At 38.3% G+C, this 144,179-nt stretch overlaps 2 protein-coding genes across 3 annotated transcripts; both read right to left on the reverse strand.

The window, feature by feature from the left end:
* Positions 1–6,831: 6,831 nt before the first annotated feature.
* Positions 6,832–102,767, reverse strand: LOC150078932 (BAR/IMD domain-containing adapter protein 2-like). Of its 2 annotated transcripts, none has more exons than XM_090383763.1 (15): positions 102,695–102,767; positions 52,204–52,279; positions 28,103–28,195; positions 27,071–27,132; positions 26,236–26,307; positions 25,586–25,714; positions 24,212–24,277; positions 22,145–22,231; positions 17,991–18,101; positions 17,666–17,894; positions 16,009–16,195; positions 15,373–15,444; positions 9,595–9,802; positions 8,346–8,635; positions 6,832–6,918 (listed from the first exon to the last, which is right to left on the reverse strand). In XM_090383763.1, exons 4-15 carry the CDS (start codon positions 27,119–27,121, stop codon positions 6,846–6,848), a joined length of 1,575 nt encoding a protein of 524 aa, XP_090239889.1. In that variant the 5' UTR covers positions 27,122–27,132; positions 28,103–28,195; positions 52,204–52,279; positions 102,695–102,767; the 3' UTR covers positions 6,832–6,845. The 2 variants fall into 2 exon arrangements, with proteins under 2 accessions (XP_090239889.1, XP_090239887.1); XM_090383761.1 differs by lacking the exon at positions 102,695–102,767 and adding an exon at positions 80,002–80,140.
* On the reverse strand, positions 81,381–86,393 carry LOC150078933 (cyclin-dependent kinase 1-like). Its single transcript, XM_090382891.1, has 3 exons — positions 85,506–86,393; positions 82,292–82,412; positions 81,381–81,523 (listed from the first exon to the last, which is right to left on the reverse strand). The coding sequence occupies exons 1-3, from the start codon at positions 86,391–86,393 to the stop codon at positions 81,381–81,383; spliced, it is 1,152 nt and encodes a 383-aa protein (XP_090239017.1).
* Positions 102,768–144,179: the final 41,412 nt, after the last annotated feature.

Raw genomic sequence — 144,179 nt, forward strand, 5'->3', positions numbered from 1 at the left:
ACGAATGAACAATCCGATACAAGTAAACATAACCAACTTTTAAGTTGTTAAAATTAATAAATATTGAATATAACGTAAATCCAAAATGGCTGTCAGTAGTGCTTTTGATTAATGTTTATCGTTAACAATATTGTCGCGTGTACCTGTTCGAAATTCAGATTTAACTTTCTCTTTCAATGAACAGCAGTAATTTTCATATAAAAGTGTTGTCATTTTTTTACATACCACACGTATTACCAAATTACTTCCAGCAATTTCAGCTGATCGTAAACTCGGTTCCATAATTCAACTATGTAAATGTACAGACCAAAATCCCCCCAAATGCTTAGCTGTTGATGATTTTAGATATACATTGAGGTGATCAATAAAGCAAAGATTAGGAATTTATTCTCCGCGTACTTATTAAATCGTTATTTATTTACCACAATCAGTTTTCTTATCTATATGTTAATTATGAGAGCGTGGAATCGCCAAACTCGTGGCCATTTTTCATCATTTTCGATTTTCTGTGCAAGCGGGAACTCTAACAAAAAGGCTTCTTTGCCAATCTGATAATAATAATTCTTATACAAATTTTCGGTTTAATTATATGCTGAAATTGTACATAATTAAGGGAAAAAAGGCTTAGCCGCCAAACCTTAAAAATTAGAGAAAAGAATGTTCAACTGCAGAATTATTATCACTACGAATTATTGACACCGCGGATTAATATTAAGTCTGATAATTCAAGAGTAGCGTTTTTGCACTCGTTCTTTTTCTAAGTAAATAGTTATGAAGACTGCGCACATTCTCAGCATTTATTTAATTCCGATATTCAGACTTCGGAGATCCTGACTCTGCTCCTTTACTCCCTAAGGATAATTCTTAATTGTACTGAGACTTCATTAACCGCGTGCTTCGTCTCTCGAAGAAAAGAATGAGAGTGAATAGAAACATAGAACGAGAAAACCAGATTGAAAAAAAAAGACGGAATTTAGAAGATAAAACAATGCGCGAAGGAATTTTAAAACCGTTGATGGAATTAGATGGTCAAGAGAAATAAAAAAGAATGAAAAAAAAAAAAAAATGGCTGAGAGATAGAGAGAGAAGTATTCAAATTTCAAGATTTCATTGGGAGAGATTTTCTTTCCTCCGGTGAATGCAGATCAGGTACTCTTGGTCTCCTTATCATCATTCATTTTCACTACAGAACTATGATAATTCCGTGGTTTTACTCCCCTAGAAATACCGGTTTTTTATCCAACAAATTACGGAACCGAGAATGCATATCGTTTTTGTAGTTAATATATTGACGCCTCAAAGATTTCGCTGCTCTGTGCTGATCTTGCTATGAGTTGCTGGCGCTTTGCTATAAAAAATAATGAGTATTTCCTTTCCAAGAAATATTTCAGAGTCCGTAAACATCGCAAGAGCAGCATTCTGTGAATTGGCACATCATGGAAAAATTGCAAGGGTGGTAGTGTTGCTGCCTCTTTCTTCTACAAGCTGGGTCCATTTACCCTTGTTAAATACTGTTCCAGTGACGCAAACATTGTCATTAGTTTCTTGAAATTTAGAAAACAGTTGCTTGATGTAATCGTAATTTACAGCCCTCCCCCAGCATTAGATGTTTCCTTACAAAATAGAGAGCAATCATAATTTACAATCCCAAGCTTTAGACGTTGGTCTGTTGTAAGGTTTTAAGCCCATCAGCAACTTAGGCTATTTTGCGCCGTATATAACATGTCTGTAAACCGTGTGTGTTCTGTGGTCGGTTTGCTGTATTTTTTTTTCTTCCAGCTGTTTGATGGAAGATAAAAACCATGATACCCTCGCCTAAGACCGACTAATTCAGCCACGTTGTGAAAATGGCCCATAAAAATTCCTATTTTCATTGATGAGATTCAAACTAAAGTACTTTCCACCCGGTGTAAGGAGGACAGCGATTAAACCAACTGTGTTGTCCACGAGGGCCTGGCATTAGATACAATAATAAAAATGAAGCCACTGACCAAATGCATCTGGATACAACCCGGATTATCTCTGGTCAGTTTTGATCTTTCACCACATATGTACCATCTTGAAACCTTGTTCATGAGATCATTTAACAGTTGGCCTCAAAGTTTCCCTCAAGGGATTGAACCGTCCTGATTACATCTATACCAACTACCATACTTACACCAAAGAAGACGTTCCTTCCCATCGCTCTGAGAAACTTAAGCCAAATCTAAAGTGAGCATTAGCTCAATGCATTCAAACATTCAAAAGCGGTTTTCGTTTCCTAGATAATCCACACCTTGATGGGGAGACAAAAACCCTCAGACACAAATATAAAATCACGGGGAGTAACAGGAGATTCGATCTCATGGAATGTACCTTCGGACAACATGCTTTATATTGCTAGAATAATTTGTCTTGCTCATGTAGCCGATACAAAGAGTATAGGAAAGGTCAAAGAGGAATTCTACAGCCGTGTTTGGTGAAAGGAAAAGTACAAGTGACTGAGATTTATAACCATAATTTGAACTTTCCGTTGAGCTACTAAGTCGAATAGAGTTAGCAGTACAATTCCCATAAAATAAATAAAGTATATTTTCTGATCATGACCTCATGATCAGAGTTCATAAGATAGAGAGAATACAAGAAATATCACTGTCTTTAAATATCTCAATATCCATACCTGAAGAGAAAAATTTGACTTACATCAGCTCTCTACCATGGCATTAAATACCACAACACCAATGACAGCGGTTTCTAGTGATGATAACGTTCCATCATTTCTTCTAAAGTGTCCGAATATTTTTATCAGAAATATCGTCTAATATCTAAAGTATAATGTACTCTATAGTAAAGCTTCTTCCGCGCCCAATGGAGTATTAACTGTGTCACACCAATTACAAATGTCCGTACATCAAGCGCCATAAACCACTTAAACAAAATGAATGAGCCTCGGCACTAAACAGTCCACCATAAAAAAAAAATCTTCCATTCTTAATCAACTCAATCCTATTTACTCTCTAAAAAAATGTTGAGCTCAGCTCACAATCATCAATCTGGGTATACAACCACCTTTCGACATGGCCTATAACGTCAACTTGTTTCAATACTTTGAAGAATATCCAAAAGAAAGGTTTCCATTTCTTAAAATCACTTCTAACAAAATCTCCCACATTCAACTTTGTAAATCCTTATTCACTCGTGTGACCACAACACTCCTACACTGTGGCGCACTTTCTGGTTCGCTGTTAAAAATCGTCCACGTTCTGCTATGAAGACGAGCAGACAATTTTAACAATTTCATTCAATAAATGACAAGCAACAAACCAGGGAAGAAATTGGCTTAAAACTTCATCCCATTGCTCATCATCTATTAAAATTTGATATAAAAATCAGTTATATAATCAATTCAATTCATCGCACATAGATCTAAGAGTTATATTCAACCAGAAACTGCATTTTCAGAGATATCCTAAAGTCCCTTTATGTAAGCACGTAATGTAAAATGAAAAGCAAAACAGGATATACTTCACATTCGAGACCTTCAAACATCCCCAAAATATTTAAATATGTCTATATCATAATTCATCGTGCAATCCTATATTCTTCAGGGATTAATACTTCAGTAAGCCAGTGAACACTTTACAAACTTCAATCAGATGAATATGGATATGGCTTGCATGCAAACATGGCCACAAATAACGTACCAACCCACAATTAGAACAGCCTATGAAAACAGAGACCGAAAAAATAAAACGAATTATAGCCCACATGAGCTTTGCTAGTTTCTGGAATATACCTTGAATCTTCACCCACTCCTCGGCAATTGTAATAGGCTCCAACGAATTAACCGTTTCATCAGCACAAATGCGCTTCAGAAGGTTCAGAAGCTTTGTGCACGTTGCCATCGATTTGTAGTGACAAAAGCTATAGAAACCAAATTTCACAAGAACGCATCCATTGCAGAACAGATGAAGATTCCTTTTACAATGGATGCGTGTTTGCTTTAGTGATGGAGATGATTAAAGACTCGTTTGCCGTTTTTGTTATACGTAACTACAAGATAAAGAAAGTTCCTGAGGTTTGAGGGACATTCTACACTAGAGAGTTTAACGCTCTGGTGAAGCTGATATTTAGGTCCCACTGAAGTTGAATTTTGAACAGTCTCATCAATACACAGCCGGTGGTAGAACTGTTAGTAATCCTCGGTATATCCGCATATACAAGGTTTAAAATTACTATAAAGGCGTAGTATGGTGGAAGTAACTACGGGAACAGAGTTCGGAGTATGATTCAGAGGAAAAGTTCAACCTCTGTAACGAAACCTAACACCAAGGCAGAAGTCTCATTACTGGTGCTACACTACCGTTTATTTAATAGACGAAATGCGAAACCCATATTTAGTCTTCAGGTAAAAGCTCCAGAATTTCCCCATTTCTGCATTTGCAATATGAGTTGTCTTTTGATATGACAGGCATCATGACAAATATCCAGTATTCTTTCATTTCGAGGACAACTGTAAAACAGTGTTTGCAAGCTTTAGTTAGTCCTCCTAACAGAACCTATTGGTAATGCTTTAGGAGGGATCTGGATCAGATAGTGGTTACACTTTCTGCATCTGCTCTGTCAGTTGTGACTGGAGGAAATCCGAGGAGTTGGGCTTCTGAGGTCTTGCAATGTTAAGTAACGGGATCAGTTTTGTTGCATATGTCTTCTATTTAAATTTCATCAGTTCATTCATATTACCACCAAAAATTTTCCTATTCTTGTAATTCTAAAAGATATTAGACTGAGGTGGTTTTAGAGAGGAGTGACGGTGATAAAATCCCATTGGGGAAAACCCATCATCAAGTAACACTAACTGCGTTTATAGGGCGGTAAAGAAAAGATCAATGATGTTTTGTGTGTACGTGTGCTTACAATTTTTTGGTGTCCTGATTAACAAACAAGTTCTATGAGGTGATTAAAATGGAGCCCTCGTGGGTAGCACACTTGGTAGGATCGCTGTCCTCCCCACATCGAGTGAAAAAGACCCATAAAAATTCCTCCGGTCATCGACGGGATTCAAACTCTGATCTTGTCCACTCGGTGTGGAGAGGCCAGCGATCCTACCAAGTGTGCTACCCAAGAGGGCTCCATTTTAATCACCTCATAGAACTTGTTCATTAATCAAGATACCAAAACATTGTAAGCACACGTACACACAAAACATCCTTGATCTTTTTCTTACAGCCCTATAAACGCAGTTAGTGTTACTTGATGATGGGTTTTCCCCAATGGGATTTTATCACTGTCCCTCCCTTCTAAAACCGCCTCGGCTTAGTATCTTTTGGAATTCAAGAACTGGAAACGGAATGTATTTCATGATTTCTATTCCTTAAATATTAGTTCAATCAAAAGAATGAACTACTATTTAATTTTGAACTACACGTTTGCAGTTATTTAAGCTGAAAAAGTGTAGTTAAGGCAGTCCATAATAAAAATGAAATATATCACAGCTGGCTTTAATCTAAGTGTGCAGCTTCGTTTTCTGTCCATATTAACAGTTCTAAACAAGTTATTAATAAATCCAAACTATTTTGAAAAGTCTGAGCATGGAACTTAGTTTTTTGTAAAAATGGAGGGTGAGCCCTCTGACCTTTTCTAAATATTTCAGATTCCAAGGAGATCGTGGATCCTGATACATCCAGGATCTGGACCAGTATGGCATTAAGGACAAATTGCTACAATGGATAAAAGGATGGTTGAGTGGGAGAAGACAGAGTGGTGGTCAATGGGTACTGCTCTACGTGGACTAATGTTATTAGTGGTGTTCCTCAGGGTTCGGTGTTGGGCCAGGATCTATCAGGATTCACGACCTAAAAAGAGAATTTAAATTAACTAATAATTCCTCCCTTAAAAACTCACTCCGCAACTTTTAACAACCAGGTTCCGCTGCGTGCTCCAGTTCCTTTTCTACAGATACTTCCATGGGCACTATTCTGAATCAGATTTTGTAGTGCCACCTTTTTCAATCTCTTCCAGCGACAAGTATCTTTTCTTTTGTCATCTAAAACACTTCGATCCACACATGATACTCCCTTTCTTGTTTGGAGTTACCATAAAAAAGGACCTCCCTGTATAATCTTTCTCTGGTATGTGGCGATATTATTTTATCTTTACTTTTGTCAGTTAACCTGTCTAACTAAATTTGGAAATATATTACTCAACGTTTTCTTAACATACTCTTTCCGAAGATGAAATAATTGATGCTCTAGGCCTGTCAGTAAGTTTACAATACACCTATTATACAATTTTCGTCCATTCTTTGTAAAACAGGCAAGGAAAAAAAAATAAACTCTAAAGAAAATGCCCTTATTCTCAAATTCCGAGGTTATCACCATTCATTTCCATACAGCGCACCACTAATAAATAATACCCCTCAAAAATAGAAGTATAACTGTATCATTAAGCCTCCTGTCCTTTTCTTGCCTGTTCTACAAAAAATTCTATGACAGCACGAGAGCTTCACACTACATCATGTACACAAAGTTCGGTATCCGATTCCAGGTTGAACTGTTTTACCAGTTCTTCGAGTGCTGGGTGAAAGGTCATTACCATGTAACTATTCCTAATCTTCCGCGTTATTCCTCTGATGACGTATTAAATATTATTTAACTCGAGCATTTTATGTTGAAAATTAAAAATTCCCACTTTCAAAACTCTCGAAGGAGCTCACATAATTTACGAAATTTTCGCAATTTATTCTGAAAGACTTACAAATGGGATTTCGGATCACCGACATCTAAACATATACACAAAATACATAGCAAATCTTATACATTTGTACAAATAAGATTTCTGTTTTTCTTTTGGACATATTTGGACTGCTATGAAATCATTGGAGCAGAACGGTCGTTTGTCACTACCTTTTTCAGTTTCACGCTGGCAAAGATATTCTCTCTGAAAAATAAATAAATAAAAACAAACAATCACAAACATTGCATGTACACAGCAATTAGACAAAAATTAATTTCTACAAAACATATTTTTCTATTGGTTTTGCATGAAAATTGTGTTTTATTTTTGTCCAAATAAAATGGTCTAATTGAAAGATTTAACAAATCGTCATTATTCGAGAACAATGAAAAAATTACAGATACTATTTATAAAATTAATTAAATTCATTAAGTCATGATTAAATGAATTTCATATTATGAGCTAAATTTTAACAACAATACGACTTATTAACAATTCTAATCTTGGACTGGAATAGCTTCTTTTCCATCTGATATCACTGCATTTTGTTATCTCAGCCATGATGAAATTAGACTTACCAAAATTCGTATTTAGAGTAAAGTCTGGATATTTGGATCAAGTTGATTCAAACGATGGTTTAACTCAACTAAAGTTATGACAGAAACAGGCCGCATCGATGAAAATATCTTTCTTTTATGGTTAAAGCATTTCTCCAAACACAAATCAGTAGGAAAAAACCCTACTGATTACGGATGGATATCTTCCAGCTATAGAATATGGCAAAGAAACTCAAACTGTATTTCTTAACTTGCTACTACATTCAACCTTCATTCTCCAATCCCTTGACTATTCTGTGTTTAAATCATTGAAAACATTTTTCATTAGGAAGCTTCTACAAGAATACACAACAGTCCTTTCTCCATTTTCTAATTCAATTTTCAGTAGTGTTTGTTACCGTTTGGTATAAAACTGCAACAGTAGGCATTTCTATATCATTCCTGCTGAAATGCTTGTTCCATTTTAAGCACTGAACCGTAAGATTAAGTCTAACCGATGGATGTGGAGCTTATAACCAATTGCAATGAATGTATGTTCAGCTAAAGAACCTACGATATACTAAAATGCAGCCAAGAGTAGATAAAATCCTGAACTAGTATTACTCCTAAATAGATCAGATTAAATGCCTGAAAGAAAAATGATTTTCCAAGGTAGGTTCATAATAGAACAGATGAAAGGTAATCTGGTCACTTGACATCTCCTGAGAATATAAATTTGATTAAGAAAAGAGAACAGAAAGCGAAAACAAAACAATAAAAGAGCTTTACATCAAGCCACTTCATCTGTTAGTTCCTCTACTTCGTGTAGATTATTTTTTTTTTCTTATAACAATTCAAAGCTAATTTTTACTGTTTCAAATAATGAAAATTCTGGAGTAAACGAAATTAGGTTTAATTGCTTATAATTGATTCAAAATATACAGCCCTCACCTTCCTTCTCTTCGTTAACAAAATTAGGCTACTCTTATCAACGTAAATTACTCCTTTATTTTACAGTTTCATTAGGATTACTAAACAAAAACGTGCTGATTTCCTCTGTACCACCCCACTGTATAAAAAAGGGCAATCACCTACCTAACTTCATCTCCATCATCACCCGCAGCGGGGTTGGCATGATGCATGCTGTCATTACAGAAACCGCTATCATTGCTACTGTGCAGGCTTGTGGAAGTTGGCAAATTGGGCGGAGGCACAGAGATCGGGAAAGGGGCTGTAAGCGATCTCCTGGGGGACCGAAATATGTGAGGCGTGTCCTGCATCTCTTTCAACTGGCAGTGAACCTTGGATGACGGAACACAAGTATGAGACGGAGTGTCAAAAGGCTTTTGACAGCCTCCCCTGCTTGACGGAGAACTTTGACGAATCTAAGAGGATGAAGAAAACATAAAGGCAAAACACGAATTAGTGTATTTATCCCTCTGAAAAATACCTTAACATATAATCACAATGCTTAAAAAACCCTTGCCTGCAGATTATATTCTATTACATCCCTAAATGTTCTTACAGAAAGGAGTTTATCTACTGGCCACCAACCAATTTTCTACTAATATAACTGCTGCATTAAACGTTCAAATCTTCCACTTCTCATACCATGCATATTGAATACAGTATGGCAGACTATCGGAGTTTTATACTTTCCATAATTTTCGACTTTCAAATCAGAATATTTTTTTTAACTGTTATTCCAATGCAGAGTAGAAATACTGAGTTCCGGCGGTATGCTATTTATTTATTTATTTCTCTCTTTACGTTTTTGATATTTAAAATGTTCTCATGGAACAACAAATCTCATGTATAATGTAGCATATGATAATGTAGCCTTTACCGAACGATACCCTTTTAGATGGAGAATCCACTATCATAAATACGTAAAAGGGATTGGGCCACACTACTATTTAATAGATGGGTAGCCATTTAAAATCCGAACCTCTGGCAGAAACATTTTTGTAAAGATTTTGGAGCAGAAGTTATTTCAGTGCCCTACAAAGAGCTTTAAAGTACAGCAGTTTTCAAAATAAATGAACAAAGTATGATTTGATAATTTTGAAACCCATTAAACAGGGTTTCTCAACCACTATTCAAATGAACCTAAAAGAATTACTTCAGTAGCTCAATTAAATTTATCGATTAATCCCACGGATAGAATTAAACTGACTCAAACAAATAATTGTAATCCTGGTGCTATGAATTCAGCCACTATTGCATCAAATTAACTCAACACGTCACTGATCTATAAATTTCATTAATGTCGATTTAATTCCATTGGTAAAATAACATTAATCCAGACGATTCGAATAAAACGTTCTTCAAAAAAACGCCTTACCTTAAAACCTTCCTTAGCGGCCATAATCGGACTATCGAAAAAGGTTGACCAGGGTCTCTGGACGGGTAATTCTATACAATCATCGTCCTCAGCAATGCTATATTTGTGACCATAAACTTGACGTCGGTGTATCCTTGGGGCTGGAGACTCGGTAAAGGAAGCTACTGTACTTAGGTCGGAACTATCACACCACTTTTGTAAGCTGGGGCTGAAAAGAAATACCTCATTTAATATGAAAAGGACTTCTGTCTTGGATAACTTATGTTCCAAGAATGCAATGGTTTTCCCACAGAATAAAATTTATACCAATAAGTGATATTAAGCACTCATAAGCCATTTACTATTTATTATTATTTCTCCCTGATGGAGAGTTTCCACTACGTGAAGAGTATTGACTATCCTACAGGCGTTCAGGATTGCGACTTTCTGGAGTTCCTTGTATTATTATTATTGTCAGTTTATCAATCACAAGAAACCGTAGGTCATCCTGGGATGGCAATGTGCTAGGAGGGTGTGAAATTTACAGAGTGAAGTGCTAAGAAGCACATTATAGTGTATAACAGTACATACGTGCTCGACCTGTGATATTTACAGAGTCCAACTTAGAGAAGCTTGAAATAAAATACAAAGTTTGTAATAATAAACAGCAAGCAAAAGCAGAAGAAACATAAAAGCAGCAGGCAGAAAAGTCTAGGTGCAGGTGATCCTCACAGATTCAATAACTAGTAACAATTCTTAAGGTGTTCTTAGCACCTTAACAGTTCTTAATGTTTGTAGGTGTTCTCTGGGAGACCTATTGCTGTTAGGCTGTTATATAGGGTCTTTGGCGCCATACAGGTGGTTGACTTGATGACCGGAATGGTCTTAACTTGTTGTATATGCCATACATCTCTTTGATCTCCAGTCTTAGGACCGTGTATTTTCTGGAGTTTGCTATTGTTGGGCACCCCTATGTCAATCAGGTAGGTAGCCTTTTCCTTATTGTCGACAATGGTTATATCCAGTCTGTTGTGCAGGGTTGTCTTATCCGTTATTATGACGCAGTCATAGTACAACTTCTGGGATTGGGTCTTCAGTACGGCCTTCTTTGCCCATTGTTCTAGTTTCGTTTTTTCTGTCTGGGCGGAAAGGAACTCTTCGCTTACGTTTAGTGGGGTATGCTGCTTGTCTATCTTCCTTATGGCCTGCTAGAGTGCTGCTGTGTTTTCTAAAAGTAAATCCTTCAGGCTAGCTATCGCTGTCTTCTGTTGCTCGATGGGGTCTGTCAGATCCCTTCCTCCTTCTTTCTGAGCTTTTGTCAGTCTCTCAACGGCTGACTTTGGGTGGTGTTAGTGGCTCTTGGTCATCATTTTCCTTCTCTTTCTCGTGATATCCTCCAGATCGGTGTTGATCCAATTTATGATCCTGTAGGAGTATATTAGTACTGGGACTGCATAGGTGTTTGTGGGTTTAACTGTGTTCCCTCCGTTCAGCTTTGTTTTCAGCAGGCTTCGGAGTCTCTAATAATATTTTTTTGGTCAGGCAGACCTTTATCTCCCTGTACTCTAACTGCTGAGCCTGCATCATCTCCAGGTATTTGTAGGTCTCTCACCCTATCATGGCTTCAATCTATTTGCCAGTCTGTAGCTGGTAGTTTCAGCATAATAAATTTCCCTGATGCAATCCGTGGGTCTTGCATTTCTCTAGGACAAATTCCATCCTCATATTACTGCCGAATTCTCGGTGATCCGGAGTGGTTGCTGGAGTTGTTTCTCGGTTGCCGCATAGAGCCTGATACCATTCGTGTACATCAGGCGGGAGAGAGAGTATACAGGTTTTTTTTTCCCTTCATCTCTTGAGGTTATATCCATACTTACTGTTGAGTGAATAGCGCGTTCAGTGCAAGACAGAACCACAATGGGCTCAGGACAACTCCCTGAAAGATTCCTCTCCTGATGGGGTCAATCCGGTTGTAATATTCTACCTTGATGATGGTACTCCATTTCACGACGTTTGCTTTAAGAAGTTTGTCACTGTCGAATTGACTTTGTAGATCTTCAGCGTGTCAATTAGCCACCTATGGGGCACGGAGTAGAAGGCCTTTCGCGGTAATCGATGTAGGCCGCGTACAGGTTGCGGTGCTTGCTCTATAACTGTAGGATCAAATGTTAATTGCTACTTGCATCCTTTGCTCATCAGCTTGCATCCTTTCTGCTATTCGGCCATGACGGTCTGGCTTTCCAAGTGGGCTGATATCTTACTGGTTATGCATCTGGTCAGGATCTCGTACATCATTGGGAGACATGTGATCGGCCTGTATTTTGCCGGGTTTCTTGATCTTTAGTCTTCAGATATGCGATTCCATGAGTAAGTAACTCCGGGATTGTCTTTGGGTGACTTGCTCTGCTAGGTGTTTGTGGAAGGAAGCGAGCTTCTTAACCAGTAGTTGTGGACGTTATCTTTTCCTGAGGTTCTCCAGTTGTAAGAATTCCTGATCGAATGTTGTACTTATTCCTCCAAAATCTCCCATTCTCTCATATCTTGTACGTCCCTGGTTCTTTTCCGTTCTAGTTTTATCCAGGAGGATCGGCTGTTATGACTTACTTCACAGCTCCATATATTGCCCCAGAACTGCTCGATCGTCTTCTGCTCGGTGGTTCGTTTCCGGCTTTCCCGTCTTGTCCGATACTCCTGTAGAGGAGGGAAGGCTCTTTAGTATTCATCGAAGATTCAGTTGTTTATTTTCCTCTGAGAGCTCTCTATGCATCGTCTTAGTCTCTTGCTAAGTGGGAGGAGGTTCTGCTTGAGTGTGTCCAAATATTCTCCTGTTCCCTGATTTTTGGTTTCGTGTTTGCTGTGGACGTTATCTCTCTTGAGGACGCTCTTCACTTTTCTAATCAATTCCTTACTCCTATTGCCTCATTGGTATTGGATCAACTTGCCTATCTTGACTCTTATTTCTTCTGCTGAAGTCTTCTTTTCTAAACTGGCGATTTCGTGTTATTTCGGTTCTTCTGCTGCTGGTCTCTCGTTTCTGTTCCTATCATTGGCTGCTATGGCAGCACAATATACAGCTGTTGTCGAGGTAACGTGATATAATTAGCCGATTTAATTAGTCTAACTCTTCACAGGATTGTATTGAATCTCTGCTTCAGTATTATGTGGATCTTTGCGGGGTCCATTTCCTCGAATTCTGTTAGGGCCTTCTTCCTCTCGGGTCTATTCTGGATATCATGACCTCGTCTCTTTCCAGTTCAGCTGCTCTGGGCTGTATTTTTCCTTGCTCTTGTGGTCGGTCGTTTATTTTTATTTATAAAAATAAAAGGGCGAATAAAAAAAATATTATTATTATTGTAATAGACCTTCAATAAATTTTGTACCTATACAGAAAAAGATTAAGAGAAAAAAAATACATTGTTTATCCCTAGTCCATATTTAAGTACAAAAAAAAAATACTGTAGAAAACTTAGAAGACAACAATAAACAGATTAAATTCACCTATTCGTGGGTAGTAAATGGATTACCATTGCACAAAATGGAAGGAACTGGAAAGTTGAAGAGGCCTTCGTCCTGCAGTGGATCGAAAATGGCTGATGATGATGATGAAATGTAGAACCAAATACCTGTCATTTAAGAAAAACAATACAATTTGTGTAGCCACAGTACAGAGGCAATTAGTCTGGGCTTTCTTTTAATGACTATTTTTGGCCGATTATTAACTGATTTGGGATCGAAATTTATCACGTCTTTGTGCATTATTAGACACATGAACACGCATGGCTCACTAAGGTTTTCTATAATCTAATAAAACGTTTGATTTATTTAGGTTTATGTGTTTATTCTTTAGTTTTTGAACACAAGTGTAAATTAATCAAAAATTAATGTCAATTTAATAAAATAATGATGGAATTATATTTCTTTCTGTATTTTATATAACATTACATATTATTATTATTATCCATTTTAGTTCCTTATTGGTTTACCCCTTGAGCAGCCTGCAGGCCAGAGGGGTGTCCACTATCAACAGATCAAATAACAATAGTCACACATTACAAAAAATGTGCACAAACACAATTTTTAAAATTACAAACGGATCAAATTACAAAAATATATATAGAACATCAATAATGCAATAATATATAACCAATTAGCATATGAATAGTGCCATGAGCAAAGCTGATACCATTACACAGTGTAGTTTATAATAAAGTAATCTATATATAATTTTTCAACTTCATGGAGGAGAGTCTCAATTTGAACTGTGGGAGCAGCGGACGGTGCTCATCAGGCCTTATAGGCCTGATGGTAGGTTTCTTCAACCATCTGGCGTCTGTAAGACTCATCATTGACAAAGCTATCGGAGCATTTTAAGGCTATAAAGAACTGTAGGGCATTGCCTGGCAATGCATTCTTTAGACATGAAAGGTTTGCGAGTATCATTCTGAGAGGAAGAAGCCATTTTGATTGCTCAGCCTTTTTGGTTCGTCCTCCCAAAATAATCTCGTCAACAGGGGGAAATCAATTAGTCCAGGCAGCAGTTTCGCTGGGCGGACATATTCTTGGTAAGAACAATATACCTCCAGGACGTCATAATTCAGTTTGTTGGTAAGATGGATCCAGAAATGGTGAATGGATTTCCCACTCCTCTGCTGTTCATCCATCGTAGCATGCAGTATTCCATGGCTAGGAATTTGTTCTGGTAGTAAATCGGTGCTGCGGACCAAATCTCGGAAGCATACAGTGGTATGGATGTGAGCCATCTCACCATATGCTGCTGGCTTATCAAGGTCCGGTTCTGGCAGCCAGTTAGTTCGTGGCTGATAGCCCACAAGGCGCGTAAGTTTTATTTTTAGTGTGATGAAGTGATCCTGGAAGGTGAAATTTTCACATCAGTTAAGACCCAGATCAGAGTGGTACGAGTCCCTTTGTACGTTTCCCATTCAAGATTACTTAGATATCATTCCTCGTTCGCTGCTTTGACTGACATGTGGGCGGATTTGGAGTGATTAAGTTCTAATCTGTTGATCGTGTACACCCCTGTAGCCTGGATGTTGTTTGGGGGTTGAGCCAATAAGGTAATAAAACAGATTTTAATAATAATATGTAATGTTGCATAAAATTAAAAAAATAAAAATATAATTTCATGATTATGTTATTAAATTATTACATTAACATATTAAAACTTGTACATATCATGATTAAAGATTTCATAGCATCAAACATAAAAGTAACAGTTTTGATTTCAGATCCTCTCAGTGCCAGTTTCGGATTTCAAGTACCCTTTCAGACTATATGGTTCGACATCAAAATCACCCAGTTCTTATGCTTAGAATTATTATTATTTCTGTATTTATTTATCGTGTGTGTTTTTTATGTTTCAGTTTTAATAGCCTGATGAAGATTAGAAATACCTCCGAAACGTAGTGGAAATAACTATTTTTCTTCGTCGCTGTGTACAAACTTTTCAGTCAAGAGAAAGTGACGCGTCGATGTCACAAGAAAGATATTTTGCTATGACACTTTCGAATTCTCAAAGTTCATTCCTAGAAGTTAACCACCACCTAATTGCAACCCATAACTAAAATATTAGAAATATTTATTATCGGGAAACCTTAGTTCAAAATTGCCTTCATAAATAATAATATTATTTATGATGATTAATAATAATAGATTCTAAAGTCTTTAATGTTTAATTTTCGTTCAATAAGTAAAACATTGAAAATAATTACATTAATCCTAACAAATGATAAATCTTTTTTTTTTAATGAGAGCTGAAAATAAACTGAAAATGGTACTTGCCTCATTGGCTCCTCTTTATCACTTTTCTCGTCTAACATGGGTTCGGTATAAGCAATAGGGAACCATCCTACTCTAGAAAGAGAGGGGGAAGAAAGAGAAATTCTGCTTATTGACTGATCTACATTTAAATTTGAACACGTTAGTTAAGGCAGAAATATATTTCAGGCGCATTAGCAAATAATAACAATTCATGATTGATAAAAATAAAACGAACCGAGAACATTTCGTATCTGCGCATCCACTATATTGCCAATTCATTCCTCCAATCAGCGCACAGCAACAAATAATATTGGTGCTTCAGCATGTACATTATATTGGCAGTGAAATTAAATAATAATTGTCGTAATTATATCGTTCCGATTTTAATTATATGTGATTACTCAACAAATCTTTCTGATAAAAGCCAAATATAAATATTTTATAAAAATCTATCCATTAGAAGTTGAATTATTACATGCGGACTTACGGGCAGACATTAGGCCCTTTACGCATAAATGATAAAGCACCTAAAAAAAATATGCGAAGAGATCTCAATATCAATCACCAATTGGTTATATTTTTAATTCGATTATCAATTATTTGAGAGAATAATTGATTTCGATTGTTCTCTCAATTATTACGAATAACTGGGATCACCTGTGATTCCTTAAGTTTTCTCCATAATGCCATCCTTTATTTCTTTCTCCAATTAGTCCTATGATGTCACCCTCGTGAAAACTAAGCTGATGTTCCCCACTGGACAGATAGGAGTACAGCGCCCTCACATGGTAACTATCGGACTTATCTCCAGAAATGGCCATGCTCTTCGGTCTCAAAGATATGGCTGCAAAACATTAATAATATGTAGTTTAACAGATGAATATAAAATGACAAAAAATTAATATTTCAAAAAAGATAAGCATGCAGGTTTTTGCTAATGGTATGTTATGGCACCAACGGAACCACACCCCTTCTTGAGCAGAGCGGTAATTTTAATAGAAATTACCGGAAGTCTGAAAACGACAAGTAATTCCAGCAAATTCGTGGATCAGGGATGCATGTATTCACAAAACCACGAAATCATCACACACCACTACCACAATTGTCACCAGGAGTTAACAGTTCTGCTTGTAGATGCTACTTCCTTATTAAAGAGGTCAGACCGCCTCCTTCTTAGACAAAATTATTTTTTTCCAAAGAGGTAACATCCACATTTGGGAAACATGATTGAAACATTTTGTCTCTTAACAAAATGTTTGAATCCAGCGCTCTTTGTTCGTTGACGATGCCATCGGATCTTTTTTCCACTGTAGGACACAATCACTGCGAACGAGTAACTTAAATTACGCAGCGCCACAAATTTCCCCTGGTTATTTATTCAACAACACAGAGGCTCCATTCACTTCAGTAAGGAAATTCGGGACTTCCTCGATGCTGCTTTCTCCGAGAGAGATCAAGAAATGAAGGTGTCCATTGTATGCTCCTCAATCACCAGCCTAACCTCATTAAACTTTTTGTAGGATGACATCACCAAGTTGATGGGGGATTTCGATCTTTATGAGTCTGAAATGTCACACAACTACCAAAAATAATATCGTTTAAGATTGTGCTCAAAGCTTGGATAGAAATGGTGTACAATCTTAACCTCTGCCTTGCTAGGAACTGCATGCACATAATGAGTACTGAAGACTTTCCACAGCAAGCGAAATATGCTATATTACCGAGTCACTGGACACCTTTGGGCATTTTAAAAGTGGTCTTTTATTTACAATCTTAGTAATGCGTGGTTTTAAAAGTAAAAGTAAAAGGCTGCAGAAATATTGCGCCACTTCTCTTGAAAAGCCAACACCATCTACGTGGTGGGAATGCACAGAATTCGTCTTACTATTATCCAACTTTCCCCTCAAAGATGTTCGATAATATTAAGGATTAGTAGTATGGAAACAACATCACAGAAACCTCAAGAAACATTTTCGTAATATTGTTGGCAGTGCATTCTCCAGAACGTCCAAATAGATAGTACTATTGACATTGCACAACCAAAGAGCTGAGTCCAAACCATGAAAGTAACCCCAGACCATAACCACCTCCATAATTCGTTAATAATAAAATTTTAACAGCTTTATAACGTTCTTGAAAAACAGTGGACAAACGCCATAACACATCTGTTCAATAGTGAACTGTGAAACTCCTACGATTCGGGATTGCTTGCAGTTAGAATTTTTTTTTTTTTTTAGTTTATTAAGATTAGAGTTGAGCAATTTGAGTATATTCAAGAGATGATGCGAATCTGTATTCAATCGTGCATACATACCATATTCACTAGACACCGAACTAGCGCTTGAAGAGGTCAAATTAAAGTCCGATTTCGCACGAGAGAGTGGCCTAGGATAAGGTGCATCCTGGTAGTCCCTTAAATCCAGGTAGCTGGCATCAATACTCTGCGTTTTCCTCATCCCTATCGTCGGAGATGTGTTGCAACTTGATCCTTCACCGGGATTCAGGCACACGAGGATATTAGAGCTGGCATATTCGTTGGCGACCTGCATAAACACAGCGCAGTCAATAAAATAATAAATTCTAAAAACAAACAAACCACCATTTCAAAAATTATAAAACCGGCTGGAAACTGAACTCACTTTGACGTCACCGTTTGAATCGAAGATCTTTTCAATGGACCCTGGTAGGAACTCTCTGGTCTTCACCACCTCCCTCCACTGCTCCAGGTTGTGTTGGAGCACGGCCTGACCCTACAGGAATGAAATAGACAAGGCCGAGGTCACTAGACGAATGCCATATAGCGTTGTATACAAGTATGTCAAAGTGTTTTATTAGTACGAGGAAGTTCGCGTGATTCTCCATCACTCCTAGTTAGCAACCGAGAGCTGTTAATTAAGTTTACGATGTTATCTGCTTTACGGTAATGAAGCCGGCATAAAATGAAGACAGCTCATGCATGCACGCAGTGAGTGCGTTCCAGAACATTATGCCATTCATAACCAAGTGATGGAGTCATACATCAAGTCCGTGCATGGACCGTCGTGTCAAGTAAGGAGATACAGTGTTTATTAATCCCAACAAGGTCTCCGTTCGTAGTCACGTGATTGCTGAGTCGGTAACTTTCGCCGACTGATGCAAATGGCTCCTTAGGGGAAACATGGAGACTCATCGCTTTACCACAACCATATTTTCTGTTTTCTTTATAGTTTAAACGGGGCAGCTGTTTTCTTTTTTTCCGGAAATCAATCATTATTCCTTTCTATTTTATAACAGATCCCTTGACTGGAACGTTTACTACTCTTCTCCGATGCAATTCTTATTTCTAGATCTCTAATGCATTCTCGCGCATACACACTCGCCTTCAACTTAACTGTCTTTTGTCATCATCAGTCTGCACTGCCAATGAAACGCGAACAGCGCAGACATTACGTAAGAACAAACAAGCTCAGAATACACAAGGTGATTCTTCAAAGTTGCATCCCAAAATAATGTCCTAAGCAACTACGATACTCACTGCGGCTGTATTAAAGATCACAGAAATATGATTGAAGAGCCTCGAAAATGAAATGTCTGGCTGCACCAACAAAAAACTTATATTGTTTATCTCTATAAATTGTTTTAGATTTGAAGATATAAACATCGGTCGTATCCAATTCATTAGGTCTGTCCGTATTGTGTCCATTTCTTTTTTTAGGGTGGCTAATCTTCCTGTTTAGAATCGTGATCTCGATGTGGGTATAGCTAGGGTCTTTGACCCCTGCTGTCAGCCACTTAGCTGATTTCTATCCATGATGGTATTGAAATACAAAGTTTCGACGATGGATTCATTAGATGGAGCATGGCCTGAGATATACAGATCCCAAATTTTTCGGATTTCTTAAATTAAAATATTTAATTTAATATATTTTAATTTCCATGAAAAAATGCAGACATATCTGCAAGTATCCGGGATGATTTGATTTTTTGTTGTTTTTTATTCTCCAGTATCACGTTTAACGTGTATTCGGAGTTTTGATTTGTAAGATGTCAGTCTTACAAATATAAAGATTTAGAGGTTATGGGAAAATTTGTAATTTGGGAATAATTTAATCTTTGATATGGAGAGGAATTTTCGCAAATGGGAAAAGACGAAAATGGCTATCCTGTGAGACGATGGACGGCAGACATGAAAGGATTGTGCTACCCTGAAAACTAGACGAGAAAATTACGGAACAACGCTTGGTTTCCACACTGGGAAAAATAGTTATGGTACGTTTTTTAACTAAAAAAAAGTCAGACGATTAGGTGAATTCCTGGGATCGGTAGGGAGAATGGGGAAGAAGGTTGAAACGGTGGAGAAAAAGTTGGGGTCGTCAGGGTGAAGAGAGAGACAGTGTGAAAAAAGAGAGAAGTGGCAAGTGTAAGAGGGAGTGTGGCTAAAGGGGTGATGGCAGAGACAGAGTGAGAAAATTAAAATAGTTAAGAGTAGAAAAGTAACGGGAAGGCTAAGGATGATAAGCAAAGGGTTATGAAAGACGGTTAAGTGAACCAGGAAAGATAACGACCTCTTGGAGAAAGATACATCATAATGATCCGTAGTAAAGGAGGAGTTGTGTATTCAAGGCAGGAGAAAGTACGACAGACCCATGCAGCCAAGAGTTCCGGAAAATTATCTGAAGCAGATTCAAGAGAAAGCAGATGAAGGAAAGCTTTAGAAGATAGCCTGGAGAGCCTAAGATGGAAGCCTGAAACCTCCCTGAAAAAGAAAAGAAAGAGATAGAAGTAGGTGAGAAATATATGTTAAAAAGTATGTTAAAAGGGGTTAGTATATAATGAAGGGGAAACGAAGGAATAAGTAAGAGTTGAAATTGATATAAATAGATATGTGTTAGAATTGTAGTAAAGCTTATAAAGAGGGATTCTTAATGTTTTAATGATAGATAATCGAGTTATATGAGCAACTCTGAATATAGTGTTTTAACAGATGAAGATTTGTTGGTTTATCTGAATGACTAAGAACAAGTAGGGACTTTAGGATACTGAAGATTGGTTAACAAGTATATTGTAACAGTGTGGTGAGAACACAGAGCTGAATGATAAATGTAGCATATTTGAATCGTTAATATATGAAACATAATTGTATCCAGGAGTAAATGAAATAAGTATAGTGAATGTACAAGTGTTAGGAGTTAGTTAGGGCAAGATGAATGAATCGGGTGTTTTCATATAATGGTCAACTCAGATTAACTAGTAAATAGAAACTGTAATTTGAATAATATGTGCAAGGTATCTCTGAGCCGACTTTGTATATTAGGACTGTATGATTTTTAATTCAATTGTATATTGTGTTGTATATGTGTCTGTAATAAATTTCACGTTTTGTTTTCACTTTGAGTCCTGTTATTCTAAGTACCACACGCCCTGCTTGCCTAGTTAAGAGTTTGCTCTCACACAATTTAACGAGAGAATCCTGGAAACTGATCAAGGGGAAACAACAGGAATTACCCCTCAAGATCTTGAGAATCTTCTGTGATATATACAGAGTATAGCAATCAGGTGGCAAAAGGTGGGGCCTTGTAGGTGTGAGGGCACCTAAGAAAAATCTAAATAAATATAAATAAGGGTAGAAATCTGTGTGAGATAAATAATAATAAGATAAAGTAAAATAATCCCCCCCAGACAGATTCATCTGTATTTCCAACGCAGTGGTGCGTTGAAATATGTGCAGAACCCTAGAGCGCACATACTGAGGCTGTTCAGATATCCTTCTGTATACTTCAATAAGCAGGAGTCTTCAAAAAAGAAATCCGTTTTAGTTTCTTGTACTTTGCGAAGTTCTTTAACGAAGTAAGTTGATTATGCACGTCATCCATCATATATAAGGGTTAGCAGAAGCAGTCGTAGAAGTTCATCTTGTAGGCATTCATGAGCCACAACATTATTTCAACTATATGCATCTATAATCAGTGCGTCTTCATTCTTTAATCACTGGGATGCTGCATGCTTAATTCGGAGCTCTTCTGCATACAGGTGAATATAATAAGAGCAGCTGTTGGGGCCCATGTAAAAACTAAAAATGTTCTTCTGAAGATGATAGCTTTTGTGGGAGGAAAAATAAACCATCTCTGATTGATTCTGCATGCAAATCTTGGATCTCATTCCGAGTGGTCTAGTTCAGACAGACAAGAAAGAGCAAGAAAAATTTCTATGCAATTCAAATTAAAACCCACTGATTCTTCAGTTCGCCGAATGTTAGATCGAACCACGTTGTCGAGAAACCCAAAAGAAAAATTGTCATATAAGGTATGCATAATTAAAATTATAAAAATTACAATAACCGAATTAATTGTTTGTTTTAAAATGGACTTTCTTTGACTATCTTTATTTATAATACGCGCTTAAATTTATAGTTTGGTTTTTTAAATGATGAAATGTTAAATGTATTAAGAATCGATGCTTTCATAAAATAATATTCTTACGAAACGTATTTTGATATTAAAATTATATATTTATTATCAAAATAGAAATACTAAAATATCATATAAAATCCAAATCGTTATTTATTAATAATTAATAAACAATTACATATGAAATTAAAATAAGATTAAAATTATATTTAATATCAATATATTATTAATAAATTGACTGGATTTAACTTAATTCGATCATTCTGCTAATATTATAAACATACAAACAAATAAAATGAAGAGTTAAATTCGAATTTATTCACTTCAGGTGGAAAATAAATATTTCTACAGAAAACCGCGTGCCATTTTTAATGAATCACCTGATTACCATTCTTTTAGTGTCTCACCTTGGTATGATAGACAAAGTAATGTTTGGCTAAGGAACACTGACGCTCTAAAACAAATCCAAATCTCCTTCGTTCTTGAGTTATGGCCTGAAAATAAAATAACTAACTCATTCGGGGATAGTGGCTGCTCATACTAATCGAAAATAAATGCAATTTTCTATTTTCTTGTTGTATTGGCATTAGAATAGTATGTAAAACATTTAATATATGAAGGAAAGTCGGATTTCATTTTTGATATTAAAAATTATTGAATTATTTTAATTATTTTCTGATTAATCCTTCTAATAGGACTTAATTCGAAGAGTTTGAGGTGAATCGCGGATGGTGGTGGCCTACAAGGGCCGCCACCATCCACGATTCACCTCAAACAACTAAATCTTCTATAACGAAATTAAAAATCTTACTTGTCAGACTACAGAGGAGATCATTCATGAAATAGTTATGTCAAGAAAAGTTAGAGGCTAAATTTATCCCAAATATAGAAATATCTTCTCTAGATATTCAGTTATTACTGAAGGCGAGAAAAATTGCAGAAGTTTCCTTTTTTGGCTACAAGGATATAAAAATTCCTCCCGTCCACAGGGAACCCGAACCTCAGTCTTTTCCATATTTAATATTTGGATCGAAGGGCAGTGAGCACAGTCACTGCGCTAGCCCTGAAAGCACAAGAAACAGAAGTGCAACATATCATCATCGACTTACCTGGAAGACAATTTCTATTTTTCCATCATCAAATCTGTGGATGGAATTTTTATTTAACAGAAACTTCGTCGAGAAATCTGAAGATAATCATGTGATGAACTATATTTCTCGAAATCAGTTTTAAATTCTTGTTTCCTTATCGTTTAAAATAAAGCAATTTGGACTGAATACTGCTTCGCAGAGTTTCTCATTATTTCAAGATCAAATGTGACAACAAACTCTTTAGTTACTGGTAACCTGTGAGAATATCTACCTGCCACTTATACTTTCAACTTATTTTTATTCGGAAAATGCATGTACAAACAGTTGCTCATTCTATCTATGGAGAGAAAACTAAAACTACTGCTCTTATACACATTAGACCTCACATACCATAAGAATTGAACTTAATTGGAGAGCCATACTTCAGTGACACCGTTCACAAGTCTCTGAAATCGAGATGCTTCTTATATTAAAACGCCTTTTGTGAATAAAACGCGAAAATTAAAGTTGTAAACGATCCAATATGTATGGTTCTTTCAACACCAATTACAAATATGACAAACCGCTGATTGAAGCAGCCACCACCACGCTCGAGAAAGTAATTACAACCCCCCACCCAGAAAAAAAAAACATTCCCTCCATTTTTAACAATATTTCAAAGCATTCATGCATGCTCTGAGTTTTCTTACGAGGCGATGCGTTTTCAAACATCACGTTAAGTTGATTCGGCCCTGGGAACAATAAACAGGCGTCCTGATGTACATACAAATCGGATGCTCTTAAACAACCTATGTATCACAGACGACAGTGCGTATTTATAGAGATAAAAATTTCTTCTTCCCGGCTCTACACAATCTCCATCCCTCCCAAGCGAACGTATTCTAAACGATAGTCGTCGTGGGATTATAAATGAGCTGAAATGGAGGGCTAAACCCAATCCCCAAATGGCAATCGAACAAATAGCGGCTTTTCAGAAAAATGTGTTTCCTGTCGAGATGAGAGATGTCAGAGTTGGAGGGGGGATGAATCTGCATGGCACGGCGTCGCTGTAATCAGAAATACGTTATATAACGACCCTTTCAGAATAAACAATAATGGTCCTTATTATAATTAAAGACCCGCTCAAATGGGTAGTAATTTTCATATAAATAGAATCTTTCTATAAAAGCCCTTACAAATTTTAAATAACTCAGGCCAATCTTTAATTTAAAAAAAAGCTATTTTCTTTATTAAAGCTTTTAGCAATCGACTGAAAATTTAATGCAGCTCATTTACATTCAAAATATCCCTTTTCGGTAATATTTATAAAAGTAGAATTATACTCAGTTAAGGAAGAATACATTATTAACAAAGTACTTAATTTTCGTGCATGAAAATACCTACCTGTTTCAAGCTCTGCTCACAGAAAGCATCTAGCTTTTGCTTCTCTTCCTCAAGAATCTGTAATTGCTAAAAAGATCCTGTTAGTGAATCATCAATTGCGCTTTATTATACAAAGTGGACTATAAGTAATTAAACGCTTAAAGTAGTAATTCCTTAAATTAGTGTAACAGTAGCGTGCCACGAGCATCCTAAAGGGGGTATCACAAAACTACGAAAAACTATTTAAATTAATTGAAATTATCTCAGATCGTCACAAACAGAAGATATTGAAGAACTTTCGATGTATAATATTAAGCGGTTTAATACTTAAAAAAAAAAAAATTATCTATTATAAAAGATAAATGAAAAAAGCAATAGCCGCTGCAATGCTGGAGGATCGATTGATGGCCAGCAGACTACTGGCGTGTTGAAAAAGTAGGGAAATAGCCCACGAGATGAACAGATGCTTCAAGGCAATACTCCAAAGGGCTTTTCTCAGTTTCTGACTTAACACAATCACGCGAGTTCCATATCCGCGATGCAACCCTGACTTTGCCACATACAACTTCCTGTTTCCAACAATAAAGAGAAAGAATCGCGGGCATCGCTTCGAAACCAAAGTCGCTCTGGAATTTTAAAGGAAATGTCCAAGAATTACTTTCAACGTGGCATGAACGGCCATTGGAATATGAGCTTGTAAGTGCACTGACTTCAGAAAAGTAAGTTACTTTTACCAAAAATATTCTTAGTCTTTTCTGAACAGCCGCTGGTTTACAGATACGATTATTGATGTTAAATTCGTTTGCTTTTGGACTACCCTCAGCTTTTAATAGATTAAACTGGCATTAAAGTTATCCTCGTTAAGACGAATATAATTAAATCTATTATATACTACGCCCTAGCATTTTATTAGGTATCATAGTTGCTTATTTTATTTTCCAGGACTTAAATAAAATATACATAATAATAAAATGTTAAAAATCTTATTTAATATTACGTTGAGATCACCTTAGGACCAGCTGTTTTCTTTTTATCAAAAGAAAAAAGTATTTTAGTTGGAAGCATTCTATCATAGACACGATCGGCTCATCTACGACTACACCTGGATCCTTATAGTGGGAGGATGGCTCGTTGAACAAGCCGATAAAAAGAACTTCTTAAATCTATTCTTCAAGTGTCTCGGAAATATGTTTACAGGTTTCTTTATATCGATTTCACCTCATAAAACACCTTCAAATCACGAGCCTTGTAAGGTGATCTATACGTTCTCTATCTAGAATGGGGGAATGTAAGTACAGGCTGACGAACAACAACACATTGGTTGGGGTCTTGTGCTGAACGTGCAACATACTATTAATGCTAAAGGCAATCATTTATAAATATATCATCATTTACCTTAATGTCTTTGTCGATATTACAGCTGCTATTCCGGTTCCTCTTCTTTTGTTTCTTAAATGCTGCCAGGGCTTTCTGATACGCATCGTGGTGGCTTTTGTGTTGCTGTAGGAACTTTTTCTGCTCGCTCTGCATGACAAAAATAGCAAACGACACCATTATTCTTTTGGCGGGAAAAACGACACGCGCGCCTCCTCTTAACGACTGGATTGTCTGAAGCTTTGTCAGCATCGCGTGCTGAATTCAGTAAATGAATTGTTAAGTAAATCGAATTATATAATCGCGAAACTGGAAAAGAGCCAGTCACAAATTTCAGACGCCGTTTAAGAATTGACAATGGAAAAATATCCGAAAGAAAAGAAAACAAAAAGGTTCCCTGACAAGCTCTCACCTTGAGAATAATTTAATTGGCAAATGTTCATTCATTCTGGAGACACGTGACCTGGTTACATAATCTGAAGCGAAAATATAACAAAAACTACAACTACCAGTTTTAGCGATTAAGAGCGTGCGCACGAGTGTCTTTATCTACAAACAATGGGTTACCATACCATCTCCAGATGGCATGGTTATTATTAAAAATGGTGCAATCTCTGGAGATTGTACCATCTTTAATGATATTGAAATCATTAGTAGAATGGTATACTCACCGCCACGACTTTGGTATCTTTTTCAAGATTGGACTCAAGCGGCAACAGAAGGTCCACGTAGAAGGCCTTTAGCTAGAAAATAAAACAGCTATAAATGCCACCCGAATTATAATTACAGATATAACTACACATGCAAGCGTCAACAAATTTCAATATTAAAAACACAAATGTTCTAGAAGAACGGCTACTTCTACTTTTATGTCAGCAAATGCTCCTGCGTGAATATCTATCCTCCAATAATTTCTGTGTCCGGTCGATTCCCCAGTTACAGTTCGTTACATTCAAGAAATGCCCACTGCCTTCAGTTCACTCCCAACGTCCATTTTAAATGCATTGAATCTGGGCACTGCATACAAAGTTATTATCGTAAACTTGTTTCTCCTACCAAGAACTTTAATGAAACTAAGCCACAGTGTAGCGTTCGGTTCACTACATCTGCCTCTTGGGCGGCACGATGTCTATACGTAAAGGCGTTCTAAATCTCCCCTCCTAGTCGCTTCCATACTTGATCTTATAGCACTCGTTGAAAATAATGGTGCCCCCAAGAAGGCAGGCCCTATAACAAAGGAAGTATAGCTGTTTACTTACGTTCTATATCATAAATCATGGTAGATATATTCTCTCATAAAATGTGTAACATTTCCGGAATGGTTGCCCATGGCAACGTACATTCGGTCAGAAATGTGCAGAATTTAAAATGGCCGAGAACACATTCCGAAAGATTTTTAACACAGGAATGGCAGAATAAAAGGTACAAATCGACTTATCTTAGTAAAATATGATTATACTAATACAATTAATATTTAAGTGACGCCATGTTTATATGGGTACTCACGATATTCGCTTGTTGTGCCTGGATTTCTTTATGCACCTCTACTAACTGCATTAGGGCTGTACCTGATAAAAAAAAAAGAAAGTATTTTTCAAAAAAACTAATTTTTTTGTTTATGTTTTCTAAACATTCAATAAACAAAATCAAAGAATGTGCTACATTAATGTAAAAATGACGTAATAAACCATACGATACCAATATAATGTGTAACAATATAAACAAAAACAACAATATAAAAATACACGTGCACAATAATATAATCTGCACATTATATTATTGTGCACGTGTGACATTGAAATATCTTACAATAACAATGGACATGGAAATTCGATTTTAAAATCGTCTATCTTATAATTCATAATAATCGCAGTATCTTGAATGGTCTTTCTAAATAAATCCTTAAATGCAAATACAGCTTTCATTTTTATTTCAAACCAAAATAAAACAGCAAAAAAAAAAAAAAAAAGAAAAAAAAAAGTGGATTAGCATTCCACGGTGATTTACAAGGGCGGGCAAATTAAGGCTGAGAAAAGCGTGCAGTGGCTTACATCGGGCTTTATAATTAATCCCAACCTGACATCATAGGCGAAAGCATGAAGCTCGACCGGTACTTAATGTGCAAATATATCTTCGGGGAGGCTCTTCATGCACGTGATGACTCAGCTTGTTTGCGCCAGCCTCTGGATGCGACATTCCAGCACAGCCAGAAATGCAGGTTTTCTCGGTGGGGTGAAAAAGCTGCAAGGCGCATCGTCCACTTTTGATTATGGCTCAAAGATCAAGGAGTTGCACCATTTTTAACTTCTTACGGAATACAAAACTTACCACCAATTAAAATATTACACATTTGGAATAAGAAATAATAAAAATTGTAATTCAAATAGCGAAGATTCGAATGATTTCATTATTTTAATTTATGGATACTCCCAGAAATGTCTGGACATTACAAGAATACGAAATGTTCAGAACCATCGTTAGGTCGAGCTATATATATATATGACTAAAAAGAATTTAACAAAAATTGAGTTACATTACCAATATCTGTTGATCCTCCCCATGTACCCTGATGAGCATGCCTGGCTAATTTTGTTATGGCCTCTAAATATGATTTTGAGGCAGCCACAGCACCTAGAAACAAGACATTGAAAACGCATTAAAGAGTACCTCCATGGTTCACATTTACGTGTAATAAAAAACAACATAAAATTAACTATCATACTAGCAGTGACAGCTGAATTATGGGCTGTAATTAAAACTGTATCATTTCACAAGTTTCTCACTGGATGAAAGAATACAACTTTATTAATGTACTGAATTAATAATGGCCATAATCTGCTCTTCAAACAAGGCTCAACCTTGAGTAGTCACCTCATAACGTACTTTCTGGTTGTAAGTGCAGACCGCTTATTTATGGCGTACGATTTGCTCAAACTTGCGATATATAGAGTTCTGTACCAGCACGTTACCATTATAGTAAAAACAACCATTAAATTTATGAATTTTATCGCCAGATAACCATAATAATGGGAGAAAAAAATGCAGGAATTCGCGCAACATCAGCGCTTAAGCCTACTTTAAAGTCAGAAGCATCTCAATCTTCATCCATATTAAGAATTTATTAACGGCGTGTTCTTATAAATTTTAAGATCAGCGTTTTTCTACTGCCTTCTCCGGATTATCTTTCTCAGCAATCTCTCCTCCGTCGAAAATAAGTGCTCCTAATCTGCACTTTAATCTGGAATTCTGAGCATATTTCGAAATCTTGTCATACTAATATTTATCAACATCGTTCCTTGCCGCACCATCTGCTACCAACTATCGCCAGGAGAACACAAAACTTTGGAGCAAAATATATTTTACGTTTTTCTTTTTCTTCGAAGCTACCAAGAGATTGTCCCGATAGCAGCGCCCAATGTCTGGGATATGTACAACCCTTTATACTTTGTAATAACAGTAGCACGAAGTTCGATGTGCAGCCAATGTAGGAGAACGAACATCAAGAACCACCTGCAGATAAAAGTTACTGCAGCGCTGGTAGTAAAACCTGCGCTCTCTATTGATAGCTAAAAGTTATTTCTTTAAGAATAAGAAAGTGGAGCTCCCATGAGGATCATTAAGGCTAACAAGAAGAACTTTGTGTCAGGATAAGAATAATAAGTTACTAAATATTGCTTTCTGTCCCCTGTTTTCTTAAAGACAGAAGAGATGAGACCAAAAACCAAAATTATAACGAGGTCAGCTTCAAATTTAGCTGGCTCTTGTTTATAGCTTGGTTAGTTGGTTGCTTTAGATTTTAAGCATAATTGCGAATATGAAAGGTCAGTGTACCGTGTCTGTAAACTGAGTGCATTCTATGGTCGGTTTTTCATCCCGTTTGTTTATTGGGATGAAAAACCTGAATTTCTGAGAGGTGACAGGAATACCTCTCAGTCATTTCTGAGAGATACCACAGTGTGAGAAATATAAAAGTTCCTCCCGTTTATACGGGACTCGAATCCAAACCGTTTCCCCACGGTGTTTGAGAGCAGTAATCATAATAGAACAGCTTTCTGCTGATAGCGAACATTGTTACTGCGTGAAGCTTCTTTTCTCGTTAATTCGAATCTTTACTCGAAACCTCGTTAACTCGAATCCTCCTAACGAATCCCGAATTTCTTTTCCAGTTCAAATTATTCGTTCCAGCTCGCCAATTAAGTTCAAACGCTTTAAGTCCAGTTAATGCAAACTTTCTTATTTCAAACTGAATAATTTTATTCTTTCTCAGGTTTGGAGAAACTAACCTGTCGTGTAACTGAAAACACTCTTACACTTTGTCAAAACCGGGATGATCTTCAAGAAGTTCAAGTCTATCTAAATCCTGTATATTGCCATCGATCCAATATTTTCAGTTACTCCGAAAGGGATTTCTTACCGATTCTGGCACGTTATGAAATATTCAACAGTCAACTGCTATCCAACAGCATTCATAATTTTAAACGGTGAACACAGACACGTCTGTGATATTTTTTTCCTTCTTTATTTTTCAAAAGAGAAGGAATGTGACTCACTGTTCGCAATAATGACGATCCTTAGCTGGCTTGTTTCTGTTGGCGTCTAGAGAAAGTTCAACTACACCATGATATGATTGATGAGGGGAGGGGGTCGCTATCACACTAGCAAGATTTCGCGTTCACGATTATCTCTCTCTCTCTCTCTCTCTCTCTCTCTCTCTCTCTCTCTCTCTCTCTCTCTCTGCAACCACTCTAGTATTCCGTACTGCGTTCATCTATCAGTATTTCGATCGTATCAATGTTGGTTTCATAATGGAATCGACCTTCCAGACAAGAAAGAGGAACACACTAATGTTTTTCCAGGACTAGGAGAAGGAAATTAAATAATTAAAGCAGGAAATTAATTATACAACACCTGACTAATATTAACAATCGGAAGGAAAAACAGGTCTCTGAGAATATCATGTTTGAAGTGAAATCCATTTATTGTTCGCTATTATTATATAGGCTATCTTTCGTATATCTTCTTATTCATCAGAAGGATGTTTATTGAAATAAATAGTTTTAAGCTGGTGGTTGTGGTAATAAGAAGAACTGCGTGTCAGGATCAAAATAATAAGTTACTAAATTCGCGTATTACTCTTAAATAAAGTAATACCAGTTATCAAATAAAAGATTTAATCAAAGATTGAATTAAATTATAATTAAAGTTATCTTAAAATACGAAATTAAATTAAAAATAATAAATTACATAAAACAATAAATATCTCGTGTATTGTTCTTCCTCGTGTGAAATCCAAGAATCCCTTGCTATGAGCATCGATAGTAAGGCCCTGTTCCTAACCACATCTGCATGTGCGACCAGAGGACTGAAATCGATAAGCATGTAATCGTCTACCTTGAGAACCTTTTATTACCCAGATCGCCAGCTCTGCTGTGTGCGTGAGAAATTGTCGACAAAAAAAGGGGAGCGAAGTAACCAGGAGTGTTGTGGCGTTCGTTGTCAGACAGCTCACCGAGTAGTTGGGTTAGCAGAGACTAGAACACGCTGTTATTCGATTTGATAAAACACATCATGACCAATAAATAAAGAAGCTCTGAGGGCATTTATTTCTCTATTTGATCAGCAGTAATGGAATTAGACTGCGCAGAAGGCGTGCAAGAACTTGAAAAAACTGATTGATAACGAATTCCATACGCAGAAAAACAATTTGAGAGAAGAAGTGCTCCTGTATCTTACCTTAAAAATATCAAGTTAATTCTGAAAATAAAAACTCGAAATTCACTCGTTCGAAGCAATAAAATATAGATTTCCTAATATTTTAACAGGCAGTGTACATATAACAATTACTTTGCCTACAGTTCTAATTCCTATCATGATAATATTAGTCATCGTTTTATTGATAACTAAAAAGTTCCATCAGATGGAGCTGGCGCTCTAGTTAACTGAAAATGTTAAATCATTTATTAATAATTTATTAATAGACACCCAAACATGGACTATAAAGCAAAAGCTGACATCTCGTTAAAACTTAGCAAGGAAAAATTAATGAACCTGTTGTTTTTGTTAGCTTCGCCATCAGTTACTGTGCACCCAAAGCGTATTGGCAATGAGTGGCCAAATAATGAGCGAGACCAACGCCCTTTAGCAGTTCCATTAGTTCCTACAACTGTAGAGCCACACCCATTCTATATAAGCGCATAATAGAAACTAATGTTTCATTAGGGGATAGAATAATCCGTAATGCCTCTAAATTCTAGTGTGTTCCTACTTAATATGTTCTTTGGAACATCGCCCCGGACTTCGCTTGTCATCCTACAAAATTTACGGGCTTTCTGACGTCCATTTGTTTATTTTATTACTTCTAATGATTTGTTTTACTTTCATGAAGTACTTTGACAATTTATAACCATGAGAGCACTGGAGACTTTTTTCTAGGAGGAGAATACTAATATTTCGGTAGCTCAAGATCAAAATATTAGTATTGTTAGGAATTATTCAAGGAACTTTGAATAATTCATAAATTATGTTGTAGTAAAAATTCTTAGTACAATATTTTTATTGTTTAGAAGCATATTATTCATGAAAGCAAACTAGATCGCTGCTAATTGTAGTTATTAGAAATTCTTTGATAAAGTTTTCATTGAAGTCCGTCTCAGGAGATGAATCTGTGCATATAAACACAACCCTTGACGTTTCCAAATGATATAGGTGGCCATGGTAAGTTTGTTTTCAATGATTCCTTTGAGATCCGAGCAGATAAAGAATAACCACTTACAGTGTCTTCTTTACAAATCTGATTTATGTTGTTATTTTTGCTGCATTTTTATATATAACTCCCTGAACACAAAAGGTATTAGAACCTATAGTATTTAGTACCATTTGGCTGATATTAGACTTGAATTCCTGCAGCGTTAAATTTTTGCGAAATACATGTGAAGTATGGTTGTTCCAGAAAGCAGAAATTGAAGGGATAAATGAAGACAAAAAGTTGGTTCTGTGAGGCTGGGTGGATAGTAAATGGATGCAGACTGTGAATTATTGGGATTTGTAGGAAGAGTGGGGGGAAAGAACTTCAAGCTTCCAGAGTCCACGTTTTCAATGAAATCTAGAAGCTTGAGAGAGGATTTAGGAGCGCCACTCTAGATGTGGAAACAATATTCCATGGTGGATCGAATTTGAGATTTATATAGAGTTATATTTGTGCTTATGACACAAGGAATTAGAAGTCGGGGTAGTCCTTTATGTACTTCATTCGCAGTAGTGAAGTTTAACAGTAGTATTAGTGGCATCGATTTAATTGTATCCCATATTGTGACTACCTTCACAACGAGGTACCACGATAATGCACTACCTCGAATCCATCCTTTTTCTAGAAGTCCTTTTTCTGAGTATCATCAAGGATAAGCATTAGACTTTTTTTTGCGAGAATAAAAAAGGCAAAACTGGGTTTTAGTAAATATCGAATTAAGTTTTCTTCTCACCACTGGAAAATTACCTGGACATCAGCATTCCAGGAATTTGTAACCAGTATTCGATAATTTGAGGCTGTTTATGCAAGGAAATGTTTCTCAAACCGAAATGTAGAATGTAAGGTGCTATCATTAGCAAAATTATGGATAGGATTTCTGTTTAGTGAAAGAAGGTCATTAATATACAAGAGGAAAAGAGTGGGAGAAAACTGAAAACACCAGTATTAGTGAAGAAGTTAAGATAGGGCTCTTTGCAATTGCCAATAATGAGCGGTTAGAGAACTAGACATCATCATCAGCAATTTCCAATCCACTGCAGGATGAACGCCTCTCCAGCAAATTTCCAGTTCCTTCTGTTTTGTGAAATGGCCGTCCATTTACTACCCACGAACTCTTGAATTTCATCTGTCATTCTCCGTTTTTGTCTTCCAGGTGTTTTCTTTTAGCTCCTTTTGGGTACCATTCTGTTATTTTCTTAGTCCATCTGTCATCCTGTCCTCGAGCAGCTATGTGCCTGCCCAAGTCCACTTCAGTTCTTCAATTTTGATAAGAATGTCCTTTACCTGTGTTTGCTGTCTAATCCATTTGTTTTCCTTCTTATCCAACAGCGTGATTCATAATATAATTGAGTTCCATTCTTCGCTGTGTAGTTTTCAACTCTCTTTTGGTGAGTGCCCAAGTTTCACTTCCATAAGTCATGGTGGGGAGTATATATTGGTTCATTATTGTACATTTCAGACAAATTGGGATATTGTTCCTCAGTACGTGACTATATTTCCTGAATGCTATCCATCCAAAATTTATTCTTCTCTTGACTTCCAGCCATTTATCATTATTACAGTTGCTGACTTGTCCCAGATAAGCATACAACTCCACCTTTTCAATTACCGCTCATACACAGTAATTAAAAAAGGGATATCATTATATCCCTTTCTGTGGCATACGTGTTCATCATTACTTTTGTTTTAGCCATATTCATCTCCAGTCCGAAATCTTTACTAACTCTGCATAATTAAGGTTTTCCTCTAATTCTTGGGGATCGTGGCTTATGACCACAATGTCATCTGCAAATTTTAAATGGTTCAGGTACTTTCTATTCACATTGACTCCTTTCTGAGGCCAGTCCAATCTTCTAAAAGCTTCCTCAAAGGTAGCAGTAAACAACTTCGGAGATACAGTGCCGCCTTGTCGAACTCTTTTATTAATTTTAAATTTGCCTCTGTCTTTGTTTAGTCTAATAAAGGAGGTAGTGTTCACATATATTTTCTTCAAAATCATAATGCATGGTGTGTTATGCCTTGTCTTTCCAATGCTCGAAACATTACCTTATGCTTTATAGAGTCAAATGTTTTTCATAATCCACAAGTGCCAGGCATAAGACTTATTGGACGATTGTTTTCTGCAACAGCATGTTCGAGAGGCAACCAGAGAGAGTAATACTCTTGATCTGGTTATCAACAGTGATCATTCGTGTATTAAGAATTTGCAGATAAGGGAACCACTAAGTGGCAGTAATCACAGTGTACTGATGTGGGATTTACTTAAAGATATAATTACCATCAGGGGTAAACGAAAGGGATTTTGCTTCCGTAAAGGTGAGTACAGTGGTCTCAGAAAGGTTTTAAATTCTGTACAGTGGGATCAACTGACCATGTTACCAACAGTAAATTCTCAGTGAGAAGCATTCAAGGAATTAATCGTGGATGCTACTATAAGTTTCATACCTATTAAGAAATATTGTTCAAGGTTTAGGCCTAAATTATCAAGCGACGCAGAAGCCTATGGCAGATATAAGCTAGTCTGTAATCAAGTCACAAAGGAGGTTAGGCAGGGGAAGGCAGATTACGAGAAATCCTTGGCAAAAGATGCTAAGAAAAACAGCAAGGATTTCTTTACTTATATAAACTCTAAAAGGAAGGGGATGAATCCGATTGGTCCACTTGATATCGATGGTTCGACTGTTGATGATCCTGCTCAGATAGCAAACAAATTGAATGCGTATTTTGCATCTACATTCACACGTGAGGAATTATTAAGGTTTGAAAATGCCACAAGATTATCAAATTGTAGCAGGGTGCTTAATGATTCTGTAATAACTGAGAGAAAAGTGGAGGAGAAATTGTTGAAGTTAAACATAAGAAAGGCACCTGGAGTGGATGGGATCTATCCAGTTATATTAAAGGAGGCAGCAAAGCAACTAAGCGAACCCTTAGCCATAATTATGAGAGCATCCTTGGACTCAGGGGAGGTCCCCACGGACTGGAGATGTGCAAATGTATCCCCAATTCACAAAGGGGGATCGAAGGGTGACACGAGTAATTACAGACCAGTTAGTTTAACTTCTGTTCCGGGTAAAATAATAGAGTCGCTGGTTAAAGTTGCATTGCAGGATCATCTAGACAAGACTGCAGCAATAATTCAGACACAGCATGGGTTTGTTAAGGAAAAGTCTTGTCTGGCAAATTTGATAGGATATTATGATGTGGTTACAAAGGAACTGGATGCAAAAAATAATTTTGATATCATATATTTGGATTTCAGGAAAGCTTTTGACACTGTTGCGCATGGAAGACTATTGTACAAATTGGAGCAGAATGGTATTAAGGGTAAGTTGCTACAATGGATAAAAGGATGGTGAGTGGGAGAAGACAGAGGGTGGTAATCAATGGGTGCTGCTCTTCGTGGACTAATGTTATTAGTGGAGTCCCACAGGGTTCGGTGTTGGGTCTTCTGTTGTTTTGTATATTTATCAATGATATTGATGAAGGTATATCAGGCTTAGTGTAGTAGTTTGCAGATGATACAAAGGTTGGCAGGGTTGTTAATGACAGTAACGGCAGTGCGCTACTGCAACAGGGTCTAGAAAATTTGGGCAGATGGGCTAAGAAGTGGCAATAAAGTTTAATCTTGACAAATGCAAAGTACTGCATATGGGTAGAAGTAACCCCACAGAAACGTACCAACTGTGTGGTACTACACTTAAGGTGGTAGAAAATGAAAAAGACCTGGGAGTAATTGTGCAGTCAGATATGAAGTTTTCTGAGCAATGCAGACAGGCTGCCAGGGCAGGTCATGGGGTTTTGTCAATGATATATAGGACTTTTGCTGGCAGGGAAAAGGAGGCGATTGTCCCTCTGTATAAGGCCACCCCTTGAATACTGCGTACAGGTCTGGAGGCCTCATTTTAGGAAGGATGTTGATTTGCTTGAGCGTGTACAGAGAAGGGTAACAAGATTGGTGAGGGGAATGAAGGGATCCTCTTACCAAGAGAGGCTTAAGTTCTGCAAATTGCAGTGGCTGGAGACTAAGCACCTGCGCGGTGATCTGATTGAGGTGTATAAGGCCTTGAATGGGTTGAGCACGCTGAATTCTGATGGGATCCTTCCACTTGTTCAGATTTCGAACCTAAGGGGGCATAAATTCAAATTAAAAAAAGACAGATGTAGAATAGATGTGCGGAAATTTGCCTTTAGCCAGCGGGTGGTTAATTGCTGGAACAAACTTCCATCTGTCGTTGTGGAAGTTGATAGGTTGAATAAATTTAAGGAGGAACTGGACAGGCATTTGGAGGGAATGGTGTGATTTTTTTTTTTTTTTTTTTTTGCTGATGCTGCATAAGCTCATACACTTGCTTTCTTGCATCACATGCCACTACTACTACTATTTTAGTTTCATTTGCTTTCTCCATTAGCTGTGATATACGTGAAGGTGATCCACAGTTGAGAATCCTATCCTAAAATCAGCTTGCTCTTTCGGTTGATTCTCATCAAGTATTGTTTCTAATCCGTTAGTGATTAACTTTGTGGACCACTTGTAGATGTGAGATAACGAGCTAATTAGTCTATAATTTCTGATTTGTTTCCTTTCTTATGCAGCAAAATTATGATTGCATAAATATTCCACTCCTTAGGGAAAAAAAATTTGGAAGTCCATAAGATGTGTGCTTATTTAGAAGACTTATGTTAAATACGTTCTTGGGCTTTTGATCGGTTTATGTTTGGCATGTGAGGTCAAGAGCTGCTGATTGAGTTTTACCAAATTAGTCTATCGAATTTGTCCAGATTTGAATAACATTAGCCAATATGTATTATTAGTGATCGATCAGACGGCAGATTTCGAGTTCATGTAAAAGTTTGTTAGTTACTTTGGAATGGGTAGAGGTAAATGTAATGGGACAATAACTGTAAGGGAGTGATTTGTCACCCTTTTTAAGAACCGCTGGATGGGAGCAAATTCGAAGTAGATGGAAAAAACACCAGTGGAATAAGAAAGTGTAAAAAGGCGACACAAAATAGGAGTAAGCTCAGGAGAAGAGGTTTTTAGAACAAGTGGAAAAATGCTGTCAGGACCTGGAGGCTTCTTAACATCAAGAGTGTTAAGTATTCTAACATTCTTCTGTCGAAAGACTACGGGAGACATTGAATGCAGAGTATTGAGTATGGTTCAAGTTGGCTTACCAAAGATCACCGACAAGAGTTAGAACAAAAGTAGATGTTTCTAGTAAGTCGACTTTATCTTTAACTGTGGCTGCAAGAGAACCATCAGGTTGTGATGGTTCTCTTGAACCATCTGGCGTCTAGAATGATCGACTACCATTTTGATAAAATGACTACGTTTATCCTGTTCAAATCGAGTTTGCATTAGTTAATAACTGTAGTACAATTGTTCAGGTCTTTAGTGTAGCCAGAAAATCAAACTGGGGACAAGGCAGTAAAAAACTTTTTTTTTCTTTGCAAAAGTAAGGTTTAGGTAAAGAACGAGGTTTTAAGGTGTAATGCGGAATAAAGGTTTTCATTCCTTTAAAAATTAATTTCGTTAACACAATATGGGCAAACAATAGGATGGGTAAACTAAAAACACTAATCCAGCCAAACAAGATAATTATAGAAATCGCGCAGATCATTCCATTTTGCATTCTTGTAAAGTAAACAACACGAGGCTGATAATGGCAGTGAAAAAGAGACAGAAGCCCCGTTAGAGAAGAGACCATCACCAAATTGTGATCTGAGGTGCATAGTGGAATGCTAACTTTAACTGTGGATTTTCAAGGGTTGCCAGTGAGAATAATCAAGAATGTTGGTTGTGTGGATCGAATTTCCACACAACCAACACTAATTCTTCTTGTATTCTTGTATGTAAATAAAAACAAGATGTGCGAGTTCATCAGAAAAATGTCACCAGCTGGAGTTGTAAACATTACAGTCACTAAGGAAAATTACCTCTGTTAGGAAAGTTACACTGGAAAAGTATTTAAAAAAAAAAGGAAGTCAAAGGGTTTCGAGTGATTCCTGAAGAACAACAGAGGCACGAGATGGATTGCACAGAAAGGAGACCAAGAGGCTTTTAAGCTAGAGGACATCAAAAAGAGGAGATTCCATATCAGAAGTCTCCGGTAGGGAATATTGGAGCGGACATATCCCACCTTTGAAGTAAATGGAGCCATAGAGCGAATAATTGGTAACCGATAATTGAGACTGTTAGAATAAGTGGCACTTGGCCGATTGTAGGTGGAAATGGTTTAAACCCCTGGCTTGTAGCCATGAAGGGAATTATATACAGCAATGTGCCTTCTGAATATAATAGAGTTCATGGACATCACTGAGAATGATTTTTTTTTATTATTCTTTTGGCCTTTTTGAATTTTAATGAGAAAAACTGGAGTCGCACTATTAGTTCAACTGTTTGTGTTGTTTCCACCTCTATGTGATTGGTTATACCTTTCATGAAGAGATGATCGCTGAAGATACCAGCCGTATAAAGTAATAAGGAATTATGGACTGTTTGTAATTATGTTTGGTGCTAATCGTTGGCATCACTGATCACTGCCATCGGCAGAATTTTTGGGGAAATATGGTGGTCGATACACAATATCCATTTGCTTTACAACTTTGCTTTATTAGCTTCTAAAACCACATTTTGCCATCCATATCTATAAATGTAATACCATAGTTGAAAATGGCGGTCAATTACGGGCCACCTTCCTGGCTAATTTTTGACAATCCCATTACCGATATTGTTGGTTGAACACCATTGTTTGTTATGGAGAATTCTGAACGAATTCCCCATACCCAGATAAGCTTTGATCGCTACTGTCCAGGCATTATCTTCGAGGTGATGATCTGGGATATAGCCGCAGTTACTATGGTTTAGGAAATCGATTCGTCAAGCTGCCAAACCACCAACTGTTAACCCTCGCTAGAACTCGCTTATACACATAGTTTGTCTATTTTGAGGATGAAAAGCCAAAGTCGATGAAAAGATGAAGATGAGCTAAACTCATTTTCCTGCCTGTTTCGATAGGGCAGCACACAGCCCTAAGGGTTTTTTATTATAATTATAAAATTTATATAAATATTATTAATTCTGTGTATTCAGCTGGATTTATCTGTGGTTTTATTGGTAAAATAATCGATTTAATTCCAAACTCAACCAATTACTGATAAATAATCAAGGGTGGAGATTTATGATCAAAAGTAACACTTGGTAGTTTCTATGACAACAGTTGAATCGCTAGAAATAAATTGATATGGTCTAAATTACTGATATAAATATCGATAACTCTAAACACACGCTCAGCAACCAACTTAGTGGGATGACGGGTGAAGCCTTCTTTAAGAAAACCGCGCCACCCTCGCAAAGAGATTAAAACTATTCCAAGTTCACAAGACACGTTCCCGACCAAGTAACGAGCATTAGATTGACTACGTGACTAAATAAATGGAACGGCGCAGAACTTTGCTCTTTTGTAGTACGAGAAAACTTTGTGGCCAATTTTCACCACCAAGTACCGCTGACAGCAGCTAACTCCAGTGAACTTTGTCAGCCCCCTCCCGACCACGAATTAGACGGAGCAATGTAATTAAAGAGTAGACAGGTTGGTAATTGCAGTCACGCCAATCTCTAGTACATTTAATTCCAATACCCGACATCCCAATCAGTGATAACTTCGTTTTCGATCCTCAAGCAAATGTACGGGCTAGAAATTAAGTGATTAGTTTGTCTGTCATGGCAGCGGACACAGGCGTTAGTTACAAGTCTTAAAACTTCTTTACGATGCGAAAGTTATCACACCTCCATTTAGTTAGCCGGATTAAAGTCCCAGAGAAATCACGCTAATGAAAATGCAATTTATTTTAAAAGCACACGTTTCCCATTGCTATTGATGGTAAAAATAAGGCTCACCGAAGTTTATTAAATTGTATAGAAGTTTATCTAAGATTTCATGTCATATTTCATTTAAAAAAAAAAAAAAGAAAACTTCTGGTCCGTCTCATTTTTAAAAACAAAGTTGGAAATAGCTTAGCTTGGAAACATTCTTTCGTCCTCGGTGGTTTTATTTAAAAAAAAAGTTTATTCTTTAAGTTAATTGTAAAAGATGAAATTGAAGTTTGCTTTGTTAATTGTCACTGGACACCTGCATATCCGCAAATAACCTTCATTTACGGATAACGTGTGCAAACCGTTAGCTTTCTAACAGCTTGCAGTCTTCGTTAAACACATTCCACCAGTCTTTTGTCCTCTGTAAGTGTCTTCGGATATTTCCCGTCATTCGTCCTTTAAAACAGCGACCAGTTCAACTCTGATTTTTAGGCGGTCTCTTCTGACACGCACCCAACGATCCACAAGATTCTCTCTATGGAATTGAGGTCAGGGATCTGGGCTGGCCAGTCCAAATCTTCGGTACTCATGCCTCAAACTAGTCTTTCGCTAGGCGATTAGTATGATATGGAGCAGTGCCCTCCTCATACAGGTATAGGACTTTCCCAAAGTGCTACCACAACGTAGGTAGCGCATTATTGTCCAGAACCTATAGATAGACCTCAGCATTCATGGTTTTGTACAAAACAACCAAAAGTCCCAGACCATAATGCTGCCCCCGCCAAACTTCGCTGTCGGGATAACACAGCCCAACAGATAGCTTTCTCTGGACATTCGCCACATAGGCACGACCATCAGACTGGTGGACCATGTACCGTAACTAGTCACTCTAAAGCATAGCTTTCCATTGATCTACGATCGAAGAACACAGACCTTACACCAAGCTAGATGGCGTCTGGAATTACTCGGGATGATTGTCTTGAAGATGGTTGCACAGCTAACCCATATCAAGCTGTGTCCTGAGCCCTGTACTGGTGCTGACGTTGTCCCAATCGTCTCCTGATATCCTCTGTGTGCTCCGATAACGTTGACTTGCATTCCAAGAGGACGATTCTCTACAGAACTCTCCTGTCACGTTGCAGCACCTTAGGAGATTTTGGGGTTGTTTCGTAACGGTTTCAGCAACAGTCCGCTTCCATTTTTAGGTTACATCACCAAACATCCTCCCACGGATCTTCTGTTCCGTTGATATATAATGTACAGACCAATTTTTATGTGGCACTCCTATTATTGTAAGCAGTTATCAACAGAAAAGTGTCGATACTGGTGGTAACGCAGTGTAGTTTAATTATTTTTAACTACCATATTTTTCAACTGTTTTTAATTATTAGTTTTTCTGTTATGAAGATATTTTGGTGTGCAAAAGACCAGTTTATTTCGTATTTAGTTTCCATAAAAAGAAAAAAAACCACTTCTGAATTTACTGAGTCTCAAAGATAAACTGTTCTGATACTATCGTTTAAAATAAATCGAGAGTATAAAGAAACAGATATTTCTACAGAAATTATCTTGAAAATAGTTACAAATGCATTCAAAGGCACTTCTTCAACTTTTGTAACACTTTTCAAACTATTAATTCAACGTCTACTCTCAATCACTTTAATTTATATCCTTTTCTAGACAGCCTTTTCGCTCCGATACCCAGATGGTGGAGTGTAATATAACAGAGGTCACGCACAATATTAAGGCGGCAAGTATTTCCAGAAACGATTCGCAAATATTTGCACTTCCGTATTGGCAAGACGTAGGCTTCCGGTATCCAACCTGCTTGACTTGTTACACGCATCTTCGCCATCTAATCCAATAGAAGGAAAATATTAAATTCTCTGCCATTGCTATTCCCACGAAGTTTGAAAACCATTAAGCACTAAACCTCTTGAAAACTTAAACATATCAAAGCGTTTGCTAAATACACAGCCAAAGTTCTTTCTGGATGAAAATCTTTCTGTAGAATGATTTTGTTTCTAAGTATGAAGCATCAGAAGAAAGGATAACTTTAAAAAAAATAATTTCATCCCATAATTCCAGATATTGTTTTACCCCTTGAAAAGTTTATTATGCAATTCTTTTTCTTGCGATTTAGCTATTAATCTGACATCAGAGCCGTGTTTCCACTAAAAGTCAACTTTTCAAGTGTCATTCTCTAATAATGGAGATGTGAATTATGATACATGTTCGAGTCGCCGGGACATTTGATTAGTTGCTGAACTCTGACTTGTCATCTATCATCTTCATCAGTAAGTCTGATAAACCTCATCAGGCATTTAGTAGCTGCAAGAATAAGAAAGCAGTGATGTCTTTGACAGCTGCGAGACATCTTTTATGCGGTAGAATGAGTTTCGTATGTTATGCTCTTTATCAGACATTACTTGTTAATCGGATGCAGGAAAAGGTCGATGAGCCAAGTATCATCTCTCTCTCTCTCTCTCTCTCATGCTAAGCGTAAAAGCAAACAGCAGCTTAAATGGATTAAGGGACAAGTTAGTGAGTGCATTAACTTTTACACCCAACAAGATGTGTATGTGAATTAAAGATAACACAGGGGAGAGTCGGGGAATGTGGAAAAGGGAGAGACAGCAAGAGATATGAGAAAAACTTCAAGTTCTTTTAATGCATGCAGCAATCCCGAAGTGATGAGACGTCGGATGAATTAGCAAAGTGAACTGGTAGATTTGTCAAAATCGTTTACTTTTCTCAGTTAAGGTTTGTTTGGTTTAAGGGAAAAGTTACGTTTTATTCTTCAAAGCACTCTGCAGAGAAAGACAGCGGGCATTATGTTTTTTGGCTAGAGGCCAAAACACGAAATGTTGAAGGTCGTGGGCCACATGGGTTCTCGCGAGCAGTGGGTCAAGGGCCTCAGAAATTATTCAGTAATCGAGCATTTTTCAGAAATGCGCAATAGGCATTTTGTTCATTTGCATAAATTCCCTATTGTGTCCACAATGTCAGTATGAAACAGCTACTGTAGAGGAGCAATATGGGGAAGATGCGCAGGAAAGGAAACTCAGTTTATGGGCTGGGTATATTAAAGCAGTTGATTCTTGAAGAACTTTTTCTTTTTATCAATTTCCTCAACGTATAAATGATAAATTATTACTCTTTGCTTATTATATTAATCGCACGTGTGTAATAAAATGTATTTCTACTTTTATTATAATTCGTAAGGAAATTCAAGTACCTTACAAAAGAAAACTTTAAATGAATTTTAATCTATACGTGCAGTGAAGTGAAAAGAATTACTTCTATATATTATTACTTAAATAATAAATAGAAAAGGTATTATTGCTTTTCCCTTCGATTAATCACAGAAAATGTAAATTTTCAATTAATTTATATTATAAATATGGCTGGAATGCATTTTAAATTACTCATCGTTCTCATTGTTTGCTACAGCTATAAAAGAGTTAATGTACTGTGTCTTTGACTTGCGTCAAGTGTATCTCTGAGGTGATAAACTGGACGCAAGTCGGTGTATAACGATTCCAACTCAATACAGCTCCTGGAAGCATTCTTGTTCATAGTTAATCTTGTTCATGGACTTCTTTTGAGACGTTTACTAGTTTCGGTCGCGTTCTAAATAATTTCTTCAGTCGTTAAAAACCTGTGACATTTAAACCGAGCTAAATCTGGTGAAGATGGTTCTGTCGCAATGCCATGTAAGTCAAAAATACGATAAGCATGATGTTCATGTTTCATCGAGATAATCTTGCTTTTTTGGGTCTTGAAAAGATGGAGTCTTCAATTGAAAACATTGAACCTTTGTGTCATAACTATGCACCCACCGTTCACCACCAGTAATAAGAAACAACGTGTGGATCAGCAACAGCCATTTGACGAAGATCCTGGCATGCAAGAAATCACCGCTCTTTGAAATTATCAAGGAAGATGCGAGACACAAATCTGGCTGAAACGTCTCGCATTTTCAAGTTTTGTGTCTTCTCTGAAATATGGTTTTAATATTTAACGAATTTCTGTTGCACTTTACCCTAATTTCGAATAAAATTGATGAGAATTCGCTGCTGAGTGAAATTGCTCATTTTAAAATGAGATTAAACATATAAAACACCTGCTAATTCAAGTCTAGATGAGACACTGGACATGTTGCAACCAGTCGCAACTCACTACATCGCTGCAATTTCAAGACAAAATGAGTTCAGAATTTTTCGATCACACCTCGTGTTGTATGTCCTATTTTTTTTTTATTATTATTATTTTACTGGAAGAAAATCCAGAATTCAACTCTTGTGCAACTCTTTGTCCAACTCTCGACCAAGACCAATTAGGTAGAGCAATGACATCCAAATAGCCAATCTTCTCCCAAAAGTGATTCCTATCATAGCGAATATGTGTTTAGAACGACTCGTTATGCTGATTACACCTCCAGAATTCATCTGATATTCTCCATGCAGATGAGTGCGATTCTACCACACCAGTAAAATCGCACGTGGATTACAAATAAAGCTGATACTGTCGGCGGTTCAAACCTAGTGGTCACAGATGGCTTTATCGAAAGTGAAATGAAGCGCGAATACTGTTCTCACATGCCCGCCTCGAACTCCCCCCCCCTAAAAAAAACGAGTTTCCTCCTAATAGATTTCCAAATGCTGCAGCCCATATTATACAAGACGATTAGCACTGATGTATGGTTTTGGTTTGCAGGTCGTTCCGAATTTTGTGGTTAAACGAGAATACATCATGATCATTAACCCTTAAAGGTTTGTGGTAATAGCGATTGGATAAACTCGGAGGGATGCTAACTTGCCACTGTCCATTAATTATTTCCGTTAATAACTACGATGGAGATAACACGATGAATATGCTAATCAAGCCTTTGTTCAAAACGGTGAGGTTGTTGGACACCGGAAAACAGAGGCAAATTAAACCATCTATTATTAACCCCTGTGTGGCTGTATTGTAGTCCTACTTAATAGGACCATATTTCACTGCAGCAGAGCACAGCGCGAGTAATTAAAATGCAATTAATTTCAAGAGAAAAGGACAAAACACGTCCGAGTTTCAGCTGAGTATGTGGAGCGAAATGACATAAACAGTTAGATGAAAGTCTCCTCCCTCTCAACGATTTAGAAGTCCCGTTTGTTAGCGGCGGTACTTCATAAAGGAGGGTCTCAAAGTGCACCGTTCGTTCCTATTAAGAAATTTTTAAAGTATTCCCCATTATTTTGGCGAGTTAGTATATGTGGAGTCATTAACATATTCTTCAGAGCGTGTAAAGTTCGGTGGGGTAATACACGAGTTAACTTTTTAAGAAGAAAAAGAAGTCCAGTAATGCAGTAAAATCGTTTGCGATTGAAAGTCACGAGGGTGAAGTAGGCGAGCAATTGCATTACTGGTTGCCACTCTTTGCACAGACATGAACTGCTTGTCAAAGTGTTTCGATCGCTGTAGAAAATAAAAGCGTAGCGCAATTGAAAATCGCGTGAAAAATTCGGCTTCCGTGAGTTCCTCTCTGATGGAGGTAGGAATGAAATCTGCGGTTACTTTTGCCTCCTTTTATTTCAGGATTTTTTCAGTGGAAATTGAATCCGGGTTGGAATTATTCATTGCACAGTACCGCATCCTCGGAATTTGTGGTTTGATATCACAGTTTATCGCTGAATTTCTAGATACAAACAGTTGGGAAAAGTTGAAGACATTTTTGTCAATAAATATTATAAAATAGGTTTATTTACAAACATCTTAATTTCGAGTTTCCTTGCTGATAGTTTCCGTTCAATTGAATTATTTTAAATCCCATATGCAGTTTAAAATCTGACACGGATATTTCTAACAATATTAACCAGAAACTTTGACAGGTGTTGCCCTCAAAGTAACATAATCACGAGACAAAAAGAAATATGCTACGTGTAATAATGGTTTAGTTAAAAATTCTCATTAAGCCGCAGACATCTAATTCGTTTTCAATTAACCGTGGATAAGGAAAGTTAGATGAGTATTAACTATCTAAAATCACCTAGCAACCGTCTCACGCTCACTCTCGTAATCCTTTTAAACAAACCCTTTCCTCAGAAGTATTTCAGGGGCTTCCACTGCAGCTCTAGCTAAAGGCATAAACAACTCCCAAGCATAGAAAAGCAGCCTTTTCTCCTACCATCGGAATTTGAAAATACCAAAAGCGCACTTCCGGAGTAAGTTGAATGTTGAATGCGAATTACAATCCATCGCTACGTGGTTGTCAAGAAACATGCTGATATTTTATTCCGTTCTCCGAGAGGGGGGAAGAGAAAGTGCATGTAGCGTTTCCTGACGGGCAGGATACGATGAACATTCCGTACTTGAAATGGCCCTAACATCAGAGGCCAATCAATGAACGCCCACAAATCTACGGGGAGGTCTTCACTAGTGCCAACATGGTGAACTCCTCAGAGGTTTGCCATGAAATATTGAGTCGAAAAGACGACTGAAGAAGAAGGGTGGGGAAAAAACATTGCTTATCACAGAAAACACGCTCTCTAAAGACGTCCATCTGTTTCGAAGAGGCGGGAATGTGTGCACGCGCGAACCCGAGCTTGCGGGGGGGAGGGGGTGAAGAGCGCGAGAAGAGAGAGACGATGAGCGAGGCTAGAAAGTTGCAGTTCGATAAGGATAAAGAATTATATTTTTAAAATGATTGCCCTTTTTTGAGTCTATGTACTTCGTCGAAATATTCAGCCTAAAAAACTGTTAACCAATTTTATCACTTCGTACTAAAAATAAGAAACCAACCAAAGTTATCGAGTTCCCAATAAATGAAGCTCTAGAGTTTATTTTAGAAGTTTAATTTTCGAATTACTAATACGTTGTTTTATTTTCTTAATTCCAGCAGCTGTTCTACCCAAGCATTTATTCAGACACCTTTTAAAAACAAAACGTAGAGCATGATTAATGCAAGCTGTGAATTACTTGAAAGGCTTGTTTAACTTATTTTTCTGTGCGAGGAGCTGTTAACAACCCTCTATGGTCTGATGATTAGATCCTGCAAGGACCCTGCAATGTCACTTTTGTAATAACTTCAGGAATTAAGTCAAAATAACTTAATTAATAAACTAATTTTATTATCTAAGTGGTAAAAGAGCGTTTTATTTCAGAATTAATCTATAATATGATAACCGATTCCTTCTCCGATGAATTCGCATTTTGTATACAGATAATTTAACTTCATTATTATTGGCTGAAATGGCATGACTATGAAATCATTTCCTCAATTTGTTCGAAACTATTTTTAGAACAAAATGTTATCGGCAATATGTCATCGAGAGTTGTATTTTTAGTGGGAGTTTTGTAATAAGTTTTTTCTCCTAAAAGTTTCTTTATATTTACCTGTCTATTCCTGCACAGACTATTTGTAATAAATTGTTTTCGAATGTGACTGTTTGCACGAGATAAAGATTTATTTGCTCATTTCCTTACCCTTACCGATTGCAGAACCTTAATCAGATGCTGTATTAACATTTTCCCTTTTCCCAAAATCAGATCGATGTTATTTATTCACAATGAACTCGGATAACGACAAGAGTACAACCATTACAGTTAGATGGCTTCAGAGTCCAAGGTATTAACCACATGCTGATGACATGAGATATATCAAACCCAGGAATCAAAGTCATTTCTTTTGTATTACATTCAGTGGAAGAATGAAGAAATGTAACGGATATCAATTCGGAAAGTCAACGCCGAATGAGTTTAAGGGCTTTAGAAAGACGCACGAGACGATGTTTTTGCTTGTTTGTCTCATTTGAACGAACCAACTCATAAATTTTAAAACCTCTCTGAATTTAGTTGAAATAATCAGTTTTCCTCAACCATAAATTTTGCTTTAAAATTATGTATGAACAACGTATTAAGGTTTCGAACATGTACAGAGAATTAACTATTAATAAGAGAATGAAACTATTTTCAGCCATTCTATAAACACTTCTGATATTCCACTCATCTGAGAGTTACCATCACCAAATACTTTGTAAATATTACTTTAATTTCTATGTATAAATATAGTGCAAATGCATCAGGAATACATAGCTATATCTGAATAAATCAGATTATTAATAAAACGGCATCGTTTTAAGTTATATCTCATATTGTGAATACCTTCACAACGAGTTGCCATGATATTGCACTACTTCGAATAAGTAACGCTTCACCTAAGGAGAAGACTAATGTTACTTATTCTCAGATGGATACCACCACCCAGACGGCACCGTTTCAGGGCTATTTGGCCCTTCTTCGGTGGGTGGGTAGGTACCCGAGTGATGCAATGATGGCAAAACAGTTATGAAGTATAACTCCACAATATGAGAGATGCCTGATGGTGTATCATGTATTTAGACTCAAGCGTTTAGGGCATAAGCCTCAAGCTATGAAGGAGTCTAGACTATGTATAAATATAGTGCAAATGCATCAGGAATACATAGCTATATCTGAATAAATCAGATTATTAATAAAACGGCGTCGTTTTAAGTTATATCTCATATTGTGAATACCTTCACAACGAGTTGCCATGATATTGCACTACTTCGAATAAGTAACGCTTCACCTAAGGAGAAGACTAATGTTACTTATTCTCAGATGGATACCACCACCCAGACGGCACCGTTTCAGGGCTATTTGATGTATGTATGTGAATATCTACTCGAATATCCACTTGTCCCTATTAGACTTAGAAAAGCAAAAAAGGTAGAGGGAAAGTTATAGTAGGAGTGGAAGAGGAAAAGAAACAGTGTAGAAGAATGAAAGGGACAGTAACTCCTTCAACTCACACCACTCAAAAACTCATAAACTCCTCGAATAGGCAACGCTTCCCCAGTGGAGAAGGCTGTTGTTACCTATTCTCGGAAACTCCGGACATCATCAAGCTCCCCCTAGCAGCACTGTTTCAGGGCTATTTGATGTATGTATGTGAATATCTACTCGAATATCCACTTGTCCCTATTAGACTTAGAAAAGCAAAAAAGGTAGAGGGAAAGTTATAGTAGGAGTGGAAGAGGAAAAGAAACAGTGTAGAAGAATGAAAGGGACAGTAACTCCTTCAACTCACACCACTCAAAAACTCATAAACTCCTCGAATAGGCAACGCTTCCCCAGTGGAGAAGGCTGTTGTTACCTATTCTCGGAAACTCCGGACATCATCGAGCTCCCCCTAGCAGCACTGTTTCAGGGCTATTTGGCCCTTCTTCGGTGGGTGGGTAGGTACCCGAGTGATGCAATGATGGCAAAACAGTTATGAAGTATAACTCCACAATATGAGAGATGCCTGATGGTGTATCATGTATTTAGACTCAAGCGTTTAGGGCATAAGCCTCAAGCTATGAAGGAGTCTAGACTATGTATAAATATAGTGCAAATGCATCAGGAATACATAGCTATATCTGAATAAATCAGATTATTAATAAAACGGCATCGTTTTAAGTTATATCTCATATTGTGAATACCTTCACAACGAGTTGCCATGATATTGCACTACTTCGAATAAGTAACGCTTCACCTAAGGAGAAGACTAATGTTACTAATGTTAAATAGCCCTGAAACGGTGCCGTCTGGGTGGTGGTATCCATCTGAGAATAAGTAACATTAGTCTTCTCCTTAGGTGAAGCGTTACTTATTCGAAGTAGTGCAATATCATGGCAACTCGTTGTGAAGGTATTCACAATATGAGATATAACTTAAAACGATGCCGTTTTATTAATAATCTGATTTATTCAGATATAGCTATGTATTCCTGATGCATTTGCACTATATTTATACATAGTCTAGACTCCTTCATAGCTTGAGGCTTATGCCCTAAACGCTTGAGTCTAAATACATGATACACCATCAGGCATCTCTCATATTGTGGAGTTATACTTCATAACTGTTTTGCCATCATTGCATCACTCGGGTACCTACCCACCCACCGAAGAAGGGCCAAATAGCCCTGAAACGGTGCCGTCTGGGTGGTGGTATCCATCTGAGAATAAGTAACATTAGTCTTCTCCTTAGGTGAAGCGTTACTTATTCGAAGTAGTGCAATATCATGGCAACTCGTTGTGAAGGTATTCACAATATGAGATATAACTTAAAACGACGCCGTTTTATTAATAATCTGATTTATTCAGATATAGCTATGTATTCCTGATGCATTTGCACTATATTTATACATAGTCTAGACTCCTTCATAGCTTGAGGCTTATGCCCTAAACGCTTGAGTACTTTAATTTCTTTAGTATTATTCAGGATTAACAGAGAGAAGCTACCAAACGTCTTATATTAATCGTCCCTATTTTCCACCTGATAATGGAATTCAACAGAGAATTCTGGAACGTAAAAATTTGTAACCCGATTCGTGGTGTGTTATAATGAATTAAAATTTCATATTTTACGCGGACTCTTTGCGTCTTTTATTATAATATTCGTTAATAAAAAATCACTTAAGTGAAAAAAGGACTGATTTTTATTAAAATGTGAGATTTTATACCCTCAAACTTTGTATACACTTGAACGTAATACAAACAAAAAATAAAAGACACTGCAAGAATGTCAAAATACTCTTAAAATCAATTTATAGTATCCAATCATATTTAAGAAATATAGTGAAGGACATAATTATATTCTAAACAAATTCTTAATCAATCGTTATATAAAACTTAAGGTGAACAAACACTGCACCTGTTGATAGGTGGAGAAAACTTTGAAAGATAATAATAATTATTATTATATATTATTGTTAGTCTAGTTTCAGCAGGGAACTGATTTAAACAACCATAAATGTATGGTTGTGTAGCAAATAACAGCTGTAGAACAAGCTCGAAAAGTAAAAGCTATACCTTGCCTTCTCACTTATAGTTTTATGGCTGCTACTGCAAACAAGTCACTAGTGAGATGGTAGCTTAAACAGATTTTACCGTCTCCTCTCTGACCATGGTACAATGATATTTAAATCCGCTATTAGTATTCTGCGGAGCTGATCTTAAAAGTTTGAGCAGCTTTTGCGTAGATCTCGTTCATGTCTGGCGTTTGTAAATTCTCTTCGCATCACACCGGACTCTGAAATGTTTATGCAATCTATCAATAGAATTTTTCTTTTGGCTGTGGAGTCTCTAGCTGTGTTCGGAACTATCGATCGTAATTGAACGAGGATTTACAAACAGCCCAGAACAGGAAAGAAAAACTTCATTCTAAGTCTGCAGACTCAAGGATATTATTAAAATCAAGAAGCGTTCTGGCTTTCTGGCGTGTAATCCTTCACATTATAGCCCAAACCCCTCAAAAGGAAACGAGGGATGCAAATTTGTGCGTGCTACCCACAAATGCTAATAATATGCAGCTTAACTTCAATCAGTAAGTAACCCACATTAGATTAAAAATCTGGTTTTTACTTTATTTATTATTCGATATCTTCAAGCTATTCAGGAAGTGTACTCTTATTCGCACAATAAACACGTAGTAGGGAACGAAAATTCATAAGAGTAACAAAACTCAATATTTTTAAGACAGAGTACAAAAAGTTTGAATTTGGGAATGAGGGAAACCACAATGTATTTTATTTCCAAATTTCGTGAATAATTAGGGGAATAAAGGTATAAAAATATTTCTTTAGAATTTTGACGATTGGTGGATTTATCTCCAATGATCCCTCTACGTACGTCCCCCACTATGATAACTGAAGTTGTACTGACGCACTGGAAAGCAAATCCACAATGCCAGAGAGATCAAATCCGCGATGAGCATTTGGTCTTTTGCACCAATCACCAACTGCGTTCGATTAAATTGAGATCAGCAACACAAGAGCTATGGTAGTTAAAATTCAGTCTGTTTGAGAAAATCATATGGTCCCTTAGATTTCCAGGACTTACTTTTGGCACAATTCAACTGAACTAGAAGCGGGTTCTTTATAAAAAATCAGAATATTTAGAATCTTTAAAACTAGATAGAAAATTATTAATATAAATATTTAAATTCCTTTCAATTATTAAGATATTATTCTTCCAGAGTCCAAAGTACAAAACAAGGGAATTCATAAGATGATCATGAAGTTCCACTTACCATGTAATGATTTGAGGTATGTTTTCCCTGCCGATATTAGTTGCCGAGCACACGGATTGAATTTTTCTAATATATTCTGAAAGCAATAAAAGAATACAGGTGAAAAGCATGATAGGAAAAAGCATTTTTCCTATAACGGAAGAAATCCATTATAAATTCTTTTATTTAGTTTCGCTAATATCCGATTTAATGTTATTGTGGTATCCCATAATAATTTTCAAGGCTCAAGTAGTTAAGGGAACCCATATACAGTATAAACAGACTGTGCAAAAACTATACATACTTCGTTATTATTATTTTTAAGTTCGCTTTTATGTAGAAATACAAATATGAATTAACATGAATGTACAATAATCAATAATGCGCAACTATATAGAGCTTTGAACATATAATGACACGAATAATTAAGAACTGAGAGGCTAAATACCCTTGCTTAGCCTTATCTGACCTATCGTGTTCAGGTTCCAGCAGGAATTTTTTGGAAATAAAAATATTAATCCTCCGAAGCTTAATTTGCTTCACACCACGAAATACAGGACTCGTAGATGAATGGTTCGTTCTAAGAAGAGGCAAGCAGAATGCGTATTGCAGATGGGAATTTGCTCGAGGAACGTGCCAAGGAATGACAGTTAGAAGAGCAGGAGAATCAATAAAATTGTGAACTAAATTATAAATGAAACAGGAAGACCGATCGTATAACTGAAATAAGTACTATGACTCCTTCCTGGAATGGCATAAAGAAGTGTGGATTCCTTATATTTGGGGGGAACCTGTGAATTCCTACAGAAATTTCACAAAAATATATTTTATAGTGCGCCAAATCATTTTTATGGTGATCCTAAAGCACAAAAGCATTTTAACCTATAGAAGTTTATCAATGTGTATATAATATTGAAGGTTGTGAAGCCAAATGATACTTTCTGATCGAATTGGAATTCGTATAGACTGTAATTTTCAGGAAATATATTAGAAGGAAGTTGCTCGATGTTGACTAGTTGAGGCACGTGTTCGGACTTCTTTAGAAGAGAGAGAGGTAAAATTATAAATTCAGAAGAACAGAGCGCATGGAAATATCTGTAGAAAAGGCATGCATCACATAAGTGACGGGTAATTAATTAACCCAGCTGCCTTCTTTCGGATAGAGCTGTTGTAGTAGTTTTTAGGAGCATCAGCGACTAAGGCCATATATTTCGTGTAAACTGTCTGTAAATTGCGTGTGTTCTGTGGTCGATTTTCTGTTTTCTGGACGATAAACCAGAGTTTCCGAGAGAAAAAACCATGTTATCTTCACCTGAGACGGATTAACTCAGCCGCGTTGTGAAAATGCCCATAAATATTCCTCACATCTTCGACGGGACTCGAACTGGGGTCTTTTCCACCAGGTGTGGGGAGGACGTCGATTCTACTAAATGTGCTACCCCACGAGGGCTTCGAATAGAGTCTAAGATCTTGAAAGAATATGAGGCACCATGACAGATGTGGGAACAATATTCAACGCTAGAGAGAGTTCGAGATCAGTACAGACACCATAACCATTTAAATAAAGTAATGCTGAGAGCCAAAAAAATAAAACTACTTCTTGGATGCGGATGAAGCAATATTCATATTCTTATGCTAAAGATAGGGTATTCCATCCAGTCTTATTTATTTATCAGTTTAGTACAGAATTTTCACCCCAAGGACAGAAATTTTGCTAGAAGGGTGTTCATTCTCTAACAATTTTTCAGTTGAGCAATATATCATTTACACAGCAACAAAAATGTCCAAAATAACATATTATCAATACAGGTTGCTAGACAAATGTCTCTTCAAATAGTGACAGTTCAGTATTTAGATAATCTCGTAGCACTGAGAAAAAAAGTTATAATGGTAGTCAGTGGAAATTATCAAATATCACTTCAGAAGTTCCACATGGTGTTGTCCTTTCTGGCCTCCTATTAGCAACCACTCATCCATGTTATGTATTCCCACGAGGATGCTTTTATATATGCCGATGATATTAAGTTGCTTACCTTAATCCCATCTTAAGCAAATCCAACTGCAATAGCTTCTTCAATAACTGAGAGCTTGATCACTCTTATGTGCAGATTTTTGGGTTAAACCTTAAAGCTTCTAAATCTGCAATAATGATTTCTTCACTCAAACAGCGACCAACAGTAATTTTACCATCAGTTTATGGCACTCTCAATCCCAATGGTTACCAGTCAAAAGGACCTAGCCGTCTATTTTGATCAGAAGCTGAAATTTGATGCTCACAAAGAAAACCTATGTACGAGATTGATCACCTTACGCTGGAAGACGAATTACGCTGGATTCACTCCATAAGAACGATGCTGCAACCACTACCTAGATATATGCAAACCACAGTTTATCTGGTTTTTTTATATACTGCTGAAATTTGGGCATCTGCTTCGCCCTCACTACACAAAAACGCTGTTCGCATATGAATACTGGATCCTGAAATGTGCCACTAATAAACCTCTCCAACCTCCTTGATTGAGAACCACTGACATGGTTGAACAGCTAAATGTACCGAGGCTCCCAAAGTTAACTGATATCGTTTAATGACTACTGTAAAAGTGTTCACAAGAGTGATAAATGCCCCGAACATCTAGAATTTCGGTTAGTGGCACAACCATCCGCCCTCCTTGAGGTCTAACCCCATACTAATTCTGAAATACAATCGTCTGAAACTATCTTCCTAGGCACTTTGAAAAATAAAGGCACTCCTGCGTCTTGGAATTAACCTAATGGCTATCGATTACACATACCATCGCATTCTCCTAGAGTGGATCGCTTCTGTTCAACTGGAATAACTCCTTCCTAATCTTGCGATTAAACTGCGCCATATTCCTAAATCATGAAATCAGCCACCCACATCGCCAATTCATGAAGCGCTGTGTTTTTGAGCTTAAACAACAATTGTTTCTCATGTTTTGCTTGTTATGATCAAAATCCGTGGTTTGATTTTGATTCACAAATTAGAAGAAAACATTATAATATTAATACGTTTGCGATTTTAACAAATGTGCCAGGCTTGATGAAAGAGACCGGAAAATATATAGTCAGTTTAATATTTATTTATTTATTACTGAAGGAAATGGAACAAAAGATTAGCAGGTAGATAATGAGTAGAAAAGTCGGGCAGGAAGAAATAATTTCGATGTCAAACTCACCAAGGGCGAAGCATACTAAAACGTATTTGTTCTAGACATGGATAACCAAGAGTTCATGATATTGTAAACGAAAAAAAAAGAATCCATGGAGCTGTATACAGACGTGAGGCCCTTGTATAGTACCCATCACATTCGATTCTCCAACATTTCGCTGTAATAACAGCACGTAATCTTTCTCTACAAGAATGTTCTTTGGAAAAGGACAAAAATACTATGCAATAATCCTATATTCCATGAGGTTGTAGAACGCAAAGTGACTGACTGCGTTAAATGTATGTCCAGTGGTCCAAGAATCCCCAGCGATCTCCAGTAGAGGCTGCGTCGACAAAATTAAAATTTCTGAGAATTTAGCCTTTCCTCGAAGTCCCGTATAGAACACAGTAATGTTGCCCATGCGAAATGAACGCCATCGCTTTGCCCTCAGCAAAGCGATATAAATGACAGTGTTCTGAATAAAGCAAACCATTAATGACTATTAGCAACACTCAGACGACTGACCGGAAACTAACTCCCTTTTGTGGGAGCAAGGAACATCGGACTCAGTGACAATCGTGAAATAGGTTTAAATATTCTTCGTTGCTAATGCCGGAACATGAAGCTATTAAAGAACCCATGAGAAATCAGCTTAAAGCAAGGCGAACTTCGCATTTTGACTGGGAGTAGTTATCCACTGCTTCGGTAGAGATGAAACTAATTAAAATTTAATGATTATTTATATGTGACTGATGTGACCATTTTAAGGCTATCCTTCGTCGTACAGTTCAAGGAATTTGGACTTTTTTCGAGCACCCCTCTTATACAAAACAAGCCTGATGGAAATTAGAAACGAGGCTGAACCTTGGCAGCAATTATTTCAATCAGATGAATGGCAATTTCAATTATTTCCCTCGTGTTCTCATTTTAATTACAGTTCTTTACTTTCGATTACTATTTTTAATGATTCTCTTCTCAAACGAGTAATTTCATTTTATAAGATTGAGCCTTGGAATCTCGTAAAATGGAACTCTGAAAGAGTATTGAAAAGTTAGTTTTTGGTTTGTTTTTTTTTTTAAATAAAAGGTGTAAATCACAATGCTTCTTTCATTTTTTTTTAGAACTTAAAGCTAAACACAACATTAATTGCAATTCAAGATGAGATATTGGCATCGTTGAAGCAGATGTCAGAATAAAAAGTTTTTAAAAAATTAAAAAGAAAATGGGCAACGTATATTGCCCATTTTCTTTTTAAAATGTCCAAAAGTTCAATATACGATTCTGCACCTTGAAAGTTATGGTATAAATGCTCATATGCCCCTCTGAGAACACAGCTATAATCTGAAATTTTTAAACTTTAATTGATGCGAATGTCAAAAAGGTATTTTTTACATGTACAGATTTATTCTTAAATTTCACAAACTTTTGATAGAGGGATCAGAAGCGTGTCTAAAATTATTTAACTATATAATTATTTATCAGAAGGATGTCTAAAATTATTTAACATCTAAGCTGTCAAACCTTAAAATAAAATAACGGGATGTGTAGGTTAGACTCCATTTCTTCACAGGCCCAGATAAATTTCTCAATTACGCTATTAAAGCAGCGAGATTTATTATAATAAATATTCTATTAAACTGCTGAAATCTTATATTACTGAAGGTTGGCTACCAAATATTGGAAATCTTACTGCATTATAAAAAAAGTGAAATCGCCCAACCTCATTTTGGAGTTAGACCCATTTTTATCTGTTCCTCCCTTTTGGACATCTTGGAAAGAGTCCTTTTAAGTGAGTCATCACTGCAAATTTTAGTGTACAAACCGGTCTGGACATACTTTGCAACGAAGGGAAGATCGATTAGAATATGCCACGTGTGTCTACCATCGCTGATTTTCGAGGGACGGAGTGAAAAATTATCTTCCATCTGTGCTTTTTCCATCGACCTGCCCCCTGCGTACTAACTGCTTTATTTTTATTAGAGCTACTTTATAATTTCTGGTCAAGTAATGAAAATTCTCAAGTTACCGCTTTCAGAACATTTATTGCATTCGCTCTTTCGGATTATCATATTACAGAATTACTTCTCCAGGCATACCGAAACGAGGATCCCCCTATATGCGCTTTTATTTTTTACCACATTCATTCTATTCTTTAATCAGCATGATTCATTTCTTGATATTCTGTACTAAGTCGCAGTAGAATAGGCCTTGTCTTTACCAGCTTAACCTCCTTTTGGCCCACCACGAAGTACAGAATTTTATTGAATACGTAGCAAATTTTGGCTTGAATGTAACTGAAATAAAAGCAAGTATATTTATGTTTCTTTAGCCAATATTCCTGCCTTGTTCCATCTGTGCATTAATAACGTCCAGTTAACAACTGTCTCCAGTATAAAATTTCTTGGTACAATATTGGATGTCAAATTTTCCTTTATTGAACACTCTAAATATATATTAAGAAGAAATCTTATCTAGCATTCCTCGATATGAAATTAGACTTTATATATTAAAGTTAATCTTACAATAACGAAATGTACTAACACGATTGTGATCTCCAATCTTACTTACATCCCTTTCATATGGGCTCATCATCATCAGCCATTTTCAATCCACTGCAGGATGAAGGCCTCTCCAGCAACTTTCCAGTTCCTTCTGTTTTGAGCACTGGTCATCCATTTACTACTCAAAAACTCATGAATTTCATCTATCCATCTCCGCCTTTGTCTTCCAGGTTTTCTTCTAGCTCCTCTTGGGTACCATTCTGTTATTTTCTTTGTCCATCTGTCATCATGTCTTCGAGCTATGTGTCCTGCCCAAGACCATTTTAGTTCTTTAGTTTTGATAAGAATGTCCTTTACTTGAGTTTGCTGCCTAATCCATGTGTTTCTCTTCTTATCTAACAGTCTGATTCCCAATATAATTCGTTCCATTCTTCGCTGTGTAGTTCTTAGCTTCTCTTCCATTCTTTTGGTGAGTGCCCAAGTTTCACTTCCATAAGTCATGGTGGGTAGTATACATTAATTCATTATTTTACGTTTCAGACAAACTGGGATATTGCTCTTCAGTATGTGACTATATTTCCTGAATGCTATCCATCCAAAATTTATTCTTCTCTTGACTTCCAGCCATTTATCATTATTACAGCTAATAACTTGTCCCAGATAAGTATATGACTCCACCTTTTCAATTACTGCTCCTTCAATCATTATTTCCCTTTCCGTGGCATACGTGTTCATCATTACTTTTGTTTTAGCCATATTCATCTTTAGTCCAAAATCCTTACTAACTGTGCATAACTGATTAAGATTTTCCTCTAATTCTTTGGGATCATGGCTTATGACCACAATGTCATCTGCAAATCGTAAATGGTTTAGGTACTCTCCGTTCACATTGACTCCTTTCTGCGACCAGTCTAATCTTCTGAAAGCTTCCTCAAGGGCAGCAGTAAACAGCTTCGGAGATATTGTGTCTCCTTGTCGAACTCCTTTCTCGATTTTAAATTTGCTACTGTCTTTGTCTAGTCTAATAAAGGATGTAGCACTCTCATATATTTTCTTCAAAATCATAATATATGGAGTATCTATGCCTTGTCTTTCCAGTGCCCGAAACATTGCCTTATGCTGTATGGAGTCAAATGCCTTTTCATAATCCACAAATTCCAGGCATAATGGTGTTTTATATTCATTTGCTTTCTCCATTAGCTGTGATATTACGTGAAGGTGATCCATAGTTGAGAATCCTGTCCTAAAGCCAGCTTGCTCTTTCGGTTGATTCTCATCAAGTATTCTTTCTAATCTGTTAGTAATGACCCTTGTGAACAACTTGTAGATATGGGATAACAAGCTAATTGGTCTATAATTTCCAATTTCTGATTTATCTCCTTTCTTATGCAGCAAAACTATGATTGCATTATTCCACTGCTTAGGCATCGCACCTTTTCTAATGCACTTTGTGAAGAGCCTTGCCAGTATTTGTGTTATGTCTCTTCCTCCCAATTTTAACAACTCTACAGTAACTTCATCTTCCCCCGGGGCTTTCTGATTCTTCATTTTCTTCAATGCATGTTCTACCTCATCAGGAAGAATATCGGGTATGTCGTATGTGTTGCTACTTTGCAATCCATCTTCCCCACTGCTGGTATCATTCCCTCGCTCCTTGTATAATTCTCTATAGTAGTCTTCTGCTATTTGAATTATGCCTTCTCTGCTGTTTATAAGTACACCATCGCTATTCTTCAGTTTCAGTATCATTTGTCTTTCTGTATTACTGCTCATGGCTGCTGATTTAAATCCTTTGTTTTCCCTTAATGCTTGTTCTACTTTTCTTGTGTTAAATCTTCTTATGTCCTCTCTGAGTCTCTTTCTAATTGCTTTGCATAACTCAGTATACTCAATTTTCTCCCTGTCAGTGTTTTTCTTGCTCTTCATTTGTCGTCTTTGGTTCATCATGTAAACTGTTTCTTAACTAATTTTTTATTCTTTGGATTTCTGTTTCCCTATAGGTTTCTTGGGCTTTATCACTTTCAAAAAGTTGTAATATTCCTCGTCGATATCTTGGTCCTCAGCAGTCTGCAGAAGCTCATACTTGTTCTTAAGTTCCAGTACATACTGCTTTTTCTCCTCTTCTGTTATCTCAAAGACCTTTGTATTATTTACTCGAGTCAGTTTTTTCCTTTCCTTTCCTACATCTATATCAAGTGTACATCTTACCATTCTGTGATCACTTCCAACATTTACCTTATTCAGGACGGTAACATCAGTCACAATATATCTTCTGTTAGTGAGGATGAAGTCGATTTCATTAGTTGTTAATCCATTTGGACTCTTCCATGTCCACTTTCTGTTCACCCTTTTCTTGAAAAAAAGTGTTCATTACTGACATTCCTTGAGATTCTGCAAATTCCACAAGTCTTTCACCTCTTTTATTTCTTTCACCAATTCCAAAATTTCCTGTAGTTCCTCTTTCTGCGCTGTTTTGCCTTTTTCCAACCTTAGCATTGAAGTCCCCCATAATAATAGTGCAGTGGGTTTTCTGCTCATCTAGAAGACTCTCAATTTCAGTGTACATTTCTTCAACCTCTTCATCATCATGGCTCGATGTTGGTGCATAAATCATTATAATCTTTAGCTTGTACCTCTTAGAAATCTTGAGTATTAGTCTTGACACCCTTGGTGATGTACTTTTGAATTCCAAAATGTTGTTTTTAAAATCTTTATGGACCAGAAACCCAACTCCACCTTCACTCCTTTCACCGTTTCCATTGGTGTACAGCAGATTTCCACTTGATAAACTTATAAGTGATTCATTTCTTCTTCTTGTTTCAGCCAAACCGATGATATTCCAATTCACATTTTCTAATTCCTTTTCCAGCTCTAATATCCTGTCTTCATATGGGCTACCGTGGGTAAATGGCCACTTCACGTATAAGTTCAATCCATCTCAACCAAGAGTTTCGTCTTAATATTTGCAATAACTACATTAAGAATAAACTCCAAATTTATTCTTCTGTTCTCCGAACTTTTCCTGTTTTGCCATCTTATTTAAATCTCTGCTTGCATTCTATATTTTTAATGTTTTACCAAATGAAGCCATATTCTGTGTTAGATTGCTATTGATTTATATTCGGGAAATATACCACTCCCTCTTTATTATTAGGTCAACTGATTCGTTACCTACAATACCTGAGAGATTTCTGTTGGGGCTGTCTTTTCTCTGAATAGACCTTTCTTTCCAACACGCCGTTCTTCGTCCTGTGATGACTAAGAAAGACATCTCATCAACCAAAACAACGCACAAATACTGAATTTTATTAGAATTAGGAATTGGTACACCATTACTCCGAACCGTTGGCTGCCTAGTGCCATTCAACCTGCCCTTTAATATCATTAATTCTACTTTAATAGAAGATGTGGTCAATTTGTTAACTCAGACTGGCTATCAGTTATATTCGTTATCGCTTGTATTTTCCAAGCATTTCCTTACGTCAATCTCATACAGGAATCAATGGACTGGACTGTCAGCATCACCATAGTTTTTGGAAATCGTATATTTATTCCCATAAACTCCAACACACTATTCCAAGCAAAGAGATGCAGGACACCACTGTAAATCCCTTTGTAAACTTTCTTAGTTATCTTATCATTGTTTGTAATCACAGCAACAGATCCTGAAAAATAATTCATACCGAAGTTATGGATTTATGTGGAACATTTTGCTATTCTTTCTCTTCTGATGGCACTAGACCACTAGAGGTTATCCAAATCTCCAGAGAAATCTGCAGACTCCGAAAACATATTTTTCATCTGCTGAATCAATACACTTCATCATAGACAGCGAAACATCTTCAGCATCCATCGTGAAGCTGAACTGTTCACTGATTGTAATCCTTGTATAGAATAATAATAAAATACCTTGAGAAAATCGACTTCTAGATATTTCCTGACGACAATGTTTGTTTCCATACTCTGGTAAACGTACCTTCATATAAACATCTATTATACCTATATATCATGAATCAGATTTTAACCTATAAAACGTTTTAATAAACAAACTTACGCAAGATCCGTACTGGACCATTTTCCACTCTTAGTATTAAACTTAAGTCCAGTTCAGTTAAACCATTATTTCTGAAACAAAAATATGATTTGATGCACCGACCAAAAAATTTGGTCGGTGCATCAAAAGCTTCCGGTTCCATTGCACTATGTGGCTAATACTAAGTAAGGTTTTGTATTTACCATCTGAAAGGTAAAAAAATAAATTATGTTAGCGGCTACGAAACCTATATCAGTTTAGGTGTTTCATGCTTGGCGAAGTGCGAGTTCACCAGCCGATTCTATGTTATATTGGGCTGAAAAATCCCGACTAACCCATGGGGAAAAAACCCTAACGGCTAACTTACAGCATCGATTGAAAGGGACTTCAGAAATTCCTGAAGTCGTCGACTGGGATGGAACGCAGACCTCTCCAAACAAAAGACAAGTATCGAAACCACTATACTGTTATGGAAAACCCAGCCAAAATGTAAATGGAGATGCTCCTATTTTCTGTTAGTCTATTAGCCGCCCTCGTGGGAGGAACCAGTTGTATAATCATCGTCCTCCCCACACCGGGTGCAAAAGATCAAAGTTCCAATCCCGTCAGTGACGTGAGAATTTTTGTGGGTCCTTCTCACAACGTAGCGTAATTAGCTCATCTCGAGCGAGGACAGCATATTTTTTGAAACTCGGGTTTTTCGTCCAGCAAGTTGTTGATGTGCTTAAAACCCTATGACAACCAACCATTAGTCTTTTCCAATAAACAAGTTACGCAGACTGGTTTATAAGGGGACGTATGAGACACGCGAATCTCATGGCACATACAGTCTATTTGACTGATTTCACGAGCGGTATTATTGTCGGATGTCACACTTGTCTATTTGTGCAATTGCTGACAGCCTACCCCATCCAAAGTCGACTGTCTGTAATGTTATCATAAAATTGGAGCGTGAGGGTACCACCGCCTGGATTAAGACGTATTGGGTTTTTTTTTGTTAGAAAATAGAAAGAAAAACAACGAAACAAAAAGATTCACTCATACCAAGAATAAAGAGAATAAGTCGCAAAACTAGTTTCAGACCCCACAAGAAATAATCAGGAAGAATTATCTCAGGATCTTCGCAATGATTAGATTGTTCATTATTACTTTAAGGCTATTTTTGAATGATTCCACATTGGGTACCTCGATTCGCAGCGTGCTACGAGCACCAAATTCAAATATTTTTCTTCTTGCTTAATTTATTTTGTCCCTGCAGTTCGAAACAGCTTTTTTTTTATAAGTAGTAAGGCAAACAAGTGGGGGAAAAGATTACGAGGATTTTCCCTTCCCTTTTGACAAAAAAGGGCCCTAGATACCCACCTGCCATAACTTTAGTTTACTTTAGAAATTCACTTCACTTCTTGGCATTTCAGATTATTTCTCGGAAGATACACAACAGCGAAGACCATAAAAATCAATGTACTGTTAGCTCAATCAAAATTCCAAAGTCACACTTCAAACAACTTCTTAAAAGAAAGCGTACCATCTCGTAAAGAGAATTACCGCTTTGTTTAGAATGGAAATAAACTTTGTTTTCCGAAGTATATATTCACTAATAAAAATGTGAATGCAAGTTCCAACTCCTGATATGTGGAATTTTAAACACCTGCACCACTAACGTTTATTCCTGGCGTGTGGTCTTCGTTCAATAACGATGGTAAGAATGGCTTTTATAATCGTATATGATTATAGCCAAGAGAACGTGTTGAGGAATACAGGGATTTGGGCATGATGTAATACAGCAATTATTAAACTGTGGGTAGTAGCGACTTCTTTCGAAATATGATCATTAAAATATTAATTACACGCAATGGCAGTTGCTCACCTAAGTAATGGATCTCGAAGACTGAAATGGAATTAAAAACCAGTGCTTTTGCATTGCGAGGTCCATTAATTATTTGGAAGCCTGGTACTACAAATTTGTAACATCCACTGACCAATTTTCAATGTCCTGTTGACGCATAATCAATCGAAATTTGAAATAGTTAATCTATATGTTGAATAGCATTGACGAATTTCAAAATTTCAGTCTCTTTGGAAAAAATTACGGAAAACAAACATTTATGATGCATTAAAAATTTAAGGTAAAATTTAATGTCTATTGAAATCAATTATTTTAATTTTTTATAAAATTATTTTTTAAAGTTTAAATTTCAAAGTTTTTAAAGAATAAAAAATGAATGAAAAAAATTTAAAAACAAATCGTTTAAAATTATAAAATTTCGATTAAATAAAATTTTAAAAACTATTTTAAATAAAATGAAATAATTTCGATAAAATAAAATTATTTTAAACTATTTTTTATAAAAATTTAATAAACTATTTTAAATAAAATTATTTCTAAATTATAAAATTGATATTTAAAATAAATTTTAGGTATTAAATACCAGAAGAAAAAAAACTTATGCATAAATACTGAATTTATAACAAGAATTCGGTCTTCCATTTTATAGTTTACCCTTAAGCTCAAGTTTTTATAACTTTTGTTTCGAAAAACTAAACCTAAAATTCAATATTCATTTCCAACTCTAGATATACCACTTCTGCTGTTTCTTTTGCGTCTATTTTAAAGAAGCCAACCTTCTGTTGTTCCCTCGCAATATTTCAATATGTTCTGGTAAATATTATGCACTGTTTCGCTTTCAACACGTAAAACATGCGGATGTAACATTAATATGAAAACATCTTGCTGCGAGGTTGCAGAGAAAGGAAGTTCAGAAACTTGTGGACTTCCTAAATATTTAAATTGGCAGAGAAAGGGCGTGACAAATGGGCACTTCTTTCTCTGGCAGCTACCTGCTCGAAGGTAATAAGATAAATATGTATCAACCCATACGTTACAATTTGCATTGAACACAGAGAGTGCCACGCACAATTTGTAACGAACGCTAATGGTTAGCTTCGGCTGTGATTACTGAATTTTGGAGGCCATTCATATTCATCAGTGATATAGAAGGACAAGCAAGATTTTATAAGCAGCGTCCACTTTAATGTCAGTTTAGATTAAAGCATCCATGAGTTACATTTTGATTACAGACCTGCGTGGTCCATTATCATGTACTACACGATTCTGTAATCAAACTACACGAGTAAACTTAGAGCAATAGTATGATTTACGTGTGATATGCAACGTACATTAAAATACAATACTTCTAACATCAAATTTGGACAATGTCATTTCCGATAATGCAGTTTTCCATAAATTGAATATAGCCATCTAAAAAGAAGCTGCGTACGTACATTCAAATCAAGTTGGTTACAGCCCCATGAGCTTTTCGACCATTGGAACTCGTCGGAAAAAACGCTAGTTAAAACCAATGAATGGATGGGGACGGTGGATTCTTTTTTAGCGCTACTTATTGCAATTAAAAGGTCTCATCTACTCACTTAGAGAGAGACCTTGTTCACTAATGCAAAGGAGTGTTTTAAATGGAATGAGAGACATTTTGTGTTCACTTAAACCGGAGAGGAATTTAGCTTAAGTTCCACGAATCAATTTCATTTTAATGATAAGATATTAATTAAAACAGCCATTGTGGTTGTATTGTATTAACACCTCTTTAAGCAGGGATTCTCAAAATACAAGAGAAGGCACCGGTCTTCTCATACGAATCCAACTTCGTACATATATCGCATATACAGGGTGTCTCAAAAATATTGGTACAAACGTTTAGGGGAGGTAGGTAACATCTAAAGGAATGTGAATCGCATAGGAACCCATAACCGGAAACGTCACGGGAAAGTAGTAGAAGTGGCACAAGAAGTATCCTGCTACAATTACTATCTTGTGTAATTGTAGATAGTAATTGTAGCAGAATACTTAATGATTTTGTAATAACTGAGAGCAAAGTGGAGGAGAAATTGTTGAAGTTAAACATAAGAAAAGCACCTGGGGTGGATGGGATCTATCCAGTTATATTAAAGGAGGCGGCAAAGCAACTAAGAAAACCCTTAGCCATAATTATGACAGCATACTTGGCCTCAGGGGAGGTCCCCACGGACTGGAGATGTGCAAATGTATCCCCAATTCACAAAGGGGGATCGAAGGGTGACACGAGTAATTACAGACCTGTTAGTTTAACTTCTGTTCCGGGTAAAATAATGGAGTCACTGGTTAAAGATGCATTGCAGGATCATCTAGACAAGACTGACTGCAGCAATAATTCAGACGCATCATGGGTTTCTTAAGGGAAAGTCTTGTCTGACAAATTTGATAGAATATTATATATAAATAAATAAATATTCATTTATTGAAAATACAGTAAGCCCATCACAGCACCTGGCTAGGGACAGGTAAACATACAAAGGGAATGACATAAAATAATCGAGTATATGTACATAGCAGATTTTATATAGATATTAAAAATGCCTAGGAATTTTAGTTATGAATTTAAAAATTGCAGAACAGTTGTGAATTTAAAAAAAATTGCAGAACAGGACATTTGGCTTTCAGTTGCAATTACTGGGTTGGAATATTTTTTTTTATTTTATCGGAGACCTGACTACTGTAGGCTTCAGAGTTGATTAACCTGTTGCACAATGTTGTGATGATTGAGATGAAGGGATGCATTAGGGAACATTCTGTCCATTTGTTTGAGCCTGGAGAGGTTGGATTTGAATCGCTGGTTTCTTGAATTTTCCCTGTTGGGGGCAGCTATTATATTGGCTAAGTTTGGTGAATCGCATGCAGAGGTGATTATCTTTGCAAGCAGCATGACTCCAGACTCGTTGATCATCTGTTGCAGAGACTTTGTTTTTAGGTTTTTATAAAGCTGTTGCCTTGATATTGTATGGGGAAAACGAAGCTTACTATTGAGCCATCTAAGAATCCAATATTCTAAGGCAAGGAATTTCTTGAGGAGCACCAGACCAGATTTCGGAAGCATAGGACAGAATGGAAAAGATGCATCTTTGAACATGCTTAATGACTGTTTTTCTGTCTTGAATCGCTGCTGTTTCGTGTTTGATTAACCATTTTGCTTTTTGAATTTTTTTTGAGCAACATATAAATAGTGGGCATTATGATGTGGTTACAAAGGAACTGGATGCAAAAAATAATTTTGATATCATATATTTGGATTTCAGGAAAGCTTTTGACACTGTTGCGCATGGAAGCCTATTGTACAAATTGGAGCAGAATGGTATTAAGAGTAAGTTGCTACAATGGATAAAAGGATGGTTGAGTGGGAGAAGACACATGGTGGTAATCAATGGGTGCTGCTCTTCGTGGACTAATGTTATTAGTGGAGTCCCACAGGGTTCGGTGTTGGGTCTTCTGTTGTTTTGTATATTTATCAATGATATTGATGAAGGTATATCAGGCTTAGTGTAGAAGTTTGCAGATGATACAAAGGTTGGCAGGGTTGTTAATGACAGTAATGGCAGTGTACTACTGCAACAGGATCTAGATCATTTGGGCAGATGGGCTAAGAAGTGGTAACTGAAGTTTAACCTTGACAAATGCAAAGTACTGCATATGGGTAGAAGTAACCTCAGAGAAATGTACCAACTGTGTGGTACCACACTTAAGGTGGTAGAAAATGAAAAAGACCTGGGAGTAATGGTGCAGTCAGATATGAAGTTTTCTGAGCAATGCAGACATGCTGCCAGGGCAGGTCATGGGGTTTTGTCAATGATATATAGGAATGTTGCTAGCAGGGAAAAGGAGGTGATTGTCCCACTGTATAAGGAAATGGTCAGGCCACGCCTTGAGTACTGCGTACAGGTCTGGAGGCCTCATTTTAGGAAGGATGTAGATTTACTTGAGCGTGTACAGAGAAGGGCAACAAGTTTGGTCAGGGTAATGAAGGGATCCTCTTACCAAGAGAGGCTTAAGTTCTGCAAATTTCAGTGGCTGGAGACTAGACACCTGCGCGGTGATCTGATTGAGGTGTATAAGGCCTTGAATGGGTTGAGCATGCTGAATTCTGGTGGGATCCTTCCACTTGTTCAGATTACGAACCTAAGGGGGCATAAATTCAAATTAAGAAAAGACAGATGTAGATTAGATGTGCGGAAATTTGCCTTTAGCCAGCGGGTGGTTAATTGCTGGAACAAACTTCCATCTATCGTTGTGGAAGTTGATAGGTTGAATAAATTTAAGGGGAACTGGACAGGCATTGGAGGGAAAGGTGTGATTTTTTTTTTTTTTTTTTTTTTGGCTGATGCTGCATAAGCTCATACAGTTGCTTTCTTGCATCACATGCCACTACTACTACAACTAGTGACAAACATTTATTTGATATAATATTAACAATGGAGTACGAGATGGATGCATTTCATGATGTTACAACAAATTCTCGAAGGTTCCACCATGAGATGCCATGCGTGCATGACACCAACGCAGCATGGATTGGCGGACACGGTCGAACACACCAGAGTTTCTTTGACAGCAGCAGCAGCGCAGACGAGTCTCGCCACGAGATCCATTTCCGACTCCACAGGCGATTCATACACAATAGATTTGAGGGGCCCCACAGAAAGAAATCAAGGCTCGATAAATCAGGTGAGCGTGGGGGACAGGCAACGGGTCCAACACGGCCAATCCATCGACGCCCAAAAAGCCTGTTCAAATGGTCACGAACACACCTTCCATAATGGGCAGGCGCCCCGTCATGTTGAAACCAAATGTTTTGTCTCACATTTGCTGGAACATCGTCAAATAACCCTGGTAGAACTTGTTCAAGAAAGATCCGATATTTAGCGGAGTTCATGCGGGATGGTAACAGGTATGGGCCGACTAAGCAGTCACCGACCATTCCAGATGCTGTGCCCCCATGTGGCACAGCATCTAGAAGCCATGCTGTTCCGCATGGGGGCGCACACCGTGTGGGTTGTCGTGAGCCCGCACATGAACGTTGTGCTGATTGAATAAGCCTTCCCGAGTGAAATAAGCCTCATCCGTGAACAAAACATAGGCTGGAAAATTCAAGTCTTGAACACTTTCTTGGAGAGACCACTGCGCAAAAACCACACGTGCAGGATGATCTTGGGGAAGTAGTAACTGAACCCTTTGAAGATGAAAGGGGCGTAAGGAATCGTCGTGCCAGACACGCTGTACACTGCAACGAGACACTCCAAAGGTAGAGGCAACGGTACGTGTGCTGGTAGTAGGATTATTCTGGATGGCATTCAAACTTTCTTCCATGGCGGGAGTTCGCGTCGAACGTGGTCTACCCGCACTACTCCTGTTACCTCTAAATGACCCATAATCGCACAAATTTTTAAGCACACGCGCAAGCAAACGGTGTCCGGTACATATCTGTCTGGGAAGCGTTCTCCATAAATTCGTTGAGCGGCTCGTCCATTGCCCTCTTCTAATCCATACACTAGGTACATGTCTGCCAGCTCACAGTTCGTATATCGATGCATTCTCTTCGTGCGGCGACTACTGCTTGAATGAGTAAACCAGAAATTTTCCCTGTCGCGAACTGATGAACAGCGCCGTCTACCGACTTACGGTGACGTTTTTGGTTATGGGTTCCTATGCGAGTCATTCCTTTAAATGTTACCTACCTCCCCTAAAAGTTTGTACCAATATTTTTGAGTCACCCTATATAATCCAACATATATCGCCGAATTTGATTACAACAAACCACATAATAATATCTCAGTATAATTCTGACTGATATAAGCAGAGATGCAACTTGTTCTTGAATCAATAAGTTACATGTATCCAATTCTCAACTTCGATCGCCAGCTTTTAATGATGCAGAATGTTTTCTAATATGTGTCCCGTACTTCCAGGATTGATTCAGAAGCTGAAAACAATGAAAAAAAAAGTTTATATATATAACTACACAGATTGCTTGACGCTTTCAAAAAGTCCAGGTATTTTTGAGATCTTTATTTTTGGATCTTTATTCTCATTTTGGCAGAACATTTCTATGCTGTTAATGGGTGTCGCCAATGAATGAATTTCAAATGATCTCAAAGATCGAAATCAAATGGATTTAGGGACAGGGACAGAATAATGCTTCCACTAGACTTCCAATGGAAGTTTAGAAACTTGTGGACCTCCAAATATTTAAATTGACAGAGAAAAGGAGAGAAAAATCGGCACTTTCTCTGGCAGCTGCCTGCTCAAAGGTAATAAGATAAATATCAAACATATGTTACAATTTGCAGAGAACACAGAGAGACACGCAGTTTTTCTTGATCTATTCAAATTTAGCTAAAACAAGAAATAATGTGATAAAATGCAAATGAAAGCGTTAAATACATACAATGAACTAAATACAATGTCAATTGACATTTGCAGGAGCAGCAGCACCCGAGATGTCCCTAGGCTCTCTAGCGCTAGAGGCCGGAGCCTTTCGACTCATAGGTTTGCTGAAAAATGGCAGCTCTCTAGGTCATATTAGCTCAAAGTTGCTCGATATCAGTGCCGAGCCGTTTCACGAAATTTATCGGACGGAATCCGTTGTAGGCATCTAAGCTGGTCACAACTGGAACGTAGCAGCCTCGCTCGGTTCGGTGTGCTATCCTTCGTCTGCGAGGAAGACATAATTTTGGGAAGGTTTGGTGCGTCAATTCTTGATGCGAGTAATTTGGCCAGGGTGATGGTATCAGTCCTGATTATGATTAATTTACGTGTATCCTGAAAATTGCAATCTGCAGAATTTAAGTCTAGTGGCAACAAATATATTCTTTCATCTTCAACACATGCGCGGTACTAAGTACTGTGGGTTCTAGTACTTTTCGTGTTTCGGATTTTCATAAAATCCCAGGGCTTTCAATTGAAGGTGTTACGGAGGATGCTTCTTGATAGTGTAAAAGGTTTTCCGAGTGTCCTATTTAGCCACCGCAGGATCCAGTATTCTGCGCGAAGGAAGCGCTTGAGTGGAGTAGAAGATTCAGAAGGCCAAACAACGGACGCGTAGAGTACCACCTGGGAGACTTATCTCAGAACACGTTATGAGGTTCGGATGATGAACACCGATAAGTTTTTATTTTGCTTTCCAGAGAGCTGCAATGATCTTTTTCTTGTTGTTTGAGAAGTGCCGCGAGAAGATGAGTCCTAAATCGATGCGATGCGTGACTCTGAGAGGAAGCCATCTAACTGAATTGTGATGCTATATTTCTTCTTTTTGTTTGTAAAAGTGATCTGAGCGGACTTTCTGTGATTTAACTCTAAGCCAATAGTTTCGATGTGAGGTAAGTTACAAGTTCCGAAATCAGTTTTGTGGCAGCCTGTGAAAAGTACACGGCATCTTTGCTCTCTTCCGGGGGATAAACATTTTGAGGTCGTCTGCTTAGGAAATGAAACTCTTATGCAGCAAGACGAATGGATAGAGGGCTGCAACAAAAGGGAATGCTGAGAGAACACCTCCTTGAGGAACGCCTCTTTTTATGTTGAACTACAAGCAATTGTTGATATGCATCACGTGGATTTGTCTTCCAGTCAGTAGCTGTCTAAAAATCTCAATTATGGGGCTTGTAATTCTGAAGTAGTTTGAGGATAAGTAGAGAATTGATTGAGTGTACACAGAATGCTGCTTTGACATCCATGAAAAATATATCCATTTGTCCTCTAGGTTCAGAGAATGTTGGATTCTATGGAAGGTCTCAGGAAGGACGAGGTTGTTGATCTGTTCTTTATAGCGAAATGTAGGTATTTAGGTCGGTGGCCAAAGCAATACTCATTTATGTATATGAAGATGGCTCCAATTTTTTAGTATATTACATCCTATAGAGGTTAATCTATATTCCTTACTGTATTTTTGTCTTTGTAGCTTCCTTGAAATTAGTGACTAACACTGAACATGCCCTAAAGAACTGGGTCGATGTCATAGGCCACATAGTGTCTTCAGTATGTGCGTTTTTTTTTTGTTTTTTTTTTATTTATTTATTAGTGAGGACCCTACCTTCATAGGACAGGACCGAGATCTACGAGAAGCTGAGCAATCGAGAATTTCACTTGGTTATAGCCCTACAGGACTGGGTCGAAGCCACTGGCAATAATCATGTTTCCCGTTAACTACCCTGCCACACTGGCTTGTCCGTCCTTCTACTCGCAAAACACACAATGAACTCATCTCCACACACTCTAGGACAGGATTGAGCCCTGCAAGAATGTGTGTCTTGAATGCGGTGCTTCCCCTCAAGATGAAATTAAACCCTGTAGGACGAGCAAAGATAACTGTGAACTGTATAGCTATGATAATTATAAGATATTCTTAACTACCTTAGAACTGTTAAGTTGCTGTTGCGGTAGCGCTGTGGTTAAGGACACTGGTTGTGTCTTCGGCCGTAGTGTTGTTGCGACAGTGGCTGTTTTGCCAAGTATTTATATTGTCAACTGTAAAATTGTAGTAATTACTAACTTAGAAGTGTTCACTTTTGTTCAGGTTTGCTGTGGCTCCGGGGGTGCCGCGGTTGTGGTGCACTGGTTTGTGTCTGTCGCCGCGGCTCCGTCGTGGCTGCCGCAGGTGCATGGAATTGATTGTTACGCTGTGCCCTCTTCTGGCAGGATGGGCCCCTACAAGGGCCAATATTTGGTATAGATCATTGGACAACCTAAACATTGAACATGCTAAACTCACTAGAAACACCCACTACTTTACTGCTCCCCTTAACTAAATCTAAATTCATCCACACGCTATGTTTTAATCTCCTGACGAAACTTAACTTATTTTAAATTATTACCATATTGTATGTAAAACACACTAGAAACATTCACTCCATTAATTGATCCCCACTCAACTAAACCAACTCTATCCACACTTGATGATTTACTCTTTTATTGCTATATTTATCTCTATTTTAATATTATTGTATAAACATATAGAGGTTCAAGAACCTCCTTTTGTGAAAACCAGACTCCCTGGAGCGCCTCCACGTGGCTAGGGACGGGAGTCAGGACGCAAGATATATCTGTTCTTGCCTCCTGGCTGCAAAGTCTCCAGGTGCCGGCATACAACACTCAACAAAACAAACACTCAAACAAAAACCTCCCCATACACACACTCGCCGGCTTAAAAAAACCTACAAGAATCATTGCGGCAATAGGGGAAACCCTGGAGGCTGCAGTAAACAAAAATACTTTGAATACTTTGTATTTTTGTCTGTTGTTCTTTAGTATGTACTTAGCGATATACTCTTTCCAGATTGAAGGTGTAATTACAGACGCAAGAATCCTGTTGAAGATGAGCAGGAGGGGAATCTATTATGAATGGGCTGCAAATTTTTACCTGAATAAAAGAAATTAATCTTTTATTCACGGTATTCCAGTTAACCTTCCAAGCAAAACAAAAAGGACCTACTAAGAAGCCGCCAATAATCCTTGCTTGTGCATTAATATTAATTTGTTGCTGATGCCTTTTCTCTTCTGCCTAGCATGAGCTTTTTAAAACTGACCACAACATTTCTTGTGAAGCTAGCCAACCTCATCAGAAAAGTGTACAAAAACTCGCCAGCACGCTGTTACAGGAACCAAATACAAAAAGTTTCGCATTGTAAAATCAGCTTCGGTAAGACTATTTTTATTTAAAGCTTGCTGAAGGTATGCATTTCGGAAAACTTCCACCCTGTGGTTTTTCTCTATGAATAATCTTTCTGGGTCTACTGGAGTTATTATAAATCCTGATAGTTTTGGATCAAAAAAAAGGCTTCAATTTTCAACTAGGCCCTATAAATGGGGTGAAGTGTTCAAGAAGGTAGTTCTAATACAGAAAATGAACATTGCCGGTCACAGTCCGAGCCGCAATACCTTACACAGTTCAACGTGCTGGAGAACCTAGACGGCGCATCAATTTCGATGAAATTAGGGATAAATTGTTGTCACTAATAATTTCATCACAAATACGTAGTTCCTTAACTACCGGAGAATGCTTGCTACCACACTGCCAGATCAATGCTGAAAAGCATCGAGAAATCGAAATTTGAGATCTTATCACATCCGCCATACAGTTATGATCTTGCATACTCTGATTTTCACATGTTTGTGCCACTAAAAGATGCACTTGGTGGAGGGAGGGGGTCGAAGTTCAAGGATGACGACGTTCGAAATGCAGTGAGTAAAATTCTAATGCTGTTTGCCAAACACGTTTGATGATATCAAAATTCGCGACAGCTTCATGAATAAATATACAAAAGGTATAAAGAGATCACATTAAAAAAAAAATTGTGTATCACCATGTTTCTGCAATGAAATATTATACTGGAATTTCCTATTCATTAGCTCATCCCTTATTTCATTGCACTTCTATGCTTAGGTATTAAAATGCTATAATCTTTTTGATGTTTATCAAAGTGCATTCTTTGGTTTTAAATCACCTCGAAGCATTCTTAGATAGCCCTTATAAGATAACTCTAGATTGTTAATAATGATAATATTATTGAACTCAGAGCATCGTCAAAACTTATTGTGCATTGATGCTTTCGTGAATACCCGTAATATGGAGCAGTCGTTTGTTTTTATAACATCATAGACTCCAGGGGACTATTAAACAGTCCTCCACTTTCCAACACAGCAAGATATCTAGCTCCAGCGCACAAAATAAATGCCTTTATTATAAATTAAAACCCTTATCAGTTTTAAGGATATGTCGTAATGAAGTACTGTTTAAACTCTTGGGCTAATTAACTATTGCCCTCCTCTCAAACAGTTGTTCCAAAGACAGCCATTAACGTTCTAACTCAAGAGATTCGCAGCCTAAGAGTAGCCAGAGAAAGTTTCGTGTAATTTTTTTTATTATAAAACACGAAACAGCCATAAACTTTTAAATACAAAGGACATACTACATTGAATTAATAATAGTGCTTGATATTTTGTTTACTAACTAGATAAGGCCCGTTCGTGTTGTAATGCCCGCTCCTTTCTAATGAAAATTAGAACGGTACATTACTTCCACGTTTTTATCCGTATAAGCAACATGCACGCCTAAAATTACTTTAATAACTCTGGCATGGTGAATATCATGGAAATGGTAACTTACTTTTATTACCATAACCTTCACGTTTATTCACATTGTGGCACTTAGGAAAGTTGGTTTACGAGAGTAGTCCATATTTCTGAAAAATACTCCTGACATTACAGTAAACCTACTTTTATAAGACTTGAAGTCTTCCCCCCACTGGATCTGTACACCGTTTCCGACACTGAGTCAACCTTCAAGCGATGATTCGACAGCGGCTTCGTGGAAACACCCATAACTGCTTTGCTAACCTCGGCGTCCAAACCAAAGTGAAGTCCAAAGTACTCGAGCATAATTTGAGTTACATCAATTGCACTGTTCAGCTTGTTACGAACCTGATAAACAAATTGGAGCTCTTCATGAATTACTTGGTCCATTTTCTAGGGGTCGGTGCTATCACACTCTTCCTTAGAAACTATCTGTATCGTGGTTTGAGTTTCAGGTCTTTTCTTCTCCAAGCGAAAAATAAAAGTAACAGCTCCTTGAAATACAGATACATATCATCAGACACTGTAAACAACTACAAACATTCCAACTGTTCCTTCAGCACTAAATCGAACAGAAACGTGCATGTCTGCACGTTCCAGACATGCAGTACCTGAAGCCTAGTTAGCGGCCCTTATTTGGAAAACGCACAATCCTCTACGAGCAACCAATTCAGATAGTGGGGGGGGGGTTCGGTTGGGAATAGCATTAGTCCTATTACTTTCCAAATGTTCCTGGTATTAGTGAGTGTAGAAAGGTATGTTCTGTTATGACGTACTTTAAACGTATCGACTGCCGACACCTAGCAAACCCACGTGAATTTTTTTATCGAATATATTCTGTCAGTTTTCTTTGATTAAATATTTTGTTTTCTTGTTAGTTAAAGGCACAACACTAAAAAAATTTGATTTTAATTACAAATGTATATTTATCGATAAAACCTCGATATAACGCGGATGACAGGCAACAACTTTAATAACCTTGTTATAAGAGAAGCGCATTACAGCCGAAAACATTTTACCATTTTTCCCAGTTTTTTTTTTATATAAATACACTTTACTTAGTAAATAAATACTTTGTTTAAAGTTTCATGAGTATACAGACTAAAAGACAAAGTATAAAGCCTTTATAGTAGCATAGTTAGTAGAATCGTCGTCCTCCCCACACCGGGTGGAAAAGACCTGAGTTCGAACCCCGTCGATGAAGGGAGGGATTTTTATGGGCCTTTTTCACAACGTGACTGAGTTACTTAGGCTAGAGTAGCGCGGTTTTCTCTCCCGGAAAATCGGGTTTTTCATCCAGCAAACACAAAATCGACCTCAGAACCCACTCAATTCACACACAACACACACTGAGCAATATGGCCTTAGTCGCCGATGCTCCTAAAATCCTACACACAACAACAACAAAGTATTAAAGATTATATCATTCACTTGCTGTTATGGACTTATATTTTAAGCATCCGGTCTGCAACAGTCATGTAATTTAGATTAATGTTAGTGACGACAGCATTTTTTCAGTACACAATTCTTAATAATGGTCAGATGAAATAAATGGAGATGTTCAGTATCACTGTGACGTTCTAACCATGACATCACCTCATTAATGTTTTCAAGCACTTTGTTAATTTCTGGTGGTTTTTCCTTACACTTGTCGTCCACATTATCTTCTGAGTCCCTCCCTATGTCGCTGGCCTTTGTTTGCCGATTGTCTTCCCACTGTTCACAGAGACTGCGATTTCTTCCTCGCTCGGGTAACGCGCAAATGGAGCTTCGGCATCCACCTGAGTCCAAGAAGCAGGTCATTTACTCCAAGACTGCCACCAAGTACGTTACAAGCAGCCTTTGCTTCTTGTTCTGTAAAGCTGATAATTCAAAATTATCATTAGTGATCTCGTCTTTTCCAATACATTTTTTCCAAAAGTTTTCAACTGTGTTGAGCTTGCTTTCTCCTATGCTAATCCAAAATTGTATGCAATGTTTTCAAAAATTCTAGAACTTCAGTTTCTGAGTTCGGAAGTAGCTCACCACTGAGAGTAGACTTTGAAGGCTTGAATAATGCCATGATCAATGGGCTGAATTAGTCCAGTTGTATTCCTTGGCAGAAACACTACTCTGATCTTGCCTCTTTCAATTTCAGGACACCGGCCGAAGTGTGAGCTGGGCAGTGATCCAACAGTAACAGACCTTTTCTTCAGATTTTTTTGGGAAACAAGTGGCGTCTCACCGAAGGTACAAGCTCACTTTCAAACCATGAAGCAAAAATATCACTGGTCATCCAAGCATTGGAGCTATTTTTTATAAATCACACGTAGGGATTTCATATTGAACTGCTTAAAACACCAGTAACTTCGACTTTTACAATTTTTTAATGGCTTTTGCTTGTGATTTCCAGTGTTGTTTGCTCACAGTAACAAAGTAATTTTCTCATTATTAATTTTCATGCCCGATTTTTGTATGCCTTTTTAATATCCAGTGACTTATCGAGGAGAAGTTTATAGTGCAGCTCTATTTCATCACAGTTGTACAACTGTTCCTCTGTGAATTCAGTATCTTGAATCACATTAGGCAGAAATTCAAAAAAACTTCTGCTGCTCTAATGTCGTCAAATACAGATTCGCGTACAAGACTAACCTGGAATATCCGGGATGTCCCATGACGAGCCTTCCATCTCCAAAGCTTTAAACGTGTCATCTCCACCATATAGCTTATGAAATTTAAGTGCATGTGCTTTTAAAATTTCCCCAAGAGTACCCCTTCCCTATGCTTCTTTAGAAACCACTTGTATAACCATTCGTCCACATCAACTCCCCCATGCCAAGAGAGGCCCACCGCTTGCGCCTCTTTATTGCTAAAAATTCTGGAGAAAACACTACTACCGTCCATTACCCAACAAATTCTCTGTGACAGTCCTCAGCAAATACATTTATGGGATCTCAGGAAAGTCAACTATAACGAATCTTACAACAACCAACCACACTGCACATCTTGGAAGCCTTAGAACAAAGACAGGAGCTGTCAGTTATATATCTTGGTATCCATTCTGCATTTGATACCATCTATATGCCCCAACTTTTACATCTCTTAGAAAGCTATTTCAATTTCCGCAATGATGTTCTCTCGTTTCTAGAATCTCTCCTATCCAAGAGTGCCATTATGCTAAAGATCGAAACGAAGACCTTCATACGTCATGTAACTGCTGGTGTGCCTCAAAGCAGGATCCTGTCCGACGTTCTCTTCACGGAAATAATGGTGCCGTTTGTGGGCAACAAATGCAATTGGGTCAGGTATGCTGACGATGTCAAGCTCCGTACTACGATATCGACATCCAGCTCGGCAGCCGAAACCACACAGCAAATCAATAGGAAACTATAGGACGTAGATGACTACCTCAACGCATTCAATCTCCATATTAATTCTCTGAAATCGGCACAAATCATTTTCTCACTAAAGGGCAGCCCAATAATGCTGGAGCCTGCGCTCAATGGCTCCTCAGTCCCAAGTATTCAAACGCACAAAGATCAAGGGGTCGTTTTGAACTTCAAGCTATCCTTCGCCGATCACGATAACCTCAATACAACCGAGGCTGACTTCACTATGCTGGGGCGCCAAGAAACAGCTGCTCCAAACCAACGACCAATAGCTGGTAAAACTGTACATCGTATGAAATCTATGCACGACAGTACTATATGATTCAGAGATATGGGCTTAGGCTGCCAAATCGAACCTTAAAAAAATATTTGCTGCCAAATTCTGGCTGTTAAAATGGGCCAACACTAAACTCCACCTTCCCCCAGCTCTCAGAACAACACAATTAGCAGATGTCCTTCAACTACGCAGGCTCCGATCCAATTCCAACGCAGAAAAAAATATGACACCTGACTTTCAAGATGGAGGGTAAAACCCTTCGAATAAATTGAAGTTTCCAGAAAATAAAAATTCCATTAATTTCTCAAAATAGTATTCGGCAGCTAATTATAACAAAATAACACGAATATCATTTTATATAAAAACAAAATTAAATGTTTTTCAAAAATCTCTTTAAATTTTGAATTTAAAAAGTTTCACTTTTTCAGAAAATATGAGGACATCCACGATTATGTCCAAGCACGCCTTGATGGCCTTTTTATTAATTTAAAAGTAATAATTTTATTGAAATAACGCGCATGCTTGACAAAATCACATAAACAGTACACTGAATTGAACAGCGTTAATCCGCCAGTCTTGTATTAAATTTTAGATTCCGAAACGCGCGACAAATCGAAGTAATCCTAAGGGATCGTCTTCCCAAAGAATATTCCTCTATAAATGATTTACCATATTCTGAACCACTCAAAACTAAACGATCAATACACTCTTCTTTGCTTAAATTATTGCTAAGGCTATCATTAAGAATAACGTCCATTTATTAAAAGCATTTCCGAAGTCTGAGGGAGAAAAAAAACAAAGATTGGAATGATTAATACAGCGGCATAAGGTAGAATTCCCTCAATTTACATCTGATTTCTTCATTAATCAACTGGCTGGCTCAAAAAGTATTTGATTAATTAACTGAAAAAAGTAGCAGTAATTACGAATGCGAACTAATTGAAATATTTACATTTGTATTACAAATAAGTGGGAGTGCAGAAATATTTAATAAAATCATAAATTTAATATTCACAAAAAATCGTATATTAAATTCAAAAAAAATCAGCTATCGTATACATAAAATAATATAAATAAAATACAAGTTTTAATTGCAAATATACAGCAGTTATGGAAATAATACAATTAATGTATATAATATTTAAAATGAGATAAAAATATTTATTCTGTAGTAGTAAAAATTTCTATTACAGTAAAATTCGTTCTTCAAAAAAAAACTATAAAGTTTGATATTGTTTTTAAACAAATAGAACTAATTCTGCAATTTACCATCATCCTCTGCAAAGATAACGCAAAACAGTAAGCCTTTCAGAATAATCGACTTAAATATATACCACAAGAGACCTTCGTAGATTATCTACACTTTATTTTTCATTTCTTCTCAGATAATAATTATTATATCGTAACGCACATAGCTAAACGAACACAATTCCAGAAAATTCGCATCAGCAAACTTGCGCGTAGAGTTTTCTTAGTTTAAGATGAGTCAACACAATTTTTACTCAAAGGGCAGAAGAACCTTACCTTGTAAGCTCCATCCACCAATTTAGCCATTTCTTCTGTTTCGGCCATATTATAATTTTTCCTTTTCCAGCACCAATATCGTTCAAAAGACCTAAAACACTATCTTCTCAATAAATGGTTAAACCACAACTCCTCGCGCTAGGCGCGCCCTACTAGATCTGCCGCTTTAAGCAGAAGCGAGTAGCAGCAGACGACACTGTTCTCTGACGTCATCATCCCAATGAATGACACTAGCGCCGTACAGATGCGAAAGAGAAAGAATGCATGAAAATCTAGTTAGGGCCGCACAGACAATGACACAATATTAATCATTTTAAATGCGCAGATGCAATTAATAACGCCCTCTCTGAAAACTGTTGATCAACAACTTGGGGGTAAAAAACTATTTGTGTCTAGAAGTTATTACTGCGTGTAATAAGCTAAACAAATAATATACTTTCTTTCCTTTCATTTCTTACCGAATTTCTGAAAGCATTCGTGAAATTCTCGAGTTATAAATGACAACATTATAATCTCGGATGCAGCTCTTTGATGTATGGACGAACTCAGCGCTGTTCTTTTTCCCACGACTGCGCCACGTTCTCTTAAAGACTGTTGAAAAACAGTAACAAGTGGTAAATGTTTTAATCAAATCTCTCTTGGGTAGCTTAATGAACTGTACAAGGAACTGTCAAGTATTTGAACGAAAACAGTTTTTAATGTCCCTCCACCCCTTTTGTTTGGTGTTTAGTGGTAATAGAAAGACTGGATTTTTAGAATTGGTGGTTTATCTTTAGCTTAATATATTTGGCTTTGAGTTTCTTGCTTTTAAAGACATTGTGAAGTAACTTTTGATTTTTTATTTAAATATTTTTCAAATCTTTTTGGGAAACAGCTTTTCACAAGAGTATCATAAGTATATCAACTAATGCGTTATTTTGTTTAAATTTTCCTTTAATATCGATTCAAGTACTGGTTCGTTAGTTGCTGTAAAGTTTGAGACACATCAGCAGCTTAAGCCATATTGCGATGTACATCATATGTCTGTAAATCGCGTGTGTTCTGTGGTCTATTTGCTGTTTGTTGGACAAAAACCGAGTTTCCGGGAGAAAAAACCATGCTAACCTTTCCTGAGACCGACTAACTCGATCAATTTGTGAAAAGGCCCATGAAAATACCTTGCTTCATTAAAGAATCTGACCTCTGATTTTTAAAAGGGCAACTCTTTGTTCTCTGTTCACCTATATTATTAAAAATTCATATTTGAAAATAAAAAGTTTAATCACACTCAGAAAAACTAATTCACGAATAACATTTGCTCAATACAGTTGACCTTGACCCCGATTACACATCTAGTCAAAAACTCAACACATTCCTCCATCGTAAAGAAATTCTCTCTCCTAATCCGGCTCCACAAAGTATTCAAATTCTTCAGAATTACTTTCACCATAATGGTCAAATCCACACCCAGGAAAAATACAGCGCAAAAGTAGGCCTTTCCATTTGTTACCACGCCCACTCTTGCTTTTACCATCTCGAGAATCTGTAACAAATAATGAAACCTCATTATCTCTTAGCCTAAATACAATATAATATATGTATGAACTTCAACTATTAATTATACGATTTAAAATGTCTCTGTCAATATGCGTACACTGTTTGAATTGTGCGTTGACTTACGTTTCCTGTTCCCAAAAACTTGAGTTTAGAAGCCATGATCTAATCAATTTAAAAAGCTTCTTACAGCTACTTATATTTCTTTCTTTACTTACATGTTTTGTAATTTTATTAGTGTAATATGTTTTAGCGTTGTCATCATCTATCACTTAGTTTCCAGCTACTTTTTATAGTTCGATGATTCACTGGAATTTCTAACTTGGAATTTTCTTATTTTTCACTTCAACGTCAACTAATCCATCATTAAAACTTCCATTATTTCAGTCGATACTATACTTTGCTTTTACAGCCAACTCTCAAAGACAATAACCCGAAATGGTAAGGGAAAATAAAGCGTGCCATTGTCTTAAATAGACTGATAGTAGCTTGGGATTAATAGAAAACGATGGAGCACTTCTTTGGACCAAATAAATAAGTTCTATCCAGGAAACATTTTGCTGCGCTTGTAATTTTATTATTATCTGACATGCGCAATTTAGGATATATAAAGTTTTGTTTTGTGCTATTATAAACACTCTTTTTTTCCAATCAATGTAGTTCTTGGCCTAATTATATATCAGATATTACTAAGAAAATTATATGATGTTTTATTACCTGTCCACGACGTTGTTAATGATTTAAATATCCCACTTACTTTTTCCATAACTTTCAGTGATTTCGACAGCATCATCCACTTTAATATCTTCTACATTTGTTGTAGGAATACCATTTGTATTTGATGGAACGGTGGGAGTGTTTTCCTTTTCTGATTCCTCCTGGTTAACATATACATATCCATTAAAATTATTTACTTTTATTTCAAGTATGAATTAATGTTAATTAGCAATTTGTATTTAATAAATAACTTTCTTTTTATACTCAGCTGAATAGTCTATGACAGCTGTCCATAAACTACAACGGGAAGTGATTCAGCATCCTCTGTACATCCCAAACCGTCACCTTGCGTTTTTTGGTGTTTTTGGAAGAACTGCACTCCGTAGAATTGTGTAAAAAAGGGGCTTTAGAATTTTCCCCAATTCCGGAATCGCAGTTATTTCAATTCCTTAATATTAATGCTCGTGAACTACTATATTACTTATCATCACGTTGAACTGTGAGATCTTTTTTTGGTTTCAGGCAAGAGTAGCAGCTTTTTTGTCCAGGAAACAGGCAAATTGACCACAGAACACGCCCAATTTACAGACATAATATATACGGTGAAATATGGCTTAAGTCGCTGATGGGCCTAAAGCTCTACAACAACAACAAAAAAAAAACAATCGCCATCCACACCTCTACCTCCATTGGGCAGGGGCACCATTTCTGGATATTGGATTGACTGGGAAGAGTCGCTAGGTCTGATGAATCAAGGTTCCAGCTCCATCATGCCAATGGACAGCAAGCAGGTGAACAGACGTAACCAGACTGCATGGTTCGGTGAAAATAGGCCGGAAGCGGTGGTATTATAGTTTGAGGTGATGTTTTCATGGGCATTACTGAGACCACTCATCCCCTCTAAATACACCCTCACTGCCAGATCCTATCCTGGCATTGTTTCGGACCATGTTGTGCCCTATATGAAGACCGTGCATCCAAATGGCACTAGACTCAACAAGAAAACGCTCCACGCCACAAGGTCCACATTGTGTAGGAATGGTTCAAGGATCATGTTCAAGCATTTACTGTGCTCCCCTGACTGCCAAATTTCCCCCACATCAGTCCCATCGAATATTTGTGGGGTGCGGTGGAACGCAGCATTCGCAAGTCCACGCCAGCGCCTCGCTCTTTTACCTAGCTCCAGGACGTTCTTCTGTCCAGCTGGTTCAGGATACCTGAGGACACATTCCGCGGTCTCGTGGAATCGATGCCACGTCGGGTAAAGCGGTTATAACGGGGGAATGCGGCTTAACAGGCTGTTAAGTAAGTGGTCATAATATTTTGGCTCATTAGTATACTTAAATGCCTATCAGGGGAAGTGGGCAGATGTTAATAAATAAAAAATGACAGTGGAGTGTGCATACACTCCACTGTCAATTTTATTCAAAAATCTGAATGCCACTGTCTTGTAGAAATTCCTGCCAAGGCCTTTCGAAACAGAACGCATTAAAAACTAAAACTCTGTCTCTATATATACATGACGCCACAGAGAAAGCAGATAATGTTAAAAATTCTGTTAATACGCAGGCTTAGGTCACAGGAATTTACAAGTAATCATTACTGCAATAATGACTGCATTTATCAGTCATGTGAGCTCGAACCATGGTCATCTCAAACGCGTGTACTATTGTATGCCCGAACTAACTCCTAGACTACCTTCCCTGCATCCAATGATGGAATAAGAGCATATTCAATAATTAGAAAGTATAAAAGTGTGCACAAAACGTTAGAGGTATCAGCAAATGCCAGTAAGAATAACAGTAAGGTGCTTTCAGTATTCTATAAAAGTAAGATTGCTGGTTTCCATATCATAAATTTCTCAGCACGTGTTGCAATAGTCTGTTTCAGATTTTTAAAATCAACAGTGGCTAAGATTATGAATACCAAGGACCATGCGACATGCAAAATCTACGTCCGGTAATTCGATTTGTTTGTTTGTCAGAAAACTGACAAAAAGGAATCGGTGAATCTTTAAGAGAATGACTACATCATCAGTGAAATCATCACAGAATCTGAAATCGATGCTTCAGATGTCAACAGCTCTGTCCACTATTAAACTTTCTGAGTTTACTTCCTGCTAGGAGGTTGCAGAGACTTGGATTTTAAGAGAAGGGAGAGAAAGAAGAGTTTACAAGGAGACGAGTAGAACTACATAAATGTTTAGGTCTAGTGATCAAACGAGACTGGAAAATTCTGGAAAATATTATCGACTGCAAGGTAGTGTCCCAACAAAGAAGTACAAAGGAGGACATGTCATGGACTGAGACTGTTTTTTTTTTTATTTGGTTGAAGATCTCTAGTCGTAGTGCCGAAAATTCCCAAGCTCGCACCATATTCGAAAACTAAGTTGTACTTGCACTCTGCAAGCTCTCTGGAACTGGACCTTTCATGCTATGACGCCAGGAAAAAGATTACACAATTGTCCTGAAACCTGATATGAACAGAGAACATCTTTGGAAAGAGCCTAGAATGTCGACTGCAACGAGGGCGAGTGTATCAAAGGGTAATTTCGGCAATTTCCAATGGGCTTAAACTGATCGAAGCTGGTTCGAGTAAGTGCTACATATTTATGTAGCACTTACTCGAACTAAGTATTTAGGCTTAAGTGCAGTGCCCACGTCACACCGCCATCAAGAAAAGCCTCGATTTTTTCACACCTTCAAACTGAAAACATTGAAAACTCACTTATATCCACCGAACTATCCTAGCATGCAGTTCCCTTCGCAACGCAGTTAGTGCTCTGCCGTTTTGGTTTGAAAATGTCAGTTCAGAGATCAGTTCCAATTGCAGAAATTCTACATGGCTGTCTAAAATGCACAACTTACAGGCACAATATTCTGGCATATTCAAGCTTCAAAGCGTTAGCTGTCTCAGCACTTATCTTAAATAAACCAAAACTAACTAACTCTTACTGCCATGTTACCAACAATCCTTAATTTTTGCTATATACAAAGTCAGAGCCACGAACCAGATTCCAGTGTAAAATGACAACTGGGCAAGGTCTTTCCAGAGTCAGGCTCAAGTCTCTTCATTAAATGATAAGCATGGTATAAAGAAACCACCATGGTATAAAGAAATCACAAAATTGTCTTAATGCGACCAAGATTATTCCATGGTAACATGAAGGATTCGAAAAAAGAAATTTTTCTGACAATGTTTATAAAAATTATCGGTTATTCATTCTAATAAAAATTGTAATTTACTTTGTTTACCTTCTCAGTATGTTTCTCCTTCTCCAGAAATAAGTATTTATGTTGAAGTGCTTCATCAGCTGGCATCCGTTTGTTGGGTCTCATCCGAATGAATCCATTAACAAATTGGACAATGAGTGCCACTTCTTCTTCTTTGATTTCGCACCTGGGATAAACAATATGCAACCTCTTATTCATGTAGCGAAAAGTGGCCATATGTCTTGCTATTGCAATTGCGTTACTTGGTTCAACTCTCTTCATCTTCTTTTTATATCCAAAAATAGTTACAATTTCCAACGTTAACAGTCCAAACGCCCACATGTCAACTTTCTCGCCAATGATTTTGCTTTTCCAGAATGACGTCATTTCCGGTGGGAAATATAAGTCAGGCATTTCAATCGTATTGTTTATGGTCGCTTCTTGAAGTCCCCCAAAATCACCAATCACTGCTCTGTCATCAAAACTGATAAGAATGTTATCGGGCTTCAAGTCCAAATGGCAGAATTCATTCTCGTGGAGATATTTTAATCCCATGACAACGTCACGCAAATATTTCTTCGCTCGTCCGAGTCCATCGAAATTTAGTCTGAACTCCATCTTTAGTATTTCATCTTTCAAAGTTCCGATATGCAATGGCGTCAAAAAGATAGTAGGTCCCTTTTTGTCTTTGTCTTTTAGATTAATTTCTAATAGAGGAAGAAGATTAGGATGGTCTAACTTCTTCCACAAAGACAATTCACCGTATCTGACATTTCGTACAAGCTTTGCAGCCCTATCCTCCTGTTCTTTTCGAATATGAACAACAACTCCATAGGTACCTCTTCCTAGAACACTTACAAACGTATAGCGCATTTCATTTTCTAACCATTCTATTGCCAGTTGCTCCCACAGGTTTACTATTTCGGACATCCGAATTTAAGGAGAAAAAATAATAACATCAGATGAAATGATGGAGTGATGTTATATGATGGACTGCTGCTGTGTAAACTAACAAGTGCTTAAACTAACTTAAATTGGCAATAATTAAATTTAAACAATTAATTATTAATTACATTGTTGACTATAATATTTATAATTTGATATTTGGGGAAATAATTTTAAAAGATTTCCACTTGTTGGGATTTTTCCAAGCTTTTTAAACAAAGAAAAATTTTACGAGGAATAATCAACAGATATACCAAAAAAACAAACTGTGCGGTGATATTTATATAGTGCATTAATTATTTCTTTATATAGGAACATCATAATTAAACAAACAACTTTAATGAGCATTTTAACATCATAATTAAACAAAAAAATTCAATGAGCATTTTAACATTCTGTAATGTCTACTTTTTTTACCAAAGCCAAACATATAACAGATACAGCTTTTTTAAAACATTTGTCCTTCCCTTTTTTTAAAAGAGATGTTTGCGCACCATCCCCGCAGTATTACGACAGAGACATAAAAATGGTAGCAAATTTTAGAACGTGCATTAACAAAAAAAGAAGGAGAAAACAAACTAGCGTCTAGTACAAAGCCAGAAGACTGTTTCAATGTGTTCTTTGTTATCTTAACATTCTCGCATGCAAAACTGCAGCCAACAGCTTTCAGACAAAAATCTTAATGAAATTCTCGAAATTCCAGATGTTTTCGCAGTGTTCATATAATCGTCTTTGATGGCAGTGGGCACACAGCTCTAAAGAAAGACCTCATGAATGATATATTATAGTAGTGCATTCTATTATGAAAGGAGAAAAAATGCTTAGCTGTCCCTTAGTGTTCTCTGTCTATTATGATCCCCTGTCGGCTTATTGATGTTTTGAATGGGAAATGTAAAGATGAAGAATGAATTACTTGATGGATTCTTTCCTGCTTTAAAAGAATGCAACAGTTTTGTCGTAAAACCTTAAGGCGAGTTAAAGTTACAAGATGCAAAAACGTCATAGAATGAAAGCTAAAAATAAGTATTCTGTAATTACTTATTAAAGTTCTATTCTATATTATCTGTACACGTCAGTGAGTTCCAAAACAAAGCTACTGTCCATCGAACCATTACATTAATAACTATATAGCAGGCTCACTGGCAACACCATATGTTGTACATGCCACGCAGATCGCTGTGTGCCTGGTAAATCCATGATGCGGAGTCCGTGATCCGGAGTATATAAGTATAGACACCAACAGTGAATAACATTAACTAATCAAAGAGAGGGAACGAAAGAGGAACGTAGGCTGCTCACTGGAATCTCCTATCTATTGGCTTGGTTATCGGAGAAAACGACTTGATAGGTCTGCGTTGTACACAGTTCTCGTAGTAAGCCATTTATGACCCTGACTGTGATACGTGAGCAGAATATCTGACCAAGTCTGCTCTTCCTAAGTAGGCCTTAATCCTGTGTCTGGAGGCAGGAGGAAACGATGTTAGCGTGAACGTGAGGAATCTGTTGGAATTTCTTGAGGGTTCAAGAGTCATGATGTATAGAGGGCAGCACTAGCTTTTCCGGCTTACGAAACAAGGACAACTGATAAAAGGCTCTGGGCATTCTTTTTTATGAATTTACATAGGAGACATCTCGAGAGAAAGAAAGAGAGAAAATGATACTTTGTTTGTAGCAGTAACGCCTGTAATTCGTTCAAAAGCATCATTAAATTAAGGCTTCTACTGCAACGGTCTTGGGCTTTGTTTTAACAGCATTTATATGGCCATTGTACCACCAATACAACCATTCGCAGACACGTGAAGGGTAAGTTATAGAGAGCAAGGTGACGTGATATTGTAGCGGACACCAGTTATTTCGACGATAGCCGAGTTACCGAAACCTCGGTGTCATCTCTTAATAAAAAGCACAATCCCGAAAGGTTGCTACACTGTACAACTAAGGTGTCGTGCAGGGAAGCTCTCTTTCTTAATAACAAAGTGACTGCTGTTGTTTTCATTGACGTTTCGCAAAGTATTTCTTGGAGTGAGCGCGTCTTTCAGGCGTTCGTTTTTTATGAGATCCCAGCACGTGTTCGGGATACGGATGGCATACTTCAATTTCTGAAATCGTGTAATGCATATTCCATTAGAAACTGATAGAAACCGACTTTCTTATCGTTAAAAACAGAACCTCTTAACACACGACAGTTTCTCTTCTTTTTTTTTTTACAGAAAGTGCTTTGGATTTTATACGAGTCATTTGCACGTTTATGTGCCAAATGACGCAATAAATCTCCTCTAAGCAATAAAAAACTTAAGGAAAGGCGAGAGAATTCAAAGTATCGTAGTATTTATTTGAAATTAGAATTGGGTAAGGAAGTTACTCAATGCGGACGTAAGATATCACCCTTCCTTACCTTCAAAAAAAGCTACAAAATACAATAAGTACCTAATGACAAAAGAATCCAATAGACAGTTTTCTGCGAAAGAAATAATCCCTGTAAATGCCTCTATCAAGTGTGAATTTAACAGCTGCAAATGTAATAAAAATGTCTTCTTCCTCGGAATTAAACTCCTGACCAAATACAAGATTTTCAGAAAAATGTTGAAAGTTGTGTCCTCAGCTGCATATTACATGGAGAATCCAACCATCAGTAGCAAAGAAATATAGAATTGGATAAGGAAATCAGGATTTTAAGGTTTGTTTGTTATAGAGTTGCATCAGTATAATTTTCATCCCATGTGAAAAATACAACAATTCAACCTGAGGTCAAAAAACTGCAGTACCCAGCGAAAAGGGGATTTTAAATTCCTTTTGTTGGTGATAGAATTAAACATTAGCTTACTTCCAAACAGGTAGAGGGGCAATGTACCCATTGAACTACAAACGAATAAAAAAATAATGGATTAATAAATAACTGAAAAATTGGCATATTTGGACTGAGCAAGATTTCAACCCATGTCAAAGAGGCTAATATTTTTATTTCAGATTCAGGAGAGCTTTTACAAACTGAGCTGAAAATTCCAGTTATGTGAATTCAGTAAAACACTTGTAAATCGTAAGTGCGTTGTTCCCAAAATTCTAATTATCAAACTACACTGCTCGACAAAATGAACAACAGAACACTTAGAAAATGTGGTGTAATTCTTCCAGCTTGCGATGAGGCGAAACAAAATTTAGTATGGGTGGTGTACCATAGAATAACGATGAAATTAGCACAGAGCGAGAAACATCACACGGGTATAAGGAACGTTTATAGCTGTTGTATAAGAATTACCAAAAAGGTCACACTGCAGAAGTCGATACAAGGTGCTCGAAAATATGGTCATATGACATCATTACGGCTATGATCTCCTCGAACGGCTAAACAGGTCTGACAACGGTGAACAATGCTCGATAGAAAGATGTCAATAAGATTCTGTGGGAATAAATCCCATTCTTCCACCAGCGTAGACCTTAGCTCACCAAGTGACCGAGGAGTTGACTGTAGGCGTGTAATGCAACGCCCAAGGGCGTCCCACACATGTTCGATCGGATTTAAGTGTGGTGATCATAATAACGACAGCAGTTGTTGGATATCTTCAGTTTCAAGATAAATTCTCCACCACTCAGGCTCTATGTGTAATGGCGTTGTCGTGCATGAAAAGAAATTCTGGGCCAACAGTACCTCTACAAAATTGCACATAGGGTTCGAGGATCTTTTCTCAGTACATCTGCGCAGTATGGCAACCCTATCAAAAACATGAAAGGCTGCCAACACTGGTCATTATTCAACCCCACACAAGAACACTGCCTCCACGGTAAGTGTCCCTTTCTCTGATGTTTGGGGGATGGTACCGTATTCCTCGTTGTCTCAGATGAAATAACTTCTAGAATCTGTTTTGTAGGCTAAAACGAGGCTCAGAGAACATAACTGTACCCCATTTTTCAGGGCTTCAAGTTGTAAGATGCAATCTTACAAATATAGAGAATTAGAGGTTATGGAAAAATTTGTAATTTGGGAATAATTTAATCTTTGATATGGAAGGGAAATTTTTGATATTTAAGAGAAGCATATATGGGAAGAATACTAGATTTAGAAAATAAGCGATTACAGATATTCAAACTGAATAGCAGTCAAATGGAAGAGAAATTAACATAAATGTAGATCCGTGAGAGAAAAAGAGGTGAACTGACAGTAAACAAAAAACAGCCGCCCACACTAGAGAAGGAGTGGTCATTAGTGAACGAGTGGAAAATGGTTACTGAAAACAGAACAATGGGTCGGTGAAATCCAGATGATTAAGACGCATCTGATCTATGCAGCATCTGGACATAAGTCCTGATGGGCTAGCGTTTGGATCGAAAAAAAAAAACCAGGTCACTGTGGCGACTTTTTTGTAAGTGATCAGCATTTTCGCAAATGTTAAAAGACGAAAATGGCTATCCTGGAAGACGACGGACGGCAGACATGAAAGGATTGTGCTATCCTGAGAACTAGACGAGAAAATTACGGAACAAGTCTTGGTTTGCACACTGGGAAAAATAGTTATGGTAAGTTTTTTTAACGAATAGAAAAGTCGGACGATTAGGTGAATTCCTGGGATTAGTAGAGAGGATGGGGAAGAAGGTTGAAACGGTGGAGAAAAAGTCGGGGTCGTCAGGGTGAAGAGAGAGACAGTGTGAAAAAAGAGAGAAGTGGCAAGTGTAACAGGGAGTGTGGCTAAAGGGGTGATGGCAGAGACAGAGTGAGAAAAGTAAGTTGGGCAGTACAGAAACGTAGGGAGTGCCAAAAAAGGGCTCTAGACAGAAAGGGGGAAAATAGTTAAGAGTAGAAAAGTAACGGAAAGGCTAAGGATGATAAGCAAAGGGTTATGAAAGACGGTTGGACCTCTTGGAGAAAGATACATCAGAATGATCCGTAGTGAAGGAGGAGTTGTGTATTCAAAGCAGGAGAAAGGACGCCAGACCCATACAGCCAAGAGTTCCGGAAAATTATCTGAAGCAGATTCAGGAGAAAGCAGATGAAGGAAAGCTTTAGAAGATAGCCTGGAGAGCCTAAGATGGAAGCCTGAAACCTCCCTGAAAAAGAAAAGAAAAAGATAGAAGTAGATGATATTAAGTACACTAAGTTAGCAAGAAGGACTGTTAGTGAAATAGTATAGTAATTAATGAAAAGGGGATAGCACTAGAGAGTGAAGTGAAAGATAAATTATCTCTGAGGTAGATATACTAACATAGTTTATTATGTTAAAAAGGGTTAGTGTATAATGCATGTAAAACGAAGGAATGAGTAATAGATGAAATTGATGAAACAGATATAATGTGTTAGAAGGGTAGTAAAGCTTGTAAAGAAGGATTCTGAATATGTTTTAAAGTTATAGATAATTAACTTTGAATATAGTGTTTTAATTGATGAAGATTTGTTGGTTTATCTGAACGACTAAGAACAAGTAGGGACTTTAGGACACTGAAGATTGGCTAACAAGTATATTGTAACAGTGTGGTGAGAACACAGACCTGAATGATAAATGTAGCATATTTGAATTGTTAATATATGAAACAGAATTGTATCCAGGAGTAAATGAAATAAGTATAGTGAATGTACAAGTGTTAGGAGTTAGTTAGGGCAAGAAGAATGAATCAGGTGTTTTCGTATAATGGTCAACTCAGATTAGCTAGTGAATGTAAACTGTAATTATAATGATATATGCAAGGTATCTCTGAGCCGACTTTGTATATTAGGACTGTATGCTTTCTAATTTCACGTTTTGTTTTCACTTTGAGTCCTGTTATTCTAAGTAACACGCCCTGCTTGCCTAGTTAAGAGTTTGCTCTCACACAATTTAGCGAGAGAATCCTGGAAACTGATTAAGGGGAAACAACAGAAATTACCCTCAAGATCTTGAGAATCTTCTATGATATATACAGAGTATAGCAGTCAAGTGGCAAAAGGTGGAGCCTTGTAGGTGTGAGGGCACCTAAAGAAAATCTAAATAAATATAAATAAGGGTAGTAATCTTGTATAAGATATAAGTAAATAAAGATAAAAAGAGATAGATAAATAAATAGAATTAACCCCCCCCCCCACAAAAAACTGGTGCCATGTTCATGGCACCAGTTTCGACGAGCTCTGCAGTGGTTTGGGGTTAATGGGATTTAAGGTATTCTTGTTTTTTGAGGCGGTCTCCAGGGTTTTTCCCTATGTACCTGGGTTAATGGAATTTTTTATTATTATTATTATTTATTTTTGTACTTTGTTGCGGCCTCCAGGGTTTCCCTTATACGCCGCTGTTGCTTCTGAAGGCACTTGGTCAAGTCCGGCAAGTGTGTGTGTGTGTGTGTGTGTGTGTGTGTGTGTGTGTGTGTGTGTGTGTGTGTGTGTGTGTTGAGTGCCGGCGCCTGGCATTTTGCAGCCAGGGGGCATGGAACACCTGGTTCTCTGACCCATCCCAAGCCATGTGGAGGCAGCCAGGTTCTACAACCAGGTTGAGACTCTTATTGAGATTTCAAGAGAACTTGAAATCTCAGAGATTGAATGAATAGAGAAAGGAAAATAGAAGGAGAAGTATGGGAAAGGAAGGGGAGGAAAGTAGACAAACAGTGGGGGAAGAAGAAGGAGACATTCCCCTAAAAAAAAACAAAAAAAAAACAGTGTGACTTGTAGACAATAGTCCTGTCGCCTATACACTATTTGGGCACGATCACCACTCCGGAAATCACCCCCAAAATTTTTCTTATATATACAGTAATCATGAAGAAAAAAAATCACTCATACTGCCTTATAACTAAAAAACGAACCAATCATTGGCACAACAAAACAGAGACCAGACCAGAGCAAATCCAAATGTACATCTTTCCGACCAGATACGAACCACACTAGAATGGCGAGCACTATATAACGCTAAAACAGAAATTTCTACACATTATACTTAAACATAAAAGTTAAATAGTTCGTCTGAATCAGGGAGCTTAACCAAAAAATACTTCTTTTGTAAGGCTAAATACCAATTAATCGAAATTTGCACTCATTTACATCTTGACTTCAATTAAAGAATAACTATATACAAAATCGTACTTTTGCATTTGGATGCAGAACTTGGTCTACATCCAACATCTACCGCCAACTTAACACAGATTCACCACAATACCAACACAGTTCCCTTACCATTAAACTCCTTGACACAACAGCATCATAACTGTACTAACTTCATTCGCAAATTATCATACAAAATTACCTCTTCGCTTATATGGTAACTTCCTATGGACAACCCGTCAGCTGTGTTATTATATAGTCAGGGTTTCAAGAACTTCAGGTAACCACAAATTGTATGTTTAAAGTTAAGCCAATAATTTCAATATTTCCCAGTCCTAATCAGTTCTATCGGTAGACCTGTATCAAGGCAACTCAAATATATTCACTCATACTTTGTCTTCAAACCAAATCAAAACCATTAACAATACTATCAGTTCGTTATGTCTATCTTTAAGCCTAAGAACAATAACCTAATTCCAGCCTGTTCAACAATGAACAGAGCTTCAAAGGGTCAGTTAGAAAAGGCAAACTCGTACCTATCCCAGAACAAGGTGAAAACCAAAACCACACTAAGTTAATAACTCTAGTGATTTCTATCCAAAGCTCTTTTACGTCTTTTAAACGCCTTATCTGAAAAACTAGAGAAGACCATATAATTTTCTTTTTTCTCCACCAAACGAGGTAATTCATCCTCCAGGTAAACATCAGTCAGGACTTGTAATTGTTGTCTTAGATCTACGTACAAGATACAACAAGACACCACACATACAAAGCGGCGAGGCAGCCAACCCAAAGCAAACAGCTTGGAGCTCAGATTGCCATGCCCTGAAAGCAAAAATGATAAATTTAAGCCTGGACAAAACCAGGACACCTTTTGCTTAGGAAACTCTGACGCATTTCGAAAAAAATTGAATGTAGCTCTACCTAAATCAGCAGCCGTCCAAGAAGACTGCCAACTATTTACAAGTTCTCTCCTAATTTTTTTCATTATCTTCCTTGACAGGCATATCCAAATCTACAGCGTACTCTCCTAACCTTGCAGGAACAGCTTTCCTACGAAAAAAACTGTAAATAATGATAAATGACCTTATACTGAATAGGAAGCCTTCCATTCCTTCCATATAGAGCTACCGTAGACACAGTTCTGCAGTTCCTAGTTATGACCAGGATAAAAAAGCGCTGAGCCTGATTAAGATATTTTCTGAGTTATTATTAATCCGGAAACCCCAAGCGCCAGCAGCATAGCAAATAATAGGTAAGAAGACACATTTGTAATACAACTTTAAAGTGACAGGTTTTATGCCCCATACATTCTTGGAGATTCTCATGATCTTTCCAGTCAGTACTTTAATTTTTTGAACAAGATACCGGGCATGAGCGCTGAAACTTAACAGATCATCCATGATAATACCAAGATATTTATAATTTCTGACTAATTTAATGGGTTGGTTATTCAATTTTAAGGCAGGCGGCCTATTTAAATTTAAATTTTCCTTAAGAAGCATCTGCTTTCTTTTATCAATTGAAATTTTTAACTTATGAACAACACACCAGTTGTCCAAATCCTGTAGAACATCGTTTGCACGTTGTTCTAATTGAGGCCGTGACTCTCCAAAAATAAAAACCGCCAAGTCGTCAAGGACCATGGTCCAGCAATACGGCCCAAGGACCGATCCCTGAGAGCATGCCCTTGTGACATTCCTTTTAACAGAGCAAATACCAGAGTAAACCAAGAGAGCTCTATCCTCGAAATAACTAGAGATTAAACGATAAATGGGCGCAGAGACCCCAGCCTCCCGGAACCTCGCCAGGACACTTTGCCACCATACGGTGTCTCATGCCCCTTTGAAGTCCACGAAGAGGTCGAGGACATGGGGTGAATGGGATACAAATCACTGCTTCCTTGCATAGAGTCCGCTTAAATTGAGCCTTCTTAACACAGCCCGGTTGGAAATGTTTTCAGGTGTCGCCGCATCAACCTCAAGAGACAGTTGATGAGAGGACATCAGAGGGTACTGTCTGCTGTTAAAGCCAGATAGCGGTCTGTTCTGGTTGGTGTACCCTCGGGCGAACTTGACCAGCTCTTCTTGTAATGGTTCCTACCTCCTGAAATTGGTTCCATAGTGCTGAGACAACACTGCATGACATGTTAAGCCAACGTGCCACTTCCGCCCGCAACTGTCCGGCTTCAAGTCATCCAACGGTTTTTAATAGATATGAATACATTGCATAATATGCGACTCTGTAATCTAGAAGATTGATATTTATTGGATACTCGGAATTTTCATGCCAAGGATGCCTATTATATCAAATATTCGTCTTCGGCGACTCTGTCCACAATAAAATATTCGTGAAAAACGTTTTGTTCTGTTAATTTTGTAGAGCACTATTTAATGTAGAAGTGTACTATTTAATGTAGAAATTATACATGTAACAGTGGAACATTTTATATTACCTAATAAAAAACAACTAGGAAGGAGAATTACCAAATGTTTATGATTATACCTTAATTAAACAATTTTTAAATCGTTTTGAACAAGAGGGAGAAATGTAAATAGATCAAATAGCCTGGAAGGGATGGATGGCTATTTTTACAATAGGAATGATTACGTTGGTATTTATTTATTACGTGAAGGAAATGGAACATCAAGAAAATAACAGTATGAGAGAAAAACAGTGAAAAAAATAAATGTAGCCGATTTTTTTCACAACGTGGCTAAGTTAATCGGTCTCTGGTGAGGATGCATAGTTTTTGGTTTGGCAAACAGGCAAGTCGACCACTGAAGACATGCAATTTATAGACACAATACACCGTTGCCTCATAACCTTAGTTACTATGGCATTTAACACAACCTCCGCTGTATGCCACTCCTCAAAGATTTGAAATTTTATATATAATATGAAATCGACATGATATAAGGGATAATCATATTGGAATAGATCCGATTTCTGGAATGTGTCTGTAATTGTGATGAGAGAATCTGCAGTAGAATAATCTTTGAAGAATAAGGATCGAAATACAGTACGAATAGAAGCGACATAACAGGTGAAGTGGAAGGGAATTAAGACAGACAGATATAGAGCTCATCGTTGTCACTAGCAGAATTGATGACTTTGTACGGTTTAAGACCATCTGCATAGAGTTGGCACTCAATAGCAGATTTAAATACACTTTGCGGATCGTTAATGTAAACAATAAGCAGAAGCGGACCTAAGGGGGGCATTGGAATGGGGGCACCTAGTGAAACATTCAAAGTTGATGAAGTACTTTCAATTGCTATAGATAATTAACAATTACTAAGCTGTGATTCAAGCGGATCAAGCTTGAAGAGAAGACGATCAATATGAACAGTCACATTCTTGCGAAATATTAATGAATCGGGAATCTGTCTCTGAACGGTTGTCTAAATTATTTCCAAAGAAATGAAAGAACAGGACGTTATTTCCCAAGGAATGAGAGAACAGGGCTGCATTTAAAAGAGTTTTATTTTCTGGGTAGAAAGACAGGTCGGTGATTTGTGATATGATAATTTGTGTTGGCGATTAATGAAATGCTCAAGCGCAACTAATTTTAATTCTTCAAACTCCCTTAGAATTATCGCACAGCACCCACAGGTTGGGTGCATCGGAAACCCCTGACCTATTCTAAATTTGGTTATAATCGGACTGTAAGCACAATAGTTACCAGGACACAAAAAAACATGGTGTTTTCATAAACCTGCTCGTCATGTTTATTGAAGTAGCCAAAAATATACACAAAATAAAATATCACAGAATATACTGGTATCCAAAAATAAAACTATAACCATAAAATCGAAGATTAAGAAACCTGCACTTGACGGATTCTATTAATTCTTTTGTTAAGGGGCACGTAAACTGTTCCATAAAACTTGAAAAGGAATATCTCCCTATTTCCTTGAACTATGATAATAAAATTATGCCTAGATTCATGAATCATGAAGAACTGGTTAATTCAGCCAGTATAATTCAGTCGTCTTACAGGAATCTCCTCTGGCAGCCAAAGAATTTTCACAACAGCTCGCACGGCTGATAATAAAGACATGATGGTAATAATGACACTCCTCTACAATTAACAGCTCTTGGTGTATGTAGGTTCTACTTTGAGGACGTTGAAGCGCACCAATTCATTTCATTCCCTAAACCATCCCAAATATCCTGAATCGAATTCATATCCAGAGATCTGACTGGCCACTCCATCCGAATAATATATCCATTTGAAGGAATTCACTGAATCCCACCGTGAACCTCATGGGGAAGTGGATTATCGTCCATGAAAATAACTTCAGAGCTTATAGAATTTCTGAAAATGCCCCCATTTATGCTGAAGAATCTCGTTTGTATACCTTGGGGCGATGTATATTTGTTTACCACTTATGTATTTTGGAGCGATGCCTCCTTCAAAGTGATGCCAGTTCACCATAATGTTTCATCGTGCAAATACACCACTGCCACGATAATTATTCGTTTCCTGTACGCTAGATAGAATGGAAAGTGATAAAAAGTTCCCTTTCCTAAAGTTTTCTATATACAATGCCTTGAAATTGTTAGTTGTATGACTGCACATAACTCGTGAAAAGCTACCTGAAAGTTTTTTTTCCCTATGTCATCTCGCTGTTGGAGGTAGATGGCAGTTATCCTGGGATATTGTCATGTCGGATAACCATGAATTTCTTTAGAGTCTCTCTCTCTTCTGATGTTATTTTCATAAGCCTGAAATATCCATTTATATGAGGCTCCGGTCACTCCAACTTGAGACTGTCCTCTTACCAATAGCTATCCAACTGTTGAGTTTTTCATATGCCTATGTTCCATTCTACTGTACTTTCTGATTTTCATGTTTCGGAGCTTAAACTCATAATCCGATATGTAGGAGTTAAATTAGGTGAGAATATTAAATTTCTACATGGAAATAAACCTGCAGAAGTTTTATTTTATTTTATTCTATATACCAGGAGGGCTAACCAAGAAATACCTCACCGAATCCGTGAAATCTAAGATTCTGTAGAGAGAAAAAAGTTAATTCCCTTCCGCAAGAGGTAACTGTAATCTTGCTGTGAGGAGTATGGAAGCTGTCTCATTTTGGAACTTACTTTTTAGGTAAAAACTGCAATCTGGATTGGCGGAATGAGCAGATAGGGATGCGCTGCCTCAGTCCCAAATTTTAAATTAAAATAGAATGTACCATAAGAAATGCCATCTCTCCATCTTTCACGAATAGTCAATCTTTTGTCACTTAGTTATACATTTCAACAACCGATTTATCGTGTTCTGGTTTGAGGGTGTTGATTGAAAATGCTTGTTGCTTCCGACATACATTCGTCCCAAAAGAGATAAAAAAACTAAACCACTCGAAAGCCTTCTCACTGCTCATTATTGCATCTCCAGATTCTAGTTGCATTAGTTTACGAATCGATTTTGAACATAATATTATGCATAATAATTATATAATTTATACAATTATTATGTATTATTATGTATTTATACATAAATTTGAACATAATATATAATGATGGCGGCAGTACTATCGCAAAATACTGTTGTAAACGAAATTGCTTTGGCCATTTTATCATTGTGGATTGGTCATCGAAGGACACAGGCAGTCAAACAGAAAGCTCACCATAAGTTCACCTGTGTATTTATTTATTAAATCTGTTTATTGTTCTGCTCAGGCGCCACCCCTGAACAGCAGTCAGTAAGCTAGAGGAGTGATATTTACATTCAGAGGTTAAGGCAAGGACATGCGTCCTGGGTTTACATGGAGAGCATGCATGCTTAACCTGAAAGGTACAGATTTTACAGTTTTTTATTTTACATACTTGAAAATTGCGGAATACCGAAGTGTCCCAAGTTAAGAAGAATATTATTTTATCAAACAGTGCTGTACACAAACATGAGAGATATGTACAAAAATATAAAGCATTGAGGCAGTCCATTAGTTGTTGCCCGTGGTATCTCTTCAATCTTGGTTGTCTTAGAGCTCACTGCCAGGCGTCTTTGGAGTAATAGATTCCAAGGGTGGGGACCAGTGACGGCTTCACTTTATTTTATTTTACATTTATCGTGTCGTGGGAGGCATTGTCGTGGCAAATTTCCTTCTGGTGGTGCTCTTGTGTCATAATCGTAGATTTGTATATGTGTCCGTTAGCTTCTTGCATCTGTATGTACAGTATGCTGCTGGCAGAATTTATCGAGATCGATGGCTAGACTGTTGAACAAATCTACAGTGTTTCCTGGGAACATGAGTCTCAAGCCTTTGCTGTTGTTGAAACTGATTCCGAGTGGGAGCCTTGGGTCCACTTGATTTCTTCCGGTAATGCGGGGAGTTTTTATCAGGTCAGTGATATTAGGGGCGTCGAGTCGTCCTGTGATCATTCTGGCCAGTGCAAGACGGTTAGTTGCTAAAATCTGTTGTACTTATATGAGATCTCAATATTGCTGTGAATTATATCTAAAGCTATTCCATCACACCATGTGTCGGAAATTTTCCAGTCTAAGTTCCAGTAGAAGAAGACGCTGAAGCACACAATAATTCCTGCATGCAACAGATAGAATAAAAGCCATTACAAATTAGCAGTACAATAGAATCTTATGGCTGCCTCGATGCACCAAAAGTACAGATATATGCTCTTCATTTACCACATATAAATAAGCAAAAATAACCTTGTGTCATCTCTTGGAGTGCATGGCGAAACGAATGGCTGCTTTTGGTCTTCTCATTACTAGGATGGAAGTCCTAATAACTTGTTCACTGTGTGTATATTTAAGAGTCTCAGTTGACTAAACCCGTTGCACAGACCTCTTTTTCTATCTCTTTGAAAGTTCTTATACGATTACGAAGTAGTCACTTTCCCATATCCTTTCCAAAATTCTCTTAAAAACTGGTTATCACTAATAAGAGTCGTTTGATAATAAATTCAAGTCCTTTTCTTAATGCGTTTATGCAGATATTCACCCTATATATACAGATTTTGTCTAACTCTATATTTCTCTAACAAATTTCCCTGTTTCTTTTAGTTGAATTCCGCTTAATATCTGAAATAAAAATTACTTTTTTCTTAAAATTAACTTAAGATCCCCTTTTAAGTTAATGACAATTATTCAAAACAGAAAAGCATACCTTTACTTTGATAACCTACTTCGCACGCAATTCGATACCTTTTGAATTTAAAATCGTATTTTATTACAATATTACTTGTAAGTATGCTCCTTAAACTCTAAAGCTCGAGTTGTATACAAATTACATTATAGTTAGTCCACATTCGAATAATGTTTCTTTCAAATTATAATAATTACAATTATTTAATAGCGCAGAGATAACTGTAATTAAATTATAAAGCGGGATAGACCTCTGTGAATACTTTGTTATGCGTTAGTTATACATAAAGAATATTTGTAGAAAATCCATAAAAAGAAGTCTAAAATTTAAACCATAAAGTATGCAATTATGTGAAGCCAACATATTCCATATTGATTATTGTATTAATCTCGTCCCCCTCTCCTTAGCTTCAAATTAATGTCTGGAAAAATATCCAAGTACCGCTAACGCACTGCCAAGACTTACATTATTATGATTATCAGCAGTGTTGTGGAGAGCAGTAAACATTTCAAAGTGTACTTAATAACCTTCTTTATAGACTGTGTAATAACTCAGAGGGGTACCAGTGGGGACATAAATTCGCTGCTAAAATGGGCAGTTGTGCATTTCGAATATTATCTCTGGTAATTTAAGGGATTCTTTAATGCTCATCGGCGTGAAAGAGGCGAAAAGATAGACAATTCTCCACCGCTCGAATATTTCTTTACTCATAAATCCCCAGTCACCCCTTACTGTCCATTGTATAATCTTCCTATATGACTTACAGCCCATGTGTGTACGCTATCGTTATATCTTCTGCAGCTACTTTCGCCATCATGCGGGGTCATCCATTTTCTCAGAGGTTATAGGTGAAACAGGAAACAAGATACTGCATAAAGATCTGTCTGTCTGTTTCTTTTAAAAACCATTAGCAACCAGACTGCGAAAGCCATGGTTACAGCCGACAAGTAGGCGTATATCGTCATAGTTGTAGTCGCATCAATAACTTTGACCATATTGAGCTGTACATGTCTGGTCTGTAAATTGCGTGTGGTTTGTGGTCAATTTGCTGTTTGTTGAACGATAAACCCGCGTTTCCTGATGGAAAAAACCGTGCTACACTCGCCTAAGACCAACTACCTCAGCCACGTTTTTAAAGAGGCCCATAAAGGTTCTTCGTGTCATTGACGAGATTCGAACTCGGGTCTTTTCAACCCAGTGTGAGGAGGATGGTGGTTATACCAAATGTGCTGCCCTCGATTGCCACAACTCATAGAAAACGAAGGATTATTGCCTATAATGATACGCGATGTCATGCTTTAAAACGTCTTTGAGTCCATGCAGTACTTTCTCTCATAAACAAAGAATTGTTTTGTTTTTATAGATGGCATTCGTCCATTAGCGTGTTCATTTTTAATATTAGCAGTTGAAATATCGCTAATCATAGCAAAAAATAAAAATATTATCCTACTCATTCATCCAATTTTTCCTATCTCTATTGTTTAAAATTATGTTCGTTTATTTTCCAACTAGCAGGAAAGATAGCCCTCCTTATCTCATTGATTTATGTATTTGCCATCAACAGAATTCTCCTAGTTGCGATTGGTGAAGGATACTCTTAGATACGATATACACAATAATAATTTTATTTACAACCAGAATTACGAAAAACTTGAAAAAGAAACAGTTAAATATAACTGAAATCAAATTAAAAAGTATTGTAAACAAAACTGATCAGATATGAACAAAAGTTCTCTGAAAAGAAAGCAAATTATGAGATTTATGTTGAAATCGAAAGACCACTGAACGCTCACTACAACTGAAGTGGTTCATCCACTGGCAAGAATCTCTAAAAAGAAAAAGAGATTCAATTTATAATGTGCTGTCAGATTCACTTAACCGTAATTTACTATAAAACGGCCATTTTGAAATAATTTTCCTGACCTGTATGACGTTATTTACACCAACACAGTTTATTTATATAAATAATTTTAAAATCACCGAGTAAGTGTAATCTCTTCTTACACTTATTCAGTAACTTTAAAGGGACGTCACTCACATAACAGATTATGTACTTATCGAGGATTCAGACACTTTTGACGGTGGATTCAGACACCAGAAACAACCGGTAATTGCGCAAACACTTGTTTTACATGTTCCATTTATGAAACGCTTAACAAACATAAAACCACTCACAGTTGCCAGGCAGAAGTTTGATGCCACCAGAGGGTGCTGAGAGACATTCGTGTAAGAAATACGTGTTACCTTTAAGCATCGCTATTAAGCTGTTCCCAAAGAGCTGCAAGATAATGCATATTTCTTGTTAAATCCAGCGTAGCTATCACAGCACCACCGACGTTTCCCAGGAGCCAAATAACGCGCTACTAGTCTTGCTCCCAGTGCCTTCAGTGAGGCAATAATACACGCTGTAGTAAGTCTGTATGTGCCGGTCCTACTTCATTTCTCCATCCCCTTATTAGCAGCGCGCGGTTAGAAGAAAAACATCTTCTCTTCCGAGTAGCGAACATAAAACTAAATAAGTCGTGAGGCAGACTTAAGTAGCGTCTTTTCATGCGCACTCTACACTCGTTGCTTTGTCCCTAGCGGCCAACTGCTGAAGTATATGTCAGGTTTGTGCTTAATGTCACATTTTTGTCATTTGCGAGAATAAAAGGACATCATTTAAGGAAAAAAAGAACCTAAAAACATGCGTTAAGGGATTGGAATGTCTGAAATTCCACAAATGTAGTCATAATAAAGACATAAATGCGTATTATAATCCTAATATTGCCCGCATATTTATGAGATATACTTATTCAACAAAAAATTTTCGTTTGAACTGCCTATATTTGTTTAATTAACTAATGTTATTTAATTGTTTGATCAAGGCTAATGCTACCGAGATAAGATTTTAGTTTTTTTTGAGCAGAAAATGTCTCATCAGCAGTTGACAGGATAGCTAAAATCTCTAAAGAGTCTATAAATTACTTATTATCCTGAACAATCAGTAAAAAGGACACTTTAACCACCATTACAAAATAGTTTTCCCTGTATAAATCATATATGTTCCAGCAACCATCACCTGATGTGTGGTTAATTGCTGGAACATTTAATCACACTCCAAAAATTCGTATTCTGAGAACCGACCTATGGTCACAACAGAACGGGAGTTCACTCGCGCAAACGATTTCATGTTGCCACTACTATACAGAAAATGCTAAACACAATCTCGTGAAATAAGAGATTCATGGTACAGTGAAAAGTCCTTTTCTCTTTTCCATTGGAAATTTCGGTTTTTAAAATTATTCCTATTTCACAGCACGTGGACTCGAGTCCTCCATTTAAACAACTTAAAACACAACTGAAAGTTCTTAACCATTGTCATTTTAAAAAGCTGATACATAGTTAGTTTCCGTATAAATTCAAAAGTAATCAGCTTCGGGATGAGTATATAGAAATTACATTATCCACATTATTGAAGCATCGTTTAAAGTATGAGAGGCTTTTTAGCAAAGATAGTTAACAAAAAACTTAAAGTAGATTTTTCATCTAACGTTTCATTTCTGAAGTCAACAACACCATCTTTCTTGGTCTTATTCTACAAACAAACAACTGTTGTTCACAAGAGAGGACTGTTTTAATATATTTTTAATTGAGTGCCTCTACCAAAACGACCATTTCGGGGATTGTCCTTACTTCAACAGCGAACCTCACTTGCAAAAGTTAAAGTTTCTTTAAATTTGCCACTTTCAAAATCTACAGTTTTTAATTTTCTAAGTAAACAGAAAAAGAAATTAATCAAAAACCCTTTGTATTAAGAAAAAACCTTAGTGTAACAATCATTCAGTCTGTGTTAATGAACAAAGATTGAACAGATTTCGATCCGAAATTATAGAATTGTGTAAATCAGTGCATTACCAAAAAGTATGCATTAATAAGTATGGAAGCGTAACCCGATAAGGTAGTTTTATTCCATATGGAGAAAAACAGACGTAAATGCTTGATAATGAGACCTTCATTTAATGCCGGAGGTATCAATTCCCATTCTTACACAACGGCTCACGCAAGTTCAGTGAAGTTTCTAGAAGGAACTTGGCTAGCAACCTTCCTACCTAGAGCACCCAGACCAACCTAGATCATCCCATGCACTACTGAATCGAAGTAAGAATCTGATTGGTCAGTCCGCATGGACTATGCTATTCATCTGAAGCCAACTACATATTCTGAACTGGTCCAGACTTTCCAAAAGAAAGTATGGACCAATTGAGAGTTTCATGCTGAAACAAATGGAGACATATACGGCCAGTGCAATGATTCAAGTCCATATCATTAAACAATCTACATGCAATTATTCCAGCCAACATCATTAAACCATCTCCTCCAAACGTGTTTCTTTCCGCAACATTATCAAGTGATGCAGCCTGGTTTACCACATGAAGAGTACCATGGGCATTGGTTCTCTGACAAGTCTCGATGCTGTCAGCGTCAATTCAACCGGCTCTTTTGTGTAAAGAGTTTAAGGGTCAAAAGCAGCAAGTTTTCATGCATTGAGGTCCTCTCTCTTCTCGTGAAGATTTATATGGATGGTGTAGCCGACCGGGCTAGCCGGGTAGGTTAAGTGCCTGCCTGGCAACCCAAAGGTCGCGGGTTCGATTCCCGCCTCGGGCTGGATATCACGATGGTGCCGAACAAACCGGTTGGTTGGATATTCCGGCCACGATACACGAAGGAAGCAAGAAAAAACTGGTTCCTTCGTGTATTGATCACATTATTCGAAATAAATAAAATAATTAAATAGATGGTATACTTGGATACACGAGAAAAGGAGGTAATGCCTCCATTCCCGTTGTTTTCCACCTTCAATGAAGCATCGAAACGGTATCTTTGTTTCATTTTCACAATGATGACTATCTTGAACTTGATAGTGCGAGGAAAATAACTAAACACCGAAGGTGGGATCGCAGGCTGTTTTAATCTGGTTATCTGATTTATTTGGAAATGTGACTCAAGGATAGGATTATTAACGTTTTTCCTTTCTTCATTTAGAAATCTCTTTTGTTAGTTTATCTTTGAAAGCGTACTCTGCATTAGTTCCATATTCTCAAAACAATCGAAATTCAATTTTGTAATGCGTCATTGGAGATAAAATTCACTTTAAAGCTCGAGACGTTTGTAATTCGCTGAGATCTGGCTATGATGTTTTGGAATTTTACCAACAGGAAAATGGAAGATTATTTCATATTTAAAAAAAAAATAGGAACATCGGACAATTTAAAAAAGAGTGTGGGCTTCCTAAGAAGATGCAATTGAGAGTAAAGAAGTCAGTCATTGGCCAAGAAATAGACTCCAGCTTCGTAAATAAATCACAGTCTGAAAATTAGACAAGAACAAAGAGACCTGATCAAGGTAGGTAATTTAAGGCATTGAAAGGGCTTACTAAATTAATCAATGGGCGGGGATCTTTTTTTTTTTTTTTTTTTTGATTTCTCAGGCGGCAAACTGGAAGCATGCACTTAAAATTAAGGAAGAATAGTTGCAGAACAGATATGTTTTTTTTTTCCCTTTTGGCCAAAGAGTAATTAGCTGCTGGAGCATGTAGAATTTAAAAGTACATACAGTATAAAAGAAGAGGTGGATAATTACCTGAAGGAATTAGAAAAAAACAGCTTTAGATAAACTAAACTTTAGATGAATTAAACCTTAAACGAATTAGACGAAATAATATTGAGATGAAATGTTGCAATATTTCTGAAGACAATTTTTCAAGTATTAATTCCAATACTACACTTTCTGTCCTTATGCGACTATAATAGTGATTATAGTCGCTGTTTTGGGTTTGGGGCCTTTTTTGGGTTTGTTTTCACATTGTGGCCAACTCAGTCGGTCTCGAGTGGAAGTCGCCTGATTTTTCATCCTGAAAAATAGTAAACCGATCACACACACACTACAAACAATCTGAGGACAGTATACATCGACGCATCAGCGCTTCGTGACCTTAGTTTCCTCGTCGAGATTCAAAATAAGTAGCTAAGCATCGGAGAATATACTATTAATACCAAGAAAATACTAACCCGGAATTTATACGAGAGAAGCTTATTGATAAACAGCGTTCCAATGAAAAAACAAGCATTAGTGACCCTATAAAATGCTACAAAGTATTTATAAAATTGTACTAAAGGAGAAAGTTCTCTTTGCAGAGCAAGTAATCATGTCAACACACTGTAAGACTACACAGCACCTTCTAAATGGAATAAAATTTACACCCCGTTACTTTTGACGCATTCGGGCGACACACGCTGAGATGCACCAGATACGCACCGCTTGAGTCGAGAACAACACAACCAGAAAAGAAAGGCATGTCTCTTCAGACGTAACTGTGAGTTCTTGTGCCGTAAACAGCATTCCACACTAAGTAAAGAGTAAAATGAGACAAGAAACCTTCCTTCGTTCGCTGACACTAAAATTACATTCGGGCTATCAAACCAAAGAAACAGCTTTTTGCTATTGATGAAGTCTTTACTTTCTTTATATACTTCACATGTTTCAGCAATAAACACTCTCTCTCTTTCTCTCTCCTTCTTTCTCTTTTCTTGTTTGTTTTCAAAGGCGAAACGCATGCTCCACGACTAAGCAGACATAAACTTCTGTTAAGTGTAGTGTATTTAGCTTTTGGCCCTGCTCCATCAGGCATCTGGAGAAACTGCGATGTCTCGAGGTAAGAAGACAACACTGAAAACTTAAAATTGATTCCTTAAGCTGAAAAACTCCGCACAATTTACGTTCGCTCGTTCCTTCGTAGCCAAAAAAACGGTTTTCTTGTTTCATTAGTGCGGAAATCTTACGACGAATTAAGCCAGCAACTCCTCTTTCTCTGCAATTTTAAAGTAAACAGATTTGGCTAAAGGAAAAAAAAGATGGAGGGTCGTTTAATTTTAATTTTGGCAACTTTTTCCGCATATTATTTCTATACGCGCAGGTGCGTGTGTTTACAAGCCAACTTGAATGTTGTGTGGGATGAAAGATTCGGAAAGACTCGGAATAGAGATTCGGGAAAAATCATATTCTGTCTGGCTGATATTGGCTAACTACAGCCTCGATTGAAGAGCCACTTAATTCCTCTAATCTCTGAAGGCAACTTTCTCTGTAAATGTTCTAATTATGTTCAATAAGCCAATTTTTGTATCTTTCTTCTGTTAATATGCTTTAGTAGCCGATTCAGTTGCATTGCACCTACATATCAAATCAAATTAGTTATAGATAACAAGTTTATTTGTTTGTCCATGACTGCCTGAAGATCTTTACCAACGATCATTCGTTTCCTTTTCTTTAACGGTAATCTATAAATTAAAGTTGACAACTTTATGCGCTAACCTTTAAAAATGGATCCTAGAATTATTCTTACTTATGCTTTTTAATTATATCTTTATTCTTCTATCCTCTGGATTACTAATATTTAACTGCAGTTCGGTAATAGCTTCATAACCTTCATTCAGGAAGAAAACGCCATTAAACATTAAGCACCCTCTTTTAGAATGCTCATTAACTGCACTGGTCCTGGACGTAAATCGAGATTTATTAAAAGATATTAATATTTTTCTAAGGGTAACAGAGATATCATATTTATGGCTGCATTAAATATGGGTTCCATATAAGATTATTGGAATTTTATTAGAAATTTATTTTAAACGATATGCATAAAAATGCGAAGAGTAAAATGTCATCGACTATATTCTTCAAGGGAACTATAACTTTCATCAGGTTTGCTATCAGCACTTTCAAATCAGTACATTTGAAAGGTGCACAGTTAGATGCACCTGGTATTTTATTTAGTACCTCAATGGCTGGTTGCGTGTTAATAACGACTAATTTACCATGAATTAATATCAGAAATTGGCGATCATCGCGAGTTTCGCCAAAAGTCATTATGGCGTGCGTTGCGCGAAATGATTTGATTACTGGAATTTGTTCTATTTTTTTGTTGGGAATGGCAAATATTAAAGCTTTACATTTCGAAATATTTATTACTTACTCAATGATCATGTTTCCGAAGTCAGAATGTGACACGATTAAGAGATTCCTGCGAAAACTGCAGTTTGCAGTTTTATATCGTCAGCACGAGTAGAAAAATTAATTGGTGTACTCTTAAATTGAGATGCAAGGTATTTGATATAAATGTTTAAAAAGCACTAAACGAAATGGAACCCTAGGCAATATATTTTATAATGGAAAGGGTGTTTTTGACAATATCATCAATAAAGACCTGGTATACTTTGCAAGTCGTATAATCAGACAACCAAGTAAGTCTTAGTGACTGTGATTTGGATCTTCAGTATATGTGCCTTCATGAGTAACATAGTTGGTATAATCAACGTCCTCCTTACACCGGGTAGAAAAGACCCGAGTTCGAATCTCATGATTCTGGATCTAGGTGGAGGTTGAGTTTGCAAAAACAGTTGGTATATAGATATGGTTTTGGGATGACCCTCGAAAGCCGTTGTCTTGGTATAGTTTTTTCACTGCATGTCCTTAGGCTCTCTTTCATTTTCACTAAGATATGAAGTACTGAACTATTTTTTTTCTTGTTTAGTTCTCTGCAGATATAATGCAATTGGTATTCTGAACTTTCAATTAGTTTTTTTTTATCTTACATCGCGGATTTTTTAGTGACTAGCCCTTTCTTTTTTTTACGGTAATGACTACTAGGTTGCAATCTCTGCTTAGTGAATCATTAAGTATTTCCCTGTTTAAAATAGGAAACATGGCTTGAGAGCAGATGGAGAGATCTATTACTATATTTTAGCCTATTAAATTATCGACATAGATGTGCAGTGTTAAGGAAAAACGGGTTGTTTGTTTTGATCTATAAATGTATAAGCTATTCTCGTCTGTTGATGGCCGCATTGCCCTATATGGGACGGTTATGCATTAAGGCTGCAAACGGCTTTACTGCATACTGGGAGATATGTCTTCTTAATATACGATAGTCTGTTGAGAAAAGAATATTTGCATATGTGAGTGTGATAACGTCTTTTATGGAACGATTTCGTGGTCTTTTCATGGTGCTTCTTGGTCTGAAAGACAATATTCCCACATGCAGGCCACATTAAAAAATATTAACATCATCGTATGTCAGCTAAAATAATCTTCAGTACATGTAGAATACAAGAACAGCACCGTATTCAGCAATCACATGGGCTGAATCCACAGCGAACTCAATACTCGTACCTCCGTACTCCCGCGTCTAACCACAGCGCAGCAGAAGTGAAAGTCGAATTGACTACAGTTGAAAGACTATTCGAACCAAGAAGGATCAGTGACATTGAATCAGACGGTTGCAATTTAAATGATATAGCGATCTCCGAAAAGAGTTTATTAGAAAAGTTACTGAAGCTGAACGAAGGTAAGGATCCAGAAGCGTACGGCATAAATCCTGTTATATTAAAAATACTGCATATGAGTGCATCATCCAGTTGGGGATGTTAATGAGATTATCAACCCCAAGGGCTCACATCTGGTGAGAGAATGGGCTTGGCACACCCAGGGTCTGAACGGGATGTCATCATTCTTCTTTTTCATGGTTATTCCCTTCTACTTCTCTCTCTCTCTCTCTCTCTCTCTCTCTCTCTCTCTCTCTCTCTCTCTCTTAGCGTAACTCGGGAATTTTTTTTTGGCTGGTGCAACGTACGCCTCAGGGTTCTTTGCACCATGTAGCTAATAATAATAATACTTGTACACAGTGAAGCAGAACCTCCGAGCACTCAGCAAGAGACTACACCGATACAAAGAGAGCTCCCAGAGGAAAATAAACAACTGAATCTTCGATGAAGATCAAAGAGCCTGCTACAGGAAACTGGGTAAAGACGTGACAGCAGGAAACGGACCACCCGAGAAGAAGACGATCGAGAAGTTCTGGAAAAATACCTGGAGCAGTGAAGTAAGACATAACAGCAGAGCACCCTGGATAGAAGTAGAAAGGAAGAAAACCAAGGACTTACAAGAGATGAGAGAGTGGGAGATTCGAGAAGAAGTAAAACAGTCGATCAGAAACACCCACAACTGGTGAACCGCAGGAATTGATAACATCCACAACTACTGATACAAGAAGCTCATCTGCACACACACAAGCACCTAGCAGAGCAGTTCACTTGAACGATAAGGCACCCGGAGACAATCCCGAAGTTTCTCACTGAAGGAGTCACATATCTGAAGCCTAAAGACGAAGATACAAGAAACCCGGCGAAATATAGGCCAATCACCTGCCTCCCAACGATGTACAAGATCCTGACCAGCTGCATAACCAAGAAGATATAACCAAGCATAACCAAGAAAGTACTAGAGAAAAGAATATCCTAGACCTCATCATCACACATGAATCAGATGACATAACAGGGCTGACAGTAGAGGAACCAGTAGCAGGAAGTGATCACGGAGTTCTACGGTGGATGATGACGAGAGAGGTAGCAGAAGTAAAAGGCAAAGGAATGGGTTTTAATTTCAGAAAAGGAAATTACGATGCCTTAAGGTACTACATGGCCTCTATTAACTGGGTAGATATCGCGCAGAGAATGAATACAATTGAACTGTGGTACGCTTTTAAAACATTAATCACAGATGCCTTGAATGCGTATATACCATTAAAAAAATACTCCACGAGAAGGGTTCCAAGTTGGATGAATAGTGAAGTTGCCACATTACTTGAGCAGAAAAAGGTGGCATGGAAAAGTTACAGAGCAATAAAAAGTACTGAAGCCTATAGCAGCTACAAGGTGATGTGTAATAGAGCCACAGAAAAGGTTCGACAGGCAAAGGCAGTTTATGAGAAATCACTAGCAAAGAGGGGGGATAAAGAATTCTTCACATATATAAATGCCAAGAAGAGCAGGACAAACCAGATCGGACCTTTACGTAAGGGAAAGGGGATAGTAATAAATACACCAGCTGCCGTTGCAGATGAACTCAACAGTTATTTTGCATCGATATTTACAAATGAAAAGCCTTTTGTGGCAATGGGAAATTGTGGGAGCGAAGTTAAAAAATATGTAATTAATGATATTGAAATTTCGCAAGATTATTTAATGAAAAAACTTTCAAGCCTACAGACCAGTAAGGCTCCTGGATTTGATGGAATATACCCTATAATCTTGAGAGAGGCGGCAAGCGAGTGCATTGAACCACTGAGGCTGGTTATGCGAGCATCACTAGACTCTGGGGAGATTCCCTTGGATTGGAAAAGTGCAAATGTATCTCCCATACATAAGGGTGGCTCTAAAAGTGAAGTGGGAAATTATCGACCTGTCAGTCTGACTTCAGTAGTAGGGAAAATCATGGAGGCAATGATCAAGGGTGGAATTCAGGATCATTTGGATCGAATTGAAATTCTCAAGGATACTCAGCATGGTTTTGTAAAGGGAAAATCATGTTTAACAAATCTGGTTCGCTATTTCGAAAGGGTCACTCACGAGCTGGATTTAGGGAATAATTTCGACATTGTTTATTTAGATTTCAGCAAAGCTTTTGACTCAGTCCCACATGAGCGGTTGCTTTATAAGCTGGAACAGGTTGGAATCACTGGGAAAATCCTTAGAGGGATAGAAGGATGGCTTCAGGGCAGGAGGCAGAGGGTTGTGATAAATGGCTATTCCTCAGATTGGGTTGATGTAAGAAGTGGGGTTCCCCAAGGATCAGTATTAGGACCACTGTTGTTTTTAATTTTCATAAACGACATTGATGAAGGGATAGAGGGCGTGATGTCTAAATTTGCAGATGATGTTAAAATTGGTAGAGTAGTTAATGATCACTGTCAAGCTGAGCTTCTTCAGAGAGACCTAGATAGACTTCAAGAATGGTCAGAAAAATGGCAGCTTGCTTTAATCCAACAAAGTGTAAGGTATTACACCTGGGAAACAGTAATCCCAAAATAACTTATTCACTTGGTGGAGTTCAACTAAACCCAGTACTGGAGGAAAGGGACTTGGGTGTTACGATACGGTCAGACATGAAATTCTCTGAGCATTGTAAACAGGTTGCAAGGAAGGCCCATGGTGTCCTATCGATGATCTATCGAACTTTTGCAAGTAGAGATAGGGACGTGATAATCCCATTATATAAGGCTTATGTTAGACCACACTTGGAATACTGTGTTCAAGTATGGAGACCGCACCTAAAGAAAGACATCGAGCTTCTTGAAAGGGTGCAAAGAAGGGTAACTCGCCTGGTGAGATCGGCAAAAGGGCGTCCTTATGAAGAAAGACTTCGAATATGTGGGTTGCAGAGTTTGGAAACTAGACACCTTAGAGGAGATTTGATTGAGGTGTTTAAGGCTTTGAGAGGCATCAGTAAAATGAATGAGGACGAAATTTTCAAGATTATAAATGATGCTAGAACTAGGGGACATAAATTCAAGTTACGGGGGGAAATGTTTAGATTGGACTGCAGGAAGTTTTATTTTAGCCAGCGAGTTATAAATTACTGGAATAAGTTGCCTTCATGGGTGGTAGAGGCCGACAGTTTGGGGAAATTCAAAGGTCATCTGGATAGTACTTTCGGGTAAGGGAAGCGCATAGGATGATAGGTTTAATTTCCTTTTTATTTATTTTTTATTTCATTTTATTATTTTTATTTATTTATTAATTATTATTATTTATTTAATTTTTGTTTTTATCATTGTTTTGTTCGGATTTTTTTTTTTTTTTTTTTTTTTTTTTGGCTGGTGCAGCATAAGCCATAGGTTTTCTTGCACCATACGGCCGTTACTAATACTAATACTAATACTAATATCAGACCACTTAAGGAGTCAGAACATAATGGTCGAACAGCAGAAAGGATGCAAGGGGCAATTAACCATAGATGCCGCAGTTACGGAGCAAGCCTACAAGAAGCACCGCAACTATATACGGCCTACATCGATTACAGCAAGGCCTTCGACTCCGTACCTCATAGCTGCTAATTGAGACCCTGACGATTTACAAGGTCAATCCGATAGTGACAAATGTCCTAGCTAGGCGAAATGGAGTACCACCATTAAGGTCGAGAACATCACAACCAGGCCAATCCCAATTAGAAGAGGAATCTTTCAGGGAGATGCTCTGAGCCCACTGTGGTTCTGTCTAGCACTCAACCCGCTATCCACCATGCTTAACGGCAGCAAGTATGGATATAACCTCAAAGAAGGAAGAAAGAACCTGTACACCCTCACCCACCTGATGTACATGGATGACATCAAGCTCTACGCGGCAACCGAGAAGCAACTCCAGCAACTACTCCGGATCACCGAAGAATTCAGCAAGAACATCAGGATGGAATTCGGTCTAGACAAATGCAAGATCCGCACACTGCACCAGGAAAAATTAGTTGGCCGAAACTACCAGCTGCTGACTGGTAAAGAGATCGAAGTTATGACAGAAGGAGAGACCTATAAATACCTAGGAATGATGCAGGCTCAGCAGTTAGAGTACAAGGAAATCAAGTGCCTGACCGAAAAATATCATCAGACACTCAGAAGCCTGCTGAAAGCAAAATTGAACGGAGGGAACACAGTTAAAGCCATAAACATCTATGCAGCTCCAGTACTAACATACACCTTCGGGGTCATAGACTGGACTAACACCGAGCTAGAAGATATCATGCGAAAGACAAGGACGATGATGACCAAGAGCCGCCAACACCACCCGAAGTCAGAAGTGGAGAGACTAACAATAGCACGGAAAGAGGAAGGAAGGGGCCTGATAGAGCAACAGAAAACAGCGATAGTTAGCCTGAAGGATTACTTCGAAAACAATACAGTACCACTCCACCAGGCCATAAGGAAGATAGATAAGTGGTATGTCCCACTCAACCTAAGCGAGGAACCCCCTTCCGCCCAGATGGCACAAGAAACAAAGTTAGAAAGATGGGCAAAGAGGACACTCCATGGCAGACACTACAAAGACCTCCATCAAGATCACATCGATAACACTGCTTCCAATTCATGGCTCACAAGCGGGACGCTCTTCCCCGAGACTGAAGGATTCGTGCTGGCCATCCAAGACCTGGTAATCAACACCAGAAAGTATACAAAATACATTGCAAAGGAGCCTGGAATGTCAGATGACTCATGTCGACGATGCCACCTGGCCTCAGAAACGATCCAACACATCACCGCGGGGTGCAAGGTGATTACCCAGACTGAGTACACTCATAGGCACGACCAGGTAGGCAGGATAATACATCAGAAGCTGGCGAGGAAATACCAGTTGACCAAAGAAAGTATACCATACTACAAGTACGAACCCCAGACAGTACTAGAGACCAGAACCCACAAGCTGTATTGGGACCGCGCTGTAATAACAGATAAGACCATCCCGCACAACAGACCGGACATAACCCTTGTGGACAAGATGGAAAAGGCCACCTACCTGATTGACATAGCGGTGCCCAACACTAGCAATGTCCAGAAAACCCATGAGGAAAAAATTAGGAAGTATGTACACGAACCTGAGACATGAGGTCAAGGAGATGTGGCATATGCAAGAAGTATCGACCATCCCAATCATCGTGTCAACCACCGGTATGGTGCCAAAAACTCTACATAGCAGCCTAGCAGCAATAGGTCTCCCAGAGAACACCTACAAGGAACTCCAGAAAATCGCAATCCTGAACACCTGTAGGATAGTCAGAGATTTCCTCGACCAACAGTAATTACAACCACCAGACATTACAACCACACTGTGTACTTGGTAGCAGTACCCGTCACGGAGTGTAATCCCCCAATCAGGAAGAAATAATATAAGAGCAACAAGAATAATAATAATATCGTGGGATTCTAAGACAATCACCCTAGAATGGAGAAGCGCTACCGTCTCCACAGTCCACAAGAGAGTTGCGAAAGACATGAGGGGCAACTATAGACCAATGAGTTTTACTTCAGTAGTGAGAAAGATAATGGAATCTGTAGCAGAACCATCTTGATAGAAATGGAGTCCTTAATGCATAAGAGCATAAGTTTGTGAATGAGAAGTCTTTCCTGACTAACCTAGTCATAAAACAGTTGGAAGTAAGAAACAACTTTGAGATTATTTACCAAATTGGGGTTACTTATGAGATCTTTCGTTGCATCAAAGGCTGGCTTAAAAAGTAAAGGACAGAAAGTAATCATAAATGGACATTCTTCAGGGTGGACCAATAAAGTAAGAAGAGTCGCTCAGTGATCAGTTTGGGGTCACATCTTTTTTTTTTTTTTTTTTTTAACATCCTTAATGACCCTGGTGAGAGAGTGCAGGAGTGTCAAAGGCTGCTAATAATTTATAGGTAGGAAGGGGATTAAACCAGAAACTGGTTATTTTGCTTAAAAATAACCAGAGGCCATGGTTGGAGCTTTGTGTCCAAGTATACAAACCACTCATAAAGAAATAAATTCATTTAAAAAAAAAAGGCCAAAGATGAATTACGCGCTTAGAATCGGAAAAAAGCGCGCCCATATGGGGAAAGACTGAATGTGGAGTGGAGAGTTTAAAAAGACATCTTTAGAGGATCTTATTAAGGTCTATATGTTCTGAGAGGGGACAGTATAATCAACGAAGGTACTTTTCAAGCTTATAAATGAAAGCAGAACTAAAGGACATAAATTAAAATTACGGAGAAGACGGTATATACTGGATTGTTGGAAGTTTTGTTTCGTCCATCGAAATCATAAATCACTTCAACGAGTTGATCCATGAGCAGTTGAGGTTGCCATTTTGGACATTCAAAGATCAGATGATCATCACCTACGTGATGAGTGAAATACATAGGAATTTTTATTATTTTATTTTGCTAATTCAGAAAAAGCCTATGGCTTCCTTGAACTATATTGCAAATACTAATACTCACCCAAATTGAATGAATGAATATAAATTAATTCTCAATTAGGTAACATTTATCTTTTCTTCTTCTTTTTTTTTTTTTTTTGGTCTACAAGGAAAAATATGCGAAATAACGCCACATCCCCTTTCTACATTAACACGAAATTTATAATTATAAAAAAGCATAAATTATGTTCGTTATATTTAATATAAATCTCTTTGAGGTAGAGTTCATGGTAGTTCCCAAGTCTCCTGCTGGTATTGCCAGTTCTTGTTGTTAAATGATAAAAAAAAATAACTCTACCACACTTTATTGACCTCACTATGCATTCTCAAAGATAACACCTCAAGAAATGTAACTTTTACTTGCGCAACATTATTTCTACTTTTTGTCCATTTTGTGCTCAAAATGTCACCATGATACCAACTCTGGTGTCCTCCCTTGGAAATCACGTTGGCGCCATCTATGAGGATGCACAGCAACTTAGTAACAGTCGAATAAAGCTGGCTGATATAAGAATTCTACTTTACCTCTCATAAAGAAAGCTCACAAATGTCAACGCTATCGGATTTTGAGGTTATCAGTAATTACCGCTTCTCCAGTGATCAGTACTTTTATTGAAAACAACAGCAAAAAATGTGGTTATTATGTTTTAATCGTTTAATGAAAACAAAAATTAATCGATTAACCTCCATTGCAGTCTATAATGTGAAGGAAAGCACCACGCAGTGGACCAACCTTATTAATTTTGTAGACAATGCTATTACCTGGGGGTTTGTTAGTATCGCCCCCACGTTTCGCTGGGAAGAGACGCTACCTTCCAACTCCGTGAAGTGGCACACAAGTATTCCACCTTCTTTCTCAAGTTGTAGTGATAAAACATGTAGGGGTAGTGGGAGAACCCAGATGACATAAACGCTTAACTTTTTCGGAAAGTGAAATCTCTAGTCACTCATTTTCTGAAAGTTTGAAGTGCACTTGTTCAGATAATCTTAATGCGTGGTTTTGTTGCATTCAATCTTTAGAATTTGGCTAAAAAAGTTTATAAACCTTTGTTTACAACGGCGATAATTCTAACAGGATTGTAATCCGTCAATTTACTTCTGCCACAATACTTCCGTTAATTTATTATATTAGTTCATGTGATCTCTATTGTGTATTGTGTCTTAAAGGCCAATTTGCATATTGTTCTGGGTAAAACATTCGGAAAATCATGGGAAGAACCTTACGACTTATGTTTGAACTAAGATTTCCCAGTTGTTGAAACGCATAGAGATCTGGGACTAACATTTGATACAATACTTACGTTCAAGTCGCATATTGACTTGATTGTAAAGAAAAATGAACTACTTACATTGGACAACAAAATAGAACCTCTTGCACGTGAAACAGACTACAACAACCGCACGATATTTAAGAACCACAGTGTTTCGGCCATTTTGTATGGCGCGCTGAATTGTGGGCGTCAGCCACCCCTATCCACATTAGGAGAATATATGCGAGTGAATTCTGGCTGCTGAAGTGGGCAAACCATAAGCACCATCTCCCTCAATAAATTAAACGCTACCCAGCTTTCTGAACAGCTTAAACTGCAGCGTTTACCAGACATCATTGCCTGGAAACGATTAATAACCACAATTAAAATGATGACTGGCACGATATCATCACCATGCTTCTGGCAGCTTTGTGAGTGGCACATCCCGCCATCTGCATTAAGAGGCACCAAATCCTTGAGAATGAAGACCAACAGACTGAAGATGGCCTACAGGTTTATACCCGCCAGTGCGTTAGAATCATTTCAGCGCCTACACATATTGGAATTGACCTACTAAGGCTCATAGAAGATCCGAAATACAGAAACAAACCGCAGTGTGGTTCGCTAAGGCTACCGTTGCCTAGTAGTTGTGTGCATTTCTGTCAAGAACTGTGTGTACGCAATTGAATAATGTATATCTCGTTGTTTCAGTGGATGTAATAAGATCAATTTTTGTACTACAATTGCTAGGACTCTAGACAGAAATGTAGTGATGGTTAATGCAATTTATATTTCAGCTTTTCTTGTATATTTTAGCCATTCTTTTATTTTTCATTTTTATGGTGATCCCCTGGCATTTTCTGCCGTAAAGGGAATTTATCACTTACCAATGTATACCTATATTTTATATTCAGTAGGACAAATAAAGATTTATTTATTTATAACTTCTGTTCAAAATGCTTTGACGTACCCAACTGGTCAATGTGTAAGTTCAGTACTACACGCCTTTGAATTGGTTGGTTCGTTTCCAAATGACTGCCAAATAGGGTTAATGATATTATTGTGTAAATAACTAGAACTGTAGACTCTTTTGACTTATATGGTCGTGAAAAAGTATAAACAGAATATATCTTTAAAGAATTTGTAAGGACCCGTCCTTACATTAATTAATGAAATTTGTTAAATATTATGTGAATTTAACTGTAATACGAATAGTGGTTTTCTGGTAAAAACAACATGGATTAAGAAACACTGGAATTCAAAAATACCTTCCAGTCACTCTCTGTTTAGTAGTAGCTTGTTTGTATAGAAGTTCTTTGACGAGTCAGTGAAAGTAATATACCATGACAAATCCCCATTAAGACAGAGGCAGATGCACCATAGTAAGGGCCAAGAGTGCTTAAGCTGGCCCTTTTAAAAATTTCACTGTGAAACGCCATTAGAGGTGGGCGACGTCACCAGGTGTGCGCGCGTGAGGTCACGGGAGGAGCTGTGACGCTTCTCAGTTGACCTGAACTTCCGCTTCTCTTTCTGGATTGTTCTGGTATGTTCGAGGTCCACGGAAGTTGGGGCACAAAGAGTAAAGAAGACCCGCCCACGGAAGAGGAGAGGAGACAAATGAGAACACAGGAAAAAGGATGTGCAGATCTCCTATTGGCCAGGAAGAAAATAGAGGGAATTTTGAGAGGGAGATTCTGAAAAGGTTTTCGAGGCATTCTGGAAAAGTTTTCGTGAGAGTCGGAAGAAGTTTTCGGAGCGGTCTGGAGGATGATTTGAAGGAGTTGGAGAACGATACAAAGCAGAGCAGCAGTCTAGTTTGGGTGATAGCTGCAGACCTGAGGTAGATGGAAGCAGTGATAGAAATTCTGCATATCCCGACAGCCAGTAGGAATGTTCACCTGTAAACATGGAAGCCGTAGTGAGGAAGAAGGAAGAATCACACCCTGAGAATTATATAGGCAAAGCCAGTCGAATGAGTGGTCGAACCATTGACCTACTCGAAAACCCCTCTATCCACGGAAGAAGAAATGCTGACCGATAAAGAGTATGCGACACTGATTGATTCCAGCCGTACAGTATCCGGTAGGGAAACACCGTAATCACCGAGATCCCCAAATGAGCGCCCCCGCATTCCAGTACCTGAATGACCGATATGAAAGGAAGCCGAGCAGGGAGGAAAGTTCCAGGCCAAACACGTAAGTGCTAGAGAGTTTACCGACATAGGTGTACTTAATTTATTAAGGAGAGGACTTTAGGATAAATAGATTATATAGTTAAGGAGGGAGGTTTAAGTAATGAATACATGAATAAAAGTGTAAGGTATTTAAGACGGACGTTGCCTATAATTTGAAGTGAAGCTCCTCATATAAATGCTTGCTGGAAGGAGAGGGTATAATAGATAACTGAGAATTGTTTAAAGCTGGGAAAGGTTTTCATAATATGTATGAAATTGAAGGTTGAAATTTAAATTTATTATGAGTTGATTTGTGGGGAGTATTTCTGATTTGAGTAGGGGCTAATTAATAAGTGATATATAAAGGTATAGAGGATTAACTGTTCTGAAAGGTAATGTTTAATTGAATTGATTGATATTTCCTGTTGACCTGAATGCAGAAAGGGTGTCTAATTGAATAAATGCAATTTTTTTACAAATTGAGACACGAACTCTGAAGGTTTTTGTGAGCCAGTTCATTGGCTGGTAGTTGTTGGTTTATTATACAGACTGTTCAGAAGAAGAGTGGGAAGAATCTATGTAAGGTGTATGACACGACCTATCGAAGTCCCTGTAAAGAACATGAAGAGACACCATAGTATAATGAATAATAATGTGTATTAGAATAGGATATCTGATGATGGAACATTTGAGTTTGAACAAGATATTTACACATATAAAGGTTAATGAAATAACAAGTCACCAACCAAATATAGTTTGACTAAATGGTATTATTTGTTTCTGTATGATATGTTAATAAACATTGTTTTATTTTACATTCATGTGTTGGAGTCTGTCATTCCGAAACTCAGCCAATCCTGTGGAGAAATACTTAAAATAATTAGGGTCCCCTTCGAGTCAGGTAATCTTCTGAGAACAAACAAGTCAGATGCTTTGATTGATTTTTTTGATTTGGTAGTTGTTGGCGCATCGGCTTCTGTGGCCATATTGCACCTCCCAAGGTTTTTGCAGTACTTTGATCCAAGCCCGAGGCGAGAATCGAACCCGCGACCTTTGGGTTGCCGGGCAGGTACTTTACCCACTCGGCTAGCCCGGTCGGCTCGTCAGATGCTAAAGTTGGAGGATTGGACTACGGGGACATACATATAAAAAAGGGGATAAATTATAATAATTAAAATATAAAAAAAATTAGGGCAATCAAGAAAAACAATAATACCACAAGCCCCACAATAGACAAGAACAGCCCCCACAATAAGCATGAACAACCCCCACAAATTCCTTCACACTTCGTCGGGATTTGAACACAAACCTTCCCAGAGATTAGCAACTTTTGGAGAACTTCTTGGGTTGCCATTTGGGCATAGCCCCAGTGCCATCTTTGTCACTAACGCCATAGATTTCCGCCCTCTTCACCATATCATCATGGAATATGCGCTGAGGATAGAGTGTTTGTTTGACAAAACAATAATATACTTAAAAAAATATTACATATGATACTGTGTTTCTAATTATATGGAACTAGTTTTACTGTAGCTTAGCCTATCTATTGAGTTGATGGTATTCATTTTACTTTGAAAACAAAAATAACTTAGTCCAAATTAAGTTATAGCTATGAAACCTGCAAGAAAAATATCTAGTTTATGGAGTTCTATCAAATGCAGATCTTTGGCGGTGGAGTGTTATTATAAGGCTCAATTAATGAATATAAAAAAAAATAAGTCTCCATTTTCACGAATGATAATCATTACTGCCCAAAACCGAGAGGATAATTCTTCATAACTCTGAATTTGACAGGTAGTATGGCCATCCCTGATAACCAAATAACTCCCATAATGAGCTCATGTGCGGTTTACAAAACTAAAACGTTAACCTCCCCGATTCATCTTCCTTAAGTGCTAAGCACATGAGTAGTGGAATTCATATACGCGAATTTGAATGACTATGTCCATCCGAAGAATATACTCACTTTGAAGGAATTAGCAGACGAGTTAATGCTTTTCTATATAGAAGAGCATTATTATCCATGAATATGAATTTAGCAACTATGGTTGCACCTCTCAGTGAATTTCATATTTAATAGAGCACTGTACACTGTACCCTACCATTAATACCGAACCCCTGCCTTTAAACAAAAAAAGAGCTTTTATTGTGTCATTTAATATTTTGTGCTGCAACCTTTTGCTTTTATGATGGCCTTCAATTTTCGCGGCATACTCCCAACCAGCTTTTTATAAATGTCACGTGATATGTTCCTCCACTCGGCCTTTTACTCAGCCACCAGCTCAGCCTTGTTCTTTGGGCGATCTCGACGTGCACGTACTCGACGGTCCAATGCATCCCAAAGATGCTCGACAGGGTTCAGATCAGTTCTCTGGGTTGGCCAATCCAACTTTTCCACACCCATGTCCTCAAACTACTCTGTTACAACCTAAGCAGTATGGCATGCCAAGTTGTCTTTCTGATACAGATATAAGCCTTCCCCGCAGTACTGTCATAATGTTGGAAGTGCATAATTGTCCAGGCTATCCTGGTAAGGCATATACCAGGACAGCCTGGACAATTAGTTGGGCCCATTAATTATTATCCAATAAATTAATTGGGCAATTAATAGACAATTAATTGGGCCCATTAGTTGTTATCCACAAAACCACGAATGTGGTTTTGTGGATAACAACTAATGGGCCCAAGCCAAACCATGAAAGGAGCCCCACACCGTGACACTGCCTCCACCGAACTTCGTTGTTGGGAGGATATAATCAGGAACGAACTGTTCTCTTGGCATTCGCCACACCCAGGAACGGCCATCAGACTGGTAGAGTGCGAACCTAGACTTGTCTAGGTTCGCACTCTACCAGTGACTGTGTTCCACTGCTTTACAGTCCAGGATTCGCTCTCCTTACACCATGTTAATCGGCGTCTAGCATTTATTGAAGTGATCAATTCTGTTGAACTGTTGAGATAATTCTGTTGAACGTGTCATCTTTCATGCCCACTTTTGCAATTGTCTGTTCGAAGACCAGTGTGCATATTTATAGCGGGTTCTGTGAATTTTTGCATACATAGGACCTGTTTCCCCATCCATGGAGGGGTGTCCAGATGTTAATGATAGGGCAGTGTATATCAGTATAGCTATATTTAATACAAAAGTAAACTTTCCTACTAATAAAAGAGACAAGGAGATTTCACTCCTATCAAATAAATAAAATTATTGGTTAATTCAAGTATCTGAAGATCATAACAGATTACATTATTTATTTGAACAGAAAAACTACAATTTACAGAGAACAATCGTCTTTTACAATTTACAATTTACAATTAAGAATTTACAATTTTTAGAACAATCGTCTAAGAATGCTAATGCCATGCGATCAATACGTCATGTCTGTGTATAAAATTCCATGAAAAATACGCATTCCCGGAAGAAAAATATTAAAAAATTTATAGAAATGTAATCCACTCTGGCGACCAACTAATTTGGTCAGGGTGCAAAAAAAAGTTCTTGAAAGTTCCGCTATTCCAAAAGGGATCAATTCCAGAGCGTTGTCAAACGCTATAAAAGAATATTGATCATAGTAACTACTGTTGACAAAGTTAAAGAAGCACAAACCGCAAATTTTATAAAGACTACATTTTTCTTATTAATCTACGTGGGTAATGACAAAGTATTTTTCAACATTTCTTTTTAACTTTGTCCAGAGACGAAAATAGCAGAGGTTTCGTTGTATAGAAAAATACGAACACTGGAGAGACCAAAGGCATAAAACTGAAGAACAGCCATTGAGCATCAAAGAACCAAATAGCTCAACAGAAACCATAAATTTTTACAACCTATTCATTAAGTAGGACATCGGCCAAGAAAGTAAAAATTATAATAATAATAAATCATGAAACACACTTCATGGCCTCGATAAGTCATCGCAGATGTAGTCGGCTGGAACAAATATAATAATAAATTGGCGGAAAGAGAAAAGTTATTTAGGATTTGACCGATTTTTAACTTAAATCTTCAGCACGAGTCTGTATGTATGTGTATACATATGCGTGTGTAAACATAGTTAGGTGAGGGTATCTTAAACACCAAAGCAAATAAGGCTATGGGGTGTCAGTATACCGTGTCTATAAATTGCGTGCATATTTGCTGGATGAAAAACTCGCGTTTCGAAAGAAAAAAGCATTCGCCCTCTCTTCAGATCAACTCAACAGCGTTGTCATAGAGTTATGACATTCATATTACTGAAACAATCAAAAATGCCTCTTAAGCATCACATCTGACTAAATGAATATTTAAGCAATTTCATGATTACCACAGTATGATTAAGACATATCAGATAAGAGTCCTTCCAATCATTAAATACGCGTCTAAGTTTGGACACCGATTGGAGCTGGACAAAAAGAAGGCAATTGAAAGAATTAAAAAAAAAAAAGTTTTTTCAAGTATCTATAGCAAAGGACTAAACAATGATTCTTATAATTATACTGATTGGTGTCATCAATTTGATCTGCTCACATTATCCGAAGTGGGGGATGGAACCTTTTGGATTTAAGCTTATTAAACAAAATACTAACGCGAAGTGTGATAGCACCAAAGCAGCAATCCTCTATTAACTTCCATCCTCCTATCCTACCATCAGGAAACCAGAAGATAGGACAGGAAGGTAGGGTAGGATTCTTTGCTTTTTTTATTATTATTTACAATAAATGAGTGGGAAACTGACCTCCGATAAGTAAAAATGTTTACTGTTGTTCATGAGAACCATGTAGCGCCGAAATTTGTACATGCCCCACTTTGCGCTAAAGGTGCAGTGGTTTTGAGCTCAGTTTTATCTTGGCTTTCATCCAGAATTGATGATAGACTGAAAAACTATGCGCAAAACCATCTTTAATGTTAATAATATACCACGTAATGTGTGATGTCTTAATTACAAACAAGATTCTATGTGGCATAGTATTTAGTGCTGACCACGCTCCTCGTTACGCTGTTCTGAAGACGTTGGTCACTGAACGAGTTTAGGCGCATCAGCAACTGAGACCATACTTCTCCATATATGTTCTGTGTTCCATTTATGTGCTGGACAAAAAACTCAAGTTTCTGGGAGTAAAAAAAAGCCATATTACCCTCGTCCGAGACCAACCAATTCAGCTACGTTGTGAAAAATGCCCATAAAAATTCCTTGACTCATTGACGCAATTCAAACTCAGATGTTTTCCACGCGGTGTTAGGACGAGGTAATTATACCAACTATACTACGCACTAAGGCTCTAAAGACAATTAGTGTTTAACAGTGTAATGCCAATGACAGTAATTACATTAGGTAAGTGTATCACTGAGTAGCTCATTTAAAGTTTTCGTTCATAGAAGTAAGAAAATCACCAGATAATACTGATTACAATTTCTCTTTCTAGCAGCATTAGAACAGGAACCTAATGAAGCTATTGATCTATCAAAGGTGTAAGAAACAAATGATTCAAAAATAGGGGGGGGTACATTCCAGCATTTTCGCGAGCAGAAACCGATCCTCAGCTCGTTAGGAAGAAGTACCAAAAGTGGGTTGGATCTTCAGACGAGATTCTCATTTACGTGTGTTCTGTGATCCAGAAAGTTTAGTTCAGAAATAATACCCATTGTCAACTTTATAGAGAAAACTAGTCTCCTCTCATGAATGGCTATAAGAAAGCGTCCAATAGTGAGGGCCTTTGCCATTTGGGTTGAATGAGTTCGGATGGCAGCCGAAATTTCTAGGCTGCCCATTTCAATAGCTATTTTTCCCCGGCGTGGAAAGGTGTGCATAAATATGCTGTAGGCCGCCCTTTGCTTTAAAAACAGCTTGTATTCTACGTGAAATGGATTCGAGTAAATCTTAAACTGTTTTAAGTACGATATTGAACCAATCTTCATGGAATAATGTGTCAAGCTCCTTTAGTGATGAACGTGGATAAAATCTGCCATTCGCGGTCCTCTCAAAATATGCCCACAGTGACTCAGTAACTAATTGTGCAAGCCATGGGAGACGCTTTGCCTCAGTTTTAACTTCTCACATCAAGATTTGGCACATTTGGTTGTGTATTGAAGCATTATAATCTCGAACTATGGGATCGTTTCGTAGGAAACAATGTTTGTACCATGGGATGAACCTGGTCACTCAGAAAATCGAGGTAATCAGCGCCAGTAATTCGCCTGTTCAGGGTGATGATAGGACCTAAAGAATACCAAGATAGTTCTGCCCAAACCATTTTTGATCTTTCTCCATGTTTTACAGTTGTCACAAGACAACCAGGATAATGCGCTTCCTTTGGCATTCGCCAAACGCAATAATTCAAATAATTCGAACCCTTCCTGATGTTGGAAAAAGTGTGGACGATGATTTGCCTGAAATATGACGTTTCCAGTCAAGGAGAGTCCCATTTTTTGGTCTTTACGCCATTGCATCCCCTTTCTAGCATTACCATCGGTAACAAAAGGCTTGGAAACAGCGTCTCTGCCATATATTTCAACTTTATGAAGTTCTCGCCGAACAATTTTGCTAGAAACTAGATTGCTGAGCCTCACATTAAATTCTTCAGTTAGTTGTCAAGCAATAGTTTAATGTTTTCGGGCTAGAATCATTCTCAGTGTCCGTTAGGATCTTACAGTCACCTTCGACTTTCTGCCACGATTCGTTCTATCAGATTTCGTTCTTTCATACTTGGTGAATGAAGACATCACTCTCGATACTTTAAACGAATCGACAGTTCAGTCACTAATGTCCCTCCTAAACGTGCACTGAATAATTCGACCTCTTTGGAATTCAGACATGTCGGTGTCATTTTTTTTTTTCATTACCTTCTTATAACACCTATAAATAACACCCCAAATTCATGAATACGTCATACAGCCATTACAAAAACTATTACTTTGATACAAACAGTCCCATTTATTTGTCCACCCCATGTGTCTGCAACCAATGAAATGCTGCTACAGTATCCATCGTAGTCAACAGAATTTGGTTCGGAGGTGATCTACATTTCAGAAGAACTTAACTTGTAATTTCTTTTTGTAATTGTAATTTGTGCTCAAAAACCATCCCTCAATCAGTATGCTGTTTGACTGCAGAGATAGAACCCACAAGGTTGTGGTTGTTCTTTAGGAAAAATGTGAACTCTTGAGACTTTGCTCGGTTGATGCGGATCCCTCATCGGGAAAGGTATGCTTCTAGGTCTACGTATCTTTTTTAACGCTGGCATTGATGTCCTCCAATGTCCTAATGCTAAATAAAAGCATAATGTTATCAGCATATGTGATAATGCCATTGCAATCCGTCAGAAAGGAAACAAGTGGACCCTTGATGGAACACTATCCTGTGGAATGCATGTGGTTATCGTTCTCGTGAAGAAATTATTTATATGTCGGACAACGATTCTGTTACCCAATGATATATGGGACGGGATCTACGGGACTCGAACATTTCGCCCTGTTGATCTGCGCTAGTCAGTAGTGAAAGATCTTGTCGAAACATTGATCATCCCAGTGTCTTAGTAATCGGCCGTCTGCCCTGTTTTTGCCACACGTGTTGCGGTGATAACCGCTAAATGTGATGCACATTCGTGGAACGTGGGCCATGCGAATACTTGATCGACGTGGGCAAGGGACGTGATCTGAAAGACTTCCAAAAAAGGATTATTGTCGGATACCGGTTGAATGGTGGCATTATTAAGGAAACTGCGAATCTTATGGTCTATTCGAGAAGTTCTGTAGTTAAGGTATTCCAAAAGTGGAACACCTTAACTAAAGACGGATACTGGACAGAGCAACAATCGGGCCAATGACAGGCGCCCACGCCTGCTCGATGGTCGTGGTGAGCCTTGTGCGAGACGATATACGCAAGCCAGTGGAACGGCTGACCTTGGACTTTTGATATAAAATAAACAAAGTTATCTACTGGACCTGGCCCTGCCGCATCTTCCCCCGGTGTGGACAAGTACCTAGAATAATCATACCAGGTGAATGATGCTTCTGGATTACCAAGTAGCCAGAACAACACAACACACATATAGACCTACACTATTCATATATCTGGTTCCTTTGCAGTGTTACTGTTCTTCACAGAGATAAAAGGCGGAGATCAACTGATGGCCTAGGAGCCACCCTTTCAAAAACATGTCCACATGACCTTGGACTTTAACCAGAGGACGTTCAGCTGTGCTTCCAAGATAACAATCCAAAGAACCATCCTCCGTAGGTACCTCTGGGGTTGGCGCTCTGTTTGAATCTGAATGGCTTCATTGGACCGCTGACGACTGGAAAAAATTGCCTTTTTGATGAATCACGTTATCTCGCATGACACGTGGACGGTAAAAGGTAGGTACAGCCAGAAACTGCAGAGAGGAATCACTCCGATCTCCTGGTTCAACAGAAACAGGTACGTGGCGGCAATATTCTGGTATGGGGGATGATTTCCTGGTAAATTCTTGGAGCACATGCCTATCCCCTACACCCGTGTCTGAATGCTAAAACCTACCTATCCGTTGTTACTGATCAGGTGATCAGCAACAACACCTTCATGGTGATCATCTTCCCAGATGGCACAGTTGTGTTCCAGCAGGATAATGTATCCTGCTGAGTTTCAGGTATTGGACGACAGCAGTTGACTCAACGAAAGCGAATTCCAGGTGCCATCTTGGCAGCGGAATTCGCCGGATATGAATCCCACAGTACATCTAGGGGATTATGTGGTTCCACAGATCTGGCGTTTGGATCCTCCACCACGAACTATTGCAGAACTTCGGGACGCAATGCTGGTGACATGGTATAACATACCTCTGCAACGTTTAGAGACCTTATAGAGACCGTGGCTCGTCGTGTGGAAGAAGTATTTTCGGAAAGTGGAGAACATATCCACTATTACTGTAGGTAGGCGGTCGTAATGTTTTTACTGGACAGTGTATGTTACTCATTGCCTAGTAATATGTAACGTACACCGATGAGCCAAAACATTATGACCAGCGAGTCGTTTTGCAAATCGAAGCAACTGCAGGTGAAATACGGCGCGTGCGTGGGTCGGGACACGGTATAAAAACACCTGATACTGAGCTCCTTTAATCAGTGTTCCTGTTGTTCTTCAGAGTTTGACAAAGGCCAAATTGTAATGGCCAGACGAATGAGTCAGAGCATATCCAAAACGGCACAGCTAGTGGGATGTTTACAGTCAGCCGTGGTTAGTACCTACCGAAAATGGTCCGAGGAGGGAAACCCACGAACGGCCAGCGAGGTGTTGGACGACAACGGCTCATCGATGTTCAAGGTGATTGAAGGCTCTCCCGGATGGTACGTGGCAACAGAAGGGCGACTGTGGCACAACTCGCCGGTAATTGGAATGCTAATGACGGGAGTAATCTGGCACAACACACAGTACATCGAACCCTACTGAAAATGGGGCTGCGTAGCTGCATGCCACTCTGAGTGCCCATGCTAACCATGGTTCACCGGGGACAGCGCCTGCAATGGGCACGCCAGCATCGAAACTGGACTTGAGTGTTTGGAAGAAGGTCGTCTAGTCCAATGAATCACGTTTCCTGCTGCACCATGTGGACAGCCGGGCACGTGTGCGTCGTTTACCTGGGGAAGTGATGGCACCTGGATTCACCGTAGGACGAAAACAATCCGGTGGCAGTGGTGTCATGCTTTGGGCAATGTTCTGCTGGGATACCCTGGGTCCAGTCATCTATGTGCCAGGCGCTCTGACGTCTACCACCTACCTAAACATCAGGAGTTGTACGTGCTCGTGTAGTGTGTGGACAAGTGATTTGTATGCTGTTCAAGTTTTTAAAGATTTATATAGTTTCTTCTTACTTATGAAATCTAAATTCATATTAATAGATGCCTTATCGGGGTAATCCTGCACTTTAGTCTCATGAGTCACAGTCAACCCGCAGGTCACTGCCAGCTCCAACTTCTCGTGAATTGTATTCTGATGGGGAGTTCCTACTTGCTGAGCATGCGCGACACTCACTCTATCTGCCGGTTGCCGCTGTATCTGCCAGTCGGTTGAGAATTATCAAGGAGAATGCGCACACTCTCCGTATCTGCCAGTCTCTGTTGGGAATTGTCACGGAGCATGCGCGACAATACGGTATGCCGGTCTGTGTACTAGCAATGTACTACAACTCGCTATTATGATTTTCAGGCAATACAAAATATAATACCAGAAAATAATAATTAAAAATTAATAATAATTATCTATTTCCATTATCGTTTTTATAACTATCTACTTTTATTTTTATAATCCTCTATAATTATCAAGATATAATTATATTATTTATAATCTATTTTTATTTTCCTGTATTTGTATTTTCCTGCTGACCGTGCTGAAGACACTAAAGTGCAGGATTACCCCTTATCGGATGTTCTTCTCGTCCTTCCACTTACATTATGCACATTGTCATCAGGTAATCTTCATTTGAAAATTTTCCTATGTGATATGTGCGTTAAGATACCGTCGGCTCCTGTGTGACACAAGGTCAAAGTTCTTAGCTATACATAAAGGCTTTATAGTCAGTGGCTGGGAAACACAAGGTCAAACACTATCATTTTTTCGGGCGTTAAGGTGTCATCCTAGCTCCCTGTTAATAGCCTTACCTGGGGTCGTAGTGACCTTCAGTTTGGAATGCGATTACTGGAACACCGCAGTTTATTTTGTCAATCGCAGCTGCCTTCTTGCTATGCATTTCTTGGGAATAGTTTCCTTCACTCTTGCAGTGACTAACATTTATTAATCTAATTGCTTGAACTGTTTTTTTACTTTTTTTTTTTTTTGTAGTTGTTGGCGCATAGGCTTCTGTGGCCATAATGCACCTCCCAAGGTTTTTGCAGTACTTTGATCCAAGCCAGAGGCGGGAATCGAACCCGCGACCTTTGGTTTGCCAGGCAGGCACTTTACCCACCCGGCTAGCCAGGTCGGCTCTGTTTTTTTACAGTGAATTGATTGTGCTTATTTAAGATTAGTTATGGCCCTGAACCTTCAGGGCCATCACTAATCTTAGTTACCTTCGTATGACATCCTTTTGACAGCAGTTCCCCACAGCATATCATGCACCCGGTTATCCGAAATTTTTCGATAATCCGACTTTTGTGCAAAATGCCTTTAAAAACTGAAAACAACACTGACGACTTGAGCTCTACCTCCAACCTTCTTGCCTGCACAGGCCAATACGATGAGCTGGAGGACGTGAAAACGGTCCCCATGATTAAGCGGAAAAACAGAAAAGGAACTGCTGAAAAAAAAAAAAAAAAAAAAAGGATAGAGAAACGAGAAGTCAGCAGGAGGAGGCAAAAGAAACCCAGGTGCTCCCTGCCTACCAAGTGGACCCTGGTGAAGAAATCAAGCAGGACGAAACCTCAGAACTACTGGACCCCACACTCCCAGAAGGAACATTGCTCGAACAAACTCTGATCCTCAGAACCGCTCTGGAAGATCTCCTCAAGGAATCGAGCAATAGGATTACGACAGGACATCGTGGTAAAATTGTGACTATTTGGACGAAACTCGAGACAATCCTACAACACACAAACCTTGACTGCGAGGGGGCCAAACGGAAGCTCGAGGCCTTCCAGTTTTGGGGAGCAAACCAAATGCTACCGCACGCTCCCTCATATGCACAAGCGCTGAGGACCACACTTGATGTTGCACAGAACAACAAAGAAATTGCACTACCAACACAACTTGATTGTTCTGCGACACAACCCAACCTAGTTGTTCTGCGACCAACACCACGGACAACAAGAAATCAAGTGAAGAGCTAAAAACCAAAGTAATGAGTAAATTGGGTGAAGAGTTTAAAACTACCAGAATAAAATCATTCCGAAAGACCAGGAATGTTGGCATAACAATAGAGACTGAAACCAAAAAAGAAGCGCAGAAAATTATAAGCAATCCTAAAATATCCGAACTGAGACTTGCAGCGGCCACTCCCAAGCGGAAGGGGCCCTCAATAATCATCTTTAACCTAGACAAGGACCTCACTCCAGAAAAATTGTTCGAAGAAGTCTACCAGAGGAACTTAAAAAAAATCATATCCAGGATCAGGATGCACAGACCTTACTCACACCCAAATATTCCACCATGACTAAAGATAAAAGTCATAATAACTGGATAATAGAATTAGCACCAGAGGCATGGTAAGTGTTAAACGGCCAGGCTAGAACACTTGTTAACTGGGGCTGCCACTGCTTCCGGGAGCACGTGTCTGTGCTGAAGTGTTTCAGGGCACAGACACGCGCCCTGAAATTTTGTTATTTTGGTCACCCGACCCACACCTGCACCCAGAATGTGCCAACCTGCGGCCACTGTTCAGAGAGGGTCACAACTACAGCACATGCCCTAACAAAAATACCCAACCGACATGAATCAACTGCAAGAATCAAAAAATGTACCCCCCCCCACGCACTCGATTAGAGATACCAAATGCCCAGTGTACCTTAGAGCGAACAGTTTGCACCAAGGAAGACTAAACTATGGGGACGTGCCTTAAGAAGTTCAACACCGAGGTTAGATTCTTACAAATCAACGCTCAGAGAGCCAAGGCAGTGGTCGATCAGATTAGACTGAAAGCAGAGGAAGAAAACATTGATGTGCTAATTCTGCAAGAACCATACACACATATGAAGGTGATTAGATGATACCCACTAACCTATAAAATTATCCGGCAGAAAATGATACCCCCTGGGCTGCTGTTGTGGTGACAAACCCAAACATTACAGCGACAAGAGTAACACACTGTGCACAGCCTAGGCTGCTTGCACCCATATCATCACCGCCCTGTCAGATTTCTATGTGATGGCCTAATATTTCCGCCCAGGAGAGGATATCACATTTGCAGTTCAGTACCTCCACTCTGTTCTGGATGCTCTTCCAAGTGCCAAAATAAACATCGGAGCGGACATTAATTGCAGGTCACCAATGTGATATAGTCACCCAGCTGGCCATCAGGGAAGCCGGAATGGCCAGAGACTGGAGGAGTTCCTGGCAAATTATCCACTCACAGTCCTAAATCTCCCCAATAACCTGCCGGCATTCTGCAACATGCTGTGGGAGGCAACCGTCGACGTCTCTATGGCCACCAGAAACATAGCAAATAAAATAACTGGTTAGAAGGTCCAGGATGCTTGGACTACCTCCGATCATCGAGACGGAGGTGGTCCAGGGTAAGCTGACATTCCAGCTTACCCTCTCACTCAACAGAGCACCTACACCCAGACAAGTGCTGCACAGATACTCTATCAAGAAAGCCAACTGGAAATTCTTTCGAACCACCCTGACTGCTGCAATGCAGGAGCACCAATAGGAACTTCTAACCACTGAGGACCCCAACCAGCTCCAAATGAAAACAACTGCACTGATCACGCAAACCAGTGACCTTGCCCCCTTAGGTCCGTAATCTGAACAAGTGGAATTCTGATGGGATCCTTCCACTTGTTCAGATTACGAACCTAAGGGGGCATAAATTCAAATTAAGAAAAGACAGATGTAGAATAGATGTGCGGAAATTTGCCTTTAGCCAGCGGTTGGTTAATTGCTGGAACAAACTTCCATCTGTCGTTGTGGAAGTTGATAGGTTGAATAAATTTAAGGAGGAACTGGACAGGCATTTGGAGGGAATGGTGTTTTTTTTTTTTTTTTTTTGGCTGATGCTGCATAAGCTCATACACTTGCTTTCTTGCATCACATGCCACTACTACTACTACCTTGTCATACCTAGGAGGAATTCAACCCCAGGCGCCATGCCCTGGTGGAACCAGAACCTACAATGGCTGAGAAAAGAACCCCAAACGCGACGGAAAGCCTTTCAGAGGGCCAGAAGAACCTGTCCAGCTGTGGAGGTCAAGGTCCTCCGTCAGCAATGTAGTGAAGCCAGGAATGCACATATGGCGCATATCCGTAAAAGTAAACAGGAGTCTTGGGAACAAATGGTCTCGACAAAGGGCAATAACATCCCTGTGTACAAAATCGCCACTAACAAACTCCCCCAGGAGTGAAGTCAACAAGACTACCAAATGGAGATATGGCAACGACCTGGGAGCACTCAGTAGTGAACATCCTAAACAGTCTTCAAGCTGGAAGCGGACCCAACAACCAGTGAGCAACTGCTTATATGCCAAGACCATCAAAACCCCTAGATCTTCCCCGACTCATATCGTCCAATAGACTTGCTTTCAGTGGTCAGTAAGCTCTTCGACCGTCTACTGTACTACCAACTCCAACAGCATTACAATGCTGCAGGCCTTGCTTCGCCTAACCAATTTGGTTTCAAGACAGGATCCTCTGCCGTGGACGTCCCCCAGCATTTGCTGAATCTAGCCAATGGATGTGGCAAGAAGTACTTTCTAGTGATCTCTGTGGACTTTGCCAGGGAATTCGACTCCCTGTAGTGGCCGAATGTCCTGGAAAGGCTCGGGCCCGCTGGGGTTCCCTAAAATTCTCTACTGCATAGCTAAGAACTACTCTACTGACAGATCAATTGCCATCAATTCCCCCTTACGGGCACTCACTAGGACCGTCTGCAGGGGTTGTCCACAGGGTTCAGTACTGGGCCCGGTACTATGGAATGTGGTCCTGGATGCTTTTCTGGCCCTGGACCTCGGTGAAGTATGATCCCAGGCCTTTGCTGATGACCTCATACTCACAGTGACAGCAAACTCCAGAGCCCAGCTGGAACACAACCATCCAAACCCTGAACACACTGCAAGAATGGGCAGAAAAGAATCAACTAAATATTTCCCTGGCAAAAACCAACTCAGTCCTGCTGAAGGGAAAACTAGATATCGCGTGACCTCCCCAGATAAAAATCAACCAAGCAACAATAAAATTCACCAAGTAGCTCAAGTACCTAGAAGTCATACTGGATCAGAACATCTCTTTCCAAGACCACCTAAAATATACAGGGGTCAAAATTACACTGCACTTACCTCCAGGGTGGCCAGACAGGATTGGGGCCTTGGCCGGCAAACTCTCCATCTTTTTTACAAAGTAGTTTTCGCACTCATAATCACCTATACCGCTGGAGCGGGGTACAACAAGGCCACACCTGCCATCAACAAAAGAATTATTGACTCCACTCAAAGAACAATTCTCCTCACCATCACCCACGCGTGCATCACGGTAAGCACACACGCCCTGCAGTTCCTTGCAGGCGTCCTCCCTCTGTATTTGGAAATAGTGCGCAGGGGACTCCTACGCCACCTAGCCAAGGGTACCAGCAAAACTTGCCTCGGTTACACTATGGACCCAACAAATGATCACGCTGCAGAAAAGGGAAGGCTTCAAGCTTACCTGGTGCAGGTGTGTCAGGAACGATAGAATCACTCCCACACTGGAGAAATTACTAGGAAATCTGTGCCCAACGTCAGCCGGATCTTCCCCAAGGCACCGAACTGGTTCTCACCGGGACTGCGGCCAACATATTGTTTAACAGGGCACGGAGCAACCAACGATAAGCTGTCCCCCCTCGGGACAGAAGAGGACTCTTCCTGCGTTTACGGAGGCCTGGAGAGCTGGCAGCACCTCATGTATGACTGCCAGCTCTATGACGACCTCCGCAACATCCTGATAACAAAACTGACCTACTTACCCAGAGGACAGGAACACCACCTGCTAGATACAAGGGAGAAACATTTGGCATTCTCCGACTTCGCCCAGGAGCTCTTCACGAGGCGGAGGACACTTATTGTCGTGGAACGCCACTGACATACCCTCACAAATGTGACAACTTCACAGGAATGGACATAAGCCCTATGTATGACAATACTACCGGACTTGACCTGGACCTGACAATAATAGGTGCTCAAGATCACGAACGATTTGATATCAACCACTGGAGCATGACGAACAGCAGATGGACAGCACAGTCGGACCTGACACTGATGGACTCGTACCAACGTGAGATTGACCTCTTCACAGCCTGGACACCTACCAGGACCAGATGTTAACCAACTGACGATGACATGAGGCGGTTTGCCCCTGGCATACCACATGGGCAATCTGCTCCACACTCCCTTGCGTGGTGCAGTTACTCCTGTTCCCCGGCAGGGAGAGAAGACGTTTCTCTTTCCCCCCCCCCTCCTTTCCTCCTGATGGTTCCTGGTCCAACCTCACTGACCATATTGGGGGGCACCTTCTCTATCGTCTCTATATTTCTACCTCTCACCCCCCCAATCTTCGGTCTCCCTCCCCTACTCTACCTATACACTAGCGTATGCCCCACACAAGTTCCAAAGTTTAATTACGTCCAAATTACATTGTTTGTCATCCATTTGGCTTTTCCAATCCTAGCTCTCACCCCTATTATTTTATTTTTTTTTTTTTTTTTACATAGGCCCTAGCCACTGAAATCTCAGAAAACTAGGTGCCAGGGCCTTCCAGAGTAAAATATAGAGCTACTGAGTGCCTGGTCTGCCTCCACGAGGCTAAGTGTGGGCAACGGTGGGTCCCAATAGGGGCCCAACGGCTATATGGCCAGAAGAACAACGGTACGTAACACTACACATATATATAGCTCACACTTTTAAACCTCTGGCCTTAACAGTGAACTGTGACACGCACAATGAAAGCTACGTGGAGATGGGGGAACCCCTAGTGCCGTTAGACACGAAAACACTTTACACTTACCTAAACATTATTGCTGACCAGGTACACCCTTTCATGGCAACGGTCTCCCCCTCTAGCGGTGCCGTGTTTCAGCAGGATAATGCACCACATGCCACGCCGCCCGGATTGTTCGAGACTGGTCCGCCGAACATGAGGAAGACTTCCAAAATTCCCCAAACATCAACCCCATCGAGCATCTGTGGTTTGTGTTTGAACAGCAACTCCGATCTGCGGCATCTCACTTTAACTTCGATCTGCCGGTTACGTATTTGTACCAGATACCACAAGACACGTTTAGAAATCTTGTAGCGTCCATGCCTCGCCAAGTATGAGCTGTTTTGGCTGCACGTGAAGGACCAACATCATAATAGGTAGGTGGTCATAATGGTTTGGCTCATCGGTGTATACTAGTAGGTAAATTATGTACTGCAAAGTTTACACTATTGTCAATATTAAGAACTACATTTATTTCCTACAGTCTATTATTATTATTAGCCATATGGTGCAAGGAAGCCAGAGGCTTATGTTGCACCAGCCAAAAAAAATTCCCGAGTTACCCTGAGAGAGAGAATCAGAAGTAGAAAGGAATCGCCAAGAAAGAGAAGAATGATGATATCCAGCTCAGGATCCTGGGTGTGCCAAGCTCATACTCACTAGATGTGAGCCCCTGGGGTTGGAGTCGAAAGCCCTTTGCTTGCCACACTCATAGGGATTGTCGTTGTATGGTTTTAGGAGCATCACCAACTAAGGCCATATTGCTCCGTGTGTATTGTCTGTAAATTGCGTGTGTTCTGTGGTCGATTTTCTATTTGCTGGACGAAATATCCGAGATTCCGGGAGAAAAACCATACTAACCCGCTTATGACCCACTAACTCAACCACGTTGTAAAATAGGCCCATAAAAATTCCTCCCGTCATCGATGGGACTCGAGCTTACGTCTTTTCCACACCGTGTGGGTAGAAAGGCGATCCTACCAACTGTGCCACCGACGAGGGCACTTAGAGGTGAACGTAGTCCTCATTTCACAAAATATATATGGGCATGTAACGTTCTGTCTTATTTTTTGCTACAAATAAATTCATTTACTAGGCTGAGATCGTTTTACTATTGCCCCAGTTTAACAGCCCTTCAAGAATTCCTACGGTTTTTGACAGGATTCGAACCCGGATATACCCAAATTATTAGTTCTTTTAGTATGTTTAAAAGGCGATTGAAATCGATTTTAAACTTACTAAAAGAAGTGGTAAAGATGGCTCATTTCTTAGCTTTTAATTTCCTACAAATGACTATTCCAGTTGTAGCCAGTTGTGGAATCGCCGTCCTCCCCACACCGTGTAGAAAAGACCACAATGGAATTCGAAGGCAGCCAACGAAAGCAGAATAACATATTATAAGCTGCTTTACAGTTTCTTAGAAATACTCAATGATGTGAAAGCGTTTGTATTTCTCAGTAACAAGTACTAGAGGGAGAAAATGGACTTTTCCTTATGTTATCCTTATGAACAGCGCCGTCTACCGACTTAGGGTGACGTTTCCGGTTATGGGTTCCTATGCGATTCACATTCCTTTAGATGTTACCTACCTCCCCTAAACGTTTATCACGGTTTTTTTCACGTATGCCAACATCGTGGACGGCAATGAGCTACCAATTGCAAGTAATGCTACTTCAACAAAACCTAGAAAATTTAAGCAGATGGTGTTTAAACTGGCAATTGAGGTTTAACATTGATAATAGCAAAGTAGGTAGCAATAATTTCGAAATAACATACCATTTGGGTTGTTGTTGTGTTTTTGGTACATCAGAAACTTAGGCCATAATCACAGTATGCAATATGTCTGTAAATTGGCGTGTTTCGTCCAGCAAAGAGATTTTCGGTTTTCTGGGCGAAAAACCAGAACATCTGGGAGAGAAAACAAAGAAAAAAAAATGCTACCCTCGCCTGAGGCCGACTAGATCACCCCCACATTGTGCAAAAGGCCCATAAAAGTTCCTCGCCTCATTGACAGGATTACAACTCGGGTCTTTCCCAGCCGGTATGGGGAGGCCAAGAATCGGAAAAATTATTAGAAAAGATGAGCAAATGCTACATAAGCTTGCTTCCTTCATTCTTGCTTCCTTCAAACACTAATATCGCAATGTTCCTGTGGCATTCACACTGCAAGCGCACACTCTTACTAGAAATAAAATATATATATACAAATTTGTATATATACAGGGTGTCTCAAAAATATTGGTACAAACGTTTAGGGGAGGTAGGTAACATCTAAAGGAATGTGAATCGCATAGGAACCCATAACCGGAAACGTCACCCTAAGTCGGTAGACGGCGCTGTTCATCAGTTCGCGAGAGGAAAAATTTCTGGTTTACTCATTCAAGCAGTAGTCGCCGCACGAAGAGAAAGCATCGATATACGAACTGTGAGCTGGCAGACATGCACCTAGAGTATGGATTAGAAGAGGGCAATGGACGAGCCGCTCAACGAATTTATGGAGAAAGCTTCCCAGACAGACATGTACCGGACCACCGTTTGTTTGCGCGTATGCATCAAAATTTGTGCGATTATGGGTCATTTAGAGGTAACAGGAGTAGTGCGGGCAGACCACGTTCGACGCGAACTCCCGCCATGGAAGAAAGTGTGTTGAATGCCGTCCAGAATAATCCTATTACCAGCACACGTGCCGGTGTCTCTACCTTAGGATTGTCTCGTTGCAGTGTACAGCGTGTCTGGCACGACGATTCCTTACACCCCTTTCATCTCCAAAGGGTTCAGTTACTGCTGCCCCAAGATCATCCTGTACGTGTGGCTTTTGCGCAGTGGTTTCTCCAAGAAAGTGTTCAAGACTTGAATTTTCCAGCCTATGTTTTGTTCACGGATGACGCTTATTTCACTCGGGAAGGCTTATTCAATCCGCACAATGCTCATGTGTGGGCTCACCACAACCCACACGGTGTGCGCCCCCATGCGGCACAACATCGCTTCGCAATAAATGTGTGGGCAGGCATGGTCGGTGACTGTTTAGTCGGCCTCCGACTAAACAGTTCCGCATGAACTCCGCTAAATATCGGATCTTTCTTGAACAAGTTCTACCAGGGTTACTTGACGATATTCCAGCAAATGTGAGACGCAACATTTGGTTTCAACATGACGGGGCGCCTGCCCATTATGGGCAGGCACCCCGTCATGGAAGGTGTGTTCGTGAATATTTGAACAGGCGTTTTGGGCATCGATGGATTGGCCGTGGTGGACCCGTTGCCTGTCCCCCATGCTCACCTGATTTATCGAGCCTTTATTTCTTTCTGTGGGCCCTCAAATCTATTGTGTATGAATCGCCTGTGGAGACGGAAATGGATCTCGTGGCAAGACTCGTCTGCGCTGCTGCTACTGTCAAAGAAACTCCAGGTGTGTTCGACCGTGTCCGCCAATCCATGCTTGTTTGTTTGTTAGTTATTTGGTTTTTAGGAGCATTAGCAACTAAGGCCATATTGCTCCGGGATATGCGGTGGTCATTCCCTGACCTTTCCGCATCCTCCGTATTTGGTGGTGACGGGCTCGAACCCCGGTCTAATCAAGAAGCGTGTGCTACGCACTGCTGCTCCTTCCCACCTGGCTACGGAGGCGCCTATCACCTGATGTGACCCAACCCCAGTACTGGGTTGGATCACATCAGGAATCTGTTAAAAAATGCAAAGAAAAGTAGCAAAAACTTCTTTACTTACATTAACAGTAGAATGAATGGGTTGAATCACATTGGTCCACTTGATATTGATGGTTTAACTGTTGATGATTCTGGTCAGGTAGCGTGACAAACTAAATGGGTATTTTGTATCAACATTCACACATAAGGAATTTTTTAGGGAAGGGAACACCAGAAGTTCATCAAACTCTAACAGGGAGCTAAATTATTTTGTGATAACTGAGGGGAAGGTGGAAGAGAAACTGTTGCAGCTAAAAATAAAAGAGGAGGCTGAAGTTGAAGGAATCTACCCGGGTATATTAAGGCAGGCAGCGAAAGAGGTAAGCAAACCCTTTACCATAATTATTAGAGCATTTTTAGATTCAGGAGAGATCCCTATCGACTGGAGATGTGCTCATGTATCCCAATTCACAAAGAAGAATCAAGAAGCGACATCAGTATTTTCAGACCTGTTAGTTTAACTTCTGCTCCAGGGAAAATAATGGAACCTCTGGTCAAAGAAGTAACGCGCGACCATTTAGACAAAAATGAAATTATACTGCAGTGGCAGCATCGATTTGTTAAAGGGAGATCTTGTCTGACCAATCTGATTGAATACTATGGTGTAGTAACAAAGGAACAGAATGCAAAAAATAATTTTGATATCATATACTTGGATTTCAGGTTGTTGTAGAAAGGTTTTAGAGCATCGACACTAAGGCTATATTGGTCCGTATATACTGATATACTGTTTGTAAATTGGGCGTATTCTGTGGTCGATTTTCTGTTTGCCGGGAGAAAAACCCATGGCACTCTTGTCTAAGACCGACAAACTCAGGCACGTTGCGAAAAAGGCCCATAAAAATTCCTAACGTCATCGATGGGACTCGAACTCGGGTCTTTTCCACCCGGTGTGGGGAGCACGCGATTCTGCCAACAGGCTGTTACGAAGTTTGGATTTCAGGAAAGCTTATGGTATAATGTTGCACATAAAAGACTGCTGTATAAACTGGAGCAGTGTGGCATTAAGGGCAAATTATCTCTATGAATAAAGGGATGGTTGGGTAGGAGAAGACAGCGCGATTATTAATGGACACTGCTCTTCATCGACTAATGTTATTAGTGGAGTCGCCCGGAGTTCAGTGCGGGCCCACTGTTGTTTTCTATATTTATTAATAATATCGATGTATGTATATCAGGCTGAATGTCTAAGTTTGCAGATGATACAGAAGTTGGCAGGGTGGTTAATGACAGTAATCAAGGTAAACTACTACAACAAGATCTAGAAAAATTAGGCAAATGGAACTAAACACTACCCACAATTTTCATAATTTATTCCAGACACTGCAATGTATTCTCAATATCATGGGGGGGGGGGGACGGTAAATTGAAGCTAGATAGAATGATATCACTGGAGTTGATATGTATACACAGATAATATTCTGTGCGCGCATACCAGAAATAACAGTGACATTAATGCTCTTATTAAAAATAAGAATTTCTGATTTAGGTTTATCATTATCTGTATACACTGCCCTTGCTGTAATAGGAAGACTAGTCACCTTGTATACCCCTCCAAAGCAACCAACATATGGCTCTTGAAAACACAATATCTAAATTCGTCTCATAGGCCATAACCCTTACCATTACTGAACTACTCTTTTGTGCATTTAATTGCATAATATTTATATAATCATCCTCACTATGATATTTAAAGACTCCATAATGCTGAAATAAAAAATCACTATCCATTATTAACCTTTATACTTGCTATTTCCAATTCTAATATACTCTTAACAATTATTGTCCCGAACTGAATGATCACAACGTTTACCTTTTCTTTTACAATTGACACACATAGGACTCTTATAGTCAGCAAACGCATGCCCTCCTTGGGCACAGTGTCCACATGAAGCAGTTTTATGGGAACAATAATTTGCAGTGTCCAAAACTTAAACATTTAAAACATTTAGCTATTACTGTGATTTCTAAATTTATGTGATGAATAACTAATAAGTAACCTATTCCCCTGAAAAATACTCTTATACATCTGAGGCTCAACCCCAATTACCCAATTTATCAACTAGCTTTTATTACCAGTTTTAAACCTAAATGATATTCCCTCCTTCACTGCCTCCTCAGTATGTCCATAATTTCTCAGCTTCTTACAATACAAGTCATTTACAATTTCTTCCTGTGTCATCTCCTTCGGTACATCATAAATTAATAAACTTGGATTAGTCAATTTTATTCTATCTTGTTTAATCCCCTTCTCAGTCAGTGCTTCTGACTCAAATATCTTACTTAAATCCTCTCTGTTATCTGTTTCAATCAATAAACCTTTATTCCTAATTGTTCTTAAATTCCTTATCTTTACTTCCTTTAAATCCTGTTTTAGAGTTGTAATAACAATATCCTTTATATCCTGACTTGTCGAAAATTTAGTATCATACTGAGCGATCAATATAACAATGTTATTTTGATGTGGTTTCTTACATTTCAAACCCTTTTCTTCAATTTGAGAATCATTTAATACCTTAGCATTATCCTCATGTAGGGTCAAGACCTGTGAACTTTGATGTTTCACCATATCTACATAAGTTTGGTGTTGTTGCTATTGTTCTGAGAATATCTCAGGCAGAAATGATTGACCTCTAACTAAATCATCAAATAAAGCAGCTTTTGTCTGCAGTTCCTCTACCCTTGCTTTTAGTCTTTCATTATCTATTAATAATGCCGTGGTAATTACTTCTAAGTCTATCCACTTGTCCAACACAAAATTTGAAGCTGCCTTTGTTACCCTCACTTGTTGTATAATTCAATAATAGCTTTTTAAGCTTAGTAATTAACTCGTATATTGAATTTACATCTCCCTGCCTACATTTTTGTTCGTGAATGTTACTGACAATGATATCACTCTTTCTTACATTGGTTCCTGTGCTTCTCCTACCAATATCACACCTCCAAATCCCTTGTTGAAAATCTGCCTCATTCTGAGAATATCTTCAATCCCCTCCCTAATTTACTCTATTTGTGCACCCTGATCACAGTACTCTCGGCTTTTCTAAAGGCTGAATCAGACCTGTATTTAGATTACATCCACTACTCCCAATTGCTCCTGCAGAAAGTTCACCACTTGATCCACATGTGTTAGCTAACTTAGGATTTTTTCCTTTTAAATACTTTGCATCCATTAACTTCTTATTCATTCCCTCCACTGGTTTGTTTAGTTCTTACTTGAATTTATTTAAGCTATCAACTTCCACAACAACAGATGGAAGTTTGTTCCAGCAATCAACCACCCGTTGGCCAAAGGCAAACATCCGCACATCTATTCTGCAACAGTCTTTCGTCAAAAAAATTTGTGCCCCCCATGTGTGTGTGGTCTGTGAAAGAATCCCATCACCATGCATTAAACTTTCTCAATCCATTCAAAGCCTTAAACACCTCAATAAGATCACCTCACAGGTGCCTAATCTCCAGAAGTGTTGCAATCTGCAGAAATGAAGCGTTTCTTGGTAAAATGATGCCTCTAGCCCTGTATGGAGGACGAAGTTTGCACTCGAGTTTAAGGTAGTTGAAATCAAGTAGAGCATAGTGTGTTTTCCCATCAGCTATTCACGAATCATTTTCCATAAAACAAACAAATTGATCTTTAACACACGCGCAACTGGAGAGCTGTAGAGAATGCCATTGCCTACGGATGTCATTAGCGAATTTTAAACAAGTACCAAAAAAGTCAAAATATATTAACTTGTGTGTTGTGTTCTTTTATTCTTGTATACTTGTATTGAACGAAGTACCGGAATTAATCAGAAAAGACAGGGGAATGCGAGCTTCCTTCATAAACTTGTCCACGTGCAAGGAGAAAGAATAACTTCGTGCTGCTCACCGCATTATTACAGTTTAATAAGATTAATCAATTTAATTGATTAATTGACAATACTACACTAAAATAACAGATTCCTAAATGCTATGATACGCATTATGCTATCCAGTTCCAGATATCATATTTGAGAAATTGTGATCAATGGTAAATTAGTTATATCCTTAGCTGAACACGATAAAGATATTGTATTTTTCTGTATGTTATTACACTGTACCATTATACTTGAAAGTTAATATATATTAGAAAATTATCC

The sequence above is a fragment of the Mastigoproctus giganteus genome, chromosome 10, assembly GCF_048544385.1.
Source record: "Mastigoproctus giganteus isolate SK-2022 chromosome 10, ASM4854438v1, whole genome shotgun sequence".
Lineage (NCBI taxonomy): Eukaryota > Metazoa > Arthropoda > Arachnida > Uropygi > Thelyphonidae > Mastigoproctus > Mastigoproctus giganteus.

What these genes read in the sequence shown, in the direction of transcription:
- LOC150078932 (XM_090383761.1), bottom strand. Translation starts at nt 80,049, where the DNA reads ATGGCCGAAACAGAAGAAATGGCTAAATTGGTGGATGGAGCTTACAAG. An exon ending in GGGAGGATCAACAGATATTG is followed by an intron (nt 27,133 to 28,102) that starts GTAATGTAACTC and finishes TTTTTTTATCAG; the next exon opens with GTACAGCCCTAATGCAGTTA. An exon ending in ATATCGACAAAGACATTAAG is followed by an intron (nt 24,278 to 25,585) that starts GTAAATGATGAT and finishes GGATCTTTTTAG; the next exon opens with CAATTACAGATTCTTGAGGA.
- LOC150078933 (XM_090382891.1), bottom strand. Translation starts at nt 86,393, where the DNA reads ATGTCCGAAATAGTAAACCTGTGGGAGCAACTGGCAATAGAATGGTTA. An exon ending in AGGAGAAACATACTGAGAAG is followed by an intron (nt 82,413 to 85,505) that starts GTAAACAAAGTA and finishes TATGTTAACCAG; the next exon opens with GAGGAATCAGAAAAGGAAAA. An exon ending in CACTGAAAGTTATGGAAAAA is followed by an intron (nt 81,524 to 82,291) that starts GTAAGTGGGATA and finishes TATTTGTTACAG; the next exon opens with ATTCTCGAGATGGTAAAAGC.